We start from the raw sequence: 144,179 nt of genomic DNA, 5'->3' as shown, positions 1-144,179 counted from the left end.
CATACACTTTCTCTCTCTCTTCATCTTCTGCATCATTATACCGCTGATCATTGCTGATTCTTCCGCCTTTATGGGCAGATTCCCACCTCTAGGACAAGAGTGCCCTGATCCTCTGTCCGCTCCTCCGCCCTCTTTGACAAGGCCGTTGACAGGATGAGGGTGACTTCTTATGCCGGAAGTCTTCGGCCGCCATTGCTGATTAATGATCAAAATTTAAGCAGATGCGGGATGCGAACGCGGGACCGAAGACTTTTTTGTTTATGAGTCAAAGACGTTACCGCTATTTTTTTTTGTAATACTGTGTGCCAGACCGAGACTCGGGGCCTTTGCCTTTCTCAGGCAAGTGCTCCACCAACATTTTTTTAAGTGATCTTATTCATTTATTCCAAAAATCTTACAGTTATATTACATAGAAAGATACAAAATACAAAAATAAATACGAAGTAAAAGTGATTCAGTCATCTGATTAATAATTATTGTCCACCATCCCTGTCTCAACTGTTGGTTGTAAGTCATTCACAAAAAATTTTATTGTTTGGGGAAAAATAATTGATGCCATTGAAGTGCTTATGTCACTGATGTGCATATTTTTTTAGAAATTAATTAAATAAGGGAATGAATAAAATTGAAAATTTCCAAATGAAATGCTCCTCTAGCAACGGAATGAAATTCAAGTCGGGGGCGTCACCTGATCAACACCCGACCTTCGATAGAACAATACAGCCATCTATCGAACCGTTCTCCAGACGTTGGCGTAAGACTGGGTCGTTTTTTCAAAAATTAACTAAGGTTCCGTTAAGTGTGATCGATGTCTGTCTTGGTTTACTTCGTCTTTCCCATCTCTCACCAGTCACACCCCATCTGGGGTCGGTAAATATCCGCCGCAGATAATTAGCGAAGTCTGGGCTATATTTCTTATTCTACTGCAGCTTCGCGTGTACATCCAGAAGAAAATGCCAAAAATCCATCTTGTCCTTTTCCGATTCGTTGCAGACGTAGCCCACAACCATTCCCCGTACCCATGTCACTGCATTTGTTTTATGGAAGGGAGAATAACATTCTTGGGGGAAATGAGTGTGTCCGATGAAATTGTGTGAGGGGTGGTGCGTAACAGGAACACCAATCAATATCTGTCGTGCCAAGTGCCATACCGGAGCCGCCCCACTACATATGCTAAACGATGTTCATCACTGTCCACTGTTGCACAGCTTAAACGTAAAGGAGCGTCTGCCAAATAAATCGCGTGCCGCCGTTGGTTCGTTGAGAACTTCCTATTTACCACCACATACCATGTTTAGCGTACCGACGTTGGGAGGTAAACGTTCCGTACAATGCGGCATATCTGGCGCCAGTTCTTGTCTAGGTACCTCTTTTCCAGGGTATTCCTGGGGCACGGGCGCAGTAATATTTGGTACACATCCTGCGTTGTTGACAAGTCTCCACTACACCACTTAACAACTGAAAAGAAGTACATACTTAAACTGAAAGTAGCTCCATTGCGTAAAAATGACCTCAGTGAAATTATTTTGTCCACTCGCATAAGAGAATTTAGACAGATATGCTTGTGAGGTATAGTTCTACCTGAAAACTGAATAGCGAACAGTTTTTGCGATAAAGGAATTCACCTTTCCCGGAAGAACGCTACAACTGCCGTGCAGTAAGACTAAGAATCAACTTCACCTCTAACAACAGTGTGGAGCAGTGGTTGCCAGACTGTGTAGCGTGACCTCCAGGTAGAAAGTGGGGGCGCAAATGGTGTACAAATGGTGGGGGGCGGGGGATGGGGGAGAGGGACGTGGTATGTATGTATATAAGTGACAAACAATTACGTTTATCGTTTCCTTCGAACAAAAAATCTGTCCTTCATCTGGACTGAGTTTCGCACGACGTCGATGTTACGCCATACAAGGTAGCAACAATGAAACCACGGTGATATTTTTAGCATTATTCCAGATGATCGGGCGTACTGGGCAACGTAGTCGTCAGCGGAATCGCCAGTTGTTGGCTGCACAGTGACTGTGTCCGTAACTACTGGGCAGTGGAAGCTTTAGCTCTTGTATCTCGACGCCTCCTTACAGACTTTCAGTCTTCGCGAGGGAGACTTGACCACGTTATGAAGCAGTTCCTGGCTGGTAACAGACATGAAGACACCACTGGTCGATCTACGGCCATAGGGGTGGGAGATACTCAAAAGGCGAAAACGAGAAGGTTTGTTGAGAACTACGAGTATTTATTGCTGGGCTTCACGAAAACTACAGTCAATTATGAAGACCGTCTGCAGTGTGTAATTTGTTTAATCATTTTAGCTCCTGATAGCATGAAGCTTAACAAGTTAAAAGTACATCTTGAAAGTAAACATCCCGAATCAACGTAAAAACTGGAAGAATTCTTTCATGAAAGTAAATGTTTTATTTATTTATTTTACTTTTTTTTTTGAGTCATCGGTCTTCTGACTGGTTTGACGCAGCCTGCCACGAGTTCCTCTCCTGTGCCAACCTCTCCATCCCTGTCTTCCCCTTTAGTTTTTGCTCTCCACAGCTCCCTCTAGTACCATGGAAGTCAGTCCTTGATGTTTTAACAGATGTCCTATCATCCTGTCCTTTCTCCTTGTCAGTGTTTTCCACGTATTCCTTTCCTCTCCGATTCTGTGCAGAACCTGCTCATTTCTTACCTTATCAGCCGATCTGTTCCGGTTTCGCACCGTCCATGTTTTATTAACTACCCAAAACACTTTTCTGAAACAACGAATATAACTTATAAGACTCTTTTAGCCTCTTACCAGTTTTAAGATGTGACCCGTAAATGCAAAAATCACACACAGTTTTACAAGCAGCGATTAATATAATATCAAAAATATTTCACGACTCGTTTGCTCAACAGTTGAAAAGTATTCTAGTCTCTAATGACACACCGCATAGAAGAAAGACATTCCTAACGATTTGCACGAGCAGTTAATCGATAAATTTTGTAACCACTGTTTGTACTGCAAGTGGATGGAGCGACTCATATTCATAAAGATGCTCTATGATTGCATATGTACATTTCTGCGATGAGTCTAACATTCGAGAGCAATTGCTTTTCTGTGAGCCGATACTGAAAAAAGCTACAGCCCAAAGCTTTTCTGACATGATCAAGACTGAAAGCCAGACTTGAAGTCCTTACTCCATATGTAGTATGGACTCTTTGCTTGATACACTCATGTTCAGAAAAAAAAACAGGGCATCTTGAATGACTAGAGATAGGACGTTCATATTCACAGGATATATACGAGTACATTAGTCTGTTCTGCAGAAACGATTAGCATTCCAATCACCTCGTTTCAACACGTGACCTGTTTCCTAGTAGGCAAGGGTCCGCCGTGGACCCTGACAACTTGTTCCGTTCCTGATGGTATCGACGTATATAATGCGCGAATGATGTCCTGTGCTGCGGCTGTAGCACAGGACGCCATTCGCGTATTATATACGTCACACACCTGCATTCACCTGATTCCAAAGTTCATCTCTGGTGGTTTTGCACTGGGTCACAACACTGCATCCGTCGTTTCACAATATCCCACACAGTTTCTGTTGTCGATAAGTGTGGTTACCTGACAGACCAGGGAAAAAGACTGACATCCTATTGCACCAAGAAGGCATATGTTCGTGCAGCAACATGTGGTCGCGGGTCGTCTTGCTGAAAAATGGCGTCTGGGGTGTCGTGCAGAAAAGGTGTGGCTATGGATTTGGCGTAGGTCACACTGGTCACAGTGCCGTGGACACGCATCAACTCTGATTTGTGGTTGTACCCAATAGCACGCCACACCCCTGGCACTGTATGTCTTGTGCTAGTGTAGTAGCTTCGATGCTGCTTCCCCTTCTGCGGAGAACCAAAATGCGCCTAGCATTTTCAAACAAACAAAACCTGGATTCGTCCGAAAACACTATCTGAAGCCATTTCTGCGCCCAGTGACGTCGTTCCTTACACCATTGCCGTCTAGCATATTTCTGCACATTCGTCAGTTGTAGGCGGAGAAGTGGACGACGAGCACGTATTACATGCCGTAACAAACGGCGACGGGCTGTCACCCCTGATGGTGTACGATGTGTTCCACTGTTCCACGGTTGAGCCAGAGCCGAGAAGGACGCAGATCTGTCCTGCAAGCCTTTCGGATGAGGTGTCACTGTTCTCGGGGGTTGGTCTGGGACCTGACCCATCTCGTCGTGTTCTACGGCCTTCCGTGAACAACTTGGCACACAGCCGTTGCACTGCCCAAACACTTCGTCCTACGCGAGCAGCAGTTTTCCGGATGGATGCATCACATTCTCTCACGCCTTCAAACTCACTGATTTGACGGTACGGTTCGCGCATACGTCTGCGAGGCATCCTGCACTTCTGCTCAAGTCAAACTGTTCCATCACCTTCGGTTTATACCGACAGAGCCGCAGACACATTTTACCCGCAGGTGGTGCTGTGCCGCGCTATCGATGTTGACCTTGGACCCGCAGGTCGATATACTTCAGATGCTAATCATTTCTGCAGAAAATACTAATGTGCATGTCCTGTGAATATGAACGTCCTATCTCTAGTCATTGACAATGTTCTATTTTTTCTGAACGTGAGTGTACATTGGGAGGCTATGACCGCTGTAAAACTTACCACACCACTTCATTGAGTGCTGCAAACGGTTAGGGAAACAATAAATATTATTACGACAAATTTTATAAATTCAAGGCTTTTTAAAGTACTATGTAAGGAGATGGGAAGTGAACACACTCAACTGCTCTTTCTTTAGCAATTCTCGATGGCTTTCAAGTGGCATACTAGAAATAAAGTTATAAACTGAGGAATGAGGTAATCTGATTCTTAAAGGGAAAAGTCACTCTGTGGCAGAACGTTTTAGCACTGGAGACTTCCTGTTTAAAAAGGCTTATCTCACTGACGTTTTTGAGAAACTAAATATTCTCAACATTTTACTTCATGGTTTCAAGCAACTGTACTATCTTTGAATGAAAAAGTTACAATGGAGATTAAAGGTTGCCTTTTTCATCATCTTGCAACACTAAAAATTCAGCAACGACTTTGATACATTTAATTTAATTAAGAATCCATCCATAAATGCTCCTGGAATGAAAAAGAGGAAAAAAACTTATAGATCTGATGTCTGATGCTTCACTGAAGAGTACATTTAATGAAGTGTCTTTGTTGAAGATGTGGATACATATTAGCAAGGATGATCAAAAACGCAATTAATATCCTGATTAATTTTGCAACAACATGCACGTGCGAGACTGGCTTTTCAGCTTTGGCATCTCAAACTACACCGTCCAAAGCTACATCTAAGCAAAACATTTCGGGTGACGGTTTCTGCTATTACACCACATCTTGGGAAACTTTCTTTCCAAAAGCTAGCTCATCTGCCACACTGAATTTTGTAATTTAAATTGTTGATGCTCTTGCCATCCTTGTTTGCTAATTGTAAATATTGTTCATTTAAAATTTTTTGAATAAATGAAAATGTGATAACCAATTTGTTACGTATTTTAGTTCTGATAATTAACATATTTTTGTTTCTTGTTGCGTGAAATAATTGTAAATTGAATTTAGTAAAACAAAGAATAACGAGAAGAAAATTTAAAAAATGACTATGTTGAACAAAGCGCAGAGATTTACGTAGAATCTGCAAACGTGCGTTTCTTGCTTTATTATTCAGTCATATCTGTACTCGATGTTGTGTTAAAACATTTACTGGAAAATAAACGCCACCGAAGCGTGTCTGCACTCTGCGCCGTCATGGCGAGGCTACCTGTTGAAAGTCGATATAACTTTATGAAACGCCCTGTAGCTACTTCTTGTGACGTATAGGGGTAAAACTAATGGGGATTTACAGACATGAAGGAGGGCAGTGCATGACCACAATCCGGCTGACGGCCTTTCCTCACGGGTGTTTAATACCCCGACGCACCACCCAGTATTCTCCAGGATGTCACTTCCCCAGAGCACAATTTATCCCTTAATATAGCTCTACTGCACTTGGATGAAGTACACACATTAAATATTTGTTATTAACGCATTTGATTTAACGGGTAACATCATTGTATTTTATTCAAATAATATTTTTATTAATCTGCGATTTTTCCATCCCTGCAATGTGGAAAATATCATTAATAGAGAAAAAATTAATAGCAATTTTTGTACAAAATTCAAAGTAGTTTAACTCATAACTAGAAACATTTTCGCCAAGACAAAAGGTTTCCTCGTTACTCAAGAAAATAAAAGAACAGAAAAATATAAAAAATACAGTTAAAAGTCCGAACCCTCCACCCAACCACTTGGTGACACCCCAATGGACAGAATTTTTAGTGTGTGTTACATGCCGCCTACCACTGTACAAAAATTTGCGACTACAATAATTTTTCCCCCATTTGACCTTTTTTGGTCTACGTTGACCGGGCTGAAATAACGCCTGTGATATGCTGTAAGCAAATAAAAGTAAGCTGATGACTGTACGGTTGTTTCCGGTATCGTTCAGCAAACGGTGATCGTATATAATATTTCTATAAAAAGCAGTCCAGATTTCAACAGTCAAGATTTCAACAAATATTTATTTTTGATTACTGACTTCGGTCTATAAGATCCTAGACCAAGACTCTGAAATATATACCATTTACAGTGGACTGTATACGACATATAATTATCCACCTTACAAGAAACGTAGTAGAAAATTAACTTACGATATAAAATAATGTTATCATTACCTGACATCATTACTGGAAGTGGGAGGCAGTCTTCTGTATTTGAGAGTCTAGTATCCTTTTAGAACACATTGTTGCCTAGCTCACGTTTTCTACATATATAAGGATATTCAACCAGTTAATGGCCATCTTCAGATCCATAATCCCAGAACTTGTAACATATTAGACACTGTATAGTGAGCCGTCCTCTGTGGTCGAACGGTTGTAGGGGCTTCAGTCCGGAATAGCGCTGCTGCTACGGTTGCAGGTTCGAATCCTGCCTCGAGTGTGGATGTGTGTGATGTCCTTAGGTTAGTTAGGTTTAAGTAGTTCTAAGTCTAGGGGACTGATGACCTTAGATGTTAAGTCCCATAGTGCTTAGAGCCATCTGAACCATTTGAACACTGTATAGTGTATTGAGTGCATATTACTTCAGTCGAGGCATCAACAGAGACCACACCGTGGCAGATTTGTAACTATTCTCATCCGTCTTCGATTCTAGGTATTTAAGCAATTTTTCCACATCTTTTCGAATTTTATTCAATTTTACGTCTTTTCATTCATTCTCATATTTTTACGTAGTTTTCCATAATCATACGAATTTTTCCACATTTATCGTAAGTTATCCAATCATGTAAGATCCACACCACTGTTCGCGACATCGCGTCGACCTCATGGAGCACTCAGCGAATCACAACGCCGCATGTGTCCGAATTGTTTATCATTGCTATTGAAGCACTGACTTCCCTCCTTCATCTTTTATAACTGGAGCACCTGAGTGGGCGCCACAGGGAAAAGTTGTAAGATACGTGCACTTGTTAATAACAAAATATGTTAAGTGACATTACCAGAGGTCTATTTGTCAATAACAATTCAATATTATGTCAGTTAAGGCACCAGTAGAGATAACATCCAGACGGGTATGTAAATACTTTTATTCTGCTCTAATTTTACATATTTTTCACTCACTTTCCTCAGTTTTTCGTATTTTTCCCAATTACGGGAGTTCCAGCCCACGATGCTCACAGCCAATCAAAATGCAGCAGCGGCCCGATTTATTTATCATTGCTGGGCCACCACTTCATTATTAGTGCGTGTGATACCACAGTGTAAGTGTTAGAAACGTACACAGTTATGGAAATAATGATTCCGTGGTAAATTCCAGCAAAACATACTGTTTGTATAAGAAATACCACACCATGATAGTTTGGCCTCCTGCCAAACCGCTGTACCACATTAGATTGTGTGATGTTATAACAAAAATTCTGAGGGTTTCGAAACAAAGATCCTATTTGATGAATTCTTCTCGGGTTATCAAGCGAGTGGTGGCTGATAACCCGAGAAGAATTCATCAGTGGAATACACCGAGGAAGACTGCAATCGCTAAAATCCTATTTGTATAATACCAGAATGAAATAGATAAACAACCTGCCAAGTTACCACTACACTACTAGAGTATGTGACATCGTAGTAAAATTGTGATGCTTCTAACAAAAGGTACTGTAAGTGTAGCATAGCGCTACAAAATAAGCACCAGTATCTGCAACAACCCACACCAAAGCATGTCACCTGTAAGTAGCCAACAATTCTAATGTCTGTATGTGAATGCCGACTGCGAACAATGATGCTTAGAGAATGGTCATCACCAATGACCGCGACATTTGCACACTGTTTATGTCATCACCTCCAGCATGGTGACTTGTGTCAAAGGCACTGCTACCAAATCAAGCATTCAAGACGGAAGCATTCCACCTAGGCAAACCAGTCACAACTCGCAGACACCTACACGCTCACCAGAGGAAATCTGAGGACACCTTTGCAGTTAAATGTTGATAACAGTCTAAGCGCCAAGTAATCCCTTCCACACCCCTCTTCCTCTCTAGACCAATAATAAACAAGATCCTTTTTCTCACCGAACTATCATGCTTTTACAACTTTCGTATATGCATGGGCATTTTCAGCCCAGTAGCACTCCAAAATGAAATGAAGACAAGTCATCATAATTACGATACCCGAAAAAATTAACTCCGTAATATTGTTAGTTTGTGGCGATGCTTCAAGGCTCATAAATGGAGCACTGTAAGAACACTGACCATGGACGAGATCCGCCAGGGCTACAAGGCAAAATTAAAAAAAAAAAAAAAACCGTGACTGTCGCAATACTCCTTATGTGACGTCACTGTACGACTCTTAATAGAAACGGAAATAATTCAAAGTATTTCACCAGATCTGATAAGATCGTTATCTGAGCTTGAACCCGCTGGGTTATCCTACTTTGATTGCCATGGTGACCTTGCTCGTGAGCAACGAATATGTTAAACAGAACATAAAACCTATTGCATGGAGACACTAATAATTTAGTGTCGTGGTAGGAGCAGCTCCTCTCAATAGTGGGCCAATGTAGCGCCGTACAACGCCCAGTACTCGATGTTCGGAGACGTCGTTGCACTGCAGTGTCTAATCACAACCTTCCTACTTGCTATGTTGACAGCCTGCTTCATTAGTACCGCCTGAACTCATTTAGAACTTACAACGAGAATAATGACTTTAAAAGAATCATGCCACACAAATACAGGGGCTCCATGACAATCTTTATTTAAAAACTGATAGACACTAAAATTCAAAAAAGCAAACTACTTTTTAAACTTAGTCGCAAGAGTAAAACTAAAAAAAAAAGTAATATTATCTGTTTCTATCTGTTCCCACAAATCTAATAAAATGCTAACTCGTTATGAAACCAAACCTTTGTGTATGCATATCTGTCATGAAGAGTTTGGTTAAAACCATGTTCTTGTAAGTAGGCCGAACTATTTACGTTGAAAGGGACGTTAAAACTGTAAAATCTAAAAACAGAAGAGCAGTTCATCAAAAATAGAATGTTTTGGCTAGCAAGTTATAGAAATGTTTTTCCATGCAGTCAGTCTGTTCATTTAACAAATTTTCAGTCGATCTCCTACGGTGGCTATAAATTTCTATTTCTTCTAATGCATCTCCTCATAATCTTTATGGAGCTTTACGGAATTATTTGAACTCTCATTTATGGCACCTATTGAGTACTCACTAACAGATGCTCACCAAAAATACCTGTAGATTTACTGCTTGCTACTTCTGTGGTATGTTCTTTGAATCGGATACACATATTGTGACCCATTCATTCCATGTATTATTCTCCACAGATGTTATATTTAATATTGTCAATACCATTCTGCTGGTTATCTATAGTTTGTTTCAGCTCCATCTCTGAGGACATCTTGGTAATATAACTTATATTAATATGTGTACTTCGAAATAAACTATGTATCTTGTCTGAAATATTGCCCATACACACCACAGTGACCATGCTGAATGTTTCTATGGCTGATATACTTACCTACCTTTGTTTTATCTAACCTGTCTTTGTTTTATCTTATTAAGAATGGTGCCCACTACTCCAGTATTGTAGCCACTGGCTCTCGTAGTTTGTTCCAAAATTACGATATCCTTCTCAATATCTCAAGGACATAAAGATAGTTGCGAAATTCTGTGGAACATAGAAATAAGGAATACTTTTTTATATTTATACCGATAAATGGAGCCTTATACCTTCCCCTTGAACCATGGACCTCGCCGTTGGTGGGGAGGCTTGCGTGCCTCAGGGATACAGATGGCCGTACCGTAGGTGCAACCACAACGGAGGGGTATCTGTTGAGAGGCCAGACAAACGTGTGGTTCCTGAAGAGGGGCAGCAGCCTTTTCAGTAGTTGCTGGGGCAACAGTCTGGATGAATGACTGACCTGGCCTTGCAACATTAACCAAAACGGCCTTGCTGTGCTGGTACTGCGAACGGCAGAAAGCAAGGGGAAACTACGGCCGTAATTTTTCCCGAGGGCATGCAGCTTTACTGTATGGATAAATGACGATGGCGTCCTCTTGGGTAAAATATTCGAGGACTAGTAGAAGTCCTTGGGTAACAGAAGAAATATTGAACTTAATTGACGAAAGGAAAAAATATAAAAATGCAGTAAATGAAGCAGGCAAAAAGGAATACAGACGTCTCAAAAATGACATCGACAGGAAGTGCAAAATGGCTAAGCAGGGATGGCTAGAGGACAAATGTAACGATGTAGAGGCTTATCTCACTAGGGGTAAGATAGATACTGCCTACAGGAAAATTAAAGAGACCTTTGGAGAAAAGAGAACCACTTGTATGAATATCAAGAGCTCAGATGTAAACCCAGTTCGAAGCAAAGAAGTGAAAGCAGAAAGGTGGAAGGAGTATATAGAGGGTCTATACAAGGGCGATGTACTTGAGGACAATGTTATGGAAATGGAAGAGGATGTAGATGAAGATGAAATGGGAGATACGATACTGCGTGAAGAGTTTGACAGAGCACTGAAAGACCTGAGTCGAAACAAGGCCCCGGGAGTAGACAACATTCCATTAGAACTACTGATGGCCTTGGGAGAGCCAGTCCTGACAAAACTCTACCAACTGGTGAGCAAGATGTATGAGACAGGCGAAATACCCTCAGACTTCAAGAAGAATATAATAATTCCAATCCCAAAGAAAGCAGGTGTTGACAGATGTGAAAATTACCGAACTATCAGTTTAATAAGTCACAGCTGCAAAATACTAACGCGAATTCTTTACAGACGAATGGAAAAACTGGTAGAAGCCGACCTTGGGGAAGATCAGTTTGGATTCCGTAGAAATACTGGAACACGTGAGGCAATATTGACCCTACGACTTATCTTAGAAGAAAGATTAAGGAAAGGCAAACCTACGACTCTAGCAATTGTAGACTTAGAGAAAGCTTTTGACAATGTTGACTGGAATACTCTCTTTCAAATTCTAAAGATGGCAGGGGTAAAATACAGTGAGCGAAAGGATATTTACAATTTGTACGGAAACCAGATGGCAGTTATAAGAGTCGAGGGGCATGAAAGGGAAGCAGTGATTGGGAAGGTAGTGAGACAGGGTTGTAGCCTCTCCCCGATGTTATTCAATCTGTATATTGAGCAAGCAGTAAAGGAAACAAAAGAGAAATTCGGAGTAGGTATTAAAATCCATGGAGAAGAAATAAAAACTTTGAGGTTCGCCGATGACATTGTAATTCTATCAGAGACAGCAAAGGACTTAGAAGAGCAGTTGAACGGAATGGACAGTGTCTTGAAAGGAGGATATAAGATGAACATCAACAAAAGCAAAACGAGGATAATGGAATGTAGTCGAATTAAGTCGGGTGATGCTGAGGGAATTAGATTAGGAAATGAGGCACTTAAAGTACTAAAGGAGTTTTGCTATTTGGGGAGCCAAATAACTGATGATGATCGAAATAGAGAGGATATAAAATGTAGACTGGCAATGGCAAGGAAAGCTTTTCTGAAGAAGAGAAATTTGTTAACATCAAGTATTGAAAGTATTTGTACGGTATGTAGCCATGTATGGAAGTGAAACATGGACGATAAATAGTTTAGACAAAAAGAGAATTGAAGCTTTCGAAATGTGGTGCTACAGAAGAATGCTGAAGAATAGATGGGTAGATCACATAACTAATGATGAAGTATTGAATAGAATTGGGGAGAAGAGGAGTATGTGGCACAACTTGACAAAAAGAAGGGACCGGTTAGTATTACATGTTCTGAGACATCAAGGGGTCACAAACTTAGCATTGGAGGGCAACGTGGAGGGTAAAAATCGTAGAGGGAGACCAAGAGATGAATACACTAAGCAGATTAAGAAATTTAGGCTGCAGTAAGTACCGAGAGATGAAGCAGCTTGCACAGGATAGAGCAACATGGAGAGCTGCATCAAACCAGTCTCAGGACTGAAGACCACAACAACAACAACACCGATAAAATGATTTTATATTAATAAACATACCTTTATTTGTACGTTTTATAAATATAATGAACTGATGTCAACTTTTATTAGTTTATTTTCTTCATGATTACAGTGAATTGTATTTTTGGACATGTCCAGAAGAACAGACACCACGCAATCACGTGTTATCGATTTCATCTTTAGTCCTCATGTAAGGTATTATAGTATCATCGAATTATCTTTTATACTAAACGGTTTTGGCTCAAATTTACGTCTTTCTAGAAAATTTGCATTCGACATAGAGAATGAACCAGTCAACAATCCTTCAAAGGTAGCAGTATGGACCAAAACAACAACATAAAATCAGCAAATTTGGGCTCTAAGATGCATTTTTTAAGAGCTTTGTCTACTCGTTCATTTTCGGTGCAAAGAGCTATCTCTCTTCTATAGCAAGCTCTCTATTCAGAGGTACGGTACTGTGGACCAAAACAAGAAAACGTGTTCAATTTGTCAAGGGCCTTGAAGTGCATACCCTAAGAGCTATAATAACCAGTTCTTCTTCGGTAGTGTGAAACACATCTCTTCTGCTAACTAAGCGCTCATGCTTCTTAGAGTATACATGTTTACTACCACCTCTGAGGGTTTATCGGCGGAGTTTTAGTTCACCTTGTAGCAGATGAGTATATCCGCTACTGTCCCAGAGAGTGAATTCGTCATAACCAGTCCTTTTTATTGACGGTATGTACACATAAAAAGTTTTGCATACCTCGATTCTGTAACGGGATTTTCTCTTTTGATGCTAGTCAGTTGTCAGGATGCGCATTACTGCAAATGGCGTTTGATTCTAAAGCATTATGACAGGGTGAAAAACTCTAAATAAATTACTTTTTCTCTCTTAACAACATGTGGGCAGGCTGGGTTCTTCCTTGGCTCGGGTATGAGGTAGAATGAAACAGAATTTTACATAAGATAACTTTTATTGAAAGATTTGTACAATGGTTTCCTTACTGGATTATTCTGGCTGGGGGAGCAGCAGCTGCGTCGTTTGCGAAGCCTTCTGCTTGCGTGAGCGGCGGCGTCTGTTTACGTCAGGCGGTGTGTATCTCGTGTCGCCGTTTCTCCCAGTTGACTGGAGACGCGCATCGTGCTGTGGCCCATTCAATTGTTGAGAACGAAGTCGTGAATCGGATGGTGATGCCTTGGATGTGGCGTCCCAGTGTTGCTCTCTTTATGCGGCCACGTGTGAGAGTGTTGTGCGTCGGCCAGTGGAGCGGCGCGTCAGGGCAAGGCCAGTGTCCCAGACTCGAACAACGGACTGCAGCTTGTTAGTCTTCTGGTGTCAGATCTTCATCCCAGCTCACAGGTGACTGCTGATGTGAGGCCGTCTCCTTCTCGTCCTCACGTCACTCGGGTACGTTAAAATCAGACTTCAAATACCTTCTAACTTATGTCTTCAGGCGCTGTGGCTGCTGCTTGCTATTCCATTACAGCGGCGGACTTGGTGCTTCTGTGTACGATGTAGTCTCTTCCTGCATGATGGTCTTCAGCACTGAAACTGAACTGAAAACTACTCCTGTCAGGACCACTGCATCTCGCGTATTTATTCACTTCAGTTCACTGGAGGTGAACTGCTTCACGGTCATTGCCATTGTACAATTCTTCTAAACTAAACTGTTTTTCATTTATTTTCTAATTTCTACTTCACTTCACATTGATTTTACTAATTTATTTACCTATCTTAAGTACCACTCAACATTCCTCCACTCTTCAGAGAAATTCGCCCTCGAGTTTACCACTCGACATTCCTCCCCTCTGCACACGGCAAAATCACTAACACAAGCAATGAAAACTCTCGACTTAGATGAGTACACACGCTTCACATTAAGTATGTTGAAAATACGTTATCACTTTACTAAAGCACTGTACGCTCATGAATCACATAGTTCACACATAAATCGTTACAATAAGTGTAACAAATCTTGATGACAATGAATTAACAAAACTAGATTTTTCACTTAGAAAATTACATAGCAATACCTGTTTAATCTACACTATATTAATGCAAGAATATCTATTCTAGAGTATTGTTTATTTTAACATGAGAATGTTTAATAAAGACTGAAGTACGATAAACGGAATTAATACACTAATGCTCAAAAGTAACCACTGAAGTACACCAGTTAAGAGTGTGGTATCCAGTTAACAGAGATTTGATGAAGTGGTATATTATTATTTGGATTACGTTTTCGTCTTAAATAAAAGAAAACTGTACAAAGCAGAAACACCAACATAAAGGTTCCAGATGTACCCGTTCCTAGCATTATAATTTTAGTTTTGTGTTTACTTTTTAAATTTAAGACATGTTGCATCATAACATTGGCATCAATTTTGCCTTGCTGTGAGTTTATGAACATATCTAATGACTTCAGAAAGGAACTGTCAAGGGAGTCATTGAGGTAGGATAGGTTTTGTGTAGGAAATGCTTGCATGGCGTTTTCTGGCCAATAATTTAGAGGGAAGGATGAATAAACGTTAGTTGTACCAGTGATCTACGTTCAACATTAAAAAAAAAAAAAACCATTATCATTTATTAATTATTTACATTTGTATACAATCCACAGTCTACTATGATTCAACTAAGACATTCGCACCCTTGGTCGAAGATTGTATGGTGCCATGTCTGTATGTTGTGCTGACATGGCCACTCTTTTTCCTCTCTGAGAACTTCCTCCACCGTTCGGAAAAGCAGACACTATTGTTGAAGGAATTACAACTGGAGCGCCCTTAAAATGTTTTAAACGACTTGCATGGACAATAGTAGTTCGGGTGGGCAGTTGCAGTTTAATGTTGACTGGTGACGTGATCTCAATAATTTGATAAGGACCTCTGAAGTTTGTTACTTTCGTTTCGCAATGTATGGGGTTGACAGCATCATCCACTGGCCGATTTTGTAATTTGGATATTTAGCTTGGGCATTACCTAATGTTTCCTGTCGTTCCAAAGCCTTTGTGTTAGATTTTTGAACCTTTTTCCATACATCCTTCATCGTTCGACAGAAATCTTTTACTGTTTCTCCGACTTTTCCTTTTTTGTGCCTGATTACATCAAAATTGGACGGCATTTTTCTCCCATGGACCACTTCATAAGGTGACATGCCAGCTGCTTCATGCGTTTTGGCGTTGTATACCAACACGATTATTGGTAAATACGTATCCCAATTAGAATGTTGTTCATTAATATAATAACTAAGCATCTTGCCAATTGTATGATGAACTCTTTTTGTGCATCATTTGCACTGAGGGTTTAACGGAGTTGTGCGTCATTTACATATTCTTAGTAAGTGACATAGCTGTTTCATTAATTCAGACTAAAATTAGATCCCTGATCTGTGATAATAGCTTCAGGTACGCCAAATTTAAGTTTCCAGTTGTTAAATAAAGCTTGGGCAACTGTACTTGCTTGCTGATCTGGGAGACTCACCATAGCTAGATAGCGTGAAAAGTGACCTATAATCGTAAGAACATACTTATTACCAGCAGGTGTTTCATGAAATGGCCCGTAGATACCTACTCCGCTGATTTGAAATGGAGATGAAGCCTCGGGGAGCGTCTGTAAGGGTATTTTTAAACGAGAAAGTTCAGCTCGTTGTGCGCACGCAATGCAATTACGAACGTACTGCGCAACATCCTGCTTTCTGGTTTGCCACCAAAATCGCTCTGCTACGCGTCTTTCGGTTGTCCGCTGTCCTCCGTGTCCTGCAATGATATGGTCGTGGGCCTCTGCCATTATTTCAATTCGCAGTCCAAGTTTTGTTTTACGGCATTATACACCATCTTCAAAGCAAAATTGTTTTTGAGTTGCGTATTTTTTGCATACTGTATCCTCATCTTGTGCCTTTCTCCAGTCCTCAATATCTCGGTTCAAATGGCTCTGAGCACTATGGGACTTAACTGCTGTGGTCATCAGTCCCATAGAACTTAGAACTACTTAAACCTAACTAACCTAATGACATCACACACATCCACGCCCAAGGCAGGATTCGAACCTGCGACCGTAGCAGTCCCATGATTCCGGACTGCGCGCCTAGAACCACTAGACCACCGCGGACGGCCCTCAATATCTCGGCATGTTGCTTCCAAAGTGCTATTTTCCGACTTAGGCAATCTGCATTCGTGTGTTTTTTGCCTGGTTTCTTCGAAATCAATTTCGAGAAGACATAGGGCCCAACAGGTGAGACGACTAGATGGATCCTTTAATCAAAGCAACCATTTTAAAGCTGTGTGGTCTGTAATAACCTTGAATTTCCTATTATACAAGTAGCATTTAAAGTATTTGATGCCATAAATAACACTTAACAATTCTTTCTCCGTTGTGGAATAATTTCTTTCTGCCGTTGTCAGTTGTCTCGAAGTGTAGACTATGGGGTGTTCCACGCCATTAATATTCTGACTCAAAACAACTCCTACTGAATGACAACTTGCGTCACGGGATAAAGTAAATTCTTTATTGTAATCTGGGTAGGCTAATACTGGACTGTGTGTTAACTTATCTTTAAGGGTTTGAAATGCTGATACACAATCTTCAGACCAACGAAATTTTGCACTCTTTTTCAATAATTGGATTAAGGGTCGGGCAATTTCAGCAAAATTTTGAACATATTTTCGGTAATACGCTGCGAGACCAATGAAACTTTGTACTTCCTTAACGCGTTGTGATGCTGGGAAGTCCTCAACTGCCGAAATTAATCTAGGATCTGTTTTAATTTCTTTTTCACTAATGACGTGCACTAGGGATGTAACCTCTGTCAATGCAAAACTACGTTTTTCCATATTTAATGTTAATTTAGCTTTTCTAAATCTCTGAAAAACGTTATGCAGATGCACAGCATGTTCATTAATGTCTTTGAAGAATACAATAATATCGTCTAGATATACACAACATTGCTGAGCTTTGAGTCCTCGCAATACTCCATCGAGTAGTCTTTGAAAAGTTGCTGGTGCATTTTTCAAACCGAAAGGCATTCTTTTAAATTGGCAGTGACCTCCAGGGGTAGAAAATGCTGTTTTATGCCTATCTTTAGGTGCAACTTCCAACTGTTGATATCCGCTACGTAAATCGATTGTTGAAAAGTATTTACTGTTACCCAAACTGTCAATGATATCTGTAATGTTTGAGTAATGTTTGAAAGAGGATAAACATCTGAGATAGTTTGTTTGTTAAGGTGTCTGTAGTCAAAACAAAAACTACACTCCTGGAAATTGAAATAAGAACACCGTGAATTCATTGTCCCAGGAAGGGGAAACTTTATTGACACATTCCTGGGGTCAGATACATCACATGATCACACTGACAGAACCACAGGCACATAGACACAGGCAACACAGCATGCACAATGTCGGCACTAGTACAGTGTATATCCACCTTTCGCAGCAATGCAGGCTGCTATTCTCCCATGGAGACGATCGTAGAGATGCTGGGTGTAGTCCTGTGGAACGGCTTGCAATGCCATTTCCACCTGGCGCCTCAGATGGACCAGCGTTCGTGCTGGACGTGCAGACCGCGTGAGACGACGCTTCATCCAGTCCCAAAAATGCTCAATGGGGGACAGATCCGGAGATCTTGCTGGCCAGGGTAGTTGACTTACACCTTCTAGAGCACGTTGGGTGGCACGGGATACATGCGGACGTGCGTTGTCCTGTTGGAACAGCAAGTTCCCTTGCCGGTCTAGGAATGGTAGAACGATGGGTTCGATGACGGTTTGGATGTACCGTGCACTATTCAGTGTCCCCTCGACGATCACCAGTGGTGTACGGCCAGTGTAGGAGATCGCTCCCCACACCATGATGCCGGGTGTTGGCCCTGTGTGCCTCGGTCGTATGCAGTCCTGATTGTGGCGCTCACCTGCACGACGCCAAACACGCATACGACCATCATTGGCACCAAGGCAGAAGCGACTCTCATCGCTGAAGACGACACGTCTCCATTCGTCCCTCCATTCACGCCTGTCGCGACACCACTGGAGGCGGGCTGCACGATGTTGGGGCGTGAGCGGAAGACGGCCTAACGGTGTGCGGGACCGTAGCCCAGCTTCATGGAGACGGTTGCGAATGATCCTCGCCGATACCCCAGGAGCAACAGTGTCCCTAATTTGCTGGGAAGTGGCGGTGCGGTCCCCTACGGCACTGCGTAGGATCCTACGGTCTTGGCGTGCATCCGTGCGTCGCTGCGGTCCGGTCCCAGGTCGACGGGCACGTGCACCTTCCGCCGACCACTGGCGACAACATCGATGTACTGTGGAGACCTCACGCCCCACGTGTTGAGCAATTCGGCGGTACGTCCACCCGGCCTCCCGCATGCCCGCTATACGCCCTCGCTCAAAGTCCGTCAACTGCACATACGGTTGACGTCCACGCTGTCGCGGCATGCTACCAGTGTTAAAGACTGCGATGGAGCTCCGTATGCCACGGCAAACTGGCTGACACTGACGGCGGCGGTGCACAAATGCTGCGCAGCTAGCGCCATTCGACGGCCAACACCGCGGTTCCTGGTGTGTCCGCTGTGCCGTGCGTGTGATCATTGCTTGTACAGCCCTCTCGCAGTGTCCGGAGCAAGTATGGTGGGTCTGACACACCGGCGTCAATGTGTTCTTTTTTCCATTTCCAGGAGTGTATATCGTTTCGTACCATCGGGAGACTTCTTTGGAGTAATTACAATATTTGAATTATAAGGCGAATCAGAATATTCTATAATTCCATCTTTTAGATGCTGTTCTAAAAATTCATCCAGTACTGGCTGTAAGTGATGCGGAACTCTATAAGGCTTCCTATAAACTGGGGAGCTATTTCCTGTTGGGATCCTATGCTGTGTGATATCTGCTGCTGGCAGTGGACCTTCTGCATCAAATAAATCTTGGAACTCAACTAAAACTGCTTCTATCGTGTCTCTATCATTTCCTTTCAAATGCTTAATCTTCTGGCGTAACGCGGTTTTATAGGCGTCTGGTTTCTGACCATCAGTAATACCTGACCAAATGAAATCTTCAAAAGTACTGACTGTAGCTACTAATAATCCCTCATGCAACTCTTTGTCCTCCATTCCAAAATTGTCAATATGTACTGGTACTTTTCTTTCTCCCTCAACGTCTTGAACCTGTGCAGCACTTCTACGTACAAAACAATGGGATACATGTAATTCCTCATTTTCCTCTAATGGCTCTATTAGACACACTGTATCTGTAGGTACCTCGGGGTTAATGGTCATCAAGAAAAGTTTTCCTGAGCCAAATGGTATCTTATCCCGCGAATCAACCTTCAAGAACGTTGCACGCAGTGTAATTGATTTCGCCTTCTGGTTGGGGAAATCTTGCAGCAGCGGGCCCTTTGCAGCGGTGTCACCTAGCTGAAACACTATTCCGCTAAGTTCTGAGGACGTCTTTAGCGTGATGTTTATTCAGGAAATCCAGCCCTAGGATCGCGTCATACCCGTCAGTTACCTTTGTTACCACTTCTACATCTTCTTGAAATTGTACACCGTGAATATAGAAAATCAGTGATGTAAATCCTAATGACTTCACTGTACCTTCTCCTACCCCACTCAATCTATACCTTGGAGGGTCATATTTCTTTTCTCCAATGCATTCATTACTCGCTATTGATACGTTTGCGCCTGTATCCACCAGTATCCTTGTCTCTTTATTCTGTATGGTATCAGATAACCAGCATTCCGCCTTCACATTCGCCTTAATGGCATGAAATTTTATTGGGAACGCCTGGCGGCGGCTCCGACATTCCCGTTTGAGTTTAACTGATTTCTATTCCCAAAAACTGTCTTACACCTGCATTCCTTGAATGTGTGACCTATTCTTTGACAATTAGTGCATTGAAGTTGTCTGCAGTTTTTTGCTATATGTCCGTGTCGATCGCACCTAAAACATAGTACTCCTGCTGACAATACATTTCGCTTCTCCTTGTATCTGGTGGCAATGTCTATTTGTTTGAAAGTCGTCGCCACGGATACAGCTTCCACAAAATTTTTAGGAAACTCTACCCTGACACGACGGGACGTTTCAGGAGCTAACCCACATAAAAATGTATCCAGAGCTCTATCTTCTGCCTCTTGTAAAATAACTTTATTTGCTTCATCACTAGTTGTCAACTGATAGGTGTTAATATTAACTTTTCTAATCCTATCTACAAAGCTTTCTAACGACTCGTTTTGCCTCTGAATGATAGTGTTAAATTTTTCCCTATAAAATCTACAGCTATTCTGTTTTTGAAAACGTTTAAGTAATTTTTTCTTCAATTCCTCAAATGTTGGAGCATTCTGTAATTCTTCATGGTATAATACGTGTGCTTTAACCTCTCCTATCTGTCTTAACTTTGTCATTTGTAAGAGCTGTTCATTTGACCATGATCCTAAATTTGCAGCTGCTACTAAATCATCAAAAAAGGCTCTTATGTCCTCGCCAGGTTTACCTGAAAAAGGAGTTACCAAGGCTGCTGCTGAGGAATTTAGGGTGGGGGGGATTGAATCGGTTTGCCTAACCTCACACAACTGTGTAAATAATAATGCATTATTATCATTTTTAAGCTGTGCTATTTGATGAACTAAGCTCTGAATAGCTTCCTCAGTAGAAACCGCTTGTGGTGCTGACTCTGACTTTGTACGATTTCGTGTCATCATTTTACAAACTATTAGTTACACAATTTTACTACACTGAATGAAAAAGATGTTTAAATATTTTCAACAAACTCTTAAAATTATGAGAGAAAATACACTTCTAAATAAAGAAAATATTACGACTGCTGTGCAAACCTCTATCCTTTCACAAATTAAACAACACTAACTGTGGACCTTTAGTGACTGTCATTCGCACCTCATACTGAGCCAAGGGTTTCTTCTCTGACACCAAATTGTAACTGGGTTTTCTCTTTTGATGCTAGTCAGTTGTCGGGATGAGCATTACTGCAAAGGGCGTTTGATTCTAAAGCATTATGACAGGGTGAAAAACTCTAAATAAATTACTTTTTCTCTCTTAACAACATGTGGGCAGGGTGGGTTCTTCCTTGGCTCAGGTATGAGGTAGAATGAAACAGAATTTTACATAAGATAACTTTTATTGATAGATTTGTACAATGGTTTCCTTACTGGATTATTCGGGCTGGGGGAGCAGCAGCTGCGTCGTTTGCGAAGCCTTCTGCTTGCATGAGCGGCGGCGTCTGTTTACGTCAGGCGGTGTGTATCTCGTGTCGCCGTTTCTCCCAGTTGACTGGAGACGCGCATCGTGCTGTGGCCCATTCAATTGTTGAGAACGAAGTCGTGAATCGGATGGTGATACCTTGGATGTGGCGTGCCAGTGTTGCTCTCTTTATGCGGCCACGTGTGAGAGTGTTGTGCGTCGGCCAGTGGAGCGGCGCGTCAGGGCAAGGCCAGTGTCCCAGACTCGAACAACGGACTTCAGCTTGTTAGTCTTCTGCTGTCAGATCTTCATCCCAGCTCACAGGTGACTGCTGATGTGAGGCCGTCTCCTTCCCGTCCTCACGAGTCGCACGGGTACGTAAAAATCTGTCTTCAAATACCTTCTAACTTCTGTCTTCTGATGCCGAGGCTGCTGCTTGCTATTCCATTACAGCGGCGGACTTGGTGCTTCTGTGTACAATGTAGTCTCTTCCTGCATGACGGTCTTCAGCACTGGAACTGAACTGAAAACTACTCCTGTCAGGCCCACTGCATCTCACGTATTTATTCACTTCAGTTCACTGGAGGTGAACTACTTCATGGTCATTGCCTCTTGTGTCACATTGAAAAGCTTCTCGAAGAATCTTCTTAACGTCGGTCATTGGCTCTTGGAATGTAGGCGAGGGCCTTTGATCACATGTGTCAACTGAGAAACACTTGTGCCGGTTCGGCGATGCCCTGACGGCTGAATCGACAGCTTCCGCTTATGTAGGGAGGGCGATGGCTTCTCTTGAGCGTGCTGACTTGCAAGAGCCGTAAGTTGCCAATGCTGCTCTGTCCGCTGTTTGCCAGTGAGTAATTCTTTTAAACTAAAATAAGTTTTTCATTTATTTTCTAATTTCTACTTCACTTCATATTGATTTCATTAATTTATTTACCTATCTTAAGTACCACTCAACAATTCCGAGAGTTCTGGAACCTGTACAGAAACTGGAATAGAGATCAACGTAAACATTATTTCCACTCATTTTATTGGTGTAAAGACAACACATTGCATATTGTACCACCACACAGCGAGACCTTCAGAGGTGGCAGTCCACATTGCTGTACACGCTGGTACCTGTAATATCCAGTAGCACGTCTTCTTGCATTGATGCATGCCTGTATTCGTCGTGGTGTACTATCCAAAAGTTCATCAAGGCACTGTTGGTCCAGATTGTCCCACTTCTCAATGGCGACTCGGCGTAAATCCTTCAGAGTGGCTGGTGGGTCAAGTCATCCATAAACAGCCCATTTCAATCTTTCACAGGCATGTTCGATAGGATTCATGTCTGGAGAACATGCTGGCCACTCCAGTCGAGTAATGTCGTTATCGTGAAGGAAGTCATTCACAAGATGCGCACGAAGGGGCCGTCCATGAAGACGAATGCCTCGCCAATATTCTGCCGATATGGTTGCGCTAGTGGTCAGAGGATGGCATTCACGTATCATACAGCCAACACGGCGCCTTCCATGACCACCAGCGGCGTACGTCGGCCCCACATAATGCCACCCCAATCCAGCAGGGAACCTCCACCTTGCTGCATTCACTGGACAATGTGTCTAAGGCATTCACTCTGACTGGGTTGCCTCCAAACACGTCTCCGACGATTGTCTGGTTGAAGGCACGTACGACATTCATCGGTGAAGAGAACGTGTTGCCAATCCTGAGCGGTCCATTCGGCATGATGTTGGGCCCATCTGTACTGCGCTGCATGGTGTCGTGGTTGCAAAGATGAATCTTGCCATGGACGCCAGGACTGAAGTTGTGCATCGTGTAACCTACTGAGCACAGTTTTGAGGCGTAACAGTACGTCCTGTGACTGCACGAAAAGCTTTATTGAACACGGTGGCGCTGCTGTCAGGGTTCCTCGGAGGTAGTGGTCATCTACTACAGTAATAGCTCTTGGGCGGCCTGAGCGAGGCATGTCCGAACAACATCGCTTTTGTTCACTCCTAGGTGCCTGGACACTTTCCTTGTTGAGAGCCCTTCCTGGCAAAAAGTAACAATGCGGACGCGATCGAACAGCGATATTGACTGTCTAGGCATGGTCGAACTACGTACAACACGAGCCATGTACCTCCTACCTGGTGGAAAGACTGGAACTTATCGGCTGTCGGAACCCCTCCGTCTAATAGGCGTTGAACATGGATGATTGTTTACGTCTTTGGGCGGGTTTAGTGACATCTCTGAATAGCCAAAGGGACTGTGTCTGTGATACGATATCCACAATCAGCGTCTATCTTCAGGAATTCTGGGAACTGTGGTGATGCAAAACTTTTTTTGACGTTTGTAATATTAAATCACTTGTATTCTGGATTTTACGCTTACCATCATACACAAAGATCCGTCAGTCTAAGTGGTTTACATGCATTAGGCGTCCAATGATAGTGATTCTATGCCCATGCTAATCTTTACCCCATTGACATACCATGAGCAGAGGTACCTGTTCGGGACCTGTATCCTATATTGTGGAAGTGGAGTTAGGCGGTGTTACTGCTAGCCAGTTGTTGTTACCTCGGATTATGATTTGCTTCACACTGACCAACTTATCAGGGGTTTCAATTCACAGTATGCTACGGAAAATATTGTTATCAGTACGCTGTTGCCCATTATGGTTATCTATTGTGGCAGGAGTTTTCCCCAAATCGGCTGAAGTGGCACTACTGCACAGGAAAATTCCATTCCTAGGCCGAGGTAGAACTTAGGTTTCCCAACTTGAGACGCTTTCCCACTAGAGAGCACAATTATTTTAGTGTAAACAATTGCACCCATTAAAATTCTCACTATATTCTGGCTGATTCCCATGTCAGTCCCACTCGTTCGGTGATCACTTGCCCCCACCCGTTCTTTCACCCTGTGTTCCTTCTCAAAGTTGTGCTTCGCCAATGGCGGCTTGTAACACAAAGCACAATCCTTCTTGTCAACAAAATTAATAAAAATCTTCCTTAAAATCTGGGGGTCTGTGAATCAATTCCCACTGAACAGTCTCTAGTAATTCCGACTCCTCCATTAGTACGCCCAGAGACCCATTCAAGTGCACCAACCGACTCATCTCTGATAGGGACAGTCTTTTCATGTCACCAATTTCGCATCGATATTGAGACCGGTTGAATAATTCATTTTTCAGCTCCTGCCTACTCCACATACAAACTTTATCAAATATCATTCTCTCGGACATGTTGAAGTCACCAAATGCACTCACATTTTGGTTCGTCCCTATTTGGATATACCGTTCTAAATTACGTCTTATATATTTAATTTTTGAAGCGTCAGCTATTCCCTCAACAATCAACTACATGGTATTTTCCTTCCCCCCCCCCCCCCCCCCCCCCGGAAAAGCACTGTACACTCCGAAGCTGAGCAACCGGGTTTCCCAACTGTATTCCTGCACATATTGCCACGTTGTTTACCATGCTGCACGGCTGTGAAATTTGTTGCTTGCGATCCAACTCCTCTCCCACTATTTTTTTCGAGTACATTACACCACTCCATTGCATTCGGGAAACCAATCTTTACATTTTTCTTTCAAACTTTAATCCTGTCAACCACATATGCCACAACAGATTTCACTCCTGTACGTCATCTCGCATTTCATGTCTTGCACCCCAATGCGTTTAGCCAGACCTCTCTCTCTCTCTCTCTCTCTACTGCTTCAGTTTTAACTATTAAGCTAGATCCACTCAAGCCATTTTCTATTATCTGCAAGCTCCTTTATGAATTTAATTTCATCCCAGCAATATCGTTGCTCATACCACTTTTCATGCGCCCCATTTCTTTACTTAATCCTGTGAAAGAGGTCATGACTGCTCCTGAATGTGAACAGGGGATCCTTTTCAGAACCAGCCTTAAAAAAGACTTCACTCAACTCTGAAAATTTATCAGCAGATAAAGAACTTTTACTCCCTGACATTTGCAGTGAATGCAGAAGTTATATTTAAATCTTGCAGGAAACTCATAGAGGACTCACTAGCCACAGACAAAAATCCAAAGGCATGATATTAGCTTCAAAAAGACCCCGTGAACAATACGGGAGAATGGCATGAAGAGCAGCTATGACGCATGTAGATAATACAGAAATTTTAACAATCGAATTGGGTTATTTGGGGAAAGAGACCAAACAGCGAGGTCATCGGTCTCATTGGATTAGGTAAGGATGGGGTAGGAAGTCGGCCGTGCCCTTTCAAAGGAACCATCCCGGCATTTGCCTGGAGCGATTCAGGGAAATCACGGAAAACCTACATTAGGATGGCTGGACGCGGGATTGAACCGTCGTCCTCCCGAACGCGAGTCCAGTGTGCTAACCACTGCGCCACCTCGCTCGGTAACAATAGAATTGAAGACCTACACAGTGACCTCCAGCTACAAGCCACCTGGGACAGATATCATGTTTAGGGGACCAAGTACCTTTCAAAACCAGTCAGTCGAGTTTATAACCGGAGATTTCGAAATTAACAGTACAACTTGGGGCTGCCAAGGGATAGATTCCAGTGGATAAGAATAATCCATCACATAAAGCCCTATAGACACTCAGTTTGAATATCGTCTATCATCCACCTTACTCTGCCGAGCACGGAGCGGCCGTAGTTTCCTACCGTTGCACGCATCACCGGTCATAGCGGTGTCCCTCTGACGTCACTACTATTGTTCGAGCAGACCTTGCCCACTGGTCGCAGACACCCGCTACCCGGCTGTTCCTTTGCGCCAGCTTCTAACGCACGAGAATTCACCTCATTTGCACAGAAAATCCGCCAACTTACAATCGTATGATAAAAAAAAAAAAAAGAACGCTGTGACTAAATTGAATTGGAAAACATAGGGAATTCACGTTCTGGGAAAGAGATTAAATAACGTGAGATTTTCTGATGATATTGTTCTATTAGCAAATACTACAGAAGAACTTCAGCGAATTTGCATTAGTCTGCCCTGCGACAGTCTAAAAATGAACTACGATTAAACCAAGATCATAGTGAATGAATGAAATCGGGGGGGAATATAGGTGTTGGAAACACACAATTGCAAAGAGTCATGGAGTATGTATATCTGGTTCAACTCTTAATTATAGAAGTCAACTTAAAACTTGGAATATTTCGACTTATTAAAGTGAACCGTAAGTATACGGAAGATACTCTTCAGTTTTCTAGTCTGAGATGGCGGTTGAGCTGAAGAAATCAATTTCGACCAGCGTATACCATCAGTAAACGTGTGGCTGTGCGACCGACGTGGACGTTAAATGCTTTCAAAGTTACTAAACCTATAGTAGCTCTATTAGCAATGGGAGATCAATGTTGGGCTACACAAAGAAAGACAGAATGGAGGCTGACATCCAATTACATCAATGGTATAAGGGAAGGAATAAATACCTCGAAATGGCAGTGAACAGCTCATATCTCTAGAAAAGAGGATGGTAGGTGGTCAAAACACATACTAGATTGTATTTAAAAGTACCAAACATACCGACGGGCAGAGACGGCCTCAGTTGGCAACGGGAAGCTAAGATCGGCTGAAATGGAAGAACCTGCTGGGACCCTATGTTGCGCTCCTGCTCAAAGAGCCCACATCACCATGTGACTGAACAGGTTCAAGGCGATAATGATGATGACGACGATGATACCACGATCATTATGATGATGATGATTTGTATAAAATCATAACAGAAATTCTCCTATTAAAAGAACAAATTGGATTCTGGAAAGTCCCTTCAGGCAATAATAATGTATTTACTACGTAAAGAATTTTCGAAAACTGACGAGAGGTCAAAGCAGAGACGAATGTAGCTTTCATTCACTTAGAAAAATTTTTGAAAATGCTAACAGAAAGAACCTATGGGACGTAATGACTAATGCCGGATATCCTCTCATTGAAGCTACAACATGTTTATACAAGAATACAAAAGTTATAATAAAAGTTGGCAATAATAAATTAACGAGAAGCAAGGTTGTAGCCTGTCACCAGCATCATTTAATGTGATTATAAATGATTTAATTAAGAACTGCTGGCAGGAATTAAATCTTACTATACAGATTAATAGATATAAATACATTAATATTCTTATCCTTCCATATAATGCAACAATTTTGGAAGAATGAAGATGAACTACAAAAATCAATATTAAAGTAAATACATCAGATGAAAAATAATATAACCTTCATATATCAATAAAAATCGTAGCTCGTCATAAGAAATCCCAGACTCATCCAGTTCCCCCCCCCCCCCCCCCCCCAAAAGTTAATAATAGGTAATACTCCCTCCCCCGTCCCCGCTTTTGAGAACAAATGTCAAAGCATATGAATAACAATAAATAAAACATTCCAAAACAAGATTAAGAATGACAAAAAAATTAAAATTTTACGAAACATTGACTACACCTGTATTGGTATATGGAAGTGATTCATGGATCACTGAGAAACGTGATAAACATAAACGACAACAGAGCAATGAGATTTCTGTGTAAATCTACGTGTGTTAACAGAGAAAACCATACAAGAAATGAAGGAGTATTAGGAATCAAGTACGTAATGATAACGTTAATGAAAAGATTGAAGAAGATAGAACATTATGGAGACATCACCTACGAAGAATGATTATAGACAGGATCTCAGGAGTAACTATGCATCCAAAAGAAAAATCATACATGAAAAAACCAGAACGAGGTGGCAGTGGAAAGTGAAGATGAAACAGGCACAAGTCCCTTAACCTTGAAGCGCAGAGTAATGAGCAGCATCGTAGTCACTGGATGAGCTATATTTCTGGGGAAGTAGCAGGTTTTCCGGGTGGCATTGAACGTGAACTCTTTTAATATCACTTCCGATACCCAGCGCTTTTCCTGCTGCCCTTCCCACTGCAGTCTCTTGAGCTCCACCACACACTCACGATGGCTAAACAAACCTGTATCAGTCGTGTTTGGACTTCTGTATCTCTTCTCTATCACTTTCTTGGAAGCAACCTCTTCCATGCATGCAATGAACTCCCTTTATACTCTATCGTAAACCAGTGTCTGGTAACAGGTTTCCCATTCCGAGATTTTTATGTTTTATTCCGTATCAGAAGGAAACTAACACAGTATTGTATACATTATTTCATTACATTTCTACACACACTATGGTTTATAAATTAAACCACTCAAAGAATAAAAATGGCCGCGCGGCGTAGCCGCGTGGTCTGCGCGCCTTGCCAATGTTCGCTCGGCTCCCGCCGTCGGAGGTTCGATTCCTCCCTCGGGCGTGGATATATGTGTTGTCTTTAGCGTAAGTTCGTTTAAGTTAGATTAACTAGAGTGTAAGCCTAGGGACCGATGACCTTAGGAGTTTGGTCCCATAGAAACTTACCACAAATTTCCAAAAGAATAATATATATATATATATACTTAGATTATGTTAACAAACATTATGCCCAAAAATTAGCAACGTCCAGTGCAATTTGTGTAACATTTACAAGATCTTCCATAGTGTACACAGTTGGACGTAATGTACATTGCAGCAGATGTGATGATGTCTGCACTGCAGCTCCACAGTCCCTCTTGAAAAAGTCCACCTGGAAGCCCCACTGCTGCATATTGCTCTTCGATCTAGTGACACAGGAACGCAGACGAGTAAGTGATTTCCATATGGACCATTCTTTTCTCTGTGTGGCCTGGGGGAAGAGCTTCTCGTAGAATCAGTCACTCCTCCAGATGCTGGCATCTGGCCTACCATCTCTTCTCCTGGTGTTGGTATGCAGTGTCAGCGAGTGCTTCTTTGCTGCAAAGGAAGCTCTTTCTAGTCAGAAATCTTTGATGTGCCGGTTGATGGCTGTATAGTGGATGGGCTTTGGATGTTAATGCCTTTTTTATTTCGTTTTGTGCTGCTGTATCCCGTCGTATGTCCGGAGGAGCTATGCCAGCTAAGCAGAGCAGTTTTTCCACGGGTGTGGCTCTCAGTCAACTCATGAGGATAGTACATGTGTCTTTCAGAACAAGATAAACTTCCCTGGTGTGTGTGGGTCTGCACCATATTGGGCAAGTGTACTCAGCTGCAGAGTAGCATAGGGCTAATGCGGATGTCTGCACTGTATTTCGCCGTACTCCCCATGTTGTTCGTGTCAGCTTCCTAACAACATTCTTCCTGGCAGCACTTTTTGCTTTGTTTGAAGCAGTGCTCCTTTTATGTGAGAGAACGGTCCAGAGTGACCCCGAGGTATTTTGGTATCTTGCAGTGTTCTAGAGATGTTCCTTCCCAATCTATCTGTAAGGTTCTGCTAGCCTGTTTGTATCTACGGTGGAAAGTGCAGGCGATTGTCCCTGTAACAGACACACAATTTTTTCAAAGCATCGGTTAGCTTCTGCTCCACACTCTCTTATATCTTTGAGCTGTGATTACACGGTCATCTGCATATATGAAGCTTTGTGTTCCTTCTGGTATCGGCTGGTCGTTAGTGTATGTATTTAACAGAGTGGGTGCCAGCACACTGCGCTGTGGCAACCCGATTTTATGCTGCCCCAATCTGCTTCTTTGTCCTTGATATTCCACAAAATATCTTCGATTCTGCAATAGATTTCTAATCATACAGGTTAATTGGTAATTCTCCGTAAGTTTTTATAACTTCAGGAACAAGAGTCTATGGTTGACAGTGCTGTAGGCTGTTGAGAGATCTACAAACACAGCTCCTGTGATCTACCACCTTTCGAAGCTGTTCTTTATATGCTGTGTCAGCTTCAACACCTTTCCCGTGCAGGTCTTCCCTCGTCTAAATCCTGCTTGTTAGGGGATCAGTAACAGGTCTATCATATCTGTTACTCTTTGGAGGATCAGCAGCATTTCCAACACCTTATACAGGTGGCGTAGAAGGGAGATAGGCCTATAGCTTTTGGGATGATTCCGGTCTTTTCCTGGCTTATGTATAGCTACGATTTTTGCTTTCCTCCAGGATTTAGGTATCTTGCAGCTCTTGATACAATTGTGCGATAGTTCGAGTAGCCAGCACTTTGCGCCGGGACCAAAGTTCTTGATCTGTACAGTTCTTATATCACCTACCAATGATACTTTCCCGACTTTGCACTTGTTTAGAGCCGAGTCGAGTTCGTTCAGACTGAAAGATCGAGACAGAAAGTTACCTTCTTGCTTGGGATCCCTTTCCAGGGTTCGTCTCCCGATTTTACTGGAACGGTCAAGTTTACCATTTTTCAAGAGCTGGTATGCAATCTGGTCTGCCTTCACTTTGTATGTGTATTAGATTGGGAGAAATCGTTGTTGAGATGTCTTAATACACTCCAGGCCTTTTGGCTGCTTCCACTCATCTCACATTCTGTCACTAGTTTAATGCACTTTTCTCTTTTCGCCTCAGAGATTGAAGAGAGAGTACTCTGTGCAGCCAGATAAGTTTCCTCGCTATAAGGATTTTCTTCATATAGCCGGTAACATTGGTCCAGCAGAGCAGGTGCTTCGAGTGTCAAGCCCTGCAGATACATTGGCCTACACCCTCTCGAAATAAATTCCCGGGTGCTGTACTTCACAGTTTGAACAAAGCTTTCATACTCTTCACATATGGATGGCACAGACCTAATCTCCTTATCCAGCATGTTAGAAAATATCGTCCAATCAGCTTTCTTGAAGTTGTATCTCCGTTTGAAACTCACCTCCTGTGGCCTTATTGCTGGGAGAACTTGACGCAGCAGTGATCTGTGTGGCGTCTTCGGTATGGGCGAGCACACTGGTTTGGAGCACAGCTGTGCGGTGTTTTCACTCACAAAGAGGTAGTCAAGGTTAAATCCAAGCTGCCACCTGCCACTGTTGAAGGAAGGGGGTAGCTTGCTGTCGTGTATAAGAGGCTACTGGCAGGATTCAGACCAGGCGAGGACTGCTTCGCCGGCCGCTGTGGTCGAGCGGTTCTAGGCGCTTCAGTCCGGAACCACGCGGCTGCTACGGTCGCAGGTTCGAATCCTGCCTCGGGCATGGATGTATGTGATGTCTTTCAATTAGTTAGGTTTAAGTAGTTATAAGTCTAGGGGACTGATGACCTCAGATGTTAAGTCCCATAGTGCTTAGAGCCATCTGAACCATTTGAGGACTGCTTCCTCATTTTCATTATCTTCAGCACATCCCCACACGCGACTATGACTGTCGTTATAGACGTCTTGCTGTTGTGGACATTCTTAGGTGGCGTAAAGGAAAATGCACAGAAGGGGGCTTATATGCAGAGGTAACCACACAGTTACTCAACTCCACTGAAATAACTTCGATATTATTTTCTTCAGTGCGGTTGGCACTCATTATCTGACACCCTGGTATTACAAATATGGCGCTTCCGTACTGAGAGTGCGGTATTTCTGCAGTTAATTTGATGCCCGGTATTTTTGGTGGTCTCTGTCGCCCTTCTCTGTGGGTCTCTTGTATGCACAGGATGTCGAATTTTTTTGCCACGGCATAGGCTGGATAACAAATGTTCTTTGGCTGATGATACGCCTTCAATATTTATAGAAATCCTGATAAAGCCCGTTTGTCTGCTCGCGTGTTTGCTTCTGGTGTGAGAGAATTAGCCCGCTAGGTAATACCTAAACGCCCATGGGACGGCCGGATGTGTTGAAATTAGTAGTCGGTACACACCCTTCGTGGAGGCTTCTCTCGTGTACCCCATTCCAAGACTTATGGGTTCGTTTTTTCTTAAGCTGCTCTGGTCTGAAATTCCTAGACAGTTGGGACTGAATGCTGAATTCGCAGTCAAAGGACACTGACTCATTTTTTCTCTCTCTGTGCTGATTATTTTATATTTATTAAGGTTTAAGATTATTCACAAATCTTTGCATTCGGTGCCAATCATAAGAACGAATCATCTGCCTCATAACTTTTAATTTTCTTAAAATAAAACCATCGCTATTAATATTCTACGTCTTTATTCTTCTTGCCTACATATTTGCAGCCGTAGAGGGCTCCTAATTCCGGCGTGTATCGTAGCGGTGTGTAACGCAACTATGTCGGCATGTGGGAAATAGCGTGCTGCAATCGATTTTCGAATTCGAAGAGTTCGTCCACAAATGGAGCACCATCTCCTTCAGGAAGACAATGTCAGACCACACACGATCGCTTCGATATCTGCAGTAATCCAACGTCTTGGATTCAAAACCATCGACCATCGTCTATACAGCCCTGAGTTAGCCCCATTCGATTTTCGTCTGTTTCGAAAACTTGAAGGACACCTTCGAGAACTGATACTGATGAAAACGTGCTAGCAAACGTGAGGTTGTAGCTGCTTCAACAAAGCCAGACTTTCTACAGTGACGGTATAAACAAACTGGTCTCTCGTTGGGAGAAACGTATTCGTCACTAAGGTGACTATTTTGAGAATGAAGACGTAGAACGTTAATAGTGCTTGTTTTATTGAAAAATGTGTAAGAATTTCGGCATAAGAAATTCGATGCCTTTACTTTGCAGCAAGTCCTCTGTCAGCTCCTCCGCCCTCTTTGACAAGGCCGTTGGCTGAATGAGGACGACTTCTTATGTCAGAAATCTTCGGCTGCCACTACCGACGCTTTTTTTTATTATTATTATTATTTTTTTTTTAATGTTGAGCGGTGGCCGTCTTACGAACCCGAAACCGAGGATGCTTTGGTTACTAATCGAAGACGGTACCCCTTTACCCCGCGGGTTAAGGATTGCTTTGATGAGCATTAAGACGAAATAACGTTTCCCCGGTGTTTGCTTGAATTCTGGTGAACCTTGCATGTAGGCTGTTTAGGTTTTTATGTTGGTAACGCCACGTAGCGCTCTGTATGAAAATCACTGATTGTGCTGTGTGCAATCTATGGCTGGTTTGCGTTGTTGGAATATTTGCTATTATAGTGTTGGGCAGTTGGATGTGAACAGCGCGTAGCGTTGCGCAGTTGGAGGAGAGAGACAGCAGTGGTGGATGTGGGGAGAGAGATGGCAGAAGTTTGAGAGCGGACGGTCTGGACGTGTGTCCGTCAGAAAATGGAAATTCGTAAGACTGGATGTCATGAACTGATATATATATTATGACTTTTGAACACTATTAAGGTAAATACATTGTTTGTTCCCTGACAAAGTCTTTTATTTGCTAACTATGCCTATCAGTAGTTAGTTCCTTCAGTGGTTAGAATCTTTTATTTAGCTGGCGGTATTGGCGCTCGCTGTATTGCAGTAGTTCGAGTAACGAAGATATTTGTGAGATAAGTGATTCATAAAAGGTGTAGGTTATTGTTAGTCAGGGCCATTCTTTTGTAGGGATTATTGAAAATCAGATATCGTTGCGCTAAAAAAAATATTGTGTGTCAGTTTAGTGATGATCCGAATAAGTAAACAGAAAAATTTTTGAGTTCGTTCAATTTTGCTCAGCTGTTTGAAAATCAAATAACGTAGGAGGTTTATCAGCACAGTCATTCATAAATTTTTCTAAGGGGGCGTTTCAACCTTTGTAGTCTGTATGGAGAAAAGAACTGTTAGAGCCCGTACTATATATTAATTAGGGTACTGACTGCCAAAGTAGTGCGTAAAATCCCGTCACTATCGTTCAGAAGTAACATGCCTGTTTCCTCATTAGGATACATAGAAGATACTATTTCCGATATCTGTAACTGAACACGATATTATACGAATTTCATATTTTGTTCTGACTTCTGCCGCTGCTACAGCCTAAGTTTCGCCTTAACGTCTCATTGAACTATACAAGTTGAGAATGAGTCACTTAATGGAAATATTGAGCTGCAAAATGACACAGTGATCATTCGGCTCAAATCCTCGCTCTGTCGCCCCATCAACCAGGTATAGACTCATCGTACAAATCAGTTGAGTCAGACAATGGATTGATTCCTTAAGTGTAACAAGTCTCCTTTATTCCTCCATCGTTCTCGAACTAATTTAGTAATTTACCAAAAATTGCCGCGACGTTGTCGGAACGTTAGTGCTTAGTTTTTCCTCATTTGCATTTTGGAAAGAAAATATTTTATTTAACGACAGTTTCAGCAGCTGTCTATACGTCGTCTGTTTCAACATGTATGCTTCTTCTCCGCACCATTTCTGTATTTCCGGTGACATTCCAAGCTTTCACATAGTAGGTTTGATAAAACATCTTGCGATGATGTGGTCGGATGTACACCCGTGATGAGGCTTAATTAATCTACACCTCCTCTTTAGTAGTTAAATTAACGTCACTAGTTTATTTATTACGGACGAACAGGGTTAAAATTGATAGAACTGGAATTACACTCACAGAAGAAAGCCACCAAGAAATTGTATAGTAACAGCGGATTCAGTTTTTACCAACCGCCTTACGATACCTCTTTTGTCTCTTGGTATTAACAAGCCCTTTTATAGACCACACAAAACAAAAGGAATATGTGATCGTTCCCAGGCGAGACAATTGTGTATGCTGTTTCGGGTGTCCAAACGGGTGCAGTCGTTTTCGTAACGCGGTATTTCGACAGTGTACCTGACCGTAATCTTTAGGTGATACCTGTAGGATGAGCGACACAGCTACGTCCAGCCTCCTTCATACTCTTATCGTTTAACGTGCCTGAAAGCTGCGCCCCAACCTTCGCTGAGAGTGAACACAGCACTCAACCAACTAAAATTACAATCAGTCGAGAGCGACTTCCGCATCTGACACAGGCCACAGGACTCCTGATGGGGCCACAGTTCGCGCCCAGCGTACTCCGTCACCCCTCCCCCCCCCCCCCCGTCACCACCCCGCCTCACCTGTGGTGAGGGGTGGGGGGTGATAAGCGTATAAAACAGGTGGGAGGTAGCGAAGACGCTCATTCTACAGCCATGACCTAATGGTGACGGCAAAGTACGCGGACGAAACATAGCCGGCCGGAGTGGCCGAGCGGTTCTAGGCGCTACAGTCTGGAACCGCGCGACCGCTACGGTCGCAGGTTCGAATCCTGCCTCGGGCATGGATGTGTGTGATGTCCTTAGGTTAGTTAGCTTTAAGTAGTTCTAAGTTCTAGCGGACTGATGACCACAGCAGTTAAGTCCCGTAGTGCTCAGAGCCATTTGAACCATTTGAACGACACATAGTGTTACGAAAACGACTACACGCAGCTGGACACCCGGCAATAGTAGAAACTAAAGTAATATGGATTAAGCTTATTTTGGTAGCCAAAGAAACTGAAACTCCAGTTCAGGAATAAACAAGAGTATTCTGTTTCATTTACATAGTTTAGAAACAACATTAACTTGTCTAAAGATAACGAAGTCTCTGGGAACGACGGAAATAAAACAATAAAAGCTGTCTTTTACTCACTGGTCCAGGCTAACTTAGGACACAGATAATTTTAAAAATAGTAAATACACTGCAGGCCATTAAAATTGAAGTACTGGAAGATGGTATACAAGAAACCTTAAAGTGTCATGAAGCGTACTACATGCGGGGACAGCCAAAAGATTAGCTTGTAACGCTACTACACGAAGCAGGTAAAGTAACGCCGTCTACGTTTAGTATACAGGGGAGCTTCTTATCTTCAAACAGCTAAATATCTCAAAAGCTGCGATACCAGTGTTGATACCCTCCCCCACTCCCAGCGACTGGGGTGGAAGGACAACTTTGAAATCTTAAATAACATCCGACTTTTATTGTATATTCAGATTCTACGGAAAAATATATAAATGTTGTATGTAACACTTCTTCCGTTGCGAGATGGATGGCGCTGTAGCGGACAAAAAACTAAATTGAGTTCAAAAACTGTATTACCTCGAGAAAAATTCTTCGGCTGATAAAAAACAAAATAAATGCCTGTTCAATAATTTTTAAATACGCTTGTTTTTGAGGAGGGCACTCCCATTTTTCTTTCATTTTTTGAGCCGATGCATCTTTCTCGAGAGAATATCATTTCCGAACTCAAATATTTTGCCAATTACAATGCTATATACCACACAAAGAAAAAATTGTTACATACGGAAGTTACGTATTTTTCTGTGTAAAATCCGAATCTAAAATAAAAATCGGATGTTCCTTTCTAAGATTTCAAAGTTGCTTCTCGCAGCATCCTCTTGGGGTGAGGCAGGGAGTCAACATTGGTATTACCAGATTGCATTTTTAAAACTACTCAACTCCTATTTTTTCCTTTTTTTAATGTGACGTGTAGTTTTTGATGTATTTCGTTGTTCCGAGATAAAAAAAAAAAGTCACCAACAAACATTATTTACCACGTACTCCACAGTACTCTGTGCCAACTGCTTCCATGTAGTGTGAATTAATGAATAACTTATATATAACAGTCGCCGTGTGGTGTTTACTGTTTATATACTGATGTACTGATAGGCTATGTACTGTATTCTATCTGCATACGGCGTTAATAAGCTATTCTACCCTGAGAAATATGGCGCAGAAGTGTTTTGTGAAAACAGGAGAAACATTGATGTCCACAATACCACCAGCGGCACAGTCTGTCTGTCACAATTTGGCACTCTGTCACATACGAAACATGGAATTCACCGTTAAATTATTCCGCTACGTTTTCATTCGCCGCCTTTTTGTAGAATATACCACGATTCTTCAGCGCCATGCAGCATTCATAGGAAACGGCCTGCTTTGGAAGTTCTGTAAAGTTTCCTGGTGGATTGTAATGCTCGACTGTAGGTGACATCTCGCATATAAAACGATGTCTAGGATCATACTCGATGATAAGACAGCGGGTTGACTGTTCAACTCGTATGACCTCGAACTGTAGAGTAAAACTTATATAATATACAGGCTGTGATGGGTGTAAGTGCAGAGATTTCTGTTGTTAATTGACGACAGTCTACTGAACAACATTACAGCAGTATTTACATCATTTACAGCCTAATAATTATAACCATTAGAAATAGTATGTTTTTAGGTTGTGCCGTACATCCGGACACATGTGGCAAGAGTAAGCCATTACTGCTTATTTTCCCCCCTGCAGCAGGTCAGGTGTTAAAATGGGGACGTGTGGAGGCAAAACGGTTAGTCTGTACTGACAGGTGTAGTCCACTTGGTGGTGCAAGTGTTTTCTGTTGCATCGCTGAATCACCTGCTTGGCGTCCATAGTAAGACATTCCAATACATATATTATTTCGTAATAAGTACGGAATCGATCGTAGTTAGTATGTTACACTTGAGAATCTGTATGTGTTCTTGTTCGCAAAGGGTGTCGTATAAAATAGCGCTATATATTACGGTTCCTGTCCGTGTAGGCGACGGCTTTTATGTTTTCCAATTGGAGCCTCGGTGATGCAGATGTATCGAAGTCAAAGAGGGTTGTCAGTGAAATACAACATTTACCACTGAAAGCACGTTTATTTCAAACTCTAATTCAGCAGTCAAAACATTTCTGAGCTGCAGGACGGAGAGTGCAGCTACTTAAATAAACATAGAATATCCCAGAATGCTGCGAATTATGCAAGCATTGTGCATTTCAGAATGGAAAGACATTACAAACATGAGATATTTCAAGGACCTCCCAGTAATGAAAAATACTAAGCAACAATCAATTGCTGTTGATCGCATTTGAACTGACGTCCCGCAGGACACAGTCTGCTATGCTAGCCACTACGTCACTCTGTCTGCACATCACTGCGTCGCCGTATGTAAATGTTATCAGAGGTACTGTTCGTGTATACACACACACGTGTGATGCAGGAACTGAAGATGAGGACAGCAAAGAAGTAAACATAATGAAGTCTGTTTTTCAGTTAGTGTACCCATTTCTATGGGAGGAAAAGATGGACTGCACCACTTTACCTCTTGTATCACTGTAAAAATGATTGATACGGAGCCGGCCAGGGTGGCCGAGCGGTTCTAGGCGCTACAGTCTGGAACCGTGCGGCCGCTACGGTCGCAGTTTCGAATCCTGCCTCGGGCATGGGTGTGTGTGATGTCCTTAGGTTAGTTAGGTTTAAGTAGTTCTAAGTTCTAGGGGACCGATGACCTCAAAAGTTAAGTCCCATAGTGCTCAGAGCCATTTGAACCATCTGAACTGATAAGGATATTACTGTGTGGCGCTCAAAAACATGTAACATCTCTAGAACTAAACACAGCCCCTATATAATATTTTCAGTTCCCATTTTAACTACAAAATAACAATGTTCTCAACAAAACACTGCGCACAGTGATTGGTGAAGCATAGGTCACATCTGAAAATATGGACGACGACAGAAGTGATACACGACACTATTCTCCAATCTCATTGATATTCGTCTGTTAAAGAATCCTGGGACTTGTAGTCAGCTGCAATATAACGAATAATCTGCCTTCTCTGTGCCAGCTAGCAAGGACTCCGGGAACATCGATCATGAGAATCCCAGCCTGCGCCATCTAACTCCAGACGAGCACCTAAGCCATCTTCACCCGCTGGAGTGAAGGCCTCACAAAGAAAGTGAAGTATGCAGAAGACGCGGTCAGGTGACTCTGTAACTTCGTACACATACACACCGTCGATAGTAATACACTCTTGGAAATGGAAAAAAGAACACATTGACACCGGTGTGTCAGACCCACCATACTTGCTCCGGACACTGCGAGAGGGCTGTACAAGCAATGATCACACGCACGGCACAGCGGACACACCAGGAACCGCGGTGTTGGCCGTCGAATGGCGCTAGCTGCGCAGGATTTGTGCACCGCCGCCGTCAGTGTCAGCCAGTTTGCCGTGGCATACGGAGCTCCATCGCAGTCTTTAACACTGGTAGCATGCCGCGTCAGCGTGGACGTGAACCGTATGTGCAGTTGACGGACTTTGAGCGAGGGCGTATAGTGGGCATGCGGAAGGCCGGGTGGACGTACCGCCGAATTGCTCAACACGTGGGGCGTGAGGTCTCCACAGTACATCGATGTTGTCGCCAGTGGTCGGCGGAAGGTGCACGTGCCCGTCGACCTGGGACCGGACCGCAGCGACGCACGGATGCACGCCAAGACCGTAGGATCCTACGCAGTGCCGTAGGGGACCGCACCGCCACTTCCCAGCAAATTAGGGACACTGTTGCTCCTGGGGTATCGGCGAGGACCATTCGCAACCGTCTCCATGAAGCTGGGCTACGGTCCCGCCCACCGTTAGGCCGTCTTCCCCTCACGCCCCAACATCGTGCAGCCCGCCTCCAGTGGTGTCGCGACAGGCGTGAATGGAGGGACGAATGGAGACGTGTCGTCTTCAGCGATGAGAGTCGCTTCTGCCTTGGTGCCAATGATGGTCGTATGCGTGTTTGGCGTCGTGCAGGTGAGCGCCACAATCAGGACTGCATACGACCGAGGCACACAGGGCCAACACCCGGCATCATGGTGTGGGGAGCGATCTCCTACACTGGCCGTACACCACTGCACCACTGGTGATCGTCGAGGGGACACTGAATAGTGCACGGTACATCCAAACCGTCATTGAACCCATCGTTCTACCATTCCTAGACCGGCAAGGGAACTTGCTGTTCCAACAGGACAATGCACGTCCGCATGTATCCCGTGCCACCCAACGTGCTCTAGAAGGTGTAAGTCAACTACCCTGGCCAGCAAGATCTCCGGATCTGTCCCCCATCGAGCATGTTTGGGACTGGATGAAGCGTCGTCTCACGCGGTCTGCACGTTCAACACCAACGCTGGTTCAACTGAGGCGCCAGGTGGAAATGGCATGGCAAGCCGTTCCACAGGACTACATCCAGCATCTCTACGATCGTCTCCATGGGAGAATAGCAGCCTGAATTGCTGCGAAAGGTGGATACACACTGTACTAGTGCCGACATTGTGCATGCTCTGTTGCCTGTGTCTATGTGCCTGTGGTTCTGTCAGTGTGATCATGTGATGTATCTGACCCCAGGAATGTGTCAATAAAGCTTCCCCTTCCTGGGACAATGAATTCACGGTGTTCTTATTTCAATTTCCAGGAGTGTATAAAAGGAAAAGAAATGATCGTGTGGCATTGTTGGCCAGGAGGTCCCACGCAGGGAAGTTCGGCAGCCGAGTTGCAAGTCTCGTTTCATGTGATGCCACATTGAGCGACTTGTACCTCGGTGATGATGAGAACAACAGAACACCCAATCAACGAGAGGAGAAAAATCTCCAACGAGATCGGAAATGGAACCCAGGCCCATTAAATGATAGGCAAATACGTTACCACTCCGCTAACCAGGCGGTCTGATTGATATGCAAATGATTAAAATTGCTATTCGCTGTGACATGTAGAATGACCACCAGAGTGCATTTCTGTTCTTTACTTTTAGTTTTGTTAGCCCGTTGTAATATTTTCTATGGGCATAAGAGGAGTACACAGCGTCAGACGTTGAATGATCACTGTGAAGGATACGGAGATGTCGAGTACTTGCACGAAACAGTGGTATCAGCACCTGACAGAGTTTGAAAAAAAAAAAATTGATTTCATTGCGAGTCCCATTTGCTCAGATCGGGCAAAATCCAGTTCTCAGAGGAATTTGGATGTGACAGTGCCTTAACGATGGACAGCATAGGAACGTGAGGACAGGCACATTAATCGTCAATGCTGTAGTCAACTACGTCTGACCACAACAAAAGATAATCGCTGTATTGTTCACCAAGACACACTGCAATGTCCACGTCTGCGCCTGCCATCCGAGAGCGAGTAAAGGGCCCCATGCAACAGTCTGGGTCATCCTGCACGACTGGTTGGTGACTAGCAGCAGGCAGACTAACCAGTTACCTTTCCATGCGTACATTGTCGTTAAAACCACGACAAAGACAGCTACATTTGGAGTGGTTCTATAACTTGGATGCAAGGACTCTGATGAATGGCATTGTATTGTGTTCATCGATGAAATGCGGTTCTGCACTACCCTGGATGAACATCGTCAGCAAGCAGGCAGCCATCTGTGGAGATGTCCAATCATTCCAGTGTTTTGAAGCAGCGCAGCGGTGATATTCCTGGCGGCGTGGTGTGGTGAGCCGTCGGGTACGATTCAGGTCACCGATGGAGCTCTACTGGCACATCGGTGTGTTACAGACATCCTGCGTCTTCAACAGTATAATGTCCATCCACACATGACACGTGTTTCTATGAACCGTCTGCGTGATGTTAAGATACTCCTGTGGCCAGCAAGGTAACCAGATCTGTCGCTGACAGAACGTGTACGGCACCAGCTGTAGTGTCAATGTCACCCCAGTGTCAGTATCGAGGATATCAAGGACCAGTTATAACAGTTGTGGTGGGCCAGTTTGCCTCAGGAGGGGATACAGCCGAAAATGTTCATGCATCCGGGCTAGAGTGGGTGCATAACGTCGTAGTGATAAACAGGCTCGCACTGCCACGTCCATTGTAAATTTGAATAGATTTTGTAATAAGCTAAATAACATCACATACCCTCTCAGCCCGTATAGTTTCATTTCGTTTCCTTCTCCCGATCTCGGTGATTCACTTCGTCAGGCAGTATACGTTGTCCGTCCAAAAGGTTCCAAGAGTGATTTTATTCGTCGTGTACAAGCGACATTAGCGCAGTAACTACGGCGGTTGCTTTAACTAAGAACTGTGAACAGCAGATGAGCATTAGACCATTCAGTCGTGAGTAGTGTACTAAGTAGTGGACGTCAGCCATAATGTGTTAAAGCTGTTGTGTCGCACATCGTAATGGTACAGTGAACTGAAAACCACTACTTCGTATTCAAGACATTTGACACAGGTCTAGGAAATGCTGTAATTTTTATGGTAGATTTAAAGGAAACACAGCATTATTGAAAATATTATTTAAATGAGGTGTATAGATGAGAAATGTCGCTCACATCAAATTACATGTATCATTGTAGTAAATAAATAACCAACTGCACAAACGTTCTAAAAAAATGAAAGCAAAAGAAACTGTGTTACTTTGTCACTACATAATGCATAATTCAAACAGGTTTTATTTTCCATTTCCTTGCTTTTAGTGTAGCAAACTCATTAATTATGTCATTGACATCAAATTTAGGAGCTATGTCGTATACTCAAAATTGAGTAGTTTTCTATCATCATTAGTCTGCTGCAACTGCACTGAAAAGATGGAGCAGTCACTAGATTTGTTATAATTATTATAAAAATTATTGCTTTGTTTAGCTAAGCATCTCGTCACCCAATCCTGGGAAAAAGTTCAATATATCGAGGTAAGAACTAATTGAATGCTATTATTAACGGAACCCAAAGATCCATGCTACCACAAAACTGCTATAGTTAAAAAAAGGATAGCTATTGTTGCACTCGTGCTAGAATTATTATTAAGCATATTCCATAGGAATAGTATGTAACTACGAGGCACTTGCTGTTACAGACTGTCGGAACTTCTATGAGCGTATAGTGCTGTTGATTCTCTTCGCTAGTATCTCTCTGTGATTATTTCACCAGACAATCAATAACCGTCGCAAGAGATGCTGTGTTTGTCAAGCAGTCTGTGGAAGAGTCATCTACATTAAATTTAACAGTATTACTTTCTCCCCTGTGCACTTCATTTGCCGTCACTGGCAAGAGTTCTGCGTTTTTATCTATAATTTCATTGTTATCATTTCGCAAGAGAACTTTTATCCTCTCCTGAGAGTGCTTGATAAGACATGCACGTACTGGTATGTCAACAATAATGTCCCTAACACACTGTTTTGAAGAATAAATTCCTGTAATATTCTATTTATTTGTATTTTGGATCTGATGAATAGATTTCTAAGAAAGTCATCTCATTTAACGTCTTTACTATAGTATTATGGATCTCTGTTTCCATTCAGTATCAAGGACACTTTGTTTGAATCAGCTGAATGTAGTGAAATCATCAGTCTTATCAGTGACATTACCATCCTTACCAACCACAACTCCTTCCCATCCCTCTCCCCTCTATCTCCAACCAATCAAAAGAAGTATGACAAATGAAAGAACCGATAAAAATTTCAAGATCCAGTTGTGTAAGTGAGAAATTAAGAACTTCCCCTGGATGCACTCAAACGAAAAATCTAAGATGGAGGATCTAGCACAACTATACTTTATGTCCTGCTCTCCTTCTCTTTCCAACCAATCACTGTCCAGTATCAAAAGTGAAAGAGCCTATCAAAAATTCTAGATATAGGAATTATTTTTATTTTATGCCCTACTATCTTACACTTCATTCTAACCAATCACAGTGAAGTACTGAAATGGCACATCCAATCAGAATGAAGTTTCCATGAAGATATACAAAAAGGTAAATCTAACTAGCCTAGTTGTGCCATGTGCCCCTACTCTATCTCTCACTCTTCAATCAGTCGGAGTGTAGTATAGAAATGAGTCAAAAAAATAACTCTAAGTCTCATTATTTACTTGCTATTTATGTAGAATGCGTAATGTACCATCTCCCTCCCCCCTTCTCTAATCAGAGCCTAGTATTTTATCAGTTATTTAAATGAAATTTCAAATTACAGTGTAACTACACTGTGCTAAAAAATGTATGAATGGCCTGAATTATTTATTTAAAAAATGTGTCCCATACTTACCAAAGTACCTGAATTGTGTAAAATGATGAAAATGTTGTCATCTATGTTTGTTATAGTAATTTCAAAAAATCACTTATTGACTGACTCACCAATCAGATTGGTAACTTCCATCAGAAGCTGTATCTCAGTCACTACGGAATGTTGGAACTCTTATGTGGGCAAACTCTCTATAAACAATTAAAATTCAGCATCTGCTCATAGGACGTAATTCGCAAATTAGTAATCTGTAGTTGCTGAATATGAGTTTTCCTTTAAATACTATTCTACAAACCCTCAAAAATGTGAAATAAAATATACTACTGATTAATACCAAGTTACTTTCTGTAAAATGTTGAAAGTTCGATCTCTGTACTACAGTTGGTGTAAGACTCAACATAGTTTCGAATTAATTATTTACCACATCTACAATGATTGTCAAATGTCATGACAGCCTAAGCTGTCTGCAAAAACGCATCAGCAAGGTAAAAAGTTCTGAAGTTAACATTAAGTGTCACAATGTTTACATGACGTTATTTTCCAAATGTATCTGTGAAGTTGGTGTTATAAAACATGACTGTGAACTCTAAAGTGTGTGTCAGCGGCAAGAGAGCGAAGATAATGTATCACTGGAAAACATAAACAGTCATAATTATTGCAAATGATAGACTCTTAGTACGAATGTTGTTCCGTATTATAAAGCTCAAATTAAATGTATCACCCCTTCTATGATGGTTGTCAGATGTCACAATATTCTAAAATATCTGCAACAAAGCGTCAGCAATGCAGGAAAGTGTAATCTTTATGTTAAAACAATATCTAAATATGTAAAGTGTATTCATTGTGATGATGTGTACCGTTAGCACCCAACGTTATTAGTCAACAGTTTAGGAGACTGAAGAAAATGAGTGTTTAAAAAAAATACAATTCATGTGAATTATTACAAATGACTGAACAGACTGCAAAAATTGGTACTATGGCTCTCTAAAAAACTGTAGTCAATAACACCAACATCTAATAGACACACACAACATAAATTTAGGATGGAAGAAGATGTTTCTGTTAATTCGATATTAGGAAGGAACAAATTATTTTATTGCGATATATAGCTAAAACTGCAAGACGAGGTTCTTTGTTTATGCACACTCATGAGACAACCACAGAAAGTCAGAGAGAGATGTGACATCTCCTTATCATTTATTGTATTACATATAAGGTTTTGTGTACTCTATATGCTCATTTAAGTTGAAAAATAAATATTCCAATACTTAAATTATCTCCAATATCGCAACTTGTATATCGGGACTATCGATTAAAAAAACACTCGTTTAAGACGAAAGTTCGATACGAGTATCACATTTTCAGAGTCCATGGAGCTTAAAATTAAACATTTCTGCTTCTAAATTGTCTTTATTATTAAAATACACGCAGCTTGCACGATTATTGTAATATGCAGGACGTCTATGAAAATTCGAGCAAAATAGAACCGTGTTATATGTAAGCTTTCACACACTTTGCAAGCACAGTTGATCGTCAGATTAAATACTTTGACACCTACATTGTCTGCATTTTTTTTTCGATTTTTGAGATGAGCACATTGACGTACAGGTTTTTTCAGTGACTACACGATATAATAGGTTTCAGGGTGCAAAACCCGCTATAAACAGTCGAAAATATCTGTAGAAAATCATGATCTTTTTGCAACAGCCGCTAACTGTTAGTCCTCTTCGGGTGCAAAGTCCACTAAATGTCCAACATTTACAAAACCCACCAAGTTTAACAGACACGGAGGTCGCTGTGCTCTGTCCGGATGCAAAGCAAGCCAGCTGACATCAGACTTACCAATGTAGACATTCAAAGCTATATTTCAGTTCGTTAGAATAGTAAGGGATATTTTTCTTATTCAGACTTAGGTTGGCAGCGCTGTAGCGAACGCGTACGGAACAGTGAAGCTTTCGCTGCCAATGCGTTGTCGAAATATATGCAAGTGAGCACAGTTCAGCGGATCAGCAAGATATGTGCTGACGTATTTGCGTGAGTGTTTTGAAGAAAATGAGTGATTTTCAGACGGTTTAAATGCGAAAGATAGTAAAAAACGAAGTGGGAGTAATTGAAATAACAGGAATTCTGCAAGAAATCGAACCCGTAGCAACAGTTGAGAAATGACCAGAACGAGACCGAAGATGACGGTCCCTCCCGGAAAAGTAAGCGGGAACCTGATCGGTAAAAAAGAAATGTTTCGAAAACAGAAAAATGAATATGAAAAGCCTCAGTAAAGCAATGCTACGCAATGCAAACTATGTTGACACTAATCGTTGTGACATGCGCGGAAGGCTAAGTGGAAGTGACTGATAGCTGGCATTTCCAGATTCAAAAAACCCAAAAAAACATTTTCACAAAAAGCAAACACAAAAAGATTTGTCTGGTTCATAGAGAGCCCCTCTACAATTTTGAAGCTGGAGAGGGGAAGAGCATACAGAAGAGGGGAAAAAAATTCAGCAAAGGAAGTGGCCCAACACCAATCACAGCAAGTGTACAACTTTCAGAAGCAAAACTCGAAAATATCGAGCAGATTTTGGAACTTCACTTTGGTGAAACGTGGGTGAGCAATGACAAACTTGGAGGAGCAGAAAGGCACTCCTAGAGTCGTACCTGCCGCTACTTTGTATAATTTTTTGTCACTGTTTTAACTAAGATGCAACTTTTCGCCAATTTTATCATTTTCTAAAATTTTATCTATGTTTTACTAAGACGCAATTTGGAGATTATTTTATTTTCTTCAACATCCTGTGATGTAGAGATCACGATGGGTTAAAAAAAAGTAATGATGATCATTCATTTCTATTCTCTTTTTTATGTTAAATAAGTGAGTTTCTCCTACTAAAATAATGCCACCCTCGTGTTCTTATATGCCGAATTTGTAGAATTTCCAGATTTCTCTTTGAAAAAGGTGTTTTGTTTAAAGTCGCAATAATTAAATCCTGTCCTTCTGTCGTACCTAAAATATCACTGAATAGCAGGTTTAGCAACGAAATGTTTGTTTCGTAATTGGGTCGATACGTTTTCAAAAACTGCTAACTGCATAAATCGGGTACAAAAAACGCTAAATCAGTATTTCAATAACTGCGGATTTCATCCATTAATACGGAGTAATTAATTATTTGTTTACTTAATTTTGGAAAAAGAAATCCAGTCTTCAAATTCAGTAGTTTTGATGGGATGAGTTTTTCGTGATTATCCCAGTTTCGCTTATCACGCAGTTAGCGGCTTTTGTATCTGGGCTACTCATGTGTGGGATAGATATATCGAACCTTAGTCATAAATGAATGCTGCTTAACCTAAAGTTTTCATCACTAGTGCCAACATGCAAGTTGCGTGCATTTTAATTTGTAACAGAGACAATTTATGTGCTGCAATATCTAATTCGAATCTTCACGTTGCATGCAAACTGAGCAAGATCTTACGTATAACAAAACTATAGACAAATAATTTAATCAAAAATTTTTATTTTCGAGATGACGACCCTGTTATCGTCTTTTATGATGTCACGTCTTGCAGTTACCGACTTCTGTCACCTCGTAAGTGTATGTAAGGAAAAAACGTCGTTCTGCGGTTTAAGTGATACATCGTAACGATACGCTTTCTTCCTTCCTTGAACTCGAAATGATAAGAAGGCATTTTCCTTCCTAGAATCGTATTGTGTGTGTCTATTACAGATTATTATAGTTTATTACAGTTTGTTAGAGGACCATAATTCCAATTGTTCGAACTTTTCAGTCTTTCGTAACAACTGACATCCTTCGTATTTCTTCCACTGGTGCTTTATATTTGCTCCCTCCTAAATTGCTGATAAAAAATTAGATGATGACATTGAACATCATCAGACCAACTACACTCCACGTATTTATATATTGTTGAAATGTAAATAGTGTACATTCTTCCACTGTTGACGTTTCTTGCAGACATTTTAGAATATTGTGAAATTTGATAATCATCATAGACGAGATACAATAATTATCTTGAGCTTTAACTATGGTACACCCCTTTGTGCTTAACGTCAACAAGGTCTGAGTCATTTGCAGTAATTGTCCTGGATGATATTTTCTTAGTGATACCTTCTCTTTGCTCTCTCTCTCTCTAGCACGTACTTCAGAGTCCACAATCAGTTTTTATAGGCACCAATTTGACAAATATGTGTGTAAAGTAACATCATGCTATTTGACATAAACATTGTAATACTTAAACGTAAATTCCGCGTTTTTTTTTTCTTTGCAGCCTTGCTGATGCATTATTGCTGATATGTTAGATTATTGTTACCTTTGACAAATATTATAGATAAGCTAAACAGTTAATTCGAACTTCTGTCTTACACCAGGTTTGGTACCGAGATCGAACTTTTAACATTTTAGCCATTGTAGACATCTGTTGGTGGCAGTAAGTAACTGGGGCATAAATCAACAGTTGTCTTTATTTCGTGTTTTCAGGGTTTGCAGAATATTATTTAAAGTAAAACTCATCTTCAACAATTCGTTAATTACATTTTGTACACCATAGTTAGTTTTTAAAAATTTATCAAGGGCGCGTTATACACTCATTCCAATACTCCACACCTAATGGTTTATTGCTTCTGCTGAAATTGTCCAATGCGATTAGTGAGCCAGTCCATAAGCCAGTAGCACAAACGTAGTTGACAACATTTTCGTCATTTTACGCAACTCAAATACTTCGATAATTGTGGATCGTATTTTCTTTAATCAATAACCCAGGTCATTCAGATACTTTTGAGCACAGACCAATTGTTTACAAAGTGTGTCAGAATTCCCAATGTAAACAAAGCGTACCAGCGTGCTCGTAGTTACAGTATTTAGCAGATCTGCCTTCTGCAACGTGTTTGTTAGACTTGTTAAGAACCGTTTATGTGCTGCACCACTTATTCATGATGTTTATAGATCCTTTAGCGGGACTATTTGGTCAATGGTGTCAAATTCTTGTGTGCATCATGATTTGCATTTTGGACATTCGTTGGACGGCACCTTAAGTCCATAACAGGAATGTGTTTCTCTAATAGTAACTTTCCTTCTAGGACTTCAGAATTTCCCCAACTCGTTCGTGCTCCTCAATTTCATAAAGATGCTTAAACCACTTACATCTCTCGTATGAGCCCAGTTGTGAATAGCAGGTCACTTAATGCAAGATACTAGGAGGATTGAAAGACAAATATTCCACTCGTGTCACCACTCCTTGTAAAAATTGCAACGTCTTGCAGTGTTATAGGTGACATTTAAGTGATTGTAACACTTATACGTAGCGGTTGGAAATGAAATCACCGCGATGAATGCTTGAAAACAGACTCCAGCAAGCCAGCAGGTTGGACTGTTGTAGCTGACCACGAACGACAGCTGCGCTATATCTTCCATAAGTGTCAAATGTCAGTCATGATCAGAACAGTGTTCTGCGTAGCAGCTCGCAGGTAAGTCGATTCGAACGTGGGGAAACTGCTGGTGTTTGTACTCTATATGTAGCCAGAGCGTATGGTGTTTCAAAAGGTATCATATCGAAGAGTTACCCAGCACACAGGAAATGCTGGAAACCATATACGCTAAGTCACAAGCTACGTCAAAATGTGTGTTGCGTGATAGTGGCAGACGGTCATTAAAGAAGATGGTGACGACAATATGGGGACAACAGCTGCAAAAGTCACTGCAGAACTGAATGTCGCACTCCGAACTCTGTCAACATCAAAACGACACGAAGGCAGCTCCATAAGCTGGGAATTCCAGGGCGAGATGAAATTCAAAAACTAGTCACCAGCGACCAAACTGCTTAGTTCATCGGTCCCTAAGCTTACACACTACTTAATCTAACTTAAACTAACTTACGCTAAGGACAACACACACACCCATGCCCGAGGGAGGATTCGAACCTCCTTCGAAACTCCGACGGGGGGAGCCATGCGAACTATGATAAGGCTCCTAAGACAGCGCGGCTACTCCACGCGGCAATGCAAATGCCGGTAACAGGAAAATCTGCTGCTGAAGCCGTAAATCCTGGACTATTGAGCAATGGACGAAAGTCATTTGGTCAGATGAGTCTTGTTTCCAACATCTGGCCGAGCTTACGTCACAAGAGTGAAACATGGTGGGGGTTCGGTGACGATTTAGACACACATATCGTGATATTCCATTAGCCCAAAGGATACTTTGCAAGGTCATGTTCCTGCCAAGAATTACGTGTCCATTTCGTCGCTGAGGTCTTCCATCTTCCATGGACTGGTTTTGTGACCATGAAGTTAAATTGTCGCATCTCTCCAGGCCATATCAGTAACCAGATATCAATGTTATTGAGCCTTTATGGTCTACTTTGGAGCGAAAGGTGTGTCATTACCATCCACTTGCATCATCGTTTCATGAAATTCCCCACCGTCTTGCCGGGATAACGAAAGCTGCTTCCAATGTCAATGATTTTCGTACACCGTATTAGGCATAGTAATGTGTTGCGTTTTTGTTGTTTCCACATTTATGTCCACTCCGTGTATATCTGAATGCCTATTCCCACTGAGAGCTTCTGTAACATTCTGTGGATTGTCAAGCGATATTCTTCTATCTGCGTATTCCATAATATGTACTCGATGGAAGTTATCGTATAAATCGAAAATTGTGTACTAGTGTAAGACAATTATTATCCGCAATTTAGTTATACTTTTGTTTATTTTGGTACTAGTGTCGTTTTATGTTGGTGACGCATGCTTTATTTATTTGTTGTTATATCTTTGCAATTTTCAAGGTGCTAGCTTAGTTTTGTTATGCTACCGTGCTGTTAATCATTGCTTTTCCGCTCTCTATTTGCACCAAAGAAGAGCAACGTTCAGTGATCCGTTTTTTGTGGTCGGAAGCAGTATTAGGGGCCGAAATTCATCGAAGACTTACAGTACAGTACGGGAACAGTGTTTTGCCAAAACGGAGTGTCTACGAATGGATTGAAAAATTCCTAAATGGTCGCACAAGTGTTACGTACGATGAAGGAGCCGGACAACCGTTTACCGCCACAAATGAAGAATCCATTGAGTGTTCAAGTGAAATGATACTCTTAGACAGACGATTAACTATTGACGAAGTGGCACATCGTCTGCAAATCAGTCAAGGTTCTGCCTACGAATTCATCCACAACAGACTTGGGTTCCATTACAGTTTGTGCAAGATGGGTTCTAAAACAACTCACACAGTTGCATAAACAAACGCGCTTAGATGTCTGCTAAAAACATTTGGATCGCTATGGTAACGAAGGGGACAACTTCTTAGACAGGATGATTACTGGTGACGAAACATGGATCCATCATTACGAGCCGGAGAGTAAACGGCAGAGTATGGAACGGAAACATCCAAATTCAGCGTGTAAGAAAAAGTTCAAGACCCAACGGTCCGCAGGAAAACTGATGCTTACGGCTTTTAGGGACGCACAAGGTCCAGTACTGGAACATTATGGGGAAGGAGGGACAACAATATACTGTGTACGTTACACTGAGAAGCTTACTGGCAGGGTAATGCCTGCAATTCGAAGCAAACACCGAGGGTTGCTGTCAAAAGGTGTTGTGCTGTTGCACGAGAATGCCTGGCCGCATACTGGCGCCCACACTGCTGAAACGCTCCAGAAACTCAAATCTGAAGTACTGGATCATCCTGCACATAGCCCCGATCTTGCCCCTTCTGACTATCACTTGTTTGTTCCGCTCAAACAGATATTAAGGGACCGTCGATTTGCCTTGGACGAAGCAGTAAAAGAAGCGGTGCATTCCTGGATCGCAGCTCAACCGAGAACCTTCTTTTATGATGGCATCAGGAAGTACAACGATGGACCAAGTGCGTTGAAACGCAAGGACACTATGTCGAAAAATGATGTTCTTTTAAGTTTCCTATTTGATTACAATAAAGTTTTATAACTACTTTGCGGATGATGATTGATTTACCCTCGTATTAATATCACTTCGAAATGTAGTACTGTATTTCTAATATTCTTTACGTCGTTATCTTCTATAATCTAAGACTTAAGTTTCATTGTCAATGGCAAGGAGGTATTATTTTGATCTATCATCAGCTATTATTTGTTCAGTATTGATGCACATAAATTGTTTTTATTATCAGACGTGCTAGTCATCTAATAATAGGCTTCATGTGCGGCGTAAGCTTCTAACGCTAATTAAAAGTAATAAGTACATTTTCCGCAGCTACTGCTATTTTCGTGTAATTTATGGAAACCAATCTAGAATCGAATGACTATGAGATCAAGAAGAAAAAGGCAGCTTTTGATTTATATATAGCCAGTGTAACTGCCCCTTCCTATTTTAATTGTTTTTTTCGGCAATCGGATTATTTATTTGCTAACTCGATGAGTAGAATAGGATGGTGATTAAATTCAGAAATTGAAAGGACTTTTGAGTTCTCTCGTGTGCCTGTACCAACCTACTCACTCCTTCCTATACTTATAGGGATCTATATTTACCTATGTTTCTGGGATGATAACAAGTTATTCAATTGAAACGCAGATTATTAACCCTCGAGATAAGTAAAATCTTAAAGTATAAGTTCTCTCTAGCCACAGCTAAAAGGTATACGCTCAGAAAGATTAAACTGTATCACTAACGATGCGACTTCTTCCTGTGTCCAATTATGTCGACAGTCACTTTAATGATATTCAGACTTCCACTTGGCATCATGGCCTTTCACGTAATATTCCACGCTCAATTTTCCACTTGTAACTTTCGATGCTACATCTTCCAATTCACAAACCTTCTTACGCGTTTACGGAAATACTTCCTCTACTCAGGTAACGTCTCAAAATCTAAATCAAACAATTTCTTCAGCGACATAAACTTTGACCCACACTTGAGCCGAATCCCGATCGTCACCATCCGTCGCTCTTTTAATTCTCAACTGTCTCTCCCACATCTGCCCGAGAGCGGGGTCTGATAGAGGCGAACCACCTGTTGGCGCGAAACTGCTCCGTCTCGAAACCTGTTACACGACCAAAAATATAGTACCGCTGGTTATCATCAATTATTATTAATAACGGTATCCATATCGCCATCCTTGTACTAAACTACGACTGACATGTACTAAAAGACATGTGTTTATCCTTGACATTTGGCCCTTTGTATGATAGCCCTCGGAATGAATGGCAAATCGGAAAATCTTAGAAAATGATGTGTGCGTTCCGTGACGAGTGTCTTTTAGGCAATGCCTTCACACTTACACGTCCACTCGACAGATATAGTAAATCGCGTGCAAACCTACTGAAAAAATTCGAGATCCCGTCATCACAGATGAAGTTAAAACACGTTCCTCCCACTTACTGACGTGTCATACGGTACGGCATCACAATGGAGAAGTTGCAAGCCATATTACTCCAACTGTGTGATATGGATCATTTTTCAGATCTACGACCGTCAATGTGAAAGCGAGAATATCGTGCAGTATACAGCCCGCAAGTTGTCCATTAATACACTTGGCTGTTTCGTGTTACAGTGCACAATGCACAGGTACGTAGATTGCTCCAAAATTCTGCGATGGAAAGAAATGAGATGCAATAGTGATTAAAATGTCATACATGGCGGCACGTCTAAGTCTGTAGTTTATTTGTGAATGTAGGAGGGAGGGTGGGGTGGGGGGGGGTCTCAGCTGCCAGAGACTTTGGTCATGTGTGTGTGGGTTGCTGGGTTGCGTGAGTGTGTTTGTGTGTTTGACAAAGGCCTTGTTGGCTGAAAGCTTATCTTGTAACAATCTTTTTGTTGTGACTATCTGTGACTAAGCGTCTCTGCTATACAGTGAGTAGCAACTATCCTTTTCATTTATATATATATATATATATATATATATATATATATATATATATATATATGAAAAGGATAGTTGCTATTCACTATATATATATATATATATATATATATATATATATATATATATATATATAGAACTGTTCCCCCTAGTTTGGTATACAGACATCCACAAGAGTAATGTAAGAGGAAAGTGACACTAAGGAAAAGAAATTCGTGTTCTGGTCTCACATATACATAATATAAAGGACAAAAATTCTTAAATTTTCTGAGTTACTAGTTTTGTTAGGTCTTTACACACTGAAATGAGCATGTTCGTGATGTTTCACTATGATGGAGCATGTGTCAACTGATTTTAAAAATGTGGTTGTATCATGGAAAATATATACTCATTCTGATCATCAACACTAACAGTTACATTAAAGCTGCTGCTTTATGGTAACTAGACCAGGGTACATTGAATATCATGACATTCTCCACTTTTTAACTCCGTTATTTAATCGTATTACGTTAGAATATAGTGAACTTAGAATATCGTTAATCTTTTCTAGGCTTCGCTTTATTCATTTAAACACAAGCATACGTTTAAAAAATCTTACTCCATTATTAAAGTTTCATGTCAAACAGAGCATTCACTTTATCGACACAAACAGTTCAAAATTTTTATAGCTGATGAACTTGATGTTTTCTTTGACAGAGTAATATTAAGCCTTGAATAGTGGAGGCTAGATTTATTTGTTTTTTATGCTCATTATGGTAATGTCGTTTACAGATTTCAACAAATTATTCATGAACGGTGTCGTTAGGAAATCAGCATACTGTAATACCCTTTTTAGCCCTAACAGTTAAGTCTAAATACAGATCTTTCACCTGTTCACATCTTTATTTTAGACTAAAAAATAGATTTCAATAAATAAACAAGTGAGGTAAAATTCATAGGAACTAAAAAAAATGGCAAATACCTCACTTTTCAATTGAATACTTCATGTAATCTCAATGTAAGGCCACGATGTGGGTATAGAGTGTATTGGCTGGTAGAAAACTGAAGAAAGAGATTAACTCAGTTGGCGGTTTCACAGAAAAATCTGAAGAACAAACAGATCTTGTGGCGTATAACATGTATTACTTAAGTAATAAAACAAAACGATAGGGATTAACCCATTAGTTTCATGGGTTCCTGTTTATTATCACTGCTGCTTAAATGATGTATTGAAGAGGGAATGTAATAAATAATGAGAGTATTGAGAAGTGCAGAAGAGGATATAATACTAGTACTAACATTGACAAATTATACTGTCCATATGACAGATAACCAGACAGATTCTGGTGAGCAGAAGAAAAAAATAGAAAGGACCGGCTACTTAATTCAGACCTTAGAAACGAAATAAAGTAACTGAGACCAACAGAGAAGAATTAAAACAATCATAATAGCGATAATAACGAAGATTCAGTAAGGAATATAGACTATGTCAGTAATTTCAGTAATTATGGTGTAAAAAAAGAGAAAAGAAAGTAGTACATGTTTACCAGTGTAGTGTAGTTGAAAAATTATTTTTGAAATAACAAATATATTGATGTCAAACGCAGTCCTTTAATTCCATAAACAGGCTGGAGAACTACAAGACTGTGCTGGTGTGAAACTCGAAAATTGAAAATAGTCAGATATTAAGAAACTGGAAGTATTTAAAAATGATGTTTGGTAGCACATTAAAAAGCGAGTGGAAATACACAATGTAGGATGGAAAGACAGTCAGAGCAGCCTGCAGAAAACCTTGATAAGAAAATAATGCTTACATTTCGTAACTTCAGTGAAGGCAACAAGTAGCGTAATAGGATGGTTGGATGCTGAGAAACTGGGCTGCAAAGAAGACAGTATTTTCGACAGTCAATGTTAAGGTATAGAGTATAATTTTTTTTTCAGTTTCATCTTTTGCTTCATGGAAATTACATGTCTTTATGCCAGATGTACAACAAAAAATTTGGAAATAGATTTAGGCGTGGCTGCCGAATCCCATCTACTGCACTGTGAGAGGTAACTGGCAAGTTGTGGGCACATTATGCATTCATAATCTCAGTGTTTCTTTAATTTTCTGGCTGGCGTCAACAGAGATCGTAGCCACAGAGTCAGTTTGTACAGGATAAACGCAGCCACAGCCGCTACAGCCAGTATGAAGCCTATGACGTCGAGCAGCAGCAGCTGCCACCAGTGCAGGTCGAGGGCTGCGCTGCGCAGGTGAGGGGCCCCCTGGTGGCGGATCACGTACTCCACCCACCACACCGCCCTCTCCAGGGACGTGCTCTGGTGCTCCCGGTAGATGGCAGAGAAGTGCTTCATGTTCTCCTGGTAGCTGCAACAGAAAAAGAAAGTTTCACCCAGTGAAGCTGTGGGAGAAGTGTTTCTGTAATACGAGAGACAGTCCAGTTGTTATAGAAACACTGCCCATGTCAACAGCTTCTACCATTCAGGCAAGCAAACAGTACGCAAATGTGCTATGCCTTAAAAATTGGCTGTTTTCCGGTAGAAGGATCTGTAGGTGCCCTTTTCAAGGAAATCGTTTATAATTGGTCAGCTGGTTATGAGTAATATTCTTCCGAGGTTTTGTTTCATTATCTCGTTGGTAGAGGCAACGACCGCGTTGTAGATACATGTGGGTGCGGCATTTCACATTGAGTTTAAGGTAGCGACTGCTCATGTACAGCGCAGATCAACTAACTTAGCGCAAAGGGCCAGTGTGTAAAATTCCGAAGTATCTTGTTGAGAAATACAAAGCAGTGGTTCAGTACTTGGTTCTTAACATTCAAAGGTCCACTCGCACGTCATTCCGACTTTGAAAAGAGAAATACAATAAAGAAGTATGAAAAATATGAGGCTATCAAGAGTGGCGTTTAATTCAACGATGCTAGAAAAAGAAAATTATATCATGGATTTATTTAATTACAGGAATGGTGAAAGTACACTCATGCTCATAAATTAAGGATAATTGCAGAATGTGGTGCCACACAACGTGGCACTACACAAAACTGGCGCTAATAGCATAGGCTAATAGGGAACACACACGACACAGATCTGTAAGTCCATGGAATTGGTGATTTTGAGGAAACCGTCCCGAAACACTTGTGCTACAAATGGGTCTGAGCACCATGGGACTTAACATCTATGGCCATCAGTCCGTGTGCTCCAAAACACCACTGTTTGCTGCGCATGTATCCTGACTTCAATAGGGGATGTGATCACTATGCACTCGTACGCAGGCCGCATAATGGGTTGGCATACTCTGAATCAGGTGGTCGAGCAGCTGCTGGGGTGCAGCCTCCCATTCTTGCACCCGTGTCTGTCGGAGCTCCTGAAGTGTCGCAGGGGTTTGAAGACGAGCATAGATACGTCGACCGAGAGCATCCCAGAAGTGATCGATGGGGTTTAGGTCTGGAGAACAGGCAGGCCACTCCTTTCGCCTGTTATCTTCTGTTTCAAGGTACTCCTCCACGATAGCAGCTCTATGGGGCCGTGCGTTATCATCCATCAGGAGGAAGGTGGGACCCGCTGCCCACCTGAAAAGGCGGACATACTGGTGCAAAATGACGTCCCGATACACCTGACTTGTTACAGTTCCTCTGTCAAAGACATGCAGGGGTGTACATGCACCAATCATAATCTCACCCCACACCATCAAACCACGACCACCATACAGGTCCCTTTCAAGGACATTAAGGGGTTGGTAACTGGTTCCTGTTCACGCCAGGGGAAAACCAGGCGAGAATCACTGTTCAGACTATACCTGGACTCGTCAGTGAAAATAACCTGGGACTTCTGTTCCAATGACAATGCACTGTGTTCTTGACACAAGGCTTTATGGGCTCTCCTGTGACCAGGGGTCAGTGGAATGCACCTTGCAGGTCTCCGGGCAAATAAACCATGTCTGTTCAGTCGTCTGTAGACTGTGTGCCTGGAGACAACTGTTCCAGTGGCTGTAGTAAGTTCCCGAGCAAGGCTGCCTGCAGTACTCCATGGCCGTCTACGGGCACTGATGGTGGGATATCGGTCTCCTTGTGGTGTTTTACAATGTGGATGTCCCGTTCTGTAGCGCCTTGGCACGTTTCCTGTCTGCTGGAATCGTTGCCATAATCTTGAGATCACACTTTGTGGCACACAGAGGGCCCGTGCTACAAGCTGCTATGTTTGACCAGCCTCCAGTCGCCCTAGTATTCTGCCCTTCATAACGTCGTAAATATATGTTACTTGAGTAATTTTCAACTCACAATCACCATTAGCACGTCTGAAAACGTCTGCACACTTACTCGCTGCACTGTACTCTGACATGCACCAGCACACCTCAGCGTATGTGCACTGCTGCCTGCACCACCGTGCAACGACAGCAGGTCAAATGCACCGCATGGTCATATCCTGAGGTGATTTAAACCCCCAAACCGCCCACCAGAGCGTTGTTTCACCATTTATCAGCATTATCCTTAATTTATGAGCATGTGTGTAGTTCATCGTCAATCAATATGCTTCAAGTTAGTCACCAGCAATCAGACGTAGTTTAGAAAAAAGACATCCATGCAGGACAGGATGAAGAAGACAAACAAAACGTCCTTTGGTAACTAGAAACTATATCAGAGAAACTGTCCGTCATAACGAATAGACCACCGGACATAAGACTGGTATTTTATTTGTACAGTTATATTTTGTTATCAAATTACATTCTGTTATTTAATTTTTTTTACCTTTATGACGGTTCTCTCATTGTAGGTATCATTAAGAATGACGTTACTGTTATGTTTTAATGTGTTCAGGAGTCTGAAATAAAATTTGGTGAAAGAAATGTTTACTCATTCTAACCTTGGAGAATGGCCTATAAATATTTATCAATGACCTATAAATGTTTATCAGAAGTATTACTTTTCACATTAAAAACATAGGTTAAAATACCTAGTATTACGGAAACATTTACTTAATAGTAGCATACATACTATTAAAATATACTTCCATGTTTGAATCAAGTAGTTAAAATATGTTAAAAGTAATTATTTTATCTCAAATAACCACACTGTCCTATGAGCCTTTCATCAGGAGAATGCCTTTTTTTGTATCAGAAAAAAACCCAAACTCTTCAGTTCTAGCCAAGTTTTTATTTAACAATAAAACCCTGAGGCAATCAAATTCTGGATTTTCTAATGTTATATTTAGGTTTCCCTTGAGAAACTTGCTGGAACTGGATCAATCAACAATAATCAAATGAGCACTCGTGTCTGCTCCACTGCTGGCTTACCTGGTATTAGGTTGAAGACAACTAGGCTCAACAGTGGATTTGTTCCTCAGAATAGAGAAATGTCTACAAATTCAAAGGAAATAACATGCTACGTTACATGTCTCTATCAACGTTGCTCTTGATGACACATTTAACACTACATGGGACAAATTGCGTTGTTTATACCGAATCTCCTTGCTACAAGAGTGCTCAATGCTTGGTGTACATACATTATATTGCAGCACTTCATCTAAAATTAATTACACAGCTTGTTCAATGCACAAACAAATGGAAAATATATAAAACAGAAGTAATATCACAATTTTCTTTCAGAAAAATTCATTTTGTGATTTACCTAGGATTGTCCAGAACTGTCTGCACAGCGTTCAGAACCTTCTCTTTTGTGATTGTATTGAAGTCCAATTTCACACCAATTCCTGCTTCTATCATTTTTCCTACGTTGTGTCCCTGGTCACCAAAGAAGGGTATCCCAACAAGAGGCACACCATAATAGGACGCCTCGTTGAAGCTCTGAAGACCACCTTGAGTCATGAAGAGCTGCACATTCTTGTGAGCTGCAACAAGGTCGTGATGTTAGTCACACAGACTGTACCAAATGGTGTAGGGTTTGCAGGTAATGAGTGGTATGTACTGTTGTTTTCACAGTAATAGACTTGATAAGTGGTCATTCAGCATGACATTTTTATCGCACACAGTTCATTTACGAAAATACTACTCATCAAAACTTGATTTCCTTCCTTTCCTTATAAAAATTAATCTCAGCCACTGCATACTGCTGTGAATGAGAAAATGTACAACCAAAATAATTTAACACATTAGTACTCATGGACTTCTTTATATCGTTTGAAGTGAACTTAGGATTCAACAATACTGACTGACTTTGCTTAGCAAAAATTTTTATTTACAGTTTCGTATTACTATTATTGAGGATTATTTCAGTTTTCTGTGACGTGTTAGTGGAAGTTAAGAAAAGTTAAGAACTGAAATTTCATGAAATGATTCCAGAGGAGTAGCAAAATTATGAGAATTGTACAGTAGTTATATAAAAATATCTATACTGTATATATAACATCTTACATTCATGTGATTCATCATACTTCACCAAGCATACAACAATCTGTACAGTTTTGTAGAAATTTAGAACCAAATAAATTGGTTAGTATTGTCATTTGCTTTCAGAGTACTTGTGTTTGCACATAAAAATGTGGAAATTCAGGTCAGCGAACTATTACTATTTTCAATGCTCAAACATGTTTAGGTGAAAAGTCAAAGAATTCTAAATAATAAAAAAGTTGTATATAATATCCAAGAACTCAAATACGTTGTAGTATCATAAAAACTAAAAATAATACAGAGACCAACATATACACAGAAGAAAAGCATGTGAAATCAAGAAAGATGCGCCATTGTTACACACTACAGCACTTATGTTTTTACACATGTTCATTTAAGCAAATTTTTATGATATATCTGTATCTCAAACATCATAATTACATGATGATATTACAGTACGCTCTATTTGTTCTGTATGCAAAGATTACTGGCTCCTGAGACATTTTAGTTTGTACACTAGTGCTATATTTTTGTTATACTTGAATGTTAAATATCACTTTCATTGCCTAACAAAAAAGGAGGAGGAAACAAAATTAAACTTCATGCGTTCCAAATAAAGACATGAAGTTCGGCTTGGAGGTAAGTAATATCATTCGCAAACATAACATTTCCGTTGTTTTCGTGCGGTATTTTTAACTCAAGATATACTTTGACTTTTTACTTGATTACTCCTGACCAGTAGTTACATCATTTTCAGTCTAATAATTATAGTTGTTACAAATCGTATGTGTTCAGTTTTGTAATACCTTCACATATGCAAACAGAAGCAGGCCATTAATGGTTTTTCTCCATGATCAGTAGTGTTGAAGTATGGTCCCATTAATGTAAAACAGTCAATACTGAAAAGTGTAGTCCACTTAGAGGTGCAGATAAGACTGTGCAAGAAACATCAGGTCATGAAGTTTGTGAACGGTTTGTGGGAAGACTGTTTGACACAGCGAAAAAACAAAACATGTGAGTGCATGTTAAGGTACTACATATAAAAGAATCTGCACTTATATCTGTTACACCCTTTATATGATACAGTAATATATATAATGAAATCAAAAACTGAATTATTTGATGATATCCCATCAGGGAGAGTTGGATTTAGTTGCGGATGACTCTAGCGCTACAGATAATGTGGTAAGAGAGAAAGTAACAGAAGAAGTGTACAACAATTTTTAAAACAATTATTAGATGGTTTCTAAAATGAATACCCTATTCAGTAGATTTGTAAATCGTACAGAAGAACACCAGCAGTTGCTGAGCTCATGACGATGAGTTAAGAACAATGTACAATGCTCCAAATTATTTCTGCTGAGCACATACATTCTGGTTTGGAAATCGAACACATGTACATGTTAAAATATTTTGCGTAGCTCCAATGGCTATTTGCTTATGGCTTAATTTTGTAACTTGATATGTCCACAGCAACTACACTAGACAAGACAGTGATACTCAGTACTCACTATTAACATTATCAGTGACTCAAAAATGAAATGAGACTATATGATTCTTTTCAAGTCTCAGATATCTCTAATGTATATGTGTAGACTGAAGCGACAAATGAAAATTTGTACTGAAGCCTAGATTCAAACTAACCCAGCACAGTGGCTCTGCAGAGCTGCGTGGACAACCTTAGCACACCTCCCACCTGAATCCAAATCCCTATCCATTCCTCGGCGCACTTGGTATTCCTGTTGTTCGAATTTAGGAGAAACACCAAGTGGACTGAGGTGTGAATAGGAATTTGGATTGAAGAGGGAAGTTTCCTAGAACAGTCTGTGCAGTTGTGCAAAGCCACTGTGTCAGAGTGTTGTAGTGGTTACAGCATCCGCCTAGTGAGTAGGAGACCTGGGCTCGAATCCTGGCCTTGGTACACATTTTCATTCGTCACTTCACACGGCTTATACACTCCTGGAAATGGAAAAAAGAACACATTGACACCGGTGTGTCAGACCCACCATACTTGCTCCGGACACTGCGAGAGGGCTGTACAAGCAATGATCACACGCACGGCACAGCGGACACACCAGGAACCGCGGTGTTGGCCGTCGAATGGCGCTAGCTGCGCAGCATTTGTGCACCGCCGCCGTCAGTGTCAGTCAGTTTGCCGTGGCATACGGAGCTCCATCGCAGTCTTTAACACTGGTAGCATGCCGCGACAGCGTGGACGTGAACCGTATGTGCAGTTGACGGACTTTGAGCGAGGGCGTATAGTGGGCATGCGGGAGGCCGGTTGGACGTACCGCCGAATTGCTCAACACGTGGGGCGTGAGATCTCCACAGTACATCGATGTTGTCGCCAGTGGTCGGCGGAAGGTGCACGTGCCCGTCGACCTGGGACCGGACGGCAGCGACGCACGGATGCACGCCAAGACCGTAGGATCCTACGCAGTGCCGTAGGGGACCGCACCGCCACTTCCCAGCAAATTAGGGACACTGTTGCTCCTGGGGTATCGGCGAGGACCATTCGCAACCGTCTCCATGAAGCTGGGCTACGGTCCCGCACACCGATAGGCCGTCTTCCGCTCACGCCCCAACATCGTGCAGCCCGCCTCCAGTGGTGTCGCGACAGGCGTGAATGGAGGGACGAATGGAGACGTGTCGTCTTCAGCGATGAGAGTCGCTTCTGCCTTGGTGCCAATGATGGTCATATGCGTGTTTGGCGCCGTGCAGGTGAGCGCCACAATCAGGACTGCATACGACCGAGGCACACAGGACCAACACCTGGCATCATGGTGTGGGGAGCGCTCTCCTACACTGGCCGTACACCACTGGTGATCGTCGAGGGGACACTGAATAGTGCACGGTACATCCAAACCGTCGTCGAACCCATCGTTCTACTATTCCTAGACCGGCAAGGGAACTTGCTGTTCCAACAGGACAATGCACGTCCGCATGTATCCCGTACCACCCAACGTGCTCTAGAAGGTATAAGTCAACTACCCTGGCCAGCAAGATCTCCGGATCTGTCCCCCATTGAGTATGTTTGGGACTGGATGAAGCGTCGTCTCACGCGGTCTGCACGTCCAGCACGAACGCTGGTCTAACTGAGGCGCCAGGTGGAAATGGCATGGCAAGCCGTTCCACAGGACTACATCCAGCATCTCTACGATCGTCTCCATGGGAGAATAGCAGCCTGCATTGCTGCGAAAGGTGGATATACACTGTACTAGTGCCGACATTGTGCATGCTCTGTTGCCTGTGTCTATGTGCCTGTGGTTCTGTCAGTGTGATCATGTGATGTATCTGACCCCAGGAATGTGTCAATAAAGTTTCCCCTTCCTGGGACAATGAATTCACGGTGTTCTTATTTCAATTTCCAGGAGTGTACATCACTAGAAAGCGAATTAAATACGCTCCCAAAAATCTCTGATTATTTGTCAAGCATATTAAACGAAAAAGAGGAGTATTCCAACGAAGGCAAGAAACCATATGAAAATGGTGATAGGGAACCCAAAAAATTTCTCAGGAGAAAAAAGAGAAAATCTGTGGAAACTCTAATCAAAAGAGCAGAAGAGGATAAAACTTCAGGGTATGTAAGTGACTTTTAATGGTCTGTTAGGTTCTTCAGAAGAGGATATATACCAATCACATATGACATTAAAGACAAAAGTGGCGGTATAATTTTGAAAAGAACAAAATATATGGAAAGTTTGGTGGAATATGTTGAAGAGGTATTGTAAAAGTCGAGGATGGAAATACATAAATGAAGAAACAACATAAATATCAGATGAGAATGAAAGATACAGCAGACACAACCATGGTACTAAAACACATCTACAGAGAATCATGAAATATCAGTTTAACTACTTCTAGGTAGGAGAAACAATTGCAAAACAAATAAGTCGTGATCAATATTTGGAATGAAGAAAGAAAGGCAGCTGAGTGGCCTGGAGCCAGTTTCTCAGTTGCACTCAACTGCAGTGACTCGCATGTCCCTGGGCTAATACATCTGATGTTCCCAGGTGGCCACGCATCCAAGTAGTCACCTGGACCGACGATGATTAAGTACAACAGTTGAGAGAGATATCACATGAGAAATGAGAAGGATACGTATTGACTCGAGCCACCACTAATATGAAATTTCTATTAAAAGAAGTCAGATGAAAATATTGGAAATAAAACAAAACATTGGCAATACTGTCTGTTGATTTTAAGGATTCCAACGGTAGCATAAACAGATGAAATTTGTGGGAGAAAATGCAGAAATTCAGAATACCAAAGAAGATTACAAATCTTATAAAAGTTATGTGGGAAGGCTTGAAGCGGTTAGTGTAAAGGGAACACCAATACTACACAGTTTTCGACATAAAAACAGGAACAATGAATTTATTTGCCTTTCCAGAAGATGCAGCATTAATCGCTGAAAATTTAGATCACGCGAAAGTACTGGCGAGAAAGATATTTTAAAAAGCAAGGGAAGGCACATTAGAGGTAAATTACGAGAAAACAACATTCACGAAGGAAGAAAGAAAGAAGGCAAAATGGTACGAAATCCTGCGGATGGATAACAAGGTGTTGGAAGCACATGAGTTTAAATACCTGAGTCTGGTAGTAAATAAGAGAAATGACAAAAAACAAGAAATGGATGTGAGACTCAAAACGCCATCCAGAGCATTATCAACAATTAATGTCATCCAATTTTTTCAGGAGGAATCAAAACGACGTTTCCGAAAATAAAACCCTTCAGAAGATACTTTGACCTATTTTTAAGGGAGGAGAATGGCGAAGAAGAAAGGAGATACGTAATGAACCGGAATTGTCTCGGAAGCCAAGAAAATGTGGCAGATCGGCCTGTTACATGTATGTTGGAAAGGGGGGATCAAAATTGAAAGAAATGCCAGAGTGAAACCCGAAAAACGGTACCTTTAGGTAGGCCGGAAATAATTTAAAGACGCCAAGTGGCCAACGGTCTTCACATATTTGGGGGAGGGGCGGGGGGGGGGGGGGGGGAAGAAGATGCCAAGGACAGATCGCTGTGAATGCGAGTGCTTGAGGAAACCGAAAACCTACAGCAGTTTGTGGGGCCAGGAAAGTAAGAGTAAGAGTATTTGGCAGTTGCATGAAATGACAATAAAACATTTTTAAAACATTTGTTTTCGACAACTCCTTCTATTTCACAGGCAAATATTTCATAAAATGTCGATAGAAGGTGTAATATAGTAGAAATAAATATTTACTTGTGTTTCGCTTGTAACATTAGTAACGTGGAAAAGAATAATGTATTCATTTCTATTAAATTCTAGCAATTGTGGTACTTAGCATTCTGCAAATGGCCAGTATGCAGTCATACGTAAGTCACGTTCTCTAAGTCGTTATACTGACTCATTCTACATAATGTTCATCGGGGATAATGCTAAAGGCAGGTACTGAATTCGAAATGTTGTCTACGAATGTGTTTTTTATTGGGATTGTCATATAGGTTTCTTGTTTGCTTTTTTGCAGCTTTACTTAAGGATTTCGTCAGAGATAATTTCCTTCTTTTCAGTTTATTGCAACGGAGAGCGGTATCACGTAGAGACTGTGTTGTGATGTTGAACCTTGATAGTTAAGGGAAACATATTTTATCTTTTCCACCTATAGTGTTAAATGCCATCTCTGTTTTCCTGACTCGTTGTGAGGGACTCTTTATCTGATCCAGCAGTCCAGATCAACTTATTTAAATGTGACCAACCGTTTTACTTTTATTATTATTATTATTATTATTGGCATTCAATTTCCATTTCTTATGATTGGATTCAGTAGCCTTATGGGTGTGTATAAATCTGTTTGTCTTCCTTCTCCGAGGTGACAAAAGTTGTGGGACAGCGATATGTACATATACAGATGGAGATAGTATCGCGTACACAAGGTATAAAAGAGCATTGCACTGGTAGAGCTGTGGTCTGTACTCAGGTGATTCATGTGAGGTTTCCGACGTGGTTAGGGTCGAACGTCGGGAATCAACATACTTTGAACGTGCATTGGTAATTGGAGCTAGACACATGGAACCTTCCATTTCGGATATCGTTAACGAATCCAATGTTCTGCAATCCTCATAGTCAAGTGCGTGCCGAGAACACCAAATTTCAGGCACTATCTCTCTCCACGGACGACCCAGTGGCCGATGACCTTCATTTAATGACCGAGAGCAGCAGCGTTTGCATAGAGCTGATAGTACTAGCAGACAAGCAACACAAGCAACATTGCGTGAAATAACCGCAGAAACCAATGTCGGACGTTCAACGCACTTATGCGTTAGTACAGTGAAGCGAAATTCGGCATCAGTGGGCTACAGCAGCAGACGGCCCAAGCGAGTGCCTTTGCTAACGGCACGACATCGTCTGCAGCGCCTCTCCTGGGCTCGTTACCACATCAGTTGGATCGTAGACGAGTGGAAAACCGTGGTCTGATTAGATGAGTCCAGATTTCAATTGGTAAGAGCTGATGGTGGGGTTCGGGCATGGTGCGCAAACCCCAAGAAACCATGGACTGAAGTTGTCAACATGGCACTGTGCAAGGTGTTGGTGGCTACATAATGGTGTTGGCTGTGTTTACGAGGAATGGACTGGGCCCTCTGATCAAAATGAACCGATCATTGACTATAAATGGCTATGTTCGGCTACTTGGAAACCAGTTACTGCCATTCACAGAATTTCTGTTCCCAAACAACGATGCAAATTTTATAGATGGTAACGCAACATGTCACTGGGCCACATTTGTTCACGAGTGGTTTGAAGAACATTCTGGGCAAATAGAATTCCTTCTATTGGCCACCGAGATTGACCAGCTAAATTCCATCGAACATTTGTGGGACGAAATCGAGTGATCATTTCCTGAACAAATTCCTGCATCGGTGACACTTTCACAATGATGGACCGCTATAGATCGTATGTAACTAACTAGCGGGGTATGAAAAATATTCTTCCTATGTTCTGTTGCATTATCTCATTCTCAGAGGTCAGGCCAGCGTTACTGATGAGTAGGCACGCAGCATTTGTCGCTCACTGTAGCGTACCGGGTGCTCATGTCAAGGCAGCTTCAAGTAATCATCGCCAAGGTACTGTGTTTGAAATTCAGAAATATTTTGTTACGAAATACAAAGCAGATGGTTCAGTACTACACCCCTAACATACAAAGGTCTATATACATCATTCCGATTTTGGAAACAGAAATACAGTACAAGAGTGCTGAAAAACCTGAGTCTATCAACAGTGGCGTTTAATCCAGTGAAGCCAGAGAAAGAAAATTTTGTCATGGATTTATTTAATTACAGGGATGATGAAAGGATGAAAGTAGCTCATGGTCACACAATATACTTCAAGTTAGTCATCTACAACAGAAATTATTTAGAAAATAGACATCCACGCAGGACAGGAAGAAGAAGAGGGACAAAAGTTTCTTCGGTAACTAGACACTATACCAGAGAAACTGTCCATCGTAATGTAAAAACTACTGAACAAAACATTACTACTTCATTTGTATAATTATATTTTGCTATCAATTTACTTTCCGTTATTTAATTTTTGTACCTTTCTAAGGGCTCTCTGGTTGAAAGTATTATTAAGACTGACATTATTCCTATGTTTTAATGTGTAGTGAAGGCCAAAGTAAAATTTGGTGGAAGAAATGTTTGCTCAGTATAACCTACTGCCACAGATTTATGGGAAAAGGGATTGTAAATGTTTATCAGAAATAGCTCAGTATTTCTCCAGCATATTTCCAACAATCTGTCGAGTCCATTTGTCGTCTAGTTGCTGCGCTACGCGGGGCAAAAAGAAGTCCGATACGATATTAGCAGCAATCTCGTGAATTTCGTCACCTCATTATATAATTAGTGTTAAGTTGTTTGTATACTATTCACATTTTATGAAGGATGCGTGGCTGGACATTAGGCACCACATCATTGTCTTAATCTTAAATGTAAAATAAGCGCATAAATAAAACTACATAAAGGAACTTATTGTCATTGTGGAAGAGCTCGTTTTCATTGGAAATTACGCCAAATTTTAGGTGGCGTACAGCAAACGGATCTGACATAAGTCAAGTATTCCCTGATTCGTAATTTAAATAATGTAAACAGCGAAAATTATCTTACAATAATTGAACACTACAGAGGTTAAAAATTAATAATCAGCAAATAAATTAAACGTTACCTAAAACGTCCTGTTGAGGAAGCCACTTCGCAATCATGACGTTGCTCGGTTTCCCTGGAAGGTCATCATCCTCAAACTTCCAGAGCACCCTCTGAGGGAGTTCCGAGAAAGCATCCATTAGACTTTGCCTTATATTCTTTGGAAGACTGTTGCTCTTCATATTAGACCCAAGACTGAAGTATATGGCCCCTTGTTCCGCATCATCCAGGAAAGACTGTATCTCCTATTATGACAGTCACATCATTAAACGGTGATTAGCGTGTTGTGTCATCACTAAACAGAATGTTACAGCGTGACCTACCTTTGGCAGGGGATTCGGCTTTCCCTTAACATGAAGTCCTGTCATCTGTATCACAGAAGGTTGCATTGGCTTCGGATAATCAGCAGAGAAATGAGTTGTGGCCAGCAAGAGGCTGATGTTGTACTGCATATCGAGCATGCTGGGCAGGTCACTTCCTAAATGTTCTCTCATCACCTCTTCCAGTGATGTCGAAAGTCTTTCGAACCGCCTGATGGATTGCAGCATCTTGTAGGCATTGTCAGCTCTTTCCAGGAATGTCATATGGTCCATGTAGCTTGACTCAAAGTCTGGGTAATAAGCAGGATTAATTGGGTTACCCACGATGATATGTAAAAGTGGGTATAGCTCAGCTGACCAGAAACCAATAACTGGTGGAGGACCTAGTCTATGCACGAGGCCAAAGTGACAGTCGTATAAGAACGTCTCAATTATCGCCAAATCGAACTTCTCTCCAAATCTGTAACAAGCAACAACAATGCGCAATATCCATTACAAATCAACTCTACTAGTACTATAGCCATTCACTAGGATGCATCATTGTCTAGGTGTAATATTTAGATAAGCTGCGATCATAATATGAAAGATAATGTAACCAATAGATACAAGGTACAAATTTTCATAGAAAAAGAGGGTAGAATTTAGAGCGATCCCTGTAAAGATTTCCACAGTTAAACATAAGGAAAATACCTTCCAAAATTCAAGTACTGTGTAAAATCACTCACACGAGCGGAAGCTTTTATAATGCTAGTTGAGAGTCAACAAAATAATTACAATGTCTCAAATTTCGAGCTTAAAAGAACTATTATTATGGAACATCGTACTATGTTGATGCATAATGACCCTGACAAAGCTTTCAGTGGATAACATAAAATGAAGCACGTCTTAGCTGTTAAAACGAGTAATATTATCGAGGCCAGTGTAGAGTTTCTGCCACCGTTTACAGCTACCACGCAGTTGAACTAACAACCTGTTCCAGAGAATCTATCACTATAGTCGAGCCGGCATAAAATGATTGCTGACAGCTCTCAGTGCTGCTGCCAGCTTTCAACTGTGAAGCGCTAACGGCTGAAAGCGAAAACAGTACCTGTGTCAAAGGGCTGTGACAACACTGAGGCGTTACCATTGAGGCGTTTACTAAATTGTGCTGCCGCATTGGCTGAGGTAGGCCCGTCAATCTGACGCGCCCAGCATTCTGCAGCTGTCAGGAATCAACTCCGCAACTCACATGTGAGCGAATAGATCCAGATAACTGGGAAAAAGAGATCGAATTGAAAGGAGCACATATGCCTAGAGAGAGTCATACGTCGATAAAATACGAGCCCGGCAACAACATCAAATGGATGACATAAAATAGAGAAGCTGCAAGTGTTGCAATAAATAATTCTTGATGAGACAATGAAATTTTCATTCTGCAGCAAAGTGCTCGCTGCTATGAAACTTCCTGGAAGGTTAAAACAGTGTGCCGGACCGAGACGCTAACTCAGGACCTTTGCCATTCATGGGCAAGTGCTCTACCATCTGAGCTACGCAAGCCACGACTCACGACCAGTCCTCACAGCTTTACTTCCGCCAGTACCTCGTCTCCTACCTTTCAAACTTCACAGAAGCACTCCTGCGAACCTTGCAGAACTAGCACGCATGGAAGAAAGCATACTACGGAGACATCGATTAGCCACAGCCATGGGGGATGTTTCCAGAATGACATTTTTCTCTGCAGCGGTGTATGCGATTTTATGAAACTTACTGGCAGATTAAAACTGTGAGCCGGACCGAGACTCGAAATCGGGACCTTTGCCTTTAGCGGGCAACTGCTCTACCATCTAAACTACGCAAGCACGACTCACGACCAGTCCTCACAGCTTTACTTCCGCCAGTACCTCGTCTCCCACTTTACAAAATTCACAGAAGCACTTCTGCGATACAAACAGAACTAGCACTCCTGGAAGAAAGGATATTGCAGAGACATGGCTTAGTCACAGCCTTGGGAGATGTTTGCAGAATGATATTTTCACTCTGCAGCGAAGTGTGCGCTGTTATGAAAGATTCTGGCAGATTAAAACTGTGTGCCAAACCGATAGACAAGCAGAACTGGGGTATATGGCTCAAAATGGCTCTGAGCACCATGGGACTCAACTGCTGTGGTCGTCAGTCCCCTAGAACTTAGAACTACTTAAACCTAACTATCTTAAGGACATCACACACACCCATGCCCGAAGCAGGATTCGAACCTGCGACCGTAGCAGCAGCGCGGCTCTGGGGGTATATGGAAACAGTGTTCTCTTTAAAGTACAAACAAAGTTTGACCCAACAAAATAAATCACTTTATATTTTAAAGAGAACACTGTTTCCTTATACCCAAGTTCTGTTTGTATCACATTAGTAAATTTTTTCTATAAATAATAGGTGTGGTATTGTATGTTTCTACTAGGCTACCGTATTTCGGACAATTGTGTCTCTAGCCAACGTATCACTAATTCTTTACAATTTGTAACAGTAGTTCTTACTGATGTGTGCGCTAAACGATCTCTGCATCCACAATATGCTTTTATATCCTTCATCCTTTTCATAATTATGATGATCTTTGTAATTAAGCCTCAGAAATAGTTATAATTTGCTAACATGTCCCAACGTGACGATTGAGATGTGTGTATCATTATGTCGTTAAATACGATAAAAATTGTCAGTCGCACCCTAAAGATTTTTTTATAAAACATAATGTATTTCATGACATTTTGACTTGTTAAATCATGACATATATTGCACAGCCACCACTATTTACGTATTTGCCTTCTTGGTTTCAACGTAATATATTACGTAAATTAAAAAATTTGAACCTCTGACTTCCCACGCCAGATGGCGGTTGCTGTGCCATAACAAATTCTGTTATATTTGATTTCATGTTATTTGTATACTCGGTGATCAAAAAGTCAGTATAAATTTGAAAACTGAATAAATCACGGAATAATGTAGATAGAGAGGTACAAATTGACACACATGCTTGGAATGACATGGGGTTTTATTAGAACCAAAAACATGCAAACGTTCAAAAAAAGTACGACAGATGGCGCTTCATCTGATCAGAATAGCAATAATTAGCATAACAAAGTAAGACAAAGCAAAGATTATGTTCTTTACACGAAATGCTCAATATGTCCACCATCATTCCTCAACAACAGCTGTAGTCGAGGAGTAACGTTGTGAACAGCACTGTAAAGCTCGTCCGGAGTTATGGTGAGACATTGGCGTCGGATGTTGTCTTTCAGAATCCCTAGAGATGTCGGTCGATCACGATACACTTGCGACTTCAGGTAGCCCCAAAGCCAATAATCGCACGGACTGAGGTCTGGGGACCTGGGAGGCCAAGCATGACGAAAGTGGCGGCTGAGCACACGATCGTCACCAAACGACGAGCGCAAGAGATCTTTCACGGGTCTAGCAATACTTTTTTTATTCTAATAAAACCCCATGTCATTCCAAGCATGTGTGTCAATTTTTACCTCTCTATCTACACTATTCTGTGGTTTATTAACTTTTCTAATTTATACTGACTTTTTGATCACTCGGTACATAGTATAACGGATGTATAAGTTGCTGACGTATGGAAGTTTGGGGTTGGCCCTGAGCCGTGTTCGAATAGCGTAATTATAAGATTACCGCTCGCGACAATCGGAAAATCGGGGGTCGACTCCCGGTCGAGCAACAATTTTTACTGTCGTCATTTCATCGTACAGCTGACAATTGTCCATATTTGCAATTTCGAATACGTTTCACGTATTTCATAACGGCTGTAGTTTCTGTAGTGCCTGTCCCTTTGGACATACATGCATTTCCAAAGAAACATTGCAAGGACTGCAATACCGTAGTTATATCTAAGTTGGCCACTTTGAAGAGAAAGCACGTCCTCACATGATCGCTATAAGTTATGTGAAAGTGGTAACCACGTACCTGTAAGTGGGTTGGAATGCTACTTTACAGAGAAAGCACGTCGCCACATGACTATTATACGTTATAACAAATCACTAACCACAGACCTGTAGATGGGAAGGAATGTTAGGTTGGCTACCATCTCCACTGAATGGATACCGCTATAACATTGCTGCTGGTGTTGAAACGACCAGCGTTCACATCGTATACCGCTCACATCACCGCAAGGGAGTAAAATCTCCTTAAGTAAAGTGTCGTCAGCCACCGGCGGGAGATTGAACACTCGGACATATATGTAATCCAGTTCCGCGTTAGCAAGGACCACACTTACGGAACCATCACGTTGCTTTAAGGTAACTCGAGAACTATGACACAAAAGCAAGCTATTTACTTGTAGTGGATCGAGAAACTTCACGAAAACGACATAATTAGATAGTTATCAGAATCAAGACACTACAATGAACCTCATCAGATACTACATGAATGATATCAACGACCCACTAATGAATCTCTAAAAACCTGGGCTTCACAGACTGCGTGGGTTTGCCGAAACTAAAGCTTACATTTCTTTTCTTGGAACACCTAACGCTATGGACCAAACGATAATGTGACCCACACGAAGACACAAACAACACTGTTTGTAAGGTGTCAGGCAAATCCAACACCTTCCATGAAAACCCTGACATGATAAGCAAATCCAGAAGTATGTCACATAGCTCCGAATAAATCGTGACATTAAATTAAGCAAAGTAATACGAGTAACGAGTGAGCAAATGGAATAACACAGACTAACACAAGAATGCCTAAATGCGTGTCATACCTTCCCACCGTGAGACAGACGCAGTTCCAGGGGAGGAACGAGAACAGAAGCCGAGAGCAGAACCGTGTTAATCTGGAAGGCCCTACGATAAGGGACGGACGGACACCCACGTCGCCAGCTAACTGCTAGGACCACACCACCCGCAAGTTTTAGCGTGAGACTTTTTCGCGTCTCTGTTAAGTCAAGACCACCCCCCAGCCAATGTTAAAAGCTAGAGCCCTCCAGAAGAACAGTATAGATCTTACGATAACACAAAAAGGGCTACACCACCCGCAAGTTTTAGCGTGAGACTTTTTCGCGTCTCTGTTACGTTAGGACCACCCCGCACCCCATGTTTAAACATAGAGCCCTCCAGATGAACAGTATAGATCTTACGATAACGCTAAAAGGACCACACCAGCTGCAAGTTTTAGCGTGAGACTTTTCGCGTCTCTGTTACGTTGCAAACTTTAAAAACATTGCCCCACCACGAAAAGTATAACGTTTCTCATTGGATAGACAGAATTTTTGTAGGCGGAGCTTAAGGTTAACATTGAGACCCTGATTGGTCAGATGAAAACACAGCCAGATAGTTTTTTTAAACCAACTTCGGTAAACTATAGTAAGGAGAAGTTAGGAGAGAGTTGCTTCAGAGTTGCTTCGGAGGCGGCGAGGTGACCGTAGCTGTGCATCTCGCCGCCCCCTGACGAACACCGACAAGGTAATGAACGCACACGATGCCGCATTTTTGAGCGCATAAGGCTTCAATCAGAACTGCAGAAGTCTCATCTGTTACATCCCCTTTTTGCGTAATACTAGTGTCGATCGTCAATTAAAGCTCATGGTGTTCATATTTGCCACTTGAAGTAAAAATCTGAAACGCGATGATTTTTCTGTTATATAGTTATTGAGAAGCCACATCAGCCACTGTAATTTACGACAAGTTAGGTAAGTAATTAAAGATAATTGAGGGTCACTGTAGACCATTTTGATAGTTTTCTCTCTTGTGAAACTTAATTTAAACCTAGATTATAGATGTGATATGGCATAGGTCATCCTTCGATCCGTTGTAGAACTTGGAAACCCACTCAGGGAATATTCGTTTACATTTTTGTTGAATGCAGTTGGTTTTTACCATCCTGTATTAAAATATTTCTTTTTTCAATAGTGCAATTTATAAACAATGTTTTGTGAGTAGAATAAAATTTCCAATGGTAAACTTAACTGCTTTCTCGACGTTATTTTACCAGCTAACTAAAAATAGGAAAGCCTTGAACCCCTTCCACTAAATTTAGTTAGTATTAAGATTCTTTTACAGGGAGTGCAGTGGAGCTGACGCTGAAATCATTAAGTATTTGGTTATATCATCACTAGTCTCACTGAACTCTTCTGAATTCTACATGTCATGTCTGGTCTGACGTCTCCTTACCAGCAACAGGTCCCAGGTTCAAACTAGTCAATTCCCTAAAAACACACTCAGAGCGTCGTTGCGCGAAAGTGGTAGGGAGACACGATATAGAACGAACAGACACCACGCAGAATGTTTAGAAAATGGCAACCCTGCCAGGATGGTATGATACCATGATTGAAGGTCGACCACGTGCCTAACTAGGTCAGAAAAGTATCCTGTTGAAAAATTTTCGTAGTAAAATTTTTTTTCCTAAAGTTTTAAATACTCGAAAAAAGTAGCTGCAGCCATAGATAGTAAGAAAGTGTCAGAGACAATAGCATAATTAAGTTGTGAATTTTAATATTTTTAGAATTAAGTTTTCTCCTCAATGCAAGCGCACAGGTGGCGGATACGTCGTTGACAAGTTGGTTCTGACCCAACAAGTAAGTGAATGGATTGTCAGTCTTGGTAGTGTCAAGTAGTGTGAACAAAAAGTTTATGAAACGCGTGAGATCATATGAGCGCATGTTGACGCGAAGTAGGGCGCGTGAATTGGTTTTAAAACAGAAAATAAGGGATTCGGAAAGATTAGCAATGGCAGATCAAGACCTTGACCGAATTGAGGTAGAGACCCAGCTTGAAAATGGACAGAGAATAGAGGACAGTACAACAGACGATGCAGTATCGCGAGAAATAGGACATATAACGCACCATAACGAGGATAATGTACGTCATGGCATAGAAAACATAAGTCAGCATACGACAGAGGAGCAGGAAAGTAGAGAGACAGTCGATGAGGATTCTAACTTGCGTCTTGAATGCGTAGAACCCATAGTACAAGTAATCAGAGCTCCCTCACCACAGAGTACAAGGAATTCGAGCAGAAACGTGTCACCGCACAGTTCAATGCAATCGGTTGCAGACCAACACTTGGGCGAAAACACAGAGCGTAGGACGTCGGAAGAAAACGCAATAGGACCCACCAATCTGGCAGAATTATTACAATTAATGACGGAAACCATGACAAGATAAATAAAAAAATTGCGAAACAAATTAAAATTCAGTATGCAGAAATGACGAAACAATATGCAGAAACCACGAGACAAATGCGTGCGATTAAAGAACAAAACAAAAAAATTCATTTACACCTTAGTCATACTGAAGACGAGGCAAAAGAATTTCGAGAAGTGATAGTAAACTTAATAACAGGTTACAATCAATTGAGAACAGACATTGACAAGGTACAAGCGGACGTACAAACATTGCGTAATGGCATTCAGGACGAGATCAAAATAATTACGTAACAACACCCAGGGAGAAGTCAAGAAACTAGAGAAACAGACAAACGTAATTACTAGACAAGCAGCAGATACAGCGCGTGAAATTGTTGAAAACAGTGTGTTACACAAACGTATCACAAAAGCAGCGCTGAAAAGATATGATAACCGCATAGTCAAAATAGAAGCGCAAACGAAGCGACAATTTCAGAAATTGCGAACAGAGTTGTTGCAAACCATTGAAGAGCGTAGTGAACAGGATCGAACAAGCACAGAGTCTGCAACCACACCCGTATCTGTAACAGCACCGGAAAAACAAGCAATTAACGAAGATATCATGCATTTGCGATTTCAATCACAGGCGTAAAGTAACATACGTGACAATGGAAACCCAGGTCGCGAAGAGTACAGCGCAATGCATTCAGCTACACGTTCACAACCGATGGAAGAAAATTATTGCGTACCACTCCAACGATACTACGCAAGGGTAGGCGAAAGTTACAGTGGACAATATCCAATGGATCTGCCACAACCGGTAAGAACGACGGGAGAAATGATCAGAAACAAAAGTGGCGAAGAATTGCGAATTTCATATGGAACTATGACAAAGGACGACAACGATCATTTCCTCACAGTCAGAAAATTTCAATACTTTCAAGAAGGAAACTCATTACATCCACGAACTTTCATTGATCAATTCCGAGTAGGATTACCAGAACACTGGACGGTAGCACACAAATTAGACTTTATATGTGCACAGATGTCAGGAACAGTCGCAGAAACCATGCAGAATGTTGCAGCGACATGCCGATCGTACGAAGATTTCAGAGAGAAGTTTCCCTCACGATATTGGTCCAGCGAAGCACAGAACAGAGTGAAGTACGAATTATTACAGAACCCATATTTTGAAAATTCTGGAGAGAAGAGTCCCGTGAAATTTTTCGAATTAATGGCAAATAAAAATCAATACTTAGATGTACCATACAGTGATGGAGAGTTGATTAAATTATGCGCGATGAAGCTACCATTGAAATACCAGCAATCATTAGTAGGTCGCGGAGGCAATGACGTCGAAGCATTTAAAGGTATTCTAAGGGAACCAGAGTTCATATTTTCGGAAGATGACGCAAGAAAAAGACGAAGCGCACGTGAAAACGAAAGCAAAAAGCAGTGGAATCCACAAGACACAGTACGAAGAAACTATAATTACGAACCATGTGATAACTTCGCACGAAGAAACGACAATAGATTTCGGCAAAGAACCAGTTATGGATTTAGAGGAGAATATGGCAATAACTATAATTCATCCAGGAACGGCAACAACTATTACAGAGGGAATAACGACAACCGGAACGGGTACTGGAGAACCAACAGACCGACAAATTATCAACAAAGAAACCAATATCAACAAGCTGAACAAGAAAAGAGAATACACATAGAAGAGGTGGAGGTAAGACCACCAAACCCCGATAAACGTTCGAATTGACAGCTACGCGCCCATGCCAAAGAGAATGACACACCGACCCAGGAAAATTGCAGCACCTTGAACAGAGAAGTAAAAATCTTATCACGAGAAGAGAAGAAGGAAGAAACAAATCCGCAGGGACCAGATGAAAACGAAGACAGGAAAATAACAATATCGTGTTGGGACGAAATTAATTGGGAGAATACTGACGAGGAAGATGAATTACCAGAGGCATGCACAGCGAATGTAGGAGGAAAGGACGAAGTAATGAGTATTGCAGAGCTATTTGAGACGGAAACCAGGGAAAGCGAATTCAATGAGGATAATGCGCAGTCGACAGAAGTTGAAAATAAGTTACGAGTGGGCACACAACCCAACGTATATTATGAAGGAAGTCATGAAGCGATAATTAGAGCATTTAGATGCGATTATGTGGAAGTAGCGACGAAGAAGGAGAAGATAGACGAGGATGAGGATGAGGAAAAAGTAGAGGATGTTGAAGAAAGCGTAAATGAAGAAAGAAATAGAGAAGAGAAAATAAAAGAGAGAGAAGTAGTAGTCGAAGCTTATCCTACAGAAAGTTCGAATTCACAAGGGAAATTCCTAAAAAGGCTCATGTATGATTCAGTGGAGGATTCGTTGATGCAAGAAGAAGAAGAACAGGACCAACCCTATCAAATTCAATCAATTGTGAAGGCTATGGTAAAGCACATCCCAGTCAATATTGTAATTGATAGCGGAAGTGAACTGACTGCGATCTCATAAAATTTATTCATGCAGATAATGCCAATGAGGAATTGCCAGTTCTGAAAACACGTAAGATTAAAGTAAGAGGTCCTATTAGAAACAATGCTGCGGAAGTTACGAGACAAACAAGGTTAACTCTTTCGTGTCAAGGTCAAAAGATCGAAGCCAACTTCGTGATTATACCTAAACTAACTGTAGATTTGATTATAGGTGCAGATTTTTTAAATGAGAGACGAACGATAATAGATATGGTGAAAGGTAGCGTAACATTCGGGAATGTCACACTTCTCTTTGAGCAAAAGCTAAAATTAGAAGAAATACCAGTTATAAACAAACAATTAAGAATGATGCGAGATAAAGAGGATGAAGAATTAGAATGGTATGCACAAAAGGGGGAATCGCCTCAACTCATGTCAGAAGTCCATAAAGAAATCGACGAAAAATTGCAAGAAGTTCAAGGTATTTCAGAACACAGTGAAAGAGAATTATAGGGTAATATACGAGATAAATCAGAGGTATTTTTACCTAAGGCTGGCAGTATTAACCACTTTCAGTACAAGTTTGAAGTAAAACAGCACAAACCATTTAGAGTTCCACCCTATACAATCCCATTAAGCTACAGGAATAAAGTATTCCAGAAGGTATCTAAAATGTTACATATATATATATATATATATATATATATATATATATATATATATATATATATATATATATTAGCTACCTCCACATATAACAGCCCGCTCCATACTGTACAAAAGCGAAATGGGAGCATCAAGTTAGCGCTTGATTCCAGACAGATCAACACAATCGTAATCACTGAGACAGATCGCCCAGAAAAATTAGATGAATTGATACAAAACTTCCACGGTGCTAAGATATTTTCATCAATTGATTTACGGAGTAGTTTCTGGCAAATAGAATTGGCCCCAGAATGTAGAAAATTTACAGCATTTATCGTATTCGGTAGATGTTACCAGTTTAAACGATTGCCATTTGGTTTAAACGTATCATCAGCAGCGTTTATCAGGGGATTTAATACTATACTCAGTCCTGAAATTTTACAAAAAATTACTTGTTATGTTGATGATGTGATTATAGCAGAACCCTCTTGGGAACATCACAACGACACATTAAATCAGTTTTTACAGATCATGAAAGAGCATGGGGTCTCAGTAAATATAACAAAATCCAAATTTGGAAGGCGAGAGGTCAAATTTCTAGGACACATAATTTCCGAGAAAGGGGTAATGCCCGACCCATAAAAACTAACGGCAATCAAAGAATTCTGTACTCCATATAATATGAAAACTCTCAGAGGATTTCCAGGTCTCACCGGATTCTATAAAAAATTTATTTGGATCGACTCCCTCGCAACACCACGCCCATGTGATTGACTGGATAAAACACGCCATGGGTATGGGATCAACAAGCCAATGAAGAATTTTTAAAAGTGAAAAACGCACTAACAACAGCACCGATTTTAGCACATCCTGATCTAACACAAAATTTTTGTATGGCCACTGATAGCGCGAAAACAGGTTTAGGAGTTGTTTTATTCCAAGAATACGAACAGGCAGGGCTAAGATCATATAGAACAATTGCATTTGCCAGTCGGGTACTCACAAAAAGCGCGAAAAACTATTCAGTCACGGAGCTGGAAGCATTGGCCATTGTATGGGGCTTCCAACGTTTTCGATACTTCCTATTCGGAAGAAAAACAAAAATATACACTGGCCACAAAGCATTAGAATTTCTGTTATCCGCCAAACTAACTCAAGGGAGGTTAGCCAGATGGATGTTAATACTACAAGAATTTGACTTCACTATTACACACATACCAGGACCAGCGAATGTATTAGCAGATGCTTTAACACGATGTCCACAGGATGCATCCAATAACATAGGTGTGGAAGCAGCAGAAGACCAATTTACAATTTACTATATGAAACAAGTACCTTTCTAAAACTACATTACGACAGCATTGAAAAACATAGGCAAAGAACAGGACAAGGATTCCGAAATACTAGGAATCAAACACAAGTGAAGAAGTAAGGATTTTCCAGACATTCGACAGCACTATCTCGTAAAAAACTATGTTTTATTTTTAGACGAAATGTTGCAACGAATGAATGGTTAATTTATATCCCAGATGAACTAATTAATAAGTACATATGGTATACACATTTAAGTAATGGCCACTTTGGACCAAAGAAATGCTTTTTTAAAAGTAAAACAAAGAAGCCATTTTCCTAATATGGAAAGACGAATTAGAACAGTATTAGTCAAATGCAAAAAATGTATGAGGTCTAAACACGTCACTTTCCAAACCAAACCACCTATGTTTCCAACAATCCCTAAAAGATTAAAACAAATAGCTGCAACACGCACACAGGATATATTTTCATATTTGTCGTTTTGCAACTTTCTTCTGAATATGTTACCTTGACACCATTAAAACGGGCAAGCAGGTCGAGTGGAACGAATAATTTCAGATAATGGCCCACAATACAAATCAGTGCAATGGTAAAACACGTTAAAACAACACAAAATAAAACCCATCTACATATCTAATTACAAACCTAGCGTAAATCCAGCAGAACGATCTATGAAGGACATAGGCACTTTATGCCGATTATATGCAGGCAAAAGACACAACACTTGGGATATATACCTTAAAGATTTTCAAGAAGTAATAAATGAAATGCCACATAGCACTACACTATTACCTCCAGTTACTGTACTTAAAAATATTGAACCCCCAAACATAACCAGAGAAAATGTTAGATTTCCTATTGTACCACGTAAACAGCACAAACAAGTCATAGCAACAGCACTCTCCAACATCAGAAAGGCAGCCATTAAAAGAAAAGAAAGAGGAGATAGAACAGCAATTAAAAGAACATTTTCAGTAGGCCAGAAAGTATTTGTAAAAACACACCATCTCTCCAGCAAACAGAAACACAAAATACATAAGTTTTATGCTGCATACAAAGGCCCTGTCATAATTAGCCAAATTTCTCATGATAATGCTGTGGAACTAATGAACCCAAAAACAGGCAAAACCTTAGGACTTCACCATGTGAGCCATATCAAAAAGTTTGAAGATTAATTTTATTACTGGTAAATAATCAGCACAATATTTTAAGATTATGTTGCAGATAAGATAGTCAGGCGAAAGAAGAATGAAGTGAGAGGAAGATGGGAAAAAGAAAGTAGTTTCAATAAAAACAAAAACAAAAATAACACCAATAGTACCATAGATTCAGGTGAAGGGATGAAGTGTAGATAGTCTAAAAGCATGAAATACTAAAATGCTATACACCACGACACTACACAAAAATAAGAAACGAATTTGAGGATTTTTGTAGAAGTTAAGACTTGAAATAGAATTGTAACATGAAAAGGGCGCCGAAATTTTCAAAGCTTTTTTAGAAGGCATAAAATAGTGTAGGTACTAGACATATGTTAGATGATTATAAGTAAAACTTTTTGTAAGTACCATCATAAAAACTCCAGCAAGGACGAGATGCAATGACCCACAAGTTGCAACGCGAGAAGTATCAAGAAAGAAAAGGACGTAATTAGCAAGACACGATTCCTACAAGGCAGAAGCGTCGAGAGAAGGGAATGGACAGCGAGCCTATCAGAAGGCCCCTGTAACTGAAGTGGGCAATAAATTTAACCGTTAGGCGGAACCCTGCTGGGACGGAACACCCTGCAGTGACGCGACGCAACGCCGAACACCGGAAGGGTCTCCAAGCGCCCCCACTCGGTGGAGTGAGCAAAAAACGGCCCGACGAGAAGACCGCTTGGGCAAGCCACCACTGGCAAAAAATATGTGTAAAAGTCACACTACCGCTATTAAACAGCACGCTGATGCACGAAACTGAAGAAAACATCCACAAAGTAGAAATGACATGTCCAAACCATTTATCAAACTGTTACTATGAGGAGAACTTCAAAGTGACTAGTTATCAATAAATATTTCCATATCCTGCCCAGAGAAGAACCAAGAGTCAAGTAAGAAGCAGAGAAAAAGCAGGAGGAACAGAAGTTGAAGATTCGCAAGATTGAGACCAAGAAAGAAGATGGGTGAAGAATAGACGACATACCTTCCCAAATCCCTATCCTATTGTAAACTAGTCGTCTGCGAAGTATCACAATGAAAAAGACCGCTTTCAGCGACACAAAATGATGACTTTCGCGCATACAAAGCCAGTAAACCACGAGATTCTGCACTCACAGCTCCATTCCATTAAGGGACCTACACAACAGCAACACACACTTGCAAAGCCAACAAGGAATGACGAACGAAGCTGTACATCAAATACTTGCCCACATCAATCTCGCTCAAGTCCATCACCTTCATGCAAAAACATTCGGCAACCTCATGCTTAAACATTCATAGGATTGTGTGAATGTGTGAAATCAAATTATGTGATGTAGGAATTGTGCAAAAGAAACGCATGAAAAACTAAATAAGTTAAGCACACCAGACAGCTAATAAACTACAAAATAACAGTCATTGACTACGGACTTAAATGAAAAATAGACTATCGATAAAAATAAGTCACTAGTTCTGAAATGGACAGTATATAAAGAACAAAAGTAAGGCATAATAAACACTAAAACTATATGCCACTTAGTTTCTCCTCATAAAAATAAAAGAATAACTATATTTTACTTATTTTCTCCTTATAAAAACAAAGAATTAAAAATTGTCTTGTTGAATGTTATCCCTTTTTTTTAAGATTTGTACCATTTGTTAGGATATAATCTCAATACTTGTTTATGTATATTTTTTTGTCAAAGCAATTCTTGGAAATAATTCTTATTTGCTAGTGTAACAATGTTGAAATGAGCGTCTAGAAACAAAACCATATACGTAATCCAGTTCCGTGTTAGCAAGGACCACAATTACGGAACCATCACAATGCTTTAACGAAACTTGAGAACTATGACACAAAAGCAAGCTATTTATTTGGATCGAGAAACTTTACGAAAACGACATAAGTAGATAGTTATCAGAATCAAGACACTACTATGAACCTCATCAGATACTACATGAATGATACCAACGACCCAGTAATGAATCTCTAAAATCCTGGGCATCACAGAATGCGTGGATTTGCCGAAACTAAAGCTTACATTTCTTTCCTTGGAACGCCTAACGCTATAGACCAAACGATAATGTGACCCACACGAAGACACAAACAACAGTGTTTGTAAGGTGTCAGGCAAATCCAACACCTTCCATGAAAACCCTGACATGATAAGCAAATCCAGTAGTATGTCACATAGCTCCGAATAAATCGTGATTAAATTAACCAAAGTAATACGAGTAACGAGTGAGCAAATGGAATAACACAGACTAACACAAGAATGCCTAAATGCATGTCATACCTTCCCACCGTGAGACAGACGCAGTTCCGAGGGGAGAAACGAGAACAGAAGCCGAGAGCAGAACCGTGTTAAGCTGGAAGGCCCTACGATAAGGGACGGACGGACACCCACGTCGCCAGCTAACTGCTAGGACCACACCACCCGCAAGTTTTAGCGTGAGACTTTTTCGCGTCTCTGTTAAGTCAAGACCACCCCCCAGCCAATGTTAAAAGCTAGAGCCCTCCAGAAGAACAGTATAGATCTTACGATAACACAAAAAGGGCTACACCACCCGCAAGTTTTAGCGTGAGACTTTTTCGCGTCTCTGTTACGTTAGGACCACCCCGCACCCCATGTTTAAACATAGAGCCCTCCAGATGAACAGTATAGATCTTACGATAACGCTAAAAGGACCACACCAGCTGCAAGTTTTAGCGTGAGACTTTTCGCGTCTCTGTTACGTTGCAAACTTTAAAAACATTGCCCCACCACGAAAAGTATAACGTTTCTCATTGGATAGACAGAATTTTTGTAGGCGGAGCTTAAGGTTAACATTGAGACCCTGATTGGTCAGATGAAAACACAGCCAGATAGTTTTTTTAAACCAACTTCGGTAAACTATAGTAAGGAGAAGTTAGGAGAGAGTTGCTTCAGAGTTGCTTTGGAGGCGGCGAGGTGACCGGAGCTGTGCATCTCGCCGCCCCCTGACGAACACCGACAAGGTAATGAACGCACACGATGCCGCATTTTTGAGCGCATAAGGCTTCAATCAGAACTGCAGAAGTCTCATCTGTTACATCCCCTTTTTGCGTAATACTAGTGTCGATCGTCAATTAAAGCTCATGGTGTTCATATTTGCCACTTGAAGTAAAAATCTGAAACGCGATGATTTTTCTGTTATATAGTTATTGAGAAGCCACATCAGCCACTGTAATTTACGACAAGTTAGATAAGTAATTAAAGATAATTGAGGGTCACTGTAGACCATTTTGATAGTTTTCTCTCTTGTGAAACTTAATTTAAACCTAGATTATAGATGTGATATGGCATAGGTCATCCTTCGATCCGTTGTAGAACTTGGAAACCCACTCAGGGAATATTCGTTCACGTTTTTGTTGAATGCAGTTGGTTTTTACCATCCTGTATTAAAATATTTCCTTTTATCAATAGTGCAATTTATAAACAATGTTTTGTGAGTAGAATAAAATTTCCAATGGTAAACTTAACTGCTTTTTCGACGTTATTTTACCAGCTAACTAAAAATAGGAAAGCCTTGAACCCCTTCCACTAAATTTAGTTAGTATTAAGATTCTTTTACAGGGAGTGCAGTGGAGCTGACGCTGAAATCATTAAGTATTTGGTTATATCATCGCTAGTCTCACTGAACTCTTCTGAATTCTACATGTCATGTCTGGTCTGACGTCTCCTTACCAGCAACAGGTCCCAGGTTCAAACTAGTCAATTCCCTAAAAACACACTCAGAGCGTCGTTGCGCGAAAGTGGTAGGGAGACACGATATAGAACGAACAGACACCACGCAGAATGTTTAGAAAATGGCAACCCTGCCAGGATGGTGAGATACCATGATTGAAGGTCGACCACGTGCCTAACTAGGCCAGAAAAGTATCCTGTTGAAAAATTTTCGTAGTAAAAATTTTTTTTCCTAAAGTTTTAAATACTCGAAAAAAGTAGCTGCAGCGATAGATAGTAAGAAAGTGTCAGAGACAATAGCATAATTAAGTTGTGAATTTTAATATTTTTAGAATTAAGTTTTCTCCTCAATGCAAGCGCACAGGTGGCGGATGCGTCGTTGACAAGTTGGTTCTGACCCAACAAGTAAGTGAATGGATTGTCAGTCTTGGTAGTGTCAAGTAGTGTGAACAAAAAGTTTATGAAACGCGTGAGATCATATGAGCGCATGTTGACGCGAAATAGGGCGCTTGAATTGGTTTTAAAACAGAAAATAAGGGATTCGGAAAGACTGACCAAAGACATTTCATATGTCTGGAATAGTGTAAGTTCTACTATCACATATAAACGTACTTTCAAATACACTATTATAAACAACTGTGTACCGTGATTAGATGATTAGAGCTCCGTACAAATATAAAAGGAAAGAAAACCTTGTGACCAGGCAGTGAAGACTATGTTTATGATTACTGTTGCAATACGAGTATGTTGGAGAATAAAAAGCTGCAAACACAGATCATATACTGAATTACTTGTCTCTTTACATGTTAACATCGACTGAGCAGTTTCTTTCGATTTTTTGATCCGTTCACTTAACTACTTATGTCTGTGAAATTTGCAACTGAAAAGAGGATGGCTTTCTCCGATATGCACATTAAACGACATATCACATACATAATAATATATAATATATAACGACTGTAGAACTGTACGTGATCTCATACGTTGAAACTTTCATGTTAATGCCATAATTGTTGCAATCAGAGGCGAAAACACTAACGTAACGAAGCAAAGGTGTCCTTGATACGTTGTTAGATGTGACACACTACCTGGTTTGTTTGCGAGACCTCGATGCATGCACAGTAGTAGCTTGAGAATTCTGACGAACGATCTGCCGGTCATCTGCAACTTGTTCAATGGGAGACATGTCAGGTGCAGGTGCTAGTCGATTTGGAATACCCTTGTATATTCTTCACTACATATGGATGGGACATTTCACCTCTACGTCTACATACCGCAAACCAGTTGACGGTGTATGGCACTGCGTACTTCTAGTACCACTACGTTTTGCTCCTTCCCTGTTTTGTTTACAGAAGGCACAGGCCATGAACGATTGTCGATAAATCATCGTATGAGTTCTAATTACTGTGATTTTCTCGTCGTGGTCGTCTAGCGATGCATATGTGGGAGGAAATAACGTGTTTTCTAATTCGTCTTGGAACATATGCTCTCGTAACTTCAATAGCAAGCCCCTGTCGTTTTAGAAGACGTCTGTCTTGTAACGTATGTTATTTTAGTTTATTGAGAACCTCCGTGGCGCTATCGTGCAGTAAAAGTAATTTCCTGACAAAACACGCAGTTCTTCGTCGGATCTTCTCTACTCTCTTATTAATCTAACTTCATGTGGGTCCCAGACAGATGAACAATACTCAACAACAGATCGGAGAAGTGTTTTGTAAGGCCCTTCTTCCATCGATTTATTACATTTTCTTAGAATTCTCCCAGTGAATCTCAGCCTGGCGTATGCTTTTACTACAGTTTGTGTCGTTTGGTTATTTCACTTTAGGCCACTCAGGATATTTACTCCCACGTATTTTGCAGTTGTTACTGTACCCAGTGGCTTGTCGGCAATGATGTAACCGAACAGTGATGGAGACCTCCGCCCATATGTGCGCAATCTGCTAAATTTATTTACGTTCATTGCAAAATACCAGTCTCTCCATCAGTCGTCAATACACTGCAGAGCTTCCTGGATTTCGCTACAGACTTCTGACATCGCAAGCTTTCTACAGACAGTAGCATAGTCGGTGAAAAATCTCATGGATCCAGCAACGTGCTTCATTATATCATTAACATAAATAAATCATAAACAGCTTCTGTCCAACATAACTCTCTTAAAGTATCTCTCAAATTAACTCTGTATCTGTCGATTTTCTTCCATCTCGAAATGTTGAAAAATTAATTAATGAGTTGCAAATAAAGATTTATTGGAACCCTTGATCCAGGATTCGATTATTGAAAAGTTATCTTCTTCAGAAAGTGCAATGGACCCTAAAAATGGCAACAGTGGCTACAGGAAGATCTTAACAAAACGAGGAAGTAACAATTGTATTCAAAAAATTGTCGAATAAGCGTACTCACTTGGTACATCACGTGCTGGTACAGTACACTGGATATAGCCAAATCTTGTTGGCGTATCAGACCTCTGTCTCCATGACAAAACAACAGACACTGCAGTTTAAAACTATAACAACGTAGCATTTTAGGTGGGAAGATGCAGGCCCCCTTTGCAATCACAAACCTCCATTCAAGTTTCTCAATTCAGCCGCGGTTCCATAAAAGCTGGTATAGGTTTCTACCGGAGACTGCGTTGGTTAAGACGACACTTTCATGGATTATCTTAATAAATCGACACGTTGGATTTACTGTTCTCTGTGGAGGTCTCGTAAACGATGTCCGCAAATAGAGCTCTTGTAGCGCACTGGATTCTTCAGAACAGCCAAACAGGCGTCGTGGGATTTTAGTTGGTGGTGTGGATAGCTTATTTATAAGAAGTATGTCCTGGAATGCATTCAAGATGCATTTATTTCCAAATACCGTAAAACAGTAACATTTTATTATCATGAAACGATTACTCTCTGAAAGTTAACAAAACCTGAGAGCGTGGTAAAGACGACAATCACATGGGAAAAGTTCCGCGTATGTTTCACTGCCAACTGTCACACATTTAGCAGGCTCCCAGAACATCCTGTGGCCAACTATTACGTATGAAGAGGCTCTAAGTACATCCAGTCACTGTATTGAAGCACAGATGACTCCTAGGTTTCTCGTAGTACAAGTTACGCCAAAGAAGAACCTCAATCAATAATATTTAATAATGTAAAATGTGCGTTTCGCACAAGCACACCAGTAGATTTACTGCGTATTTACAGCCGAGTAACATCTGTTCTCAAGGATCGCGTTCCTCTCCCCACTCTTGTGATACGTCAAAGCGCGTTATGGTCCGGTCGCTAGCTCTGCCTCCGTGCGAACCAGCTTCCCACTTGCGGCCATGTTATTAATGCAGCTCAGTGCAGCGAACTGACTTCGGCTACCTTCCGAGTTCCAGTAAACGTTATATTTGGAGGAATAAATACTGTTCAAAGCAGGAGAAACCTCACAAAGATTAAATGCCAAAGCGTAGTAACCCATTGACGTAAGACTCTTGTCGTAGTGAAAGTTGACATATGTATAGTAAAATATAATTTTGGAATCTGGATTATAAACGTATGCGTATGACATGTAGCAAGAGTCAACTGCCGAAAGCGCAAATGAAAGCTGCATGCGGGGGGCACTAAATGTGTGCACGTGAGGAATGCAGCTTTACTGTGTTGAGTAGCTAATGTACATTAAAACAGAAAAAGAAAATTGCTGCTTGTGTAAGGCCCTTGTAATCTAATTCTTTATAAACGTGAAACAGATGTTAAAGTGTGTGTGAAATGGAACGTGAAAATATTCTTATAAAACAGAAACATTTCAACGAGCTTTCGCCTTGTACCCAGTAAAAAGTTCTGCTAAAAGTAATAAATACTGTGAAGAGGTGGCGGAGAGGAAATAGGTACCAAAGTTTAAAAAAAATTACGAACATTAATGAAAAATATGTCGAAAGGTTAAGACTACAACTTCGTATATGTAAAAACTAACGAACAAAGGGGAAACGATAATGAATCATTGTACAGAGAAAGTACTTTAAGGATATGACATGCTCATCGAAGCTAGCAGGGGCTGGTAAATATGTGCTATGCGGCCGTGAGCAGCGGCTTAAAACCGTCAAGGGAGTTTTTATTTGTAAGCTACAGCTTGTCATTCAATATGTTACCATTTCTATTACCTAAATACATCAATGTTTCATATTCTTCTGACAAATCTGATTTTCAGCCTTGCACTTCTTTACATAAAATCACTGTTTCTTCCAGTTTCCTCTGCAAAACAAGAATTATATACCGTTATGCCGGAGCCAAGGTAGCCCCTGAAGGTCGACAATCCATATTACACTACAGAGAACGGCGTTGTCTATGGCCAAGGTTTACCAAACGCACCATGGTAAACACCGGCTTTTTAGATGCAAGATAATGGAAACAGACATTCCAAGAACTACTTCTTGCAGGAGGAGCTCGAGCCACGGCCTGCAGGAAGTATCACTACGCCAAAACCTAACTGGCTGGAGACAGCTATTTAGGGGCTAGAACCAGCCCCGAAGTTCAGTTCACTCCGGGTGTCGACCTGGTGTTCTTCGACTGTTGAACTGGACTCTTACTAGTGTGTGTGTGTTACCACTAACCTCTGTGGAAAATTAGAAGTGAACTTTTGTTTTCCTCAATTAGGCGACTTTTACTGCCATCGTTATTGTCTCCAGAATGAGATTTTCGCTCTGCAGCGGAGTGTGTGCTGATATGAAACTTCCCGGCAGATAACAACTGTGTGCCGGACCGAGACTCGAACTCGGGACCGTTGCCTTTCGCAGGTAAGTGATCTACCATCTGAGCTACCCAAGCATGACTCACGCCCCGTCCTCACAGCTTTACTTCTGTCAGTACCTCGTCTCCTACCTTCCAAACTTTACAGAAGCTCTCTTGCGAACCTTGCAGAACTAGCACTCCTGAAAGAAAGGATATTGCGGAGACATGGCTTAGCCACAGATTAGAGGTTGCATGGTAGAGCACTTGCCCACGAGTGACAAAGGTCCCGAGTTCGAGTCTCGGTCCGGCACACAGTTTTAATGTGCCAGGAAGTTTCATCGTTATTGTTATCTTTTCGTTTGTTATTCTGTCATCAACCTTGTGAACTTACCTTAATAAAAGTTGTGTTTGTAAAAAATTGCGAAATGTCATTCACAACATATACATTGCCATCTTCCTTTCCCAGCAGGTTGCATATTTTTACCAGCGCCTGCTACCTTCGATGAGCATGTCGTTCACCTCAAAATACTTTCTCTGTACAGTGATTTAATATCATTTCTCATTTGTAGGCCAGTTTTTACACGTGTTAATAGGCCTCCCACTTTTCTCCTACATAATAACTATGGAAGCTGTTAGATCAGATTTTTTTCCTGCCTGGGTTTGTAAAAGAATCTCCTTCAGCTTTTGGCGCGTATACAAATTTTTTATTCAGACTGTTGTTGGTTGAGGAAGCAACCTTTTGGCCAAATGTTTTAGTCTAGAGGCAGTTAACCCCGAAATTTTTTTGTAATTTTATTACAAAGAACCTGCTCGACCACACCCTGCTCTTAGCCATTATTGCTTGCGATAGATTTAATCAGATTGATTTCTTTCTGTACATTGTCCGGGAAAGTGGCTTTTACGGAATAGAAAAATGCTACTTTGTGGGGGCCTGAGGGTGACAGCAGTCTGTTGGAATAATATTGTCAGAGTAAGATGGCTAACGATGAATATCGAAGTTAGCACTTTTATTCTTTACGGATAATTTCAAATCAAGAATATTTAAGTCAGCGTTCCCATTTTGAACGTTTTTTTTTAGTAAATATAATTTTCTCATGAAATCTGTTAAAGGTGTCAAACAACAGTTCCAGCTCGTGGTAATACATCTTATAGGATCAGCCGCCTTTTGAGAAAAAATGAGGCTGTGAGGTTACTTCCTCCACCAATAATAGTTTAAAGAAAAATTTAATACACATTCTAAAAACTGAGGAAAATCCCTTTACAGACTCTGATATCTATAAAATGTTATGCAATTATGATATAGGAGAGACTTGAAGGACTTTCGATGTCCAATATAAGAAGCACTTGCCGGGAAAGAAAGGTGGCAACGTACGTAATTCTTCTTTTGCAGAGTATTTGCTTATTTGTGATCAATCTCCGAAGAAACCGGAGAAAAAGTTACTTTACGTAAAGAGGTCATTATTGGATTGATGCATAAGTTCATCGGTTTTTCGCTAAGTTTAATAAACACAACAGAGACTTCAGTCATCAATAATATATTGTCCTCCGTCTGTGGTAACTTTTCGATTCCTCGTCTGTAGAAATCACGTGGTCTTGAGGCGAATAATTTGTCGAGCCACATTCGGAGCGCGTTTTCATCCGAAAAGAAAGCTCCTTGAAGACTGTTCGATAGAGACCGGAAAAGGTAAAAATCTGAGGGCGCAAGATCAGGTGAAAGAGGTGAGTGTGGAACGATTTCTCAACCCAACTCCTGTTTAGAGTTTTTCTGTTATGCTAGCAAAATGCGGGCGGGTGTTATCATGAATTGGAATCACTTCACTTCCTGGTCGTTCTTCACCGATCGCGTCTACAAGACGATGTTGACAACAAATGTTAGCAGTGATGGTTACACCTCGGGGAAGCAATTCGTTGTACGTAAGACCGTCGCTGTTCCACTCGATGTCTAACATTACCTTTTCTGGATGCGCGTAAGTCTTTGTACTCGGTGTTGCTACCTTGTTTGGGCATAACTACTATTGTCGTTTCTTTATGTTAGCATAAAGACACCATTTCTCGTCACCAGTAACGATAGAGGATAAGAATGGTCGGTGTTGTTTAAGAGCCAATTGATGACGAGCGAGGAGAGATGTACATAGGGCTGATTTTTGTGATTTTGACTTAGTGCATGCGTACCCGTACATCCGATATCTGAAACTTCGCCGTAACGTGAAGATATCACGCGATGGTGAAATGATCATATTTAAACACATTCGCCAGTTCTCGAGTACACTGACCTGGATAATCGTGGATTACTGCATTTAACCGATTTGCATCAAACCCTAAGGTCTTGCTGAACGTGGGCAGTCGTTAATGTAAAAACGATCCTCCTTAAAACGAGAAAATATGTTCTTGCGGCGCTCTGTCCAATGGAATTATCATCACGCATGGCGCAAATGTTTCTGGCTGTCACCCCTTTACTGAACCCAAACAGAAGAATATGCTTGAAAGGTTCCGATTTCTCCTCTTGGCACTCCATTTTCTAGTGTTCACAGCGCCACTCACTATCTCCAGGTGACTGTCTACAAATGACGAAGTGGCAGCATGCAAACTCTGATAGCAACCGTGAACTACAAATAAAAAATGACAGTCGGTAAATAAACTCATAGCAACCGAAATACCTATATGAAAACGAAAGCGCTACGAACATATGCGCCAAATTAATAGATTCCTTGGAAGAACGTAAAATGTCTAGGTGTTCAGCTAAAAGAGATGGTAACATGTTGAATGATAAGCTGCGGCTTGGAAGTAAGAGCGAAGTTGTTAAGCCGCTCTTCAAGGCCGTGTAGCTTGTATGTACCGGCCACTGCCGTCTTCAGTGAGTGGGTCGTTTTCCTCAAAACACTTTCTCTGCAAAATGTGGAAATTTGGAAATTCGTGTTAAGTTCCTATGGGACCTAACTGCTAAGGTCATCGGTCCCAAGGCTTACACACTACTTAAGGGGCTCCGGAAAGGCTCAAAATCATGAAAAGTCCAATTTTTACTTTTTTGTGTTTTCTGAATCTGCAGACTATTTACCTATTAATAGATATATAATTTATTCAATTCCGAAGACTACAACTATTTTTAGTTTTTTTTTGAAATGTGTTCTACATGGGCGTGACCCACTGTGGCGCTGTTAAACTGCTGTCAAATGGTGTTATTATTAACGTCCGTGTTCATCAGGTACATTTTAGTGATGTGAGATAAAGTATGTGTTGTGGCTAACCTGTGATGGTTCAATATATATCGCTGGTGTGATTGTCGATTGTTTCATGTTTATTTACTCTGTCGTTATCTCGAAAATATTCGTAATTAATTCTGTTTCTTGAGTCTCTGTTTTGTTGAAGTATAATAATGAGTAAAAGTAAAGTTATTAGAAATCCTCTGAAGGCTTTTAAGAAAAGGAGAAATGTTGGAAAGCCAAAGGTATGTGTTATTACTGTAAACAATAAAGACGATAACCAAGTGAATGAACCTAACCTCTCAAGTACACCTGCCCATAGCAGTCAAAGTGGGAAAGAAAATACTTCACAGAAGAAGCTTGGTTCAATGAGTGACAACTATGAATGTTTTATGGGCGAATCGGATGTGAATGAAATATTTGATATGTCGGTTCTCAAAGGAATTTTTTCAAACTGTGTAAGATGTATTCATTGTAGTGAAGTTGGTCTGGAACTGTCCATAATAAAGCACGTAGGACTTGCTAGTGAAATACAACTGAAATGTGATAAGTGTTCATACATGACCACCTTTTGGAACAGTGTTGCAGTAACTGCAACTGAAGAAAATGGTAGCAAAATCTACAAACACAACAACGAGCGATGTTTGCTTTAGACAAGGAACGCCTTCGGGCTGCAGACAGGGCTATAAAGAGTCTAGAAATACAAGCAAGAGTAAACAGGAGGAGGAACAAGAGGAAGCTGGAGGACGAGTTTGCAGAGGATGAAGATAATCCATCCTATGGACCTGGAATGCACTAAAAAGTTAATCCAATCTTTGTCGCTCGGTTCCCAAAACTTTTATTTTCTCATACTAATTACATGTTTTCTAAGGATCTTCCAAACATATTTGTTTCAAACTTTCAGTAAATGTTACGCAGTACCTTCTGCATAATTTAACACAGCCTTTTTTCCAAAAAACTGTATATTTTTGAATATATAAATAAAAAATTGCAAAAAAATGTTGTGAATTTTCATTACAATTGAAAAAAAAATCATCTTTAATAACTGAACTAAAATTTTGTGAAATCCCTGTGTTAAGTTGTAGCCCATATTCCAATAAATAATCTGTAAAAAGTTCAACTTCCTACCTCAAATACTTTGTGTGGAAAGATGTTTATAAGCGTTATTTTAACATTGCAAGTATAGGGCGTTCCGGAGCCCCTTAATGTAACTTAAACTAACTTCGCTAACGACAACACACACACCCATGCCCGAATGAGGGCTCGAACCTCCGACGGGAGTAGCCGCGCAAACCGTGGCAAGGCGCCTGAGAGCACACAGCTGCCCTGGGCGGTTACTTTCTCTGTACAGCGATTTAATACCATTTCCCATATGTAGGCCAATTTTTATATATACGTTGATGTATACTTAGCCTTTAGATATATTTTCGTGTTCTGTTTTGAGCCTAATCCGAATCCGGAATTTTTCGGCCATTCTATTTAATGTGCTGTTTGTAAGTTTTTTAAATGTTGAGCGGAAGTTTTTTTAGATTTTAGTAATAATGTTTTAGTAATATTCTATTTCAGATTCTCCTCCCTCCCCATTTAACAGTATTTATTACTTTTAACAAAGCTTTTTACTACATGCAAGGGGAAAATTCGGGACAGAGTTTCTCTGTTATGAGAATGTTTTCAGATTGCATTTGACTTGCTCTTATATATCTTTTTAACTTTTATATCAATTTAGATTAACGGTGGCCTTACACAAGACACGATTTTATTTTTCTACTTTAATTTACATAAGCTGCTCAATACAGTCAACGCGCATTTCTTAGGAGCGTAATTTTAGCGCCCGCTGCAAGCAGCTTCCCTTAGCGCTGAAGGTTAAACATTTGGGCACGTTAGTCTATGTTCCATGTGCCATATCCAAATACCATCATTGCGTAGTATAAGTCAATTTTCACTTCTACAAGAGCCTTATGTCAATGGACTACAACACTTGGCATTTCATCTTCACACTTGAAATGCTATGTTGCTACTGTCTTAAGCAATAGTTTGTGATTAAGATAAAGGTCTCATGTGACAAGAGTCGTTCGGATTTATTCAGTTATTTTATCATCGTGTAATGCAACAGGTGAGTACACTTATCTGACACTTTTTTGGTTACAGTTATTACATCTTTGTTTTGCTTAAATATTTTTGTACCCACTGATGTAATTTTTACGGTCCATTACATCTTCCAAAGAAGATAATTTTACAACTATGGAAACCTAGATCAAGTGTTCGGGTAAACCTTTATTTGCAACTGGCTGACTGATATTTTCAGCGTCTCCTGTCTAGTGTCGACATTTGCTGAATTACAGGCCGTTATAAGATTTCAAATGATTTTGTTCGATTGATAACGACGTGTTGAGTTCTAGCTGCCAGGATGCCTGGTATGATACTGAGTACGTTCGTGTTTTGTTCCTGCTGTAGTATGGCTGTTAGAACTGCCTGAACGATATGACGCCACAAACAGGACCGAGAGACGAGTGTCATATGTAGTAAATGACTACTGCGCTGTAATCTACATTCCATATTACCATTCCTGTCACTGAACTAACATTATTATTCAGTCATGCTATTCAATGCTCAACCTTACTCGCGGTTTTTACTAAATCCAGCACGAGACTACGGTATCGACGAACTTCAGGGTATCCACAGTACTAACGAACGCGGCTGAATCGTCAACCAGGCCACAGCCCAATGCTGCCCCACTACTGCCCTTTCCGCAAAGCCAATTCTGCTAACTCGGTAAGACTAGTGTTGTGTACATAGTTCCGCGCAGTCAGCGCGTACACAACTTTCCCAATAGAGCGCGCCCTGCTAAACACAACAGCACAGGCGCAGCGCTCGTCTGTCTCCGCACTAGGAGATGGCGCTGTCTTAGAGATGGACCAAATTCTGCTTCTGCCGATCCGCGTATTAATATGCAACACAGCCAATGCGATTGCTGCTAATGTAGAACCTTTTCTCCTCACGGATCACATTCGCGCAGTGATACCTGAACGCGCGAGGTATTATAACGAGTGTACAGACCTCCGATTAGTCAGTCTGCATTGGTCTGTACCAGTCTGCATTTGTCTTTACCAGTCTGTGGCTACGTTTCAGTCTGCGCCTAATAAGATTGCCATATTCCTGTACATGGCCATGAAGATGAATGAATAGACACTTTGTCAAGTATCAGAGATATGTGAGAACAACATTAACCTACCAAGACCAAGGGAACTTCAGATTGTCAATTGTGAACAGCATCCAGAATCAAGTTATGTAGTGTCTATATTTTTTATTATTTTAATAAATGTGTGTGAAAATTAATCAAGTTCTGTTTAAAGTTGGTCACCGTCAATCTGCTACTCTAAGCGTGCAAGTGGCATTTCTATCATCTGACCTAACGGCAGAAGATAAACACGCCACGATAAGACCACGAGACATATTACTGACACTCGCCTACTTCGTCAAATAATCTGATGGTGTGTGTACCGAAGGTCTTACAGTACGCACACCACAACTAGTTGCACATGTCTTTCGTTGCCTCCTGTCTGTATTCTTTCCCATCTCAGTTAACTCAGATGTCATATATCTGCATCAGAAGACGTATGACCAGTACAGCACTAACTGTTTAAACAAACTATCTTTCACAAATGATATAAACGGTGTTGCATACACATTATCAAGATAAAAAACCGCAACTAACTGGCAGATTCTGTGTTAACTGATACATGAGATTGACTGTCTACCGTGTTATTCACAAATGCGAAAATTTATAGTATAAAAGATATATATCATACACAGAAGCCGTTATCACCACTGAATTTTGCTTATTCATGTACCTTAAGCAGGTGTACTTGTTTCTTATGTAGCGTACCGGTAATATATGTTTACAGTGTCACTTCGTAATTTTATTCGTCTTATTCCACATACCTCTTGTGTTGACAATGGGAGGCACTGTCCACCTCAAGCTTCCAGTGTCTGTCGTATTTTCAAATGGTGTTATTGGATAACTGAACGATCGCAGACGCTCTCAGTAGAGGGGCGGTCTGACTGCACCCTGCAAGCAAGCAAACATTTTCTCCAGCAGCACCGCGTGTCGGGGGAGCGGCGGGTCCTGGCAGAATGCGTCTATGATTTGCCAAACTCACCATTTCGTCACGCAGCGAGTCCTCCAGGCTGCAAATATCACTATCTCGAAATCTAAGACCTCGATATAGGTGTCCCCAGTATGGAAGTGTCCACTTCATAGACCCCAAAATCTTTTTGTCTCATGGACCTCGTGCCAATTTCTTCCTTTTTCCACTATTCCCGAGTGTTTTATACATCGAATTTTTACAAATTCATCAATTTTAAATGTGTTCGCAACAACTGATACACTAGTACTTGCTTCGGTAGATTTAACTGTAGAACTCACGAGTGAAAAGTTAAAGAGGGAATGTTATGTTTTATGCCTTTACTATTTTAAACGAGATAAAATGTAAAACTAGTAAATGAGAGGAGTGAGTAGGATGAGTAAGTAGCACATTTTCATTATTTGGCTTCAGTTTAGTTTTGTTTAGCATTAAATCTGTTTAGTCAGCGATTTACAACATTTTAGAAGATTGAAAATCGCCCTGGAAACTCTTTATACGACTTATGAAGATGAGAAAACTATCAAAAACTTTCTCATAACAGTCCATAATACAGGATAAGTACGTAACAGAATTGCTCATGTCTCTTAAGTTCTTCGTTAGCGTTAAATCCGATCACTTTTTCTTGTAACATGAAATCCATTTCTTCAATATCACGGTAAGGACTGATAATCGACAGTGGTATTTCTGTAGTTAAATTGTCGTTATATCTAGTTTCAGAGTCTGCGCGAAGGATATTTAGATGTTGACCATAAGTTGAAACATCGATGTCCTGGTAGTTTGTCTATGACAGACTAGGAAACCAGGAAAATTGTTTGCTTCATTAATTCACTTCAAGCTAGATAAGCTAAAATGATGGATTTTGTTTTTATTAAATTTAGACTGTCACCTGCAAGTTAGCCTCATTAAATTTAGTAAGCAAATCTGGCAAACAAACGACATCGGCTTTCCACCTGATCGAAATTTCTTTTAAAATTAGATGTTTAACAACCAAAAACTCTAACGTTGTCTCAAAAAACGAGACAAATCTTGTCAGACTTGAGATTTTTGGCAGTGGGCGTACTTGAGTGTAAATCAGTGATCGATCATAGTTCTCATGTTCTTCGCACATCCGCGGGAATAACCTAGACTTCAGTGCATCGCGTCGAAATTTTTTAATGCGGTTATAATAAATTTAAGACTGGTCTAATCTACCACCAAGACTTCAAACAACTAAACGTGTCGATGGATGACGAATGTACTGCAAACTTCCGAGGTAGATGATTTACAAATCAACGAAAGTGCCCATCCTGGCAGGTGCTCCATCTGCAGCGACTGATGTTATATTTGATAAAGGAAATGCTTCCATCTCGAAATAATCGTTCAAAACATTAAATAATGATTCACCATTACTATCTGTTGTCACAGTTCTCGGTAAGAGCAATTTTAAGGGATTTCATGCTCCATAACAAAACGAATGTTCACCATTAATAACGTTTAGTTTCTAGGTAAAGTTGATTGATCAAGATATGTTAAGAAATGAGACATTTACAGCTAATTACGCAAGATGCATTCAATTTCATAGCTCAATTCATGGATACGTCTTTGCACTGAGCTGTTGTTCAAAAGGAATTCTTTCAGCATATCATAATCAGGTTCGTCTCGACTAGTACATCCCAGAGTGAAGTTGGAAAAATTGTAAAATCGCTGAATATTAAAACTTTCTGGCAGATTAAAACTGGGTGCCGAACAAAGGCTCGAACTCGAGACCTTTTGCCTTTCGCGGGCAAGTGCCAGGAAGTTTCATATAAAGTGCACAGTCCGCTGCAGAGTAAAAATCCCATTCTGGAAACATCTCACAGGCTGTAGCTAAGCCATGTCTCCGCAATATCTTTTCTTTCAAGAGTGCTAGTATTGCAACGTTCGCAGGAGAGCTTCTGCAAAGTTTGGAAGGTAGGAGACGAGGTACTGGCAGAAGTAAAGTTGTGAGGACGGGTCGTGAGTCGTGCTTGGGCAGCTCAGATGGTAGAGCACTTGCCCGCGAAAGGCGAAAGGTCACGAGTTTGAGTGTCAGTCCGGCACACAGTTTTAATCTGCCAGGAAGTTTCAAATCATCAACGCACACTCCGCTGCAGAGTGAAAATCTCATTCTCGCTGAATTGTTGCAAACAGGGGGAAGGGGGGAGGGCGTGGGCAGGCGATAATGAAGAGTTGTTCCCTCTTCTCTCTTATCTGAGCAAATGAACACTCACACCCACAGCAGCAACCTTCAGCACTGTGAGACGAATTCGGAATTTTCATCGCAAACTGCCTAAATGGGATGAATTCTCGTGGACCCACGTTTACATCTGATACACCCACAAAAGTTTTATTTTTCACTGACGTGAACCCCTAGGGTTCATTATAGGCTACTTTGGGAATCACTTGTCTAGATCGCACATTGCATACAATCACATTGCAAACCATTTCAACTGATAATTGGCAACTATGCCTCTGCACAGTACTTGCTTTTGTATTATGTTCGAAACTGTAGCACCTAAAGTGTATGCATTTATCGTTCTAGGCAAAGTTGAAGACTTGTTTTAATGATTCATCGTGTGTGTAAAAATGTGAATTTTGGACCATTGTATCAATTGTATTTAACAAATGAAACATATGGAGATATAAAAAGAGAAATCCAGTACAGAATTTGATTGGACATATATATCAAAGAAAGATAGGTAGGATGAAGATTTAGTGCGAGAATTTGAAGACAAGTAACATAACACGCAATCAAAAGTTATCTGAAAATTTTGAGGTGAATTTAAATATTAATTAGACAGGAATAATGTATAAAGGTATCAAAATTTATCCAAAGATTTTATGACAGAATTTCAGTGATTACCTGCAGGTTTCATAGTGGAATTTCTAGATAAAATACGTTGGGATAGCATATCATATCTACAAAAAATATGTGAAGGTTTCAAAAGAGAATTTCAGTATATAGTAAATTGACAGTATATATCAAGTGAACAAGCATTATCAGAAGATTTTATGAGAAAATTTCAAAACAAAATAAATTGGTATCAATCATCAGATAGGCAAACACTTTCTGCAATTTTTTTAAGAGTAATTTCAAAATTGAATAAATTGGGGGAACATACCACTGTTTCAGAATTTATCTGGAGATTTTATGATAGAATTTCAAGATGAAATAATTTGGGGCACTATATCAAGCGATCAAGTTTTTTCTGAAGATTTTAGATAGAATGTAAAGATTTGTCAAAACTATGTGTAATCATATGCTTCATAAAGAATGTGTTGATAAATAGTAGATCATTCTTCTCGACCAGTTCATGGAAGTGTTGTTAAAATGTTTACAGGATGGTATATATTTATGTCACCTAAATTTGAACGAGTGATTATATCATAATTCAATTCTTCTTGTGTGTATCCACCCAATACGTTCACTGTGCCAACGTACAGTTATTAAAATTTCTTTCATATTTTTGCACAACTTTACTGAGTTGGGATTCCAATTAAATCTGAATATTTCTTCACCGTTTCAATGCACTGTAGCGAAAAACAAACTGGTATAGGCATGTATTTCAAATACAGTGATGCATAAACAGGCAGAATATGGCGCTGCAGTCGGCAACGCCTGAATAAGACAACAGTGTGACACTGTTGTTAGATCTGTTACTGCTGACAGATTATCAAGAATTAAGTGAGTTTGAATGTTGTGTTATAGGTGGTACTCGAGTGATGGGATGCAGCATCTCTGAGGTAGCGATGAAGTGGGGAATTTCCATATGACCATTTCACAAGTACACTGTGTGACTTAGGAATCCAGTAAAATATCAAATCTATGATACCTCTGCAGCTGGAGAAAGATCCTGCAAGAATGGTACCAATGATGGCTGAAGTGAATTGTTCAAGGTGAAGTGCCATCCTTCTGAAAATTGCTGCAGATTTTAATGCTGGGCCATTAACATGGGTCATTGTGTCAACCATTCAAATATGGACTTTCAGAAGCGAAGTCCCACTCATGTATCATTTCTTTGGCTCTTCAGTGTATCTATATTTAGTCGTATATATAATTACATGACAAAATGCTTTATGGCTTGCCTGGGCCTGTCAACACCTACATTATTCCCATACCAGTATCAGCTATTCCATTTAAATTTTCTGTACATTCACCCTTTACTTTGTTCACATTTTTCAAGCGAGGTATTTGACATTGATACATACTTTTTACTTATTTTCTTATTTTTTACTTTCTGTATTTTCGAATTAAATGTTAAACTTCTTATGTTAACCATTGTTTGAATTGTTTGGCTTCTTCCTTTTGTGACTCTGAAACTAAAAAACAGAGACCTCCTTTATTAATGGAAATAGACGATTTCTCATTTTGTTTTAATTCCTCCAAGTCAGAGGGGTTTAATTTTTCTCATGTAATAATATCTTCATTATCAGAATGTTTGAACTACTCATTTGTACTCCAAATGTTTAGTTACAGGTTTATTTTGAACTACGGATTATTCTTTTGTAAATAACCATAAACACTTGCATATAATCGTATGTAACTTGCTGTTGATGATATGTATGATCGACCCCTACTAATAAAAATAATTTTATTAGAAATATACATTACCCAAAATTATATTATTTTAAGTCTGTGTAAATGAAGGTGCTTCTACTGTTGTTGTTTGCAAAAATGGTAGCTGCAGCACAGATGAAAAGAGTAAGCAAAAAGTGTATGAAGGATTTTGGTTATTTAGATTATCAGGATAATACAAATCTTACTCAAGTGAGTGAAAAAGTATTCAGAGAATAATTAATGTTATTTCAGCCATCATACAGTCTTGAGATTACTGCTGAATTTAGTGAATATGCAACACATTTTATGAACATACATAGACATCATATAAAGGAGCCATTTGATAACTATCATGGCAGTAGGTGTAAATGGAAAAATAAAAATTTAAAATGCGATTTTAAAGGTGCAAATAAAAAACTGTAATAATTAACAGATGTAGCATTTCGTCTGTAGCAAAAATATATTGTTATTCAGTTCGTTTGTGACAGTAATACTCCTGATATTTTAATTACTAGTAAAAGAAGAACACATACATATTAAATTTCTGGTCATCAAAGCTTATGGGATCTAGAAGGAAAAGGTAATGCATTACATCATTATTTTCCCCCAATATGAATAATGATCCAATAGTAATACATATGGATAAACATGAGATTGTAAATTGGTTATAATAAACCAAAATATGAAACAAATTTATTTTAAGTTTTGATCATGAGATTGGATATTAATAGTTTTGGAACACAGATATTAATGGAGCAATAATGCATCCATATGATAATGGTTCACATGTAGAATTATTTCAAGGTGATATCGATGCTATTCAAAGGTTATATGGAATAGTATCAATGTAACCAACACAAAAAACAGTACCATAAAGAATTCGAGGTGTTTCATAGAAACCATGTGAATCATTACCTCAAGTTAAGAAGTTTGACTGCTTGTTATTTTTGAATGGAACTTTATACAGTTTTAAACAGGAGTGGGTGTGAATATCCATGAAACCGCAAACTGGTTAACATTTTTACTACAAAATTTACAAGAAAATAAATGGAATATATCAAAGACACATTGGTGAAGTTGTATTGCAATACATTGCAATTAATCCCAGGATTTGGCACTCCACTGTCTTAAACAGAATTAAGTCTAGATTTTAAATTAAGTGGTATAATAGGCGCATATTCAGGTAAAACATATATTTTTAATAATTTTTTCTAAGCAGAGATGAATCTATCTAATTTTAAAAATAAAACGCAAAGCAACTTAGGGAAATCATGTAATTCTTGACATGGGCTAGAATCATGGTCCTCCTGGATGCAATTTCAGCATGCTAATCATTGTGCTTCCCCATTCAGTAACAAACCCAATAAACATTTCTTCTGTGTAAATGGAGCAGGTTCATTCTAAACTATGTAAATATTGCAATAATGAAAAGACAAGTGACAATCTTGCTTAATAGAAATACACGAAGGATTGCTACAGAACAATGTGTAGCATGTGTATAAATGAATATCATGTAATTGCATTCGATATTGTAGGAATTCCTTGTGTTTGTGGAACAGATGTTTCTATATATTATTACAGAGATCATTTACAACGTATTCCAAGTGCAGGCCATGCAAAATTTTGTTTCCAATCAAAAATGATGAACAACAAATTGAGACTGATAAGACACTAAAAAACTATTGATTGTCAAGAAATTAAAGGTTAAGATTCTATTTATTCAAACCCATCTGCTAGAGATAAATATAAGAACACATGTAAGAAATATTTCATAGATGAGAGCGAAAATGGAAAGGACACGACTCAATTCTGGGAAATCTATTAAAGTTTCGTTTTATTAAACACAAGAGTAATGTGGAGCAATTCATATGCCCAACTTTGTGGTTATTGTAGAATAATTAAACTAATTACAACAGATTAAGTAAAAACAAGTTAATTAATTTAATTGTATTAACCTATTCCTACAATTAATCTCAATAATATGAGAGTAGTTGAACTCAAAGCTTTAGCTAAGAATTTTTTTATTATAGGCTACTATAAATTTTGAAATCAGAATTAATTAACTTAATTGTAGTGCTGGAGTATTCTTTTCGTCAAAATGTGTTCCAGAGGACCAGATCAAGGCGAAAACACGTCCCTAATGTAAATTATTTTTACAGATTTGATTATGAAAGTTTAGAGAAAATTCGACCACAAAGACAAGACAAAATTGTGAGACCAGATAAAATTAATCCATCACTAGTACACTATTTGAACAAGGAAAAAAGTACAAACTGTCTAAAAAGTATTTATTTGAGATTGAAGAAAAAATCCATATTTAATGAAAAACTTAAAGCTTGGTCTGTTGACTATAAAATTTTCTTGAATGATGCTAATACCAGTTAAGTGGATACTGATAGGCAGAAATCAGATTACGTAATGAAAGCACTTAATCCTATGGCGCAAGTACCTAAAAATAGATCTAACATCAGAAAAGGATATAAATTGAATTAACAACTACAAATCAAAAACTGTTTTATCCACTTTCCACAGGACATATCAATTAAATAATACTAAACAATCAGTTCCAGTTCTAAGTAATAAAATCAGATATATATTAACTTCTAATAAGCCTAGTGATATAGCAAATACTATATTTATTATGCAGATGTTAGCACTTACTACATGCAGCAAAGGCAACAAATAATAAATTAATGATAACCTGTGTTGCCCTAAAGCAATAAGAATGGCATCAATATATCACATGGATGTTATTTTAAGGAGAGAATTAAACACAGGTGAAGTTAAGAAAATTGGAGAAGTATACAAATACAGATTACAAAAAGAGCTAACCAAGATATTAAGTAATCAGTTAGGTGAATACAACAAAGAAGGATTAACTGCAGACATTATTAAAAATCTTGAGCAACTGTTGGGCATTCTAATAAATGTTGCATGCACTGAAAATTTCAATTCAGTCATCAATTGTGGACCCGATAATGCAAAAAAAATGTATACATGAAATACCACAGCCACTGTGATGTAATTGACAGTATGTAAGCATTCTTGGTATCATCATATTTCTGTGATAAATGCAATACAGCACATAACAATAAGAATGAACATAAATGCATAGTAAAATCAAAAATATGTATATTATGCAATGATTCAAACACATACCATGGAAAATAAGATACATTGTAAAAACTGTAATACGTATTGTTACAATGAAGAAACCTTAAACAATAATCAAGAAGTTTGTGACATAGACTACAAATATAAAGAATGTAAAATGATTTGTTTGAGATGTAAGAAATATGAATGTGTATTTGAAATATGTAGATACTGTAATCTAGAAGTAGAAATTAAATGTCATAAATGTTACATGCAATACAAATTAAATATAGGTGGCATTTTTGAAAGAAAGTTTCATGCAGAATATATTTCTGCAGGAAAATAGTTGCAGTGTATTAATGAAGGATTCCTAGTTCTTGTATCTATACTGAAAAATACGTTGAAGGTCAACAAGAAACAGGAATACATAGTCCAAATCTCATTAAGGGTAAATACTTTTAATGATGATACTGTTCACAAATTTAAAACTGAGGATGAATTCTGTAGGTGAATGGTATCTAATAAATTTTATGATTAAATATTTATAGCTCGTTATATTAGAGATTATGATTCAAAATTCGTTCTGTAGTGCTGTGTTAAAAATGCAATAAAATTATATACTATCTACACTGCAAGTCAGTTACTGTTATTGGAGATAAAACCAATAGGTCTAAAAATTGTCAGAAATTTTTTATAAAGCCATCTTCGTAATTTCCCAGAAACATATGATGTGAAAGAATTAAAGAAAGGTCATTTCCCACAGTTGTTCAATACACAGAAAGATGAAAATTACATAGGGCCAAAACCTGATACTGAATATTATTATGCCAATGCTATGAAACTGAAAGATAGAGACATATTTCTCAAATGTCATTATCAAAAGTTAAAGAAAATTAAGTATCCAATGTTAAAAGGGATATTAATGAATGTTCTATTTTTGATAGAGATATATTGAGAAGAGGTTGTGCAGAACCAAGCAATCAATTCATACTAATATCTAATATAGATCCCTTTTGTTATTTAACAACTGCTGGGGTTTGTATGGCTATATACAGATCTAAACATTTACCTAATGTAACAAGTGCTATGATAGATAAAGAACAGAAGGAAAATCACAGTAAAGAATCTGTAGCTGTGTAAGTATTTTAAGCAATCATAAAATTCAACATGCTCTTAATTGGGGTGTAGCAAATATAGTTGGAGCCAGGGGAGATGGCTTCAGTAAAGGGACCAATATTCTTTATAAATACCATGACACCGCTGTAAAAATGTTTTGAAAATGAGGCAGTTAATAATCAATAATCGGTGGATGACCTATACCAGAAGACATCACCAAGAAGTACATAACTATGAAATTCAGGCTATAATTTAGTAGAGATTTGGGAATGTAATTGGATTATCTCAGGAGTGTAAAAAACGTCCAAAATTGAAACAGTTACCTAAAGCTATCGAACCACTGAATCTAATACAATAAAATTACGAGCTGAAGACATGGTATTAACACAAAAGTAAAACATGTTGATGTATTTAGTCTCTGTCCAACTGTATGCTATTTTTATTATTATTATCATCATATAGGTCATCCAACAGAAATACATAAACAAAGATATTATTCTAAGAAGTGCTGTGGGACTAGAAAATGTAAAGTAGTGGCACCTAGAGGATTAGATCGTTTTATTTTACCTACACAATTAAAGACTAATGAAAACGAAAACTGTTATTTCCTTTACGTGTTTAAATGAGCTGAACAAAGAATAAATAAAAAGAATCACAAAAATGGTGGAAGTAGTTTCATTGGAAATTGGACACCTGATGAAACGAATAAAGCTATAGAAAAAGGAAATAAAATTTTAGGTATCTATGAAGTAATGGATTTTAGAAATAAAAGCCACATGTCATTTGAAAATTATGTGAAAGACTGTATGAAAATGAAATTAGGAACCAATAAACGTAATTTTGAAACCATTCAGATGTTCATACAGTATATGAAAGAAAAAGTGGGTATTGACTTAGATCTTCATAGAATTACAGTAAACCCAGGGAAATGCACTGCTGCTAAAATATATCTGAATTCATTATAGGGAACATTTGAACAATGTCTAAATATGAGTAAAACTGAGTCTGTTACAGATTCACAAAATTTTTTTTTAGATGATATTTGATGATCGATTTGATAATATACGTATAAATTTCCCTATTGTAAATATGGTTTAGATGAAGAATAACTTCAAGGATTATTGCATGGAAAATAACGTGACTACAAATACTTTTACAGCAGCATTCACAACATCAAATACATGGCTTTCATGTATGATATGAAAGACAAACTAGGAAAAAATTTTATGTATTTTTATATAGACAGTGTAGAATGTGTTGATGATGGTGAAAATACTGTGGAAACAGGATGTATGGTAGGTGAACTGACTGATGAATTAAGAAATAACTGGGATTCAAATTGGGCTTCATCTGAAGCTAAAAGTTATTATTTTGAGAAAAATGATAAAAAATATTGACATAAGAACAAGGGATTTGCTTTAAACTACAAGAATATTCTAAAGCTGAATGGTGAATCTATGATAAGATTAATTGAGGATGAAGTGAAAGAAAAGAAATAATAAGAGTGCAACAAAATATATAGAACAAAAATTATATATGAATTTTTTTCTATATAAATGGAGGCTGTAGTGAAGAAGCTCATGAACGCTAGCAATATCAATTTGATTTTTCGGAGCTTTAGAAGAAAGTTAAAATTAGACATCAAAATTCGTAAAAAACATTTGTTTTCAAAATGTGCTTTTTTACCTTTGGTTTAATTTTGAATATCAATTTTTTAAATTAATTGTAGTGCACTCAGAACTGATATATATACACTACTGGCTTTTAAAATTGCTACACCAAGAAGAAAGGTAGATGATAAACGGGTGTTCATTACACAAATATCTTACACTGGAACTGACATGTGATTACATTTTCACGCAATTTGGGTGCATAGAAATTTGAGAAATCAGTACCCAGCACAATCACCTCTGGCCGTAATAACGACCTTGATACCCTGGGCATTGAGTGAAACATAGCTTGGATGGTGTGTACAGGTACAGCTGCCCATGCAGCTTCAGCACGATACCACAGTTCATCAAGAGTAGTGACTGGCGTATTGTGACGAGCCTGTTGCTCGGTCACCATTGACCAGACTTTTTCAATTGGTGAGTGATCTGGAGAATGTGCTGGCCAGGGCAGCGGTCGAACATTTTCTGTATCCAGAAAGGCCCGTACAGGACCTGCAACATGCGGTCGTGCATTATCCTGCTGAAATGTAGGGTTTCACAGGGATCGAAGTAAGGGTAGAGTCACGGGTCGTAACACATCTGAAATGTAACGTCCACTGTTAAAAGTGCCATCAATGCGAACAAGAGGTGACCGAGACGTGTAACCAATGGCACCCCATACCATCACGCCAGGTGATACACCAGTATGGCGATGACGAATACACGCTTCCAATGTGCGTTTACCGCGAAGTCGCCAATCACGTATGCGATCATCATGATGCTGTAAACAGAACCTGGATTCATGAGAAAAAATAGCGTTTTGCCATTGATGCACCCAGGTTCGTCGTTGAGTACACCATCGCAGGTGCTCCTGCTTGTGATGCAGCTTCAAGGGTAACCGCAGCCATGGTCTCCGAGCTGATAGTCCGTGCTGCTGCAAACGTCGTCGAACTGTTCGTGCACATAGTTGCAAACGTCGCCATCTGTTGACTCAGAGATCGAGACGTGGCTGCACGATCCGTTACAGGAATGCGGATAAGATGCTTGTCTTCTCGACTGCTAATGATACGAGGCCGTTGGGATCAAGAACGGCGTTCCGTATTACCCTCCTGAGCCCACCGATTGTATATTCTTCTAACAGTGATTGGATCTCAACCAACGTGAGCAGCAATGTCGCGAAACGATAAACCGCAATCGCGACCGGCTACAATCTGACCTTTATCAAAGTCGGAAACGTGATGGTACGCATTTCTCTTCCTTACACGAGGCATCATAATAACGTTTCACCAGGCAACGTCAGTCAACTGCTGCATGTGTATGAGAAATCGGTTGGAAACTTTCCTCATGTCAGTACGTTGTGGGTGTCGCCATCGGCGCCAACATCGTGTGAATGCTCTGGAAAGGTAATCATTTGCATATCACAGCATCTTCTTCCTGTCGGTTAAATTTCGCGTCTCTAGCACGTTATCTTCGTGGTGTAGCAATTTTCATGGCCAGTAATATATACAGGGTGGTCCATTGATAGTGACTGGGCCAAATATCTCACGAAATAAGCATCATACGACAAAACTACAAAGACGAAACACGTCTAGCTTGAAGGGGGAAACCAAATGGCACTATGGTTGGCCCGCTAGATAGCGCTGCCGTAGGTCAAACGGATATCAACTGCATTTTTTAAAATATGAACCCCAATTTATATTACATATTCTTGTGGTACGTAAACAAATATGAATGTTTTAGTTGGACCACTTTTTTCGCTTTGTGATAGATGGCGCTGTAATAGCCACTAACGTACAAGTACGTTGTATCACGTAACATTCAACTAGTGCGGACGGTATGTGCTTCGTGATACATTATCCGTGTTAAAATGGACCGTTTACCAATAGCGGAAAAGGTCTACATCGTGTTGAAGTATGGCTATTGTGATCAAAATGCCCAACGGCCGTGTGCTATGTAAGCTGCTCGGTATCCTGGACGACATTATCCAAGTGCCCGGACCGTTCGCCAGATAGTTACATTATTTAAGGAAACAGGAAGTGTTCAGCCACATGTGAAACCACGACCTGCAACAAACGATGATGCCCAATTAGGTATTTTAGCTGCTGTCGTGGCTAATCCGCACATCAGTAGCAGACAAATTGCGCAAGAACCGGGAATCTCAAAAACGTCAGTGTTGAGAATGCTACATCAACGTTGATTGCACCCGTACCATATTTCTATGACCAGAAATTGCATGGAGACAACTTTGAACGTCGTGTACAGATCTGCCACTGGGCACAAGAGAAATTACTGGACGATGACAGACTTTTTGCACGCGTTCTATTTAGCGACGAAGCGTCATTCATCAACAGCGGTAACGTAAATCGGCATAATATGCACTATTGGGAAACGGAAAATCCACGATGGCTGCGACAAGTGAAACATCAGCGACATTGGCGGATTTATGTTATGGTGAGGCACTATGGGAGAAAGGATAATTCGCCCCAATTTTATCGATGGCAATCTAAATGGAGCAATGAATTCTGATTTCCTCCGTAATGTTCTACCGATGTTACTACCAGATGTTTCACTGCATGACAGAATGGCGATGTAGTTCCAACATGATGGATGTCCGGCACACAGCTCGCGTGCGGTTGAAGCGGCATTGAACAGCATATTTCATGACAGGTGTATTGGTCGTCGAAGCACTATACCATGGCCCGCACGTTCCCCGGATCTGACGTTTCCGGATTTCTTTCTGTGGGGAAAGTTGAAGGATATTTGCTATCTTGATCCACCGACAACGCCTGACAACATGCGTCACCGCATTGTCAATGCATGTGCGAACGTTATGGAAGGCGAACTACTCGCTGTTGACAGGAATGTCGTTACACGTATTGCCAAATGAATTGAGGTTGACGGACATCATTTTGAGCATTTATTGCATTAATGCGGTATTTACAGGTAACCACGCTGTAACAACACGCGTTCTCAGAAATGATAAGTTCACAAAGGTACATGTATCACATTGGAACAACCGAAATAAAATGTTCAAACATATCTACGTTCTGTATTTTATAATTTAAAAAACCTACCTGTTACCAACTGTTCGTCTAAAATTGTGAGTCATATGTTTGTGACTATTACAGCGCCATCTATCACAAAGGGAAAAAAGTGGTCCAACTAAAACATTCATATTTGTTTACGCACTACACGAATATGTAATAAAAACGCAGTTTATATCCGTTTGACCTATGGCAGCGCCATCTAGCGGGCCGACCATAGCGCCATCAGGTTTCCCCCTTCAAGTTAGACAAGTTTCGTTCTTTGTAGTTTTTTCGTTTGACGCTTATTTCGTGAGATATTTGGCCCAGTCACTATCAGTGTACCACCCTTTATACAGGGTGTCACAAAAAGGTACGACCAAACTTTCAGGAAACATTCCTCACACACAAAGAAAGAAAATATGTTACGTGGACATATGTCTGGAAACGCTTACTTTCCATGTTAGGGCTCATTTTATTACTTCTCTTCAAATCACATTAATCATGGAATGGAAACACACAGCAACAGAACGTACCAGCGTGACTTGAAACACTTTGTTACAGGAAATGTTCAAAATGTCCTCCGTTAGCGAGGATACATGCATCCACCCTCCGTTGCATGGAATTCCTGATGCGCTGATGCAGTCCTGGAGAATGGCGTATTGTATCACAGCCGTCAATAATACTAGCACGAAGAGTCTCTACATTTGGTACCGGGGTTGCGTAGACAAGAGCGTTCAAATGCACCCGTAAATGAAAGTCAAGAGGGTTGAGGTCAGGAGAGCGTGGAGGCCATGGAATTGGTCCGCCTCTACCAATCCATCGGTCACCGAATCCGTTGTTGAGAAGCGTACGAACACTTGGACTGAAATGTGCAGGAGCTCCATCGTGCATGAACCAAATGTTGTGTCGTACTTGTAAAGGCACATGTTCTAGCAGCACAGATAGAGTATCCCGTGTGAAATCATGATAACGTGCTCCATTGAGCGTAGGTGGAAGAACATGGGGCCCAATCAAGACATCACCAACAATGCCTGCCCAAACGTTCACAGGAAATCTGTGTTGATGACGTGATTGTACAATTGCGTGCGGATTCTCGTCAGCCCAGACATGTTGATTGTGAAAATTTACAATTTGATCACGTTGGAATGAAGCCTCATCCGTAAAGAGAACATTTGCACTGAAATGAGGATTGACACATTGTTGGATGAACCATTCGCAGAAGTGTACCCGTGGAGGCCAATCAGCTGCTGATAGTGCCTGCACAAGCTGTACATGGTACGGAAACAACTGGTTCTCCCGCTGCACTCTCCATACAGTGACGTGGTCAACGTTACCTTGTACAGCAGCAACTTCTCTGACGCTGACATCAGGGTTATCGTCAACTGCACGAAGAATTGCCTCGTCCATTGCACGTGTCCTGGTCGGTCTAGGTCTTCCCCAGTCGAGAGTCATAGGCTGGAATGTTCCGTGCTCCCTAAGACGCCGATCAATTGCTTCGAACGTCTTCCTGTCGGGACACCTTCGTTCTGGAAATCTGTCTCGATACAAATGCACCGCGCCACGGCTATTGCCCCGTGCTAATCCATACATCAAATGGGCATCTGCCAACTCCGCAGGCCGGCCGGAGTGGCCGTGCGGTTCTAGGCGCTACAGTCTAACCGCGCGACCGCTACGGTCGCAGGTTCGAATCCTGCCTCGGGCATGGATGTGTGTGATGTCTTTAGGTTAGTTAGGTTTAAGTAGTTCTAAGTTCTAGGGGACTGATGACCTCAGCAGTTAAGTCCCATAGTGCTCAGAGCCATTTGAATCAACTCCGCTTTTGTAAACATTGTACTGACTGCAAAACCACGTTCGTGATGAACACTAACCAGTTGATGCTACGTACTGATGTGCTTGATGCTAGTACTGTAGAGCAATGAGTCGCATGTCAACACAAGCACAGAAGTCAACATTACCTTCTTTCAATTGGGCCAACTGGCGGTGAATCGAGGAAGTACAGTACATACTGACGAAACTAAAATGAGCTCTAACATGGAAGTTAAGCGCTTCCTGACACATGTCCACATAACATCTTTTCATTATTTGTGTGTGAGGAATGTTTCCTGAAAGTTTGGCCGTACCTTTTTGTAACACCCTGTACAGTAGTAAGTGGGTACACAGGGTGCAGCTTGTTTTCGACAAATTAATGCAAATAATAACCAAAATATTTATGTTAACTAAAATATTTATATTAAATTGTATATTTTGATATAAATGTGTTATTTAATACAAGTATTTTAATTAATTCATCAATAAGAAGCGTGTGCATAAAAAATTGCTAACTGCTTTCAACGAACCCACTTACTACTGGAGACGGATCTGGTAATCGAGCTGGCCAAGGTAACATTTCGACACATTGTAGAGTGTGTTGGGTTACAACAGCGGCATGTGGGTGAGCTTTATCCTGCTGCATACAACCCTTAAAGGCTGTTCATGAGTGGCTGCACAACAGGTCGAATCACCAGACTGGTGTTCAAATTTCTAGTCAAGGTAGTTGCGATAACCATGAGAGTGTTCCTGCCATCATATGAAATTGCACCCCAGACCATAACTCTAAGTGTAGGTCCAATGTGTCTAACACGCAGACAAATTGGTGGCAGGCCTTCAACTGGCGTTCTTCTAACCAACACAAGATCATCACAGGCACTGGCGCAGAACCAGCTTTCATCAGAAAATGTAACAGGTTTCCACCCTGCCTTCCAGTGAGCTATCCCTTAACACCACTGAAGTCGCAAATGAAAGTGTTCTCGGGATAGAGGAATGCGTGTTTAAGGGAGTCTGGCTGTGAGCTGTTCTTGAAGTAATCAATTTGTAACAGCTCTTTACGTCACTGTGGTGTAAACGGATGCTCAGACTGCTGCTACAGATGCAGTATCTTTTGCCAGAGTCATACACCAGTCGCAATGGTCTTAGTGCCACGTAGCTGTGCAGAGCCCGGTCCTCTTGTGACATAAATTCTCTTGAATCAATGTGAAGTGGTTAAATTCCTGCCGAGTTTTTCTGCAATATCGCAAAAGGAACATCAAGTTTCTCGTACTCCTATTACATGACGTCATTCAAACTCAGTGAGGTGTTTATAATGGCGTCTTTGTCGTCTCAAAGACCTTCTTGACTAACATCAACTCATTAGGTCCGCCTCGAGTGGCGCCACTACCGTCAGTCTTATGCAACTGGCGCGAAATATGAATAGACGTCACCATTCTACATCTACATCCACATCTACATCTTAATGGTTACTCTGCAATTCACACTTAATTGGCTGGCAGAGGATTCATCGACCCATTTTCCTACTACTTCTCTACCAGTCCACTCTAGAATGGCTCGTGGGAAAAAGGAACACCTAAATCTTTCCGTTCGAGCTCTCATTTCTCTTATTTTATTATGATGATCAATTCCTCCTACGTAGGTGGGTGTCGACAAAATATTTTGGCGTTTGGAAGAGAAAATTGGTGATTGATATTTCGTAAACAGATCTCGCTGCAAAGAAAACCGTCCCAACATGCGTATCATATCAGTGACACTCTCACCCCTATTGTGCGATAGCATGCAGCGAGCTGCACTTCTTTGCACTTTTCGATGTCCTCCGTCAATCCTACATGGTAAGGATCCCATACCGCGCAGCAGTATTCCAGCAGAGGACGGACAAGTGTAGAAACAAGCCTACCAACCAACTTTCGGTTATGTCACGCAGCTCCTTCTTGCTGTTACCTTTTCTTTTTTCTTTTCCTGTGAGTGTAGCTGTTGTTATCTAAGAGAATCTACTAAATCTAATTACCACTGAGCAAAATCCGGTGAGCTCATCCACCTCCACTTATGTTTAATACTTGATCAAGTATCTCCGCACATAATTTTGCTACATTAACAACATTTAGTTCTGGAATAACACTTTCCACTTGGTTCTGATTCAAGAAAAGAGAAATTTGTTTCCACTTGTTCTGAAGTAACTTGGACATCGATTGCTCAGTGATGGAGTGAACTTATCTAGCATGCAGCCAAAGCTATAGTTCAGCCTAAAACTTCAGGTTACACTTTCAGCGAGTGAGTTCGGTACGTCAACCTTATTCACTTCAATAACTGCTGATTAAGTTTTGTTTCGTTCGCAGGCGCATGATCTTCCATTGTTCCAGACCCATAATGGTGCGAGCGATCTTCGAGTAAGCGGTGGGTCTGGGGATACTGTCATGAAATTCTTCTATCAGACGAATCTTTCAACCAAATTAGAACGAAATGATTGAAAACAGGTGATAATGATGTGCATATATTTACACTTCAGTGGTTCCCATCAGCTAATATCTTAGGCCCACCCGAGTGATGACTGGGATCCAATTCCAATAACTTCACCAATGGTAAACCTGGATGTTAGATAACAGTGTGAAATATCTTTGACATAATATTCTTACTTGCAAGCCTAAATTGTCGTGCATAGTTTAGACTCATAAAAACCCTTTCACTGATTTCTTCTGAGTTGAAATACTCTACTATGTCAACGCACTTACGTGTTGCAGGGTCCTTTGTTCGATGTGATGAAGAGTGCAGTCAGTGGAGCGTCACAAGACCATGCGTGGTAAAGAGACAATTTGTGTAAACCTAAAGCGCTTTAATTTGTACTATAAGCAACAGAAGAGGTGGTCCAGACCTGTGTTATCCATATTCATTACGAGGTGAGGAAGTTTCTTGTAAACATCTTCTGAGTATAGGATGGGAGATGTTATGAATAGTACTTACTGAAGTTCTTTCAGGCCTGGAATTTTTAGTTGGGCATCACACGCCTTCTTAACATGCTCTTCAATAATGACCATCAGTTCTGATTTGGATGAGAGAGAATTTTTTAAGAAATCGATATCTTCTTTCCACATGTCGTACATGAACGACATGTCTATCTGAGTCATGTTTGGAGGTGGGTCCTAAAACAGGTAACAGAATATATTGCCAATTTCTCCTCTCTAAAAATTGAAACATGTAATGTAAAATAAAGTTTCAGTTTAATGTTTTAAAGCATTTTCTATGGTTATTGGATTGTTTTACCTGTAAATTCAACAATGACTTTACTGGGTGTCTGTTGACATTATTAATTATGCATATTTTTATAGTTTTCAATGAGTGGTAACTATCATTTCCATTAGACATTTCTGCATCATCAGCTTCGTGGATAAGAAAAATTATGAAGATATGAATTCATCAGTTACAATACACAGGAACAGCATATTCACAAAATGTTTCTTTCAGGCTACCGCAGGGCATCCAGTTCCCCTTGAATCTGCTTCATTCCACTTCGTGGTACACCGGTTTCTGTCAGTTTCTATGTGCACAGTTAATCTTGAACTTGAACTGCATAGCTCTAAAACTCGAACGTGATGTTACCAGCCCAACGTAACAACAGTGTACTACCGAACAAGCAAACAAAACAAGCGAAGACACTAGTAAACTCTGTAATGGTGTCCTAAACGCCAGACAAGAAACGTACTGTATATACTAGCACTTGTTGCCAAAACTAGTAACTGATCCAGGGGCACAGTAAACCACAACAGTACGTAATAGTTCAGAGCAAAATCTTCTGAGTCGTTAGGCTATGTCATATTTATCTCGGACATCTTCACTGATCGACGTTTTTGTCTCTCTGCTGGCAACTTCTTTAGGATTACACTGTTTTCCCTATCGCTGAGACGGCGTAAGCTGATTATTGACAGCTGCAGTGGGTTGGGTGAGGAAGTTTCGTGATCCTACCTCAACCAATAACGTTTTTTAAACATCTCTATGGCAAACGACTCTGTGTTGTCGGAGTTACATAGACGGATAATGTTTTTACCAACAGGCGTTAGCTCTTCGTGGTTAAAACAGTGCTACGAGCTGTCTGGGACATTCTTACGGCGTCTCGACTATAGATGGCTAAACGCAGCTCATCCAGGGACACTAGCTGTATCCTGAAGTAGATCCCATCCTAGGGATGGAAACGTCAAGCAATGAAGAAGTTTGATGAGTACTACGACGAAGCCGGACGACTCAGAAGATCGTTGACGACGGGCCATGACAGCCTGCAGACTTATAGGCCCAGTATATACAGAATCAATTCGATATTTAGTCGCCTGTGAAAAGAGCCTGGAGTGTTTAAGATAATTTACAAGGAATATACTTCGTTCTAACAGAGAAACAATGCTGACGTGTCCATAAAAAAAGGAGTTGCAAATCACAGACAACGTATTACGTAATTACCTGACTGTTTGGAAAACAATCACAAACATTCTAAACGTAGCGAAACACTACAATCTGCTCATAGAAGATACGCATTTTCGGATATTGACATATGCTAAACAAAAAACGTGTATGGCAACCCGTATGTGTTACTGAATGATCAGACGTACTATGGCTCCTCACCCCGTATACTGTCAAAATGGTTGGGAGGACCTGATTGACGTCTCCATTCCACCCATAAAATGAATTCAACCATACCTGCGAGAATATGCGAAGAGCCTTGAGTCCCTGCTATGAAAAATGGCTCTGAGCACTATGGGACTCAACAGCTGAGGTCATCAGTCCCCTAGAACTTAGAACTACTTAAACCTAACTAACCTAAGGACATCACACACATCCATGCCCGAGGCAGGATTCGAACCTGCGACCGTAGCGGTCGCGCGGTTCCAGGCTGAAGCGCCTAGAGCCCCTCGGCCACACTGGTCGGCCTGCTATGAAAAGAATAAAGCAAAAAGAAACCCGAGAACTAGGTCGTGTGAGAAATTGTCTTACACTGTAATGACCTTCATGTTTACAAGTCCTGGGTACTGAACACAATTTTGAATGAAATGTAGCTAATGACATAAATCAGTCGTAAGAGACGTTCACCACTCTTTGGAATACTCGCCTCCGCAATAAGTGGGAAAAAACACAGTCAATGAAACTCTTTTCACTTACAGATCTCTCTTCAAATTCTGTTCTGTACCCAGAATTTTTAAAAGAAAAGTTGTTAAAACTGGAACAGATGAATAATTAAGACTGTCTTAAGCTTTTTGAGGATGAAATTACAATTGCAAAATTTATTGCACGTCGTAGGGACGATAAAAATTATGGGAAGTGAAGAGAGTCTAATAATACACGTAATAACCAAACGTCAAGATAGACGCGTTTTCTAAAAAACAGTATTTTCCTCTGTAACTTTCTTTTATAAATTTACAGAATATTAAATATATTGTACTGTTTAGTACGTTTTAAAAATATTTAAAAAGAAGTACTAACACACTTGTGAAGTACTACATAGCAGCTGCCATAAAATGATATTATGGAGCTAAATGAAATAGGCTACACGTTGACTGTAAAAACTGTTGACAGTTGTAGATATAATGAGTGTATCTACAGCGTGAAAATAAGAATTTACTGTAAAGCAATATGCAGAAACTGTGAAGCAGTTACTGGACGCAGGATTTTGCTTAGATTTTTAAACTTTTCATTCTAACAAGAAAAAAATATTGATGATGAAAAGAATTGCTGCAGAATACAGCAACGGTAAAAATTAATAAAAATCAGTTTCAGTGCCAAAAATGTTGAGCGATCATAGCAGCTTCTCTCGTCATTACAGCCAAAGAGTGAAAAAATTCCGCCGTGGTGAACGTTAAGTTGAAGCTGTCGGTATCAAAGTGTCTGAAAAGACTCAGCTAGACGTCCTATCTGAGTTTCCTGATGATACACGGTATCACATTGAGTTTGGTATTCAAAGAATTCGACTCTGCTGTGGGTGTTCCTCACATTGTAGTTTGCAATTGTGGCGTCATAAGCATTGTGGGAAGGCTGTAAGATGGAAGCAACACAATTTTAAACAGTAACACTGTGCATTATTACCTTGATAGGATCGGTGGTGATGATGGTGACTTGATGCCCCCTTTCTGCGAGAGCTCGCATGATTATAAGAAATGGCAGCTGGTGACTGATGGACGGCGTTGGGTTGATACCCAGAATTCTTGCGCATGCACACGAATGAACTAGAAGCAGTAGAAGCAGCAGGCTGACCGTGGCTTCCCGCACGTAGCACTAGATTCAAGAAAAAGTGGAAAAAGAAAATCCGTTCAGTTATACTTCACTTATTAAGTAGCCCAACGTCCATCCTAAATTATAAAATGACACTGTTGTGGCTTTATTGATATCGGGAATGTCCGCAAAATAACATTCGCATTTATATTGACGTCAGATGCTACAAAGCACGCTAGGTGAAACGATTGCTGAAATATTCCTGTCTGTTAAGGGGCTCTGGGAAAGGCTCAAAATCATGAAAAGTTCAATTTTTACTTTTTTGCGTTTTCTGAATCTGCAGACTTATACCTTTTAATAGATATATAATTTATTCAATTCCGAAGACTACAACTATTTTTAGTTTTTTTTTTGAAATGTGTTCTACATGGGCGTGACCCACTGTGGCGCTGTTAAACTGCTGTCAAATGGTGTTATTATTAACGTCCGTGTTCATCAGGTACATTGTAGTGATGTGAGATAAAGTATGTTTTGTGGCTAACCTGTGATGGTTCAATATATATCGCTGGTGTGATTGTCGATTGTTTCATGTTTATTTACTCTGTCGTTATCTCGAAAATATTCGTAATTAATTCTGTTTCTTGAGTCTCTCTTTTGTTGAAGTATAATAATGAGTAAAAGTAAAGTTATTAGAAATCCTCTGAAGGCTTTTAAGAAAAGGAGAAATGTTGGAAAGCCAAAGGTATGTGTTATTACTGTAAACAATAAAGACGATAACCAAGTGAGTGAACCTAACCTCTCAAGTACACCTGCCCATAGCAGTCAAAGCGGGAAAGAAAATACTTCACAGAAGAAGCTTGGTTCAATGAGTGAAAACTATGAATGTTTTATGGGCGAATCGGATGTGAATGAAATATTTGATATGTCGGTTCTCAAAGGAATTTTTTCAAACTGTGTAAGATGTATTCATTGTAGTGAAGTTGGTCTGGAACTCTCCATAATAAAGCACGTAGGACTTGCTATGAAATACAACTGAAATGTGATAAGTGTTCATACATGACCACCTTTTGGAACAGTGTTGCAGTAACTGCAACTGAAGAAAATTGTAGCAAAATCTACGAACACAACATTAGATTTGTTTATTCCTTGCGTTCAGTTGGTAAGGATGCTACTTCAGGTGCAATTTTCTGTGGCATCATGAATCTTCCAAATCCCCCAACCAAGTTTACGACCTATAATAAATTAATAGGGTCTAAAGTAGAAGATGTCTGCATAGAATCTATGAAGAACGCTGTGGAAGAGGCAGTAATGGAAAATAATGGTAACAGAGATTTGACTGCAGCGTTCGATGGTACCTGGGATAAACGGGGACACACATCTCTTCATGGTGTAGTATCTGCCACCAGTATGTATACAGGGAAAGTTTTAGATGTAGCAGTAATATCAAAGTATTGTAGATGTCCACAAAAATATAATGGTACACATGAAAATAATTGCAAAAGTAACTATAGTGGCAGTAGTGGAGGAATGGAAGTGGCTGGTGTTGCCAGTATATTCCAGCGTTCTGAGGCGTGTGATAAAGTGCGATATGTTAGTTACCTTGGTGACGGTGATTCTAAAAGTTTCAAACATGTCGAAGGACTGAAGCCCTATGGTGATGATGTAGTGCAGAAATTTGAGTGTATTGGACACGTACAGAAGCGAATGGGAACAAGACTTCGGCGACTGAAAGCTTCGTACAAAAAACAAAAACTCAGTGATGGTAAAGGGTTGGATGGGAAGGGAAGGTTAACTGACAGTGTAATTGACAAAATACAGAACTATTATGGAATGGCTATTAGGCAAAATACACAAAGTGTCGACGAAATGAAGAAGGCTGTTTGGGCTCTTTTTTTTCATACTTCTTCAACCGATGAAAATCCCCAACATAGCTTGTGTCCCAAGGAAGAAGGCAGTTGGTGTAGATATAACAAAGGATTGCTAACTGGTGAAGTGTACACTCATAAGCATAGTCTGCCTCATGCAATAATGGAGGTGATAAAACCTATTTTCAGAGACTTAGCACCACCTGAACTGTTGAAAAAGTGTATTCACGGAAAAACTCAAAACCCCAATGAAAGTGTAAATAGTGTTATATGGTCGAGAATCCCCAAGACTGTATTTGTTGGAATAGAAACACTTCACTTTGGTGTGTATGATGCTGTTGCGACTTTCAATGATGGCAACATTGTAAGGTGCAAGGTATTTAGAAATATGGGAATAAAGATAGGTTCTAACATGGTACGAGCGATGCTTGCTTTAGACAAGGAACGCCTTCGGGCTGCAGACAGGGCTGTAAAGAGTCTAGAAATACAAGCAAGAGTAAACAGGAGGAGGAACAAGAGGAAGCTGGAGGAGGAGTTTGCAGAGGATGAAGATAATCCATCCTATGGACCTGGAATGCACTAAAACGTTAATCCAATCTTTGTCGCTCGATTCCCAAAACTTTTATTTTCTCATACTAATTACATGTTTTCTAAGGATCTTCCAAACATATTTGTTTCAAACTTTCAGTAAATGTTACGCAGTACCTTCTGCATAATTTAACACAGCCTTTTTCCAAAAAACTGTATAGTTTTGAATATATAAATAAAAAATTGCAAAAAAATGTTGTGAATTTTCATTACAATTGAAAAAAAATCATCTTTAATAACTGAACTAAAATTTTGTAAAATCCCTGTGTTGAGTTGTAGCCCATATTCCAATAAATAATCTGTAAGAAGTTCAACTTCCTACCTCAAATACTTTGTGAGGAAAGATGTAATTTATAAGCGTTATTTTAACATTGAAAGTATAGGGCGTTCCGGAGCCCCTTAACTATCACGAGACAGTCACAGGTAGTGATACGAAAATAGAGCTCCATAAAATTCGTATATTGACCCGTGTTGCTGAGCAAATGTATTCAGTGTCAAGGAAGAGGTTGCGTGGTCATAAGTAGGTCGCAAAACTAACTACCCACTGGCTACAAAAACTTAGCTACAGACCAAAAATTCGAGTAACATCCACACACTGTTTCAGCGTAGAATGAGTTTTCATGAAGTTACCTGGGTTTTCAGTCAGTTCAGAACTGAGTAAAACTTGAAGAGGCAAGCACTTTCAAGACTTGTGGAAAGATGTGTTAATATCAGCGTGAGAAATCCGGACCGTAAGGAATTGTCGTAATAACTTCCGCTAGTAATTCCGAATTGTCTGACCGGTAGGTGACGCTGTTTGGGGACGTGCATTGCCCGAAGCCAAATTACGTCGCTGAGCCACTGATTCTGAGAGGCCCTCCTCAGTTTCAAAACTGTTTGATAATTAATTTAAGGTGTTACTGAATTGTTTAATGGTTTCATATCCTCCAAAAGCACTCGCCTTCGTCGCCAAAGCGCAGTTTCTGTGGTTTGCACGTAAGAGAGTGTTTGAAGTTATCCCTCTCAGTGAATCTCAATGTGTCGTTTCATGGCGAGCCATTGTACGAGAAAATAACTCTTCCACTAGCTCGCGTCCGTAGTGGAATACCACACGTGCACCCCGGTTAACGCTAAATGAGCTAGAACGAATGGGTAGCCAGACTAGATATTGGATTGCCTGCCTACAAACATGCAGACAAATCAAACTCAAAAGCATTAAAAATGGACCTTTCAGGACTATCTGATTAAAAGACTTATACTGACGTAGTTCTAATGCAGGAAACACATGCTCCAACTATGGAAGACCAGCGTAAAAGAGGTAGGGTCCACGGCTACGATCTTATGGGCGCTACGTATCACAGTGTGTATAGTGTTACCACCTACGTAAGGAACAATATCGAGCATGCTCGTCTCATTTCGACAAATACAGAAAATGAGATCCATTTTGTCTCTACACAAGTGGAGGAGACCATTATAAATAATATTTACAAACCACCAAATGTGCTGTGGCCACTGGATGTTCTGCCAATTACTGCTCACCAATTGATTTATGCTGGAGATTTTAATAGTCACCACAGTCACTGGAACTATGCACGTGACAATGAGTGTGGTATTGCGTTCAATGACTGGGATGAAAATTAAAATCTATACCGGGTTTAAAATGCCAAGGATTTGGGAACTTTCAGATCGGCCACTTGGCGAAGAGACTACATTCCGCATCTCTGCTTTGTATCCTGGGACTTCAGAGGGCACCCAGTGCCTATATCCAGAGAAGTAACACGTAATTTCCTACTCAGGCACCACTGGCCGGTAATCCTCGATATGGGGCCCTCTGTCCCAATAGCGAGATCTGTACCGCCACCCAAATGGAATTTCCGTAGGGCTGATTGGAGGAGTTTTACTGACCACCTAGGTAAATATATCTGTTTCATTCCAACAGAACCTAAGAACTACCATAGATTCATCGTGGTGTTCTTACTACTGCTAAGAAGTTTGTCCCTAGTGGATACGGAAAAGAATATATACCAGACTGGAATAAACATTGTGAACAACTTTATGAACAATATAGTGAAACTGGCATCAGCTATATTGCAGACGACCTCTTCCAAAGTCTTGACGCTGCTAGAAGAATACGATGATGAGAGATGATAGAAAATGTAAACTTCACACATTCAAGTAGAAAGGCATGAAGCCATCTAAGTAAACTTGGCGGAGCCTCCAATAAACCTTGGCAGAAACCCGATACTTCAGGTCACCAAATCGCTAACCACATAGTTGAAACATCTAGATCGTCTCATGAGAAACAACATACTTCAAAAATAAAACGAGAACTCACATCTCTAAAAGCTCAATGCCCCAACGAATCCAATTTCTCTTCACCATTTACACTGGCTGAATTGGATAAGATCTTGAAACAAACTAAACGTGGTAAAGTACCTGGTCTGGATAATATAAACCCGGAGTTTCTGATAAACATGGGTAACGGTGGAAGAAATGGCTGGTCCGCTTCTTCTCCAACATCCTAGATATTTTATCACTGCCCAACGAGCTAAAGAGACCCAAAATGTTGGCAATTTTGAAACAGGTAAGCCAGGTGACCGCCCTCAAAGTTTCGGACCATTTTCCCTTTTGAGCTGTTCTTATGAACTCTTGGAGAGAGTCGTCTATAACAGAATTAGCAGCTTCATTCCGTAACATATCCCAGCTGAGCAAGCGGGTTTCAGGCCACAGACAAGTTGCTGCGACCAGGTACTGGCCCTAACAACTTGTATAGAGGCTGATTTTCAAGAAAACGTGAAGATATCTGTCGCGCTCGTAGACCTAACCGCGGCATATGACACAGTCTGGAGAGAATAGATGATACACAAATTACTAAAAACTGTAGCTCTTATCAACACCATGATGAACAGTAGATATTTCCGTGTTTGCTTGGGAGAAAATATGAGCAAGGAGAGGAAATTAAGTAATAGTCTACCACAGGGCTCCCCCAATTATTCAACTCATATCTCCCTAATACCAGGTCAACAAAATTCTGCTCTGCGGACGTTATCACTCTTGCTTGTAGCACGTATTTTAGAAAGTGGTGACGTAAACCTAGTACAAGTAAAACTGAAGTATGTACATTCCATCTGACAAACAAACAAGTTAATGTGGAGCTCAGAGTGAAACTTAACACAAACATTCTTTGCCATAAGAAGCACCTTAAGTACCTTGATGTCACCCTTGACAGCACCCTTTCATTCAGAAAACATCGTGAAAATACTGCTGCAAAGATAGAAAACCGTAACCATAATATTCAAAAATTCTGTGGAATAAAGTGGGGAGCTTCAACAGATACCTTGCGCACATCATCCATTACGGTGGTTTTCTCATTGGCCGGGTAATGTTCCCTGGTGTGGCTAAACAGCTGCCACACAAACTTGATCGACGTTCAGTTGAACCACACTATGCGGTCAATAGTTGGGGCAATCCGACCAACAACGATTTATAGGCTTCCTCTGCTGAGCAGCATCTATCCACCTGCAATCCGCAGAAGCGAGGCCTTGCTTAGGGAATACCGCAAGCTACAGGAGAACCTGGAATTACCCATACAGGAAGACATACCAAGTCTACGACGAAACATACTCCGCTCTGAACCAGACAATCAAATACATTATACATGAATGTCCCTTGCGTTCCTACCAGGGGAGTTGGAGCAACCTCACGCAAGCTGATGATACGGCTCTTATATATATTATGAACTTAGATATTGATATTTAGCATATATATATATATATATATATATATATATAGCATTACTTATGTTATTATATACCAGTATTTTTAAAATTCATGTGAGCCATACGAGGTGCATTCAAGTTCTAAGGCCTCCGATTTTTTTTCTCCGGACTGGAAATAGAAACATGCGCATTGTTTTAAAATGAGGCCGTGTTCATTGTCAATACGTCCCAGAGATTACAGCACCGTACGGCAGATGGAATTTTACCGCTAGCGGCGAGAATGAGAACTGTTTTAAATACTTAAAATGGGGACGTTTTCCTTACTTGAACAGCGTGCAATCATTCGTTTTCTGAATTTGCGTGGTGTGAAACCAATTGAAATTCATCGACAGTTGAAGGAGACATGTGGTGATGGAGTTATAGATGTGTCGAAAGTGCGTTCGTGGGTGCGACAGTTTAATGAAGGCAGAACATCGTGTGACAACAAACCGAAACAACCTCAGGCTCGAGAAAGTGGAGAGAATTGTTTTGGTGGATCACCGAATGACTTTTGAACAGATCGCCTCCAGAGTTGGCATTTCTGTGGGTTCTGTGCACACAAAACTGCATGACGACCTGAAAATGCGAAAAGTGTCATCCAGGTTGGTGCCACGAATGCTGACGGACGACCACATGGCTGCCCGTGTGGCATGTTGCCAAGCAGTGTTGACGCGCAACGACAGCATGAATGGGACTTTCTTTTCGTCGGTTGTGACAATGGATGAGACGTCGATGCCATTTTTCAATCCAGAAACAAAGCGCCAGTCAGCTCAATGGAAGCACACAGATTTACCGCCACCAAAAAAATTTCGGGTAACCGCCAGTGCTGAAAAAATGGTGGTGTCCATGTTCTGGGACAGCGAGGGCGTAATCCTTACCCATTGCGTTCCAAAGGGCACTACGATAACAGGTGCATCATACGAAAATGTTTTGAAGAACAAATTCCTTCCTGCACTGCAACAAAAACGTCCGGGAAGGGCTGCGCGTGTGCTGTTTCACCAAGACAACGCACCCGCACATCGAGCTAACGTTACGCAACAGTTTCTTCGTGATAACAACTTTGAAGTGATTCCTCATGCTCCCTACTCACCTGACCTGGCTCCTAGTGGCTTTTGGCTTTTTCCAACAATGAAAGACAGCCTCCGTGGCCGCACATTCACCAGCCGTGCTGCTATTGCCTCAGCGATTTTCCAGTGGTCAAAACAGACTCCTAAAGAAGCCTTCGCCGCTGCCATGGAATCATGGCGTCAGCGTTGTGAAAAATGTGTACGTCTGCAGGGTGATTACGTCGAGAAGTAACGCTAGTTTCATCGATTTCGGGTGAGTAGTTAATTAGAAAAAATCGGAGGCCGTAGAACTTGAATGCACCTCGTATAAATAAAAATAAAACCCCTCAATACCTCTCAGTTGTAAGGAAAGTCACACTGCAGACATGTAATTTGACAGTCAGTTTCACTCACCATCAGACAAGAACGAAGCAACAATACCATGAAGAACTTGAGTACTTATGCACAGAGAACGTGTGCTTCATAATGTCGAAAATGATACCTGCAGACAGCCACTGTAACCTTTGATCCTGTAGTTGTGCAATTTCTAGAAGGTAAGACCTTTTAATGCATGCCAGAATGGTTTGTTAATTGTCTTTCAGTAAGAGATCAATCAGCTACGTTTCACAATTTTGACTCTTTCGCCATTTCCCCTTTAAACTTTAATAAAAGATTTACTTTTAGATTGGAATGCTATAAAGGCTATAGCTGTACTCACTGCAATTTCGAACGATTCCTAATAGCCAAACTACTGAAGGTTAACCATGAAACATCAGCTTTAGTAAGTTAGGCTTTGACTACACGAAGGTAACGCAGCTAATAAGGAACTACATACATTAAAGCAAACAACTAATTATTTTTTTCAATGAAGCAAGGAAATTAAACAAATACCCAGCATACATCAGTGCTTTACTATGTTGATTATGAATAGTACATTAATTATTTCATAAGGGCCTGTGACTCTAGTGTTTGATGGTATATATTTGTTTGTGTTACACGTGCCCTTCAAGCTTAGTGGGAAGATTCATTTTTTCAGCATATATTGCTGTCAATGAATCAATCATTTTCTCAGCCCTGGTGAAAAGGAAGAGTGCTACGTCCTGCTACAGGCAGCTACCACTCTACATCTATTTACATACTCGGCAAACCACTGTGAAGCACATAGTGGATGGTACACAGCACGGTATCACATTTCATAGTTTCTTCCTGTTCCAGTCGCGAAAGAGCGTGGGAAGATCAACCAATTATTATAGGCTTCTGTGTGCACTGTAATTATCCTTATTTTGCCTTCATGTTCCCTCCGAGTGAGATACGTAGGGATATGAAGAATATTCTTCATCTACTACTTGCTTATCAAATTTTATAACAGTTTTCAAGGCATAATTTACATCTACCTTGAGAAGTCTGTCCATTCGGGTTTTTCAATAACTCCGCTACACTCTCCAGTGAAACAATTAAACCTCTTACCATTCGTGTCACTCTTCCGTGTATACCTCCAACACCTCCTTTCAATCCTGTCTGGTACAGGCTCCACGTATTTTGGCTGTATGCTAAAATGGGCCGCATAAATGGTTTTTAGACAGTCTCCTTTGCAGACGGGATGTATTTTAGTATGAGCCAAAGTCTGACACCTGATCCACGTACTGCTGAGCTTATGTAACCATTCCATTTCATATCCCTACAAATTGTTGCATACAAATATTGCTGTGGGTTAGGTTGCTAGTAATATTGTCTGCATCGTTGTTAATATGCAAAGTGAACAACAAGAATTTCAACACACTTTCCTGCGACACAGCTGAAGTTGCTTCCGAAAATGACTCGCTATAGAAGGTAACATCCTGCCTACTAGGAAATTATCAACCCAGTCACAAACCTAGGCTGATATCACGTACAATCGTGTTTTGGTTAACCCTGTGATGGACATCCCGACTGCAGTGGACAGATGCTAATGACTGCTTCTTTGGCGTTTACCATCAGAACAAAAGTTCGCAGTGCACAGTACCAGTAGGGAGTATCCGATGGAGTGGATTGCATCAACGTTAAAGAAGTGACAATAGAAATTCCACTGCAGTGGACATGTCTACCATAGAGTTAACAACCGATATTGTGGTGCAGAGTCAAATACTTTTCGCAAGTCTAGAAATAGTTTATCTGCTATGTGATTTCCTTGATAAATGGCTTTCAGGATGTTGTGTGAGAAAAGCGGAACTTGGATTCCCCATGACCATGTTTTCACTGTCCATGCTGCATGGCAGACAGGAGGCCATTCTTTCATAAATTCTTTATTATGTTTGAACACGGAATATGTTCCAGAATTCGCCAAGAAATGGACGTCAATGAGGTTGGACTTAAGTTTTGTGGATCATTTATTTTACCCTTCTTGTAGACTGGTGTGACAAGTGCTTTATTCAGTCTCCGGGCATAGTGTTTTGTTCAAGGGATCTACAGTATATTATTAGAATTGTATTAATACCTGCTAACGGGCGTTGATATACGTAAACGGGGATAGGTGAAAATGTCTGCCCCGACTGGGACTCGAACCCGGGATCTCCTGCTTACATGGCAGACGCTCTATGCATCTGAGCCACCGAGAGCACCGAGGTTAGCGCGACTGCACGAACAATCTCGTGCACGCCTCCCGCGAGACCTACATTCTCGCCTTGTTGTCCACATACTACGTTCGTAGTGTCTCACCCCAACACACTCATTACTCGTGGAAGACATCCTTACCAGGTCCTGTAAGAGTTCGGGGAATATGTGTGCATCCGCACAGAAGGAGAAGGTCATGGCTGGTGTTGCCAGAACTATATACTTATATGGATATGGTGTCTGTTCTTTCGGACATGGCAACACCAGCCATGACCTTCTTCTTCTGTGCGGATGCACACATATTCCCCGAACTCTTAAGGGGCTTGGTAAGGATGTCTTCCACGAGTAATGAGTGTGTTGGGGTGGGACACTACGAATGTAGTGTGTGGACATACAATGCGAGAATGTGGGTCTCGCGGCAGGCGTGCGTCTTATAGTCCCTGCCGCCGCGCTAACCTCTGTGCCCTCGGTGGCTCAGATAAGTCCGGCTTTCGCCGCCGTGCAGTGCAGACGTGTTGTTGTCTCCGACTGCGGAGCGCGCGCGCTCGCTGTTGTTTACATTTCATCGGCCGTCACTTACGTGTCGCTTACGTGTACTAGAACCATGGCCAACCGTTTTAGAAAATCAACACTACGATTCAATTTCTGCAACTACTATGCACGACCAAAGGCCTTGGAAGTGGAACTCTTCCTGCACGACGTTGCATAGATCTCAGCTTCCGACATCTTGGCCATCCATTTGTCCATATTAAGCAGTACGGTGTACGTCAAAGTCGTCAATGACGCGATATGTGAAAGAATATTTCGTGACACGAAACATGGATTACGCTTTTGCCACGCGGACGGCAATGTCGGTGCGGTCACTGTCGACCAAGAAGGGTTGGGCATGCGCACCATACGAGTTTTCGAACTCACGTTCGAGCTCTCGGTGGAAGACGTTATCGCGGCTTTCCGCCCCTATGGCACAGTAAATGGCCACACTGCCGAACGCTGGGCTCAATTCCAAACGTACCTCATTCTTAACTGTGTACGACAGGTCACTGTCGATCTCCATCGCCACGTGCCATCTTACCTGCAAATTAGCGGGTGTCGCGCGGTTGTCATATACGACGGCCAACCCCTGTTCCGGGTGTGGCAAAGAAGGCCACCTCAGATCTGAGTGTCTTCAGCGAATAATCACCCAACTGCCAGCCGCTATCGTGGCACCTCCGGCTCCGACGACAGTTTTACCGATCACCTACGCATCGGTGCTCTCTTCTCCTCCCACCGGCCGCCGCCCGTCGGACCATGTACCGGTGACCCTTCCTGCTGCTACGGATACCGCCGGGGTCGACACGTCGTTTTCACAGTCTGACGCTACGCTACTCCTGCGCCACTACCAACAGCGACGAATTCCGATCTCCAACCTCCCGATCATATGGACGCCCCTTCACTTGTCGTTTCCGAGACGCCCTTCCTCCCTGAGCGCCGCGCCTCCCTTCCGTCTTCCGACACAACAGAGGGACGAACCCGCAAACAACGTTCACCTAAGAGGCTCAAGAGGAGGCGCCGTACGGTCTCGGAACGAGACGGTTCACCCCCCCCCCCCCCCCTGATGTCCAGAGGCCGTACGACCCGACGAGGCCTCGGAGAACCTACACGACGATACGAAAGATGAAAACATGACACCGACTGTGGCTGTGTCGATGCCTACTCTACTGGCTCGCCCAGGTTCTCCTGAACCAAAGGACCCCATCGTTGCGACGGCCACCGAGACGTCCTCCACCCCTACGACCGAAGTGAAACGTACGACCATCACAACGACAGCGCCTTCAATGGCGTGGAGTGAGGACATCGATGAAGGCCCGGACCACACGCTGGGGACAGAGTTACCCCAGAGAGAAGCCTCGTTACGCCGCTGGTAACGCTGTCAGGTGGCGTACGGCACGAGTCCCCGTTACTCACCCCTCTTCATCCTCCGCTTGTGGAGTTCCCCTCCAAACCTACCGAGTAGCGACGATCAACACTAACACCATTAGCTCACCCGTGAAACTTCAACTGCTGCGAGAGATGATACGGGCGTCGGACGTCGACATCGCAGTACTACATGAAGTACACTTGGCCACACTTCCAGACGTCGCGGGATATAACACTTATCCTTCTCCTGGTGACCATCTGGGACGCAACGTAGCCGAGAAGGCATTCCAGTGGCCAATATCACATACCTTCTATCCGCCAAAGGCATGGCCGTCACCGTCATGGGGACGCGTATTGTCAACACTCACGCTCCGTCAGGCTCCACCCGCAGACGCGACAGGGCACTCTTCTATTCAGAAGAAATCGCCCCTTTGTTTCTTGAACGCTGCGACCATTACTTGCTTGGGGGTGATTTTAATTGTGTCTTGCACCGTAAGTATCAAATGCCCCTCTACAACACCTGTCAAGAACTGTGTCTTGTCGTCCGAGATCTGATGCTCCACGACACTTGGGAAGTTCGGCACGGCGACGCGCCTGGACATACTTACCTGACTAGTCACTCCGCGAGCCGCCTTGATAGGATTTACGTCTCTCGGGAACTCACCCCTGCAGTCCAAGGTGCAGAACTTTGACCCTTGGCCTTTTCGGACCACTATGCCTACATCTGCAACATTCTCCTCTCCCAGCAAGTGGTCTGGCGTAGTCGTGCACCGTGGAAGCTAAACACCTCCCATCTTCGAAAATGTATGTGAAATCTGATGGGACTTAACTGCTAAGGTCATCAGTCCCTAAGCTTACACACTACTTAACCTAAATTATCCTAAGGACAAACACACACACCCATGCCCAAAGGAGGACTCGAACCTCCACCGGGATCAGCCGCACAGTCCATGACTGCAGCGCCATAGACCGCTCGGCTAATCCCGCGCGGCTTCTCCCATCTTCCCATCTTCATGATGCCGAATGTCTTCAACGTGTTACCGACACATGGGCCACCTGTGAACGTCGCTTGCCTAAATACTGCACGACCTTGACCTGGTGGCTGGAATGTGCCATACCTGCCATTCGACGCACTTTGATTAAATATGGCAAGGAAGTTGCTACGTGGCGCCGGCACACTACCGACTATTTCTACGCCGTTCTCCGCGACCTGGACGCCCAGCCGCCCACCCCCGACACTCAGAGGGAACTCAGCAGGACTAAGGTGCAACATTGACACGCCGTAGACTGCAGAGGGCTATGATGCGAACCCGATGTCAAGATTCGGCGTAACAAGTACATCCCACCATGTGTCATATCACCTCTGATAGGAAACATCGACGACAACGACTCATCACCGAGATCAACACCTATCGCGCCCAGCACGTCACCTGCCAGGCCGAAATCGTCAGTGCCTTTGTAGACCAATGTACCAGGAGGAGACTACCAACAACCACGCTGAGGAGTCTGTGTTACCACACATAACTCGCACCCTCGCCAGCGACGAAGCAGACGAGCTGATGGAGCCAATTACGCATGACGAAGTCCACGATGCTGTCAACAAAGGTGCTCTGAATAAATCACCTGGTGTCGACGGATTGCCGATAGAATTTTATAGCGCTCTCCTCACACTATTGGCGTCACGGTGGACGACGATGTTTCATGAACTGATGACGATGGGGAACGCCGTACCTCCGTCCTTTGTCACGGGAATAACTATACCCATCCACAAACCCACACCAGGTGTGACGATAGCACATTACCATCTCCTGACTCTGCTTAACGCAGACTATAAAATTTTTACACGCTTACTGGCGACGCGATGCCGCAAGGTCCTGCCTAGCATTCTATCCCCGAAACAGACAACTCCGAGTGGTTCAGTTAATATACAAACGGCCACAGGACAATGTCGCGATTTAATTACACTGACAGCGGCGTGCAGACTCCGCGGCGCGGTGGTTGCCATCGATTTTGACAGCGCATTCGACAAGGTGCGGCATCGTTTTCTGTTTTCAGTGATGAACCGCATGGGTTTTCCATCGATGTCATCCGGCACCTGTACGGCACCGCCGAATCGCTGATTCAGGTTAATAGCCGTGTGGCGGGACCAGTGGCGATCCGGCGTTCCGTAAGGCAAGGTTTCCCACTTTCGACCCTACTCTATGCCATAAGCCTGGAGCCACTCATCGGGAGTCTGAGGAGCCACCTTTCTGTTCTCACTTTGCGACAGTACAGTTTTCGATGTCGTGCGTATGCGGACGACTTCCTCCTCATGGTCCGCTCTCGGAGTGAACACAAACGGTACTTGATTTGATATCAACGTACGGAACTGCAGCGGGCAGTAACATGAATGTGGCTAAATCCGCGGCGATGTCCATTGGACGCGGCCCCTCACATGACGACTTAGCACCTTTCCCCTGTATACAAAACCAACGATACCTTGGTATCATTTTCACCTCCACCGTGCGCCACTCCGCTGCAATCAATTTTCGGCGTGCACACCAAACCATCCACACGACGGTGCGAGAAAATCTTCTCCGACGACACGATTACCTCACGTGTCCAATACCTCAATCAACATGTGGCGTCCAGAATGGTCCACATCGCACAGGTCCTCCTGCTGCCATCAACTATTGGACGCAGCCTCCAGGCTGCTTTCGGATACATTGTTACGGCCGGTACACTCTTCAAGGTCCGCTACGTCACGCTCACCCTTCACCCGCGAGCTGGAGGCCTCGGCCTTGTCAATGTGCGACTCTGAGCGGCGTCGTAGTACATGTGGTTCGGGGGCACCTCCCTTACGCGCAGCTCACTGGAAATTCTTGTTCCCGCGACCATAACGTCACCAGTACCAGTCGGACACATGAAGCAACATCTGACGCACATTTCTGATTTCATCGTCGACTTCAGTTATACTCACACACACTTACCAACCACGCGTTCTCTTCGACCTAAAGATTTTTACACCCCGCCGCTTCGTTCCATATCCAGCAACAATATCTAACTCAGACATCCGTCAAATCGGTGCCCCACGGTTTGGATTCATATCCATCAGCCTTTCCTTCCCTCCAACGTCCGGGCAACATGGTACACCGTCGCAAGTGGAAAATTCGCCACAAATCAACGTCTTCACGCCATCGGACTAACGGACTCTCCACTTTGTTCCATTTGCCACCTGTTGGATGACAATGTCAACCAACTGACTTGTGCTGCCACCAGTGACGCCTGGAAACTTGGCCGACAGTTCGTTGCCTGTTACCTCCGCGTTCCACCGGACTCGATTGACCCATGGACTTTTATCAATCTTGAGCGTACTTATTTCCCCGCTACCAAAAATCATGCGATTGTGTGGATCAAGGGATGGATAATCACCTACATGTGTAATGGCGGCGACAAATCACGCCTTGATTTCTTGCAGTACTTACAAACCACCCACAGTGAAGTCGAGCACCGACCGTGATACCGCGCCTTCTTCGCCAATTACCTACCCACGATTTTTACGTCACCCCCCGCTCAGTTAGATGGTGCCACACGCCGAGAGCACTCCTGCCCCCCCCCCCCCCCCCCCCCCCCCGCCGCCCTGCTCACATCTGAGACTCTCAGCGCTACGCGTAGGCGTATGGACACGCGCCTCCTTTTTTTCTATGCACTATACCAGAACACACCGATTTTTACCCCACTCCACTGTTTATTGCTTCACACCTCTTAGCTTACATCAGTATTATTATTCTTTTTTTCCTACACCTTGTTAATAAGAAAAATTGCTCGCCTTCTACGAGTGTAATGTCTCGTGTTATTTCCGCAGGATGGATGGCATTTCTGCTTGTACCAATAAAGATATTTTGTTCATTTACCCTGTACCTGGTAGAAAAATAATAAAATAAAATAGAAAGAAAACAAATCAAAAATGTACTTCAAGGGAGTGATTCAGGGATGGGAGGCATCGCGGCCAGGCCTGGGGTTCCGACCCCCGCCCCACTTGTCTCCACCTGCTCGTACCTGACCACTCTACTCCTTTTTTTTTTTACACAAAAAAGATGAATACAGCGTCTGCCATGTAAGCAGGAGATCCCGGATTCGAGTCCCGGTCTGGGCACACATTTTCACCTGTCCCCGTTGATATATATCAACGCCCGTTAGCAGCTGAAGGTATTAAACAATTCTAATTTCTTTCTAGACGGCTGCAGGTCATCAATGGTGCCTGTTCTTTCGGACATATCCATATAAAAATATAGTATATTATGGTTAAAACTGGAGTTAGCTGGAAATTCTGTGTCGACACTGAGAGAGATCCCACTCGCTCCAGGATACTTGTCTAGTTTTAGCAATTTTAACAGTTTCTCAACGCCATTCATCTTCTTTGGAGCGATTCAAGATTAAACTGGGGTACTACATCTGTGTCTTCCTTAGTAAACGAACATTTGAAAAATGGAGTCCAGCGGAAATAAATGAAATGTTCGTGGTGCCTTCTTAGCCGGGAGGCTCCACCCGGGGAAGCGCGGCCGCCGGCTCCAAGTTTTGTTCCAGTCGACGCCACGTAGGAAGACTTGCGCGTCGGTGAGAATGACGACTAGATGATGAGGAGGGCACAACGCCCAGTCCAAGGTCGGGAAAAATCTCCAACCGGGTACCTCTCAGCAGACGGACAAGAAAATCAGTAATTATGCTTTTGTTTTGTTACTCTGACTTTTAATTACTATGCCATCCATCTACATCCACATCTATACGCACCATTGTACCAGTTATTAGGGTTTCTTCCTGTTTCTGTTCCATTCACGAATGGAGGGCTGGAAGAATAATTGTAAGCCATTGACATCTTTCACGTTCGAATAGAATTTCTTTGTTTCTGTGTTAGTTTTATAAAACGATTCTACTACGTAGTCATTGAAGCCTTCACACATTGCCGCGCGGGGTAGCCGCTCGGTCTTGGGGGCCTTGGTACTGTTCGCGCGGCTTCTCGCATCGGAGGTTCGAGTCCTCCATCTGGCACAGGTGCGTGTGTTGTCCTTAGCGTAAGGTAGTTTGACCTAGATTAAGTAGTGTGTAAGCCTAGGGACCAATGGCCTCAGCAATTTGGTCACATAGGAACTTTCCACAAATTTCCAATTTTCCTCGCACATTGCCAGAGGGCCAGAAGTGATTCATTCAGCAACTCTCCATATGGACCTGTGTTTAGTTTTACACCTGTTATGCAAGAATGGTTCAAGTGAGACTTTAATCTACAGTTGAAGATAACATTCTTTCCACCTTTCTTAGCCATCTGACCTCTTGATATTCATATGGTTCCTGTTCATTTCTCAAAAGTATCTTAAATTATCCCACAGGCCGTATTCACCATTCCCATAGTCAAGCATGCTTCAACTGTTTTGTGTTTCTTGTCTAACCAGTATTGCATCACCATTTTGCACTTCCTTCCAGTCTCATTTTTAGAAGTATGTACTCCCTTATCCCTGGTTGAATTGGTGAATATTTCGTCAATTGGCTCTGAGCACTATGGGACTTAACTTCTGAGGTCATCAGTTCCATAGAACTTAGAACTACGTAAACCTAACTAACCTAAGGACATCACACACATCCACACCCGAAGCAGGATTCGAACCTGCGACCGTAACGGTCGCGCGGTTCCAGACTGTAGCGCCTAGAACCGCTCGGCGACCCCGGCCGGCTTTCATCGATTCAGTACCTCATGTCTTATCCAATGATTTTATCTGGTATCATTTGATTTTACCTATTTGATCCTCTGTTTCTTCACCACGTCATCTCCTAGTCTTCTGTCCCTTTCTCCGGTTTCAGCAATCTTTGCTCAAGACTCCCTTTCAGTCTCACAACATCCAAAGTCCTTTCAACACATTCAGGTTCCATCTCCTTAATTTAACCTATCGTTAATAAACAAGAAATTATGTAAAGAGTGCTCGTCAGCCCATTAAAGTGTTTTGTAGTTTAAATACGACCTTAAAGTACTCTATCGTCCCCTTATACGATCTATTTGAAAAGTTCCGGAGTTTTCAGGTGTATTCCAGCTATGTAACATTGTTTCGTGGCGCTTAAACAAAGTGTTTGCAAAATTGTGGTCTGTACAAAACTACGCAAAGTGTCTTCTCATTTCATTACTGACTCATTTCTCCACGTTCATGACTTCTCTTCCTTTTCATGTTATTGAATTCGAATATCGCATCACAGTTAAATTTTAGTCTCCCATAGAGATGTGAACATTTTCCTTTATCTCATCATACTTTCTTTGAATCTCTTCATCAACTACATGTAAACTTGTATTACTGTAGTGCGTGTTAACTTGGTGTCTATCTTGTCTACAGTGACGCTTTCCACTGCGCTGTTCATAATACTTCACCCGAATTTCTATTTTCTTATTCATCATTATACCTACAAAAGCACTTCCACTCATGGAATTTGTGTTCGTAACGCTTATTTAATATTAAGAAATTACATAGATTAAAATAATAGGTAATCGGTTAATTCGTTCCGACACTGAAATTTTAATGATTCTCTAAATTCAAATTCGTAGTAATATAAATAAATATTGCGCTAATAACTATTTTGTAAAGGCTGGTAGCATATTAGGGACCTTTCACAGTCGCAAATTGTATTTACAACACACCTTTTGACGCATCTGGTCGTTTATTTGCACTTGCCTCACTCACCATAGAAATGCAGTCTTACAGTACTTTCTTAAACAAGTGACATGCCGATAATCACTATTATCGATAAAAATGATATTGAGAACAATGATTTTTTCGATGTCAGATAGGAGAACGATCATACAGAGATGAACTAAAACCCAAACACATAGAAGGTAATACTTAGTTAGTTTAGTAGTGTTATAACAAGATGCGTTTTTTTTTTTTTTTGGGTGTTGACATATCGCGTAAGGACAAGCGCACAGATTTTATACAGAAATCAATCGAAATGCAATTCTTTGCATAGGTCCCTTACGTCAAGATACTGACAAAACATACCTGAAAAATATATGAAATTTTGCATGTATTGTGTCACGGATTACAGACAGAAAAAAAAAACAAATTTCCATGTACTTTTGACTGGAGTAACGGTTTATTACTTACATATATATCAAAGTTGTTTTATTAGTCGATTTAACTTTTCAGATACATAACCGGTAAAGAGCTTTCGTGAAGTATGTTGTCTGTAGTATGCTATGAAGATGTCTATAGCTGAATAATTAATACAACTGAACAAATTTCGCTTGCTTCTCAAGATTACGTTAATCATTGAAATCACATTCCTAGTACGTAGTATTGTGCCGTAGCTAATCTACGATTTGTTTAGACTATTTATTTTATACGTAGAGTGCGCTGTTCAACTAACGACCAGCTGTAGAATCAAAGCGGAGAAGAGGGAGCCCCAATTGGGAATATTCGACAGAGGATTTCAAGTTCTGGCAGATGCGTTACAACCAAGGGAGGCAAACCGAATACCTTATTCACAACTAAGGGAAGGAATTTAGTTTAATGTAATTCTGGGATTCTGAGCCCGAGAGGAAAACACTGAAAGTTTACTGCATGTGAGATTGTATTCAGTTGTTAATGAATGCCTTCAAACCGCTTTATTTATTCATGACACTGCTTCCGTGTATGAATTCAAAAGCAGGTAAATAACTAAAATGTTTGATAAAGCTAGCGCCACATGCTAATGAGTACATTTTATATCTATCATGTCTCTAGCGTCGGTAACAATAAGGCTAAACAGACCGCCGACATGGTTGCGGGGCGCACTGTGTTGTTGGCGCAGTCCCGGATAGACCATATGAGATAATGCACAATGTATTACATTCTTAAAAGAAATAACTCGAACAATGAGTCACTTTTCTGGTTTTGTATTGTATACAATAGTATTGAAACGCAGATTTTCTACGAACAAATAATATTAAGTATATTATGAAACAGTAAGAAAAATTACAGTGTAATAACACAAACATACCTTCATTGCGTTTAGAATGCCCGGTTGCACACCAACACTTTTATAGGAGCAGCGTGGCCGAGCTACTGACGGCCGCTCACAGCTTCTACTGCGTTATATAATGCCTACGGCATAACCGGCGATAGCGGCTAACATTTTATCGGTCACTATGATGCAGCAAAATCCTTGTCAGATTACTACCTTATGATGTTTTGCGTCGTATAAGCTGACTATAAAAGGCACAGCGTCTATAATGTGCCATTCTGAACTTTTGAGACCGTCAAAAATTTGTGCTTCAAAGCCTTTTATCCGGCACGCGGGTGTTCCTGTGTGCTAATAGGTTTCCTGTTTCCTCTCGGCTGCTGTAAGAACGTTGTTAGCTTTCCAAAGGAAAAATTTCAAATAACTACTTTTTATTCGCTGTATTACAAACGGCGATGGTAAGAGAAGTAAACACACGACATAATGAAAAGCAAAGAATGTAAAGGTGGAAACAACTGCCACAGGGCGCGTGAACAGGGCCTCCAGCTTGTATAAGACACAACTTTCAGCCAAAATATTGCGCAATGCACAAAATGGCGAAATGTCTCTAGGCAGCTATTGTTGCTTGTTACTGTTGGCTTATAGCCAGTTTCTTGTGAATCTCCATTATTTCTACTACAGAGTTCCACCTGCAAGGAAGAATTTACTGCTGTTCAAAAAAGGCACAACGGAATTACAGGCTGCGATTAGGCGTAAGTTGAAAATTTGTTCCGCACCGGGATTCGATCCCAGGTCTCCTGCTTACGTTGCAGATGCGCTGGTCACTGCGCCATCCAGACAGACCGCTCGTCGTAGCTGCTTCCTGTGAGACACAAGTTCTCGACATGTTCACACACTACCGATGTAATGGTCCTAGCCCATTACCCTCATTACTCGCGGCTTCTCGCCGTTTCCCGTAAGATTTCGACTTTGGTGTGCCTCCGCACTGAAGAGATCATTCTCGCCCCCGCTTTAATTATACAGCGTGTCAAATAGGACTTTAAAACTTTGGAATGATATATAAATTTATTGACGTAACCTACAGAATCGGTAGATATGTCATTTTGTACCAAATAACCTCAAATATGATTCACGTATTGCATCAGTACCACATCTCAGCACCAAGAGCACCAGGGTAGCGCAGAGTTAAAATGGCTACCTTCAGTGAACATTTTAATTCCACAGATGGCTTAAGATGGCCCAGAGCGGATGGTTTACTACCAGCAGGACGGTGGAACATCTCATTTTCTCACGGAAGTTCGAAGTTTCCTCGTCAACCGCTTCCCAGGAACGGGGATTGGCAGTGAAGGACCAATCGCGTGCTCCCCAGACGCACGTATGTTCCTCCCCTATCAAACAATTCAGTCGACCTTAAAAGTGGAATCAACGCTGCCGTTGCACGAGTTACGCCCGATTTGCTGCATTGAGTGCGTGAAGAAATTGACTGCCGGTGGAATGTTTGCCGCAACTTAAATGGTACTCAAGTCGAACATTACATTTGACACTTTTATGTGAGACTTGAGGCTGTTTGCTACAAATTCACACATCTACTGAGTATGTAAGTTACCTCAATAAATATTTTTGGGTCATCAGTCATCTGATTGGTTTGATGCTACCCGCCACGAATTGCTCTTGTGTGCCAATCTCTTTATCTCAAAGAAGCAATTACAACCTACGTCCTCAAATATTTGCTGTATGTATTCGAATCTCTGTCTTCTTCCACAGTTTTTGCCCTCTACAGCTCCCTCTAGCACCATGCAAGTCATTTTCTGATGTCTTAACAGATGACCTATATCCTGTCCCTTCCGCTTGACAGTGTTTTCCACATATTTCTTTCGTCTCCGATTCTGCACAGAACCTCCTCATTCCTTAACCCATGGTCCACTTAACTTTCAACGGCCGTCTGCAGCAGAACACCTCATATGCTTTGATTATCTTCTGTTCTGGTTGTCCCACACTCCATGTTTCACTACCATACAATGCTGTGCTCCAAACCTACATTCTCAGAAATTTCTTCCTCAGATTACGGTCTGTGTTTGATACTAGTAGATTTGTCTTGGCCAGGAATGCCCTTTTTGCAAGTGCTATTCTTCTTTTGATGTCCTCCTCAGTCCGTCCGTCATTAGTTATTTTGCTGCCTAGTTAGCAGAATTCCTCTAATTCAAATACTTCGTGACCATTAATCCTGATGTTAAGTTTCTCGCCGTTGTCATTTCTGCTACTTCTCATAATTTTCATCTTTCTTCGATTTACTCTCGGTCCACATTCTGTACTCATTATATTTTTCATTTCATTCAGCAGATCATGTAATTATTCTTCACTTTTACTCAGGATAGCAATGTCATTGGCGAATCGTATCATTGATGTCCTTTCACCATAATCGTAATTCCACCCCTGAACTTTTCTTTTATTTCCATCACTGCTTCATCGATGTACAGATTGAACAATAGGGGGGCGGGGTGAGTACATTCTAGTCTTATACCCTTTTTAATGCGAGCGCTTCACTCTTGGCCGTCCACTCGTACTACTCCCCCTTGGCTCATGTACATATTGTACATTACCCGTCTCTCCCTATAGCTTACCCCTATTTTTCTCAGAATTTCGAACATCTTGCACCATTTTACATTGTCGAACGCTTTTTCCAGGTCGACAAATCCTATGAACGTGTCTCCATTTTTCTTTAGTCTTGCTTCCACTACCAATCGAAACGTCAGAGTTGCCTCTCCGGTGTCTTTATCTTTCCTAAAACCAAACTGATGGTCGTCTAACACATCCTTAACGTTCTTTTCCATTCTTCTATATATTATCCTTGACAGCAACTTCGATGCATGAGCTGCTAACCTGATTGTGGTTTAATTCTCGCACTTGTCATCTCTTGCAGTGCACGAAATTTTGTGGATACTATTTTTCTGCAACTGAGATGGTTTGTCGCCAGACTCATACATTGTACGCACCAACGTCAATAGTCGTTGTTTTGTCACATCCCCGAATGACTTTACAAATTCTGATGCAATCTTATCTACAACTTCTCCCTTATTTGTTGTTAAGTCCTTCAAAACTCTTAAATTCTGATTCTAATGCTGGACCCCCTATCTCCTCCATTTCGACCTATATTTTTTCTTCTATCACATCAGACAAATCTTTCCCCTCATAGTGGCCTCCAGTGTACTCTTTCCACCTGCCCGCTCCCTCCTCTGTATTTAACAGTAGCATTCCCGTTGCATTCTTCATGTTACCACCCTTGCTTTCACCGAATGTTGTCTTGACTTTCCTATAAGCTGAGTCTGTCCTCCTTTTTCGATTTCTTCACATTTTTCACACAGCCATTTTGTCTTAGCCTCGATGGACTTCCTGTTTATTTTATTCGTCAGCGACTTCTATTTCTGTATTCCTGAATTTCCCTTAACATTCTTATGCTTTCTTCTTTCATCGATCAACTTAAGTTTTTCTTCTGTTACCCGTGATTTATTCGTAATTACCTTCTTTGTACCTATGTTTTTCTTTCCAACTTCTGTGAGTGCCCTTTTTAGAGATTTTAAAGGCACATTTACACGCTGAGCAGTTATTTAGGAAAACCTCGTAATTATAAGTTGAAAAAAAAGATATATTAAAAAACCACATATAAAATCCACGGTTGTGGAGGCACTGCCTGCAGGCGCTGGAAAACAGAGGAAGAATTACGATCGTTAGATGACGAAAGTATAGGTTACTTTTTGTTTGATAGGTCCTGTACAGATCGGACGTGTGTGGCACACCGCCATTAACATTGTATTATTTCAATATTTTATTCGCGAGTTGCAATCACCTGCGCTCGTAATCGCCCGCATCTCGTGGTCGTGCGGTAGCGTTCTCGCTTCCCACGCCCGGGTTCCCGGTTTCGATACCCGGCGGGGTCAGGGATTTTCTCTGCCTCGTGCTGGCTGGGTGTTGTGTGCTGTCCTTAGGTTAGTTAGGTTTAAGTAGTTTTAAGTTCTAGGGGACTGATGACCATAGATGTTAAGTCCCATAGTGCTCAGAGCCATTTGAACCATTTGCACACGTAATCACATGATGTAAGTGTGTTTTTAAACTATGTTTCTATCTCAGAATATAATTATTACTAATCCATGTAAGTTTTATTTTGTGTCACTAGTTATTTGTAACATTGTTGAGTGTCTTGGCTTTGCAAAAAAAGGATCCGTAAATTGAGAAGATAGTCTCGTCCAGCACGAACCATCGACGTCTTCGGGTGCTGATCTCAAATACGAAGTCATATATATAAAAAAGATAAAAGGTGAATCTGCAAAAGCGCGGTTATAATTAAAGTTATGGACAAAGATGCCTTGCCCAAGCACATAAAAAGAAGCAAAGTTTGTAAAATATCAAACATAATTAATATTCCATACTGTTACCTCTCTTATGTGTGTGTAAAGTTCAGATACGAATAAGACCAAAAAAAATATTTATATTTATAAGATGTCCATTACTCATCGACTGTATTGCGTACTGGCCTATTCCTTACTGCTGCATCTATATCCTAATAGAACTTCAAGCGTATCTCGTTATTCCTCAGTCCTTCTGTATTCCACTTCTTTGCGTACTGATCCTTCCTGATTAATCTGTTAAACTTAAGCCTACTCTTCATTACTACTAAATTGTGATCTGAGTATATATCTGCTCCTGAGAACGCCTTACAATGCAGTATCTGACTTCGGAATCTCTGTTTGACCATGGTGTAATCTAACTGAAATCTTCCCGTATCACCCGGACTTTTCCAAATATACCTCGTCCTCTTGTGATTGGCTGGCCGGGGTGGCGGAGCGGTTCTAGGCACTACAGTCTGGAACCGCGCGACCGCTACGGTCGCAGGTTCGAATCCTGCCTCGGGGATGGATGTGCGTGATGTCCTTAGGTTAGTTAGGTTTTAGTAGTTCTAAGTTCTAGGGGACTAATGACCTTAGAAGTTAAGTCCCATAGTGCTCAGAGTCATTTGAATCATTTTTGAACCTCTTGTGATTCTAGAACAGAGTATTCGCTATTACTTGCTGAAATTTATTACAGAACTTAGTTACTCTTTCTTCTTTCTCACTGCTTGTCCCAACCCCATATCCTCCTGTAACCTTTTTTTCTATCGCTTCTCCTACAACTGCGTTCCAGCCCCTCATGAATCTCAGATTTCCATCTCCCTTTGTGTACTATATTACCCTTTCGTTACCCTCATATGCTTTCTCTACCTCTCCATCTTCATCTTCAAAATTTCTATATCATTCCAAAGTTATAAAGTCCTTCTGACTCACCCTGTATAGGTCTGAAGGAACAAGCACCATTTTGATCTAGTAGTCACTACGAATTAAGACACAAGCGTTAGTCCGTGCCTTTGCGATGAGTACTGTGTCCGGATGGCACAGTGGTGAGTGCATCTGCGCAGTAAGCAGGAGACCTGGGTTCGACTCCCAGTCTGGCACAAATTTTCGACTTTCGACATTGATTTAAATCAATGTCCTTCTGCAGCTAATGTCTGTAATTCTTTCGTGTCTTCATTCGTAGTAGTTGCTGGATCAAAATGGTATCTCTTCTTTCGGACGTGTCCGACAGAAAAGACACCACATGCTGTGTATACAATTAATATAATTCCATTACTTTGAATAAGTGTGAGTAGTCGCCATGTATGTATCAATACTGATATCGCAATCACCGACGCTCAAGGCTATTCACGAACATGCAGGTTGTGTCAGTCAGCACGTCTCCGATGTTGAAACTGTAAGGCGATCTACTTCTAAATAGCAAGGTACAGTCTTCCATCTTCAGTTACTTTTGTAAAGGACACTCTAAGTAATATTAAGCCCCCCCTCAAAAAAAAATACT

General features: G+C 41.1%; 1 protein-coding gene and 1 non-coding gene across 2 annotated transcripts; one reads left to right on the top strand and one right to left on the bottom strand.

Moving 5' to 3' along the window:
- Positions 1-55,799: 55,799 nt before the first annotated feature.
- LOC126473980 (UDP-glucosyltransferase 2-like) lies at positions 55,800-138,473 on the bottom strand. Its single transcript, XM_050101366.1, has 7 exons — positions 138,336-138,473; positions 118,497-118,685; positions 115,395-115,573; positions 68,732-69,188; positions 68,431-68,653; positions 59,529-59,748; positions 55,800-56,272 (listed from the first exon to the last, which is right to left on the bottom strand). The coding sequence occupies exons 1-7, from the start codon at positions 138,339-138,341 to the stop codon at positions 55,996-55,998; spliced, it is 1,551 nt and encodes a 516-aa protein (XP_049957323.1). The 5' UTR covers positions 138,342-138,473; the 3' UTR covers positions 55,800-55,995.
- A 5,234-nt stretch (positions 138,474-143,707) lies between these two features.
- Trnat-agu (transfer RNA threonine (anticodon AGU)) lies at positions 143,708-143,780 on the top strand. Its single transcript has one exon. It is a non-coding gene; the product is annotated as a tRNA-Thr (tRNA).
- Positions 143,781-144,179: the final 399 nt, after the last annotated feature.

This window comes from Schistocerca serialis, chromosome 4 (genome assembly GCF_023864345.2).
Source record: "Schistocerca serialis cubense isolate TAMUIC-IGC-003099 chromosome 4, iqSchSeri2.2, whole genome shotgun sequence".
NCBI lineage: Eukaryota > Metazoa > Arthropoda > Insecta > Orthoptera > Acrididae > Schistocerca > Schistocerca serialis.
Note: the sequence above shows the minus strand (reverse complement) of the source record. Positions and strands in the feature narration are given on the sequence as shown.

Bases quoted from the DNA above. Each gene is read 5' to 3' on its own strand.
- LOC126473980 (XM_050101366.1), bottom strand. The intron at 68,654-68,731 runs GTAGGTCACGCT...CTGTCATAATAG, and splicing joins AGCCGAATCCCCTGCCAAAG to GAGATACAGTCTTTCCTGGA. The intron at 56,273-59,528 runs GTAAATCACAAA...TTTCTGTTGCAG, and splicing joins ACAGTTCTGGACAATCCTAG to CTACCAGGAGAACATGAAGC.